This window comes from Chionomys nivalis, chromosome 22 (assembly GCF_950005125.1).
Source record: "Chionomys nivalis chromosome 22, mChiNiv1.1, whole genome shotgun sequence".
NCBI classification, from domain to species: Eukaryota; Metazoa; Chordata; class Mammalia; order Rodentia; family Cricetidae; genus Chionomys; species Chionomys nivalis.
Window position 1 is genome coordinate 19,653,114 of NC_080107.1, and position 144,179 is coordinate 19,797,292.

Sequence of the window (144,179 nt, forward strand, 5' to 3'; positions counted from 1 at the left end):
CCTAGTATCTGACAGAAGATACCAGGCCTGAGGAAAGAGGCACAGGAGTCCTAAGACTAACCAGGAGCTGACAGAGAAGTTCTGTTTTACCAGAACCCTGAAGTCTCTCAGCTGACCCAGAAATATATACCATGGCAATAAGTGTTTGCTGCTGCGAGCTGATGCAATCTCGGGAGTTTTTGTTTAGCAGTTTCGTTGCCGTGAGACTTTAACAAAGCAGCAGAGTCATGTGACTGGAACAGATATGAGACAGGAGATGAAAACCAGGGAGCCAAGGATAGCACAGCCAAAAGCTTAGCAGGGAAAATGGGGAGTGTTCAGAAATGCTGCGGGGATTTTAACCAGCAGACCGAGGGAGGTGGGAATGTGGTTGAATCTCTAACTTAGACTTAAGAAGAGAAATCTAAATAGATTAAAGGCATGATGAAAAATGTAACAGCATAAATATATTTAGAATAAAATAAAGGAAATTTTCTGAGTACTCTCCCTTTAGGAATGCCTTTCTGAAGATGGTATAAAGGACATTAAACATAGATATGGCTTATAAACTTGATTTACATAAAAAACTTCGTATAATAAAACAGGTATAGCAAGGCATAAAGGCTAAAGACATGCTGAAAGGTACACGTCACAAGCAAAACTGACCTTTTTCCCCTTTTAAAGAGCACATAATTATAGGCTAATAACAAAATTTATACTCCAAAGGAATCAGTAGAGTGAGATGGAATAACTGCTTCCCAAATGTAGAAAGCCATGGGGGGTCTTGATATGCAAACTTGGTAAACTTTATTAGTCGTCAACTTTTAGAAATTAAAAGAGTAATAAAATATCATTTCTCATTTAAAATATAAAAGAATTTAAAAATATGTTACCAACTATAGGACATAATAGAGAATAAAATTACTTTGATTTTTAAAAATTGTATTACATTTATGTATTTTAGGGTGTGTGATGATGAGGGGGTGCAGTGGGTGCATGTGTACCATGATTTGTTTGTGGAGAGCGAAGACAGTTGTGGGAACTGGCTCTGTTGTTCCACCAAACTCAGATCTCAAACCCTGCTTGGTGGCAGGGACCTTTAATATACCTATTGGGTCATTTCACTGGTCCTATGACTTTTTTGATAATAGTTGGAAATAATACATATTTTAATTATAAGACAGTAGCATTTCTATTTCTTTCCCCCCTACTGTCCCTCCATCTTTCCTTACCCTCTCTCTTTGAAACACAGCATTGTTATTGCATTCTTAATCTCACAGTTGTGAGTACTGACACAAGACCTGTGCAGCGTCGGACTTGTCGATATCTTCTCAGGAGAATAGCTCACACACACCCCTCCTTCAAGGACTATAGGCAGATAATTGTATCTAGGTGGAAAGGGCTCATATGATGACTTCACCCCTTCATGATAAACTCTAGGCAGTTAATGGTCATTGAATGGAGGGAGAGACGTCGGTTTCAGGGTTTCCTTAGTTAAGGTTTCTATTACTGTGAAGAGACACCAGGACCACAGCAACTCTTATAAAGGAAGACATTTAATTGGGGCTGGCTTAGAGTTCAAATGTCCAATTTGTTTTCATCACATCAAGGAGAATAGCAGTGTGCAGGCAGACAAGGCGCTGGCAAAGCAGCTGAGAGTCCTACATCTTGCAGGCAACAGGAAACCATCTGAGTGTCACACCGAGGGCAGAGGAGACCTCAAAAGTCATCCCCCCAAAGTGACACCCTTTGCCAGGCGGACGTGGTGCACACCTTTAATCCCAGCACTTGGGAAGCAGAGGCAGGCAGATCTCTGTGGGTTTGAGGCCAGCCTGGTCTACAAAGCAAGTGCCAGGACAGGCTCCAAAGCTACAGAAAAACCCAGTCTCAACAAAACAAACAAACAAATCAAAAACCCAAAGAGACATACTTTCGCCGACAAGGCCATACCTTCTTCAACAAAGCCACACCTCCCAATAGTGCCATTACCTTTGAGGGCAGTTGTCTTTCAAACAACCATAGAGTGTAACCACTGCTAAGAGGGAGCCCTTGCTCCCTTAAACAGGTTCCTCACCCAGGACCCTGTATTGATCTTCATGACATCCACAGGGTCATCCAAAGCAAAAGGCAAGAAAATGGGAAGAGAGAGAGAGAGGGAGGAGAGAGAGAGAGAGAGAGAGAGAGAGAGAGAGAGAGAGAGAGGAAGAGAGGTGAGAGCAGAGGACAGACTAGAGGTAGGAAGAAGAAGGGGGAATCAGTGGGTGCGGGAGGGAATATGATCAAAATGCATTTCACACACCTATGAAAATACCATAATAAAATCCACTGCTAGAAAGAAAGGAATTATGAAGGTCTTTATCTGTAGACACTGAAAGATAAAGGGTAATTTATACACCAAGAGATAAAGGAATCTATAAAACTATATATTGTGTAGTCTCATTTTTACAAGTATGTGAAATATATATATTACAAATATATATATTAATTTATTGTGTGTGGGCCTCCATGTGTGTCTTGCATAACTTGTGTGCTGGTGCCTGCTGACCCCCTGCTACTGGAGTTACCCACAGTTGTGAACTGCTGCATGGGTGCTGGGAATTGAACCCAGGTCCTCTGGTGGAGGAGCCAGTGTATTCACCCTCTGAAACATTTCTCCAGCCCCTCTAATTAATTTTTGAAAGATAGGCCACGTGTCACCTGTAATGCTTTGTTGTTATTTACAGTGCAAAGAAAAAGCTGCATGATTGATAGTCATATAAAAACACATAGCGGTCTCATCTAGAACTCGGGAGGATGAGGAAGAACAATGAGAAGTTCAGACCACATAGTTAGGCATTTCCCTAAAAAAAGAGGAAAGCAAGAAAAAGTTATTTGATTCTCAACACCCACATGGAGGTTCATAACTATCTGTAACTCCAGTCCCCTGGGCTCTTCTACCCTACACAGGCGCTGAACAGATGTGGTATACAAATAGATATACATACAGGCAAAATACCCATACACATAAAGGTTAAAAAGTATTTGAAGGCTTTTTGTGATCAGGACATATTTATAGTTAGAGATGATAGTGATAAAATCTTTGCTTTTGAAAATAATATATAAAAGAAATAGCATCCACAAATATGAGAAAAGTCTGCAGCCTTCAAAATAGGTTGTATCTGTTATTTTCTTTTCTAGGTTCCCTTAAATTATTCATTGTATCTCAAATATACTAATATTTTTTATTCAGTTCTTCTTTTAGAGAATAATGTATTATTTCTTCACTCAGAATATTCCTTATAATAACTATTTTCTCAAACCACGTTTCCATGACTAAAAATTTACATCTAAAGGAAAAGTTATATTGACTAAACTTAGAATATTTCTATATAAATAAATCATTTACCACAAACTGAATGATTACTTTGTTTTTAAAAATTAAAGTTTGAAACATTTAGATATAATGTTTACTTAAAATATTTAGAGATTAAGAAATGGAAAAATTGTTTTTTCATTAAGCAAGTTAACTCACAAAGGATTATATATTATATGTCTTCTATATCTATATATCAAGTTGTAGCTGCAGATACAGACTTCAGAGAAAAACCAGTGAACTACAGAACGTGTATAGGACCTACATGAAGAAAGCCTTATGGCTTTACTTAAGACCATACCTTTTTTTTTTTTTAAAAAAAATCTTTTTCAAAACAATTTTACTTGTTTATGTGTGTGGATGTTTTGTCTGCATGTTAGTCTGTGCGCCACCTGTATGTAGTGCCCATGGAAGCCAGATGAGGGCATTGAGACCCAGGGACTGGAGGAAGAGATGGTTGTGAGCTGTCTATGGTGTGGTGCTGGGAATGGAACCCAAATCCCCTGGAAGAGCAGCCAGTGTCTTTAACTGCTGAGCCATCTCTCCAACCCCCAAGACCACACACATACACCCATGCATGCGCACACACTGCTGAGCCATCTCTCCAACCCCCAAGACCACACACATATACACATGCATGCACACACACACACGTTTGTGTTTTGTGCTGTATGACACATGCATGTGAGTATGTAAGGGGATATGTCCATGCCAACACGTGTGGACACCAGAAAGGACACATGATGTATCTTCTTTGCTTTACCACTTTAAGGCAGTTGTCTCTTGCTAAAATGGAAACTCTCTGGCTGACGCTGGTGGTTGGTGACTTCTCAGGAGCCACCTGTCCCGTCCTCACTAGTACTGGGTTTATAGGCATGCATAATGTCCAGATTTTACATGGGTGATGGAGATCCGATTTCGGGTCCCATGCCTGCTCTGCAAGCCTTCTTAACTACTGAGCCACCCCCTTAATCTCAAGACATGAAATGAGTTTATTATGAAGATAATACAGATTTCTTATGAAAAATTCAGGCCTTGAAGGAAGTAAATGAGAAACATAATCCTAACCTATACCCTACATCTTCAGTCCATCTCCTCCCCAGAGAGATACGTAATTAGAGATATGTAATTAACTGTGGTAAAATTATGTGGGTTTATCACTCTAGTAATTTTAATTATACAGTTTCAGTGGTATTCACACTGTATTTCCAGAACTTTTTCATTTTATACGACTGAGACTTGGCACCCACTGGACAAAGCCCTCCAGTCTCCTCTCACCCCACCCCCGATCCCTAGAAACTGGCTTATTCTAGATTACTCGTATGAATCATAGTGTGCAGTATTTATCCTTTTGTGTAGACTGTGTCTCATGTGCCCCAGGCTGGCTTCAAACTCTGTGTGGTGAAGGACAACCTTAAATGTCAGCTCCTTCTGCCTCCGTGTGCTAAGCCTTGGGATCACATGTGTGTGCCACTATGCTGGCTTTACGAGGTTCTGGGGATTGAGCCCAAGGCTCCTTTCTGTACTCGAGGGAAGCATTTTACCAACAAAGCTACATTCTTAACCCTGGATTGATTATTTGTTTGCTTTTGAGGCAGAGTCTCACTATGTAGCCCTGACTGCTCTGGAACTGGCTATGTAGACGACCAGGCTGACCTCAAATCCAAACTGATGCACCTGCCTCTGCTTTTGTTGGGATTAAAAGCATACACCACCGTCCCTGGTCCTCAGCTCCAGCTAATTTTCTTCTTTTGGATTTTAGAGACAAGGTTTCTCTGCATAGTTCTGGCTGTCCTGGAATTCTCTGGGTAAACCACACTGACCTCAAACTCAGAAATATGCCCCACTTTCCCAAGTGCTGGCCCTAAAGGCGTGCTGCCCAGCAAACTCCAGTTTTTAAAATATGCATTAAAACTTGTAAAAATAATGCCTTATCATGGCAGAAAATTAAAAATGTGTAAAGATAATTTATAATAAAAAGCAAAAGTTCCTCTTCTCCATACCATATTCTTTCCCACTGACCACAGGTAAACATTGCTAGTAATATTTTTGTTCATTTCCCAAACACTGGTATAGGCATCCATAAGGCACACATTCACACGCACACGGACACGAACACGCTCTGCTTTTTGTGCCTCTTTTACATTACGAGAGATGATGTTATACATACTGTTCTTCACTTAATATATCTTGGGCATTTTTCCATACCAAAGCATATGTTCTCCAGTGAATCTTTTTAACTTAGTGAAGTAATTCTGCAATGCATGAAGGAATAGTCAAGAGTGACAAATTTTGAAAAGCTGCTTAAGAAGGACTCTTAATATTAGACGGAGGAGTGGGTAATTAAAAGATTGTGACAGATGTGGAAGGATATAGAGAACTTAGTGGGACAGAAATTAATCTCAGGGGTAGACCCTGAGCCATAAAGCTTTCGATTGGATTGCGAAGTCTTTTTTAAATCATTTGGAGAGAAATGTACCATTCAAAAACCATGCAGAAATTATCAATTAACAACTGAAAAGGGAATCAAACTCTCACTTCATGTAATAAACCAAAATTAGCATCATATTTGTTAAAACATCACGACTACCAAATGAATATATATATAGATATAGATAGATAGAGAAAGGAAGGGGGGAGGAAGAGAAAATATAAAGTGAACCTTTCACGAGGACATTTTCTAAGTGTAGAAGCCAGGGAGAAATGAAAACAATTGAGAAATTGACATTTTAAAAATGAAAGAGTTAATAGCAAAATATTATAAGACTTAGCTTTGGAAGATACTTGTAAAATGCATTTTACTACATTGAATAATGCATAGTATTATGTGGTTTTCTTGCTGTTCTCATAGAGAGTTCTTATAATTAAAAATAATAACACCCCAGTAGAAAAAAATGGATGACATACAGTAATAATTAAGACACAGACCAGGGAAGGAAATGGTCAAGGCACTTGAAGCACTTGTTTTTTTTTTCTTTTTTTTCACATAAAGTAGCAAAATGCAAAAGGCCATTCTTTTTTCAGCTGTCAGTTTGCAGAAGGCTAACCCTGGTGACAGTCAGTGCTGTTGAAGATATGAATCACGGGCATGCCCATAGGCCTCTGTTTTCAGAAGCCTCTTTGGTTTGTGTACTGAAACCGGTAAAATAGAAAAACAATTTAAACTTTGAAACTCCAATTTTAGAAAATTGTATGAAACGGATAAATTACAGATGTCTCTAAATATTTGTTTATGAAACAGCTTATCATAGCACTGTTTGCAGAGTGGAAACATTAGTTGGGCTGCGCATGTATGATGGTGATGGCAGCCCCTTGCCTAGCATGTTCAGGTCCAGCCTCAACACACACACACATGCACACATGGAAAGAGATATAACATGCAAGATGAGCGACCTCTAGTAACCATAGTTTTAAAAATATAGTGTGTGATGGTTATTTTATTTATTTCTCTATTTTTAAATTTTTAACATATGTAAATATTGTACATATTTATGAGGTATCAAGTAAAATGCTTGGGTATATTTTATAACTTTTGTTATTTCTATAATTTCCACAATGAATATGTATTGCTTTTATAAAAATTTTAAAAAATTAAACCATGTGGCATAGACATTGAGATGTATGTTTTTTTCCCTACAGTGACTGGTTGCTTTGCCGTGTTCTGGTGAAGTCTCAACTAAGCAGTTAGGCACTTTATTTTAAAAATGAAACAAAAATGAAACATCAGATTAAAAACTATATGTGGATTTTACAAAATTTAGCAATATTTGGTTTGAAAAAGTTAATATAAAATAAAAGATATTTTCATTTAAGAAATGGTACAAATGACTGTTAAAATGAAAACAATTCAATTAGCTTTATATGCCTTTAAATAAATTAGTTATCCCATACCAGGTTATAAATATAATCTAGTTTCATTTTAAACAGAACCTACAAACAAGTACAATTTTACAAATTAACATTGGATAACAGATTATTTATTTATGTAATCTTTTGCCACAGTGGCTCACGTAACCCAGGTTGGGCTTGAACCTGCTGTGTAGCTGGGATGACTCTGGACTCCTGACCTTTCTGCTTCCACTCCCCAAGTGCTAGGGTGATTACAGATATGGGCTACTGTGCCAGATTTTGTTTCTTTAAAATAAAAAAAAATCTATTTTCCTACATTATTATTGCTAGAGATAGGAAACAAAATACTTGATAAAGAATGACAAATGATCTTCTAGGAAATGTCTCATATGTTATTTCTAGAAAATATTGACTTGTTTAAAACATGTATACATGTTAAATATAATACAATGATCAAGTCGGTAAACATAATAAAACATTGAAGCTGTCAAATGTGAAACGTCTAGTAAACATTAGTCACTCTTGGTTATACATCTTCTTTCGTTTCCCACTTAAATTAACAAAATCAATTTTATACAGTTCTCGCATAATTAATTCATAGCTTTAAAAGTCTCGTAAATAGTAAATATTGTACAGGATCTCCTATCGGAGCCTGGTCTTAAACACAATGGTTTGGCTGGCGGTGTCGTGTCAGCAAAAACTTCCCTAACATGTAAACAGGAGGATAAACCCCAAACAGCCTGACCGACAAGGGCAACTCATCCATCTCCCATGCCTGCCTTTCTCATCACTTGAAAGCCGCCTCCAAGACCAGGTGCTGTTCCCAGAGGAGAAAACACTGCCCTCCAGTGGCCTCCAGTGGGGAGATGGCGAGAGTCAGGTACCTCGAAGGCAGCATTTGTGTGAAATGTGGTGTGTTTATCTAGTCTCACTTCCGGCTGTAGTTCTTGTCTACAGCCAAGGAGAAGGACAGACTCTCCTAACAGATCTAACAGACATGTAGCTCCTCCAGTCGGGTGGCTGTATTAACTACCGTTAAGTAGAACCATCACAGGCTTTTTTTTTTTGACCCCCCAAAGCTGACCACACGTCTGACTATCACAATTAGATTGTGCTAGCCCCCAATAGTTTCTCACTTTCCAGCTAAGTAAGAAGAGATTTCATCTCGATGTTTCCCTTGTTGGCCAATTTTTTAGCTAAAAGACATTTAAAACTGTACAGCAGGCAGAACCCCAGGGGACAGGACAGTGTTCCAACATCCTTAAAGGCTTCCCGTCACTTGAAAAACCAAATTCTTCCTCCTGTTTCTTCAACTAACCAAAGTAGGCAAAAGCAATCGTAAAAGTCTTTGTGTCTAGCATTGGAGCTTTCTCATATTTCACACCACTTTATAAATGTCACTCTAACCTATATGTATCACAAATGCTACGCTAAATTAGGGCCAAATTTGCAACCTAGTTTAACTGGGTTTCCTCTTTTTGCAAATGCAGTTTTTGTGTCTGCATTTAGCAATGCATACAAAACTGTCCGCGTAGCTAACTGCTTCGAATTGCTAAATTTGAGGATGGATGTGTAGATAGCTCGTCTTCATGCATGTGCCAAAGCAATGCTGTTTCTAGTCATAGGAATATTTCCTAATCAGACGGACCTTGACTGGGGCGCAAAATTCACGGACTGGGAAAAGAGTTTTCAAATATCCTCCATCCTCTGCTCTTCAGTGACCAACGGGGAACTGCAGCCCATGAGAAGGTCATGGTCTCTGGAGTCTCAGGGGCTCATTCCTCTCTAGTCATGTGATTTAAACTTGCCCCCCCCCCCCGAACAACAAAACAAAGGTGGCTACTGAAATGGAATCAGGGAATGTAGGTGAAGTGTCTACCACAGAGAAAGACTTTAACCAAAACATTATTTTTGGTCTTCTACCGTCAACTCTTAGAATAATAGCTTGCTATTAAGTTTCCCAGGGGTATGATTTTTCTAAGGTAATTCTCATTTATCATTAACGAACAGATCTTCATTTACTGTCTAGAAGTGCCATGAACTCTGCAGATATATTCTTTAAAAACAAATGCCTTATACAGAAGAAAACATTTTTAACACCATATTGTTCAACTATAGCACCTTTAGATAGGAATCAGCCCCCCTTCACTCACACAGAAGGTCACATCTATCATACATTCACCTGCATTCCCAGAGCCCGTCAGAGGTTTGGAAAGGACAAACAGAAGAAGTCTAACTGTTGTGAAGGTAGTATAATAATTAGACGTATTTGGTACGGCGTAGTGAGTTACAGCGTTTCTGCACTTGAGGGTACGGAATGCCAGTGCCACACCTGTTCTGGTTAGTTCTACTTACAGAATAGATATTTCAGAAAGGAAGCTAGCATGTTGCAGGAGATTAACTCACTATCCCTTGAGATGATGAAGAACTTGGACAGTTTTAAAAGGGACATCTTACCACTAGCCGTGGCCGCTATGACTGTTTACTGAGCCGTGGCCCGTACCAGTACCTCCTCCCTCTTCAGCATCAGAAAGCGATGGCATCTTTCTTTTTTGATAAATTCACTGAGTGTTGCCTTCACCAATTGTGACAGCTCACCAATACTTGAAGTTAAACAGCGTAGACTCCTTGACTACTCAAAATGACCTAATTTTTTGAGGCAGGGCCTCACTGTGTGGCTCAGCGTGATCTGGAACCTTGGTCCCTCTGCCTCCTCAGCACTGACATCACGGTTGTGTGATGCTGTACTCATCCCCAAACAGGCTTTTGTCATTAGCAGCAGTTAACTGAGATAGACTGGTGAACTGAGAAAGCAATAGTGATCTGAATTCTTTCAGCTGAAAAAGTTTAAGTAGTATTTGAGGACAAAGCAATGGAAGTACAAGTAGATACTGCTACGCCGAAGCCTATGTATAAATATTGTCTATATATTTGTAAATATGAAAGACACTGGGGATATATCTCAATGGCAGGCAATATAGTACGTGTGAAGCCACGAGTTCAATCCTCAGCACCCAGAAAATGGAGGGTGAGGAATAACTTTACGATGGCTAATCTAAATTACTGCCAAAAAAATCTGATAATTAAACCTATGCATTTATGATAAACATTCCGAATTTTAAAAAGTATATCATAATTTCAACAGTATCAAAACAATCTAAAGTCAGACACTTTTGCTGTATATAATTATAGTATTATAATTCTCTACCTTGACAGATGACAATTTTAGAACATTCTAAATACAACTTCTAGTATATGCACTAAAATAAAATGTAACAGATAGACAACTCACCATAATATAAGTAACACATTCAAATTTAGTAATTTATTTTCCAGGTGGAAACCAGGCTTCTTGGAAGACTTCTCACTATGCCAAATGGTCTGATTTCACCATAGAGGTAGGCACAAGGGGACTAAATTTACCTCTGTGTAATTTCTGTTAGCTACATTTTACATGCAAATGTATATACAGCCATGCTAATGAAGTTAGAGAGAAAGTTGGCAATCCCATTTTTCTGTTTTATTCAAAAGCAACTTTTCAATGACTTTCTCGCTTTTTAAACCTTTCTTCATTTAATCGCAAGAAAACTGAAAAGCCTAACAATGCCTTCAAATTGGATCACAAGTTAAGAAAAACAATATACTTATGCATAAAATTTAAGCTCAGCAAGATCATTTTCTTCCTATACAGTTTAGTCTTCTGGCATAGAATGCTTCAGCTGAGATCAGAGAAAGGTAATCACATCTAAAACACGGCAATGGACTGATCCACACAGGGTTTCTTCAGAGGGAATAAAAGGTCTATGTCTCACATTGCCTTGAATGCAAAATTCATCATCATCATCCCAAATATTTTTCTAGGAAATGTAAACAGATACATTTAAATTTTACATGAGTATTTCCAGTTAAGATGTTAGCATTTAAGCTCAAAGCCTATATTAGCAAAAGTGTGCAGTATCCTTTCGATTGGAACATTAATAACCTCAAATTTGTCTCAGACTAGAAGTGCCCGTAGAATGCCAGAAGGAAAGTGTTTGAAAACTAAAGACACAGTTCATGAGCAATAATATGGAGTGGAGATGTACAGGCTCTCATAGGGGAAAGAGAACCAACGACTTCAAGTCTGCTTTGCATGTCATAGTCAGGTGAGGACACAGCCTCGTCTGTTAGCAGCCAGAAACATAAAGACAAAACTTTCTCTCCTTTCAGTGCTAAGGGCAATCAGGATTTTGATGTGAGTTCCAAACTCCTAGAACTTGGAAATACCAAAGAACCAGAACACCCCAGAAATAGAGACCTTCACCACAAGATATGGGTGGTGTGGTTCTGGGGTACAGGACTTGGTTCGCATACCTGAGACCCTGGGTTCAACTGCTAGCAGTGGGGCTAAAATTCATAGAAGCATTTGTTGGTTACTCCACTCTCACACTAGGAGAGAGAGTCAGGATGAAGAGAGGGGCATGAAGAGAGGACCCTAAGTGTTGGAGAGAAAGCCTGCTGTGGGGAGTGGCAGGCCCTCCTGAGGGACTTAGGTTGCAGACCTGCTTAGAGTCATAACTACTGTATCATTTTGTCAGGGAAAACAATGTATTGTGTGTTGTGTGGTTGAGTGTGTATGTGTGTGTGGAGAGAGAGAGAGAGAGAGAGAGAGAGAGAGAGAGAGAGAGAGAGAGAGAGAGAATTGCATCGGGGTGAGTGAGGTGGGGGAACAGGGGTGATACAAAATTTAACAAACTGGTTTTTAAGGAAACATTGAGTGTTGTGTTTACGCATGCTGGGCAACATAACCCATAAACCTTGCTGGATTGCCGCAAACTGCTGTGAGAAGCACACAGTGGCACTGCTGTCAATGAGGGGAAGAGACAGACAGGAATTGAGGGAGGGAAGCAGCACCCCAGGATGTGAAGTTTGTTCCCACTACAAGCTGTAGTGGAAGAAGCTAACACCAGGAACAAAATGTCACTTCCCAAGGATGCAAAAGCCCTTGTTTTGTGGTCGCTGCCTGTGGGAAGAATGACCCACGGGACTGACTCGATGTCCCTCCTTCCCTGGAATCAAATGTATAAAGTCTTTTTAAAAAGTTATTTTTAAACTTCTTGTTTTAGAGCCCATTGTGTTCCACAAAGCGGGCAAAACTCGGAGAGATAACAAAGACTTGATTTACAGAAGAGAAGGCAATAAAGAGCCAGCCCCTCCAGAGGGTAATTAATCCTTCCTCATTCATCTTAGAAGTCGAAGTTCCAGGGAAGGTTAATGTGCAGGTAACTCTCTCTATTTTCTTTAAAATTTTTTTAAACATTTTTTTTTTTTGCAGAATGTTATACTATTAATTGCCAATTTGCATATGTGTGCAGCTGCTGTTTTGGCTCTGAACTCAATCCGATAAGCTAGCTGGAGGTATCACAGAGCACTTGGCAGCTTTCCTATTTGAAAAGAAAGCCTCTCCCACCACGGAACAGCTGATCGTCTATCAGCGATAGACCCTGATGGCGTGAATTACAATTACACTACTTTTCACACTAAATCTGGGTGATAGCTACTTGGAAAGAAGTTTCATCATTTTTTACCACAAACTGGAAAAAGAATTACATGGTCATGCTGTGCTTTTAAAGGCAGTTTGGTTCACTTTTGTCTATTTAACACCTAATTCCAAGAAGTCCATAGGCATCCAGAGATCTGAATGGCGCGTAATGAATTCACTGTTTAGATGGAAGATTTTTAAAATCTACCTCAAATTACATTTATTAACAAGGCGACCAGGAAGTGTTAAAGTTGTTAGACGCTTCATTTATTAAATAATTTGTGGGTATTTTCAGTTGTCATATCTAGAGTCATGGGGTTTGCTTACTTTTTTTTTTTTGTAATTAGCAATCCAAAACAATGCTTCTGCGATTTAACAATTCATCACATAATCGTGAGCTCATCAGTTCAGCTGTTAATATTAGATAATTCGGATAGTTATTTTGATCTGTTTATAAATGATTTGGGTTGCATTGTGCCGCGAGGAACACTGTGGCGGCCCAGGCAGATCCTGAGGTTGCCTGTCTTGCCAAGGACAGCTGAGCGCCTCCCAGGAAATGCTTTTGCTGTACTGAGTTTGGTGAACAAGGGAGAGGGGCAGGGACCCAATAACTTGATTTCGCTTTGTTTGGTTTACTTCATTATCAGTGTACATTTCCTTTCTCTTTGGAAAGCTGCGGGAGGCTCTCGCTCTAAGAGTGTATTTTATTAGACCCCGACATCTCTCTCATTTTCTGAGACTTTAGGAAAGAACTGAATTTTCCTCCTGCAAGAACCCACCAACCTCAGATAGCGTGGAGGCCTCTTTCCTTCCTCCCCCTAGGCTCTCCTCCCTCCTATCTTGACATTGAAATCCATTAAAAGTTAAAGCCACCTCGAGCGGCGGGAGAGGAGCGCACTAATCCTGATGTAGTTAATCTAAGAGAAAAATAGATCTGGTTTTTCTTTTTTTAGTCGCTAGCTTTATTAGATTTCTCACTCTCACAGATTATCCGAAGACTACCCATTGATTGATCGCCCGTAGAGCTGCATTTGGTGGAAAGGAAAAAAATCACAGCTTTATTGGCTCCCAGGAGACAAAACAAACAGAACAAGATATTCATATTAATGCAAACAATGCAACAAATGAGGGGAAGAATGGCCGTGTAGAAGCCTGGCAGCGGCGCAGCTAGGCTGCAAGGGCCAAGGCACCTCAACTCTTGCCCAGGTCCTTGGCCTCTGAGCTTCGCCCACCAAAGGGCAGCAGGCCTAGAGGTGGCCTCCAGCTCAGGCCTCAGGAAGGCCTATCCTGTCCTCAGTCCTGCAGTAACAAACTGGATAGGACCTTGGGCCTCCTTCTTGGCTTCCTGCGCTTCGTTCTTCACAGACCCAGTTCCTCGGCCTCACCTCTGCTTTCCAGCTGGGTTAGAAGGGAGTCAAGAAGGCTTGGGTGTCCCTCCTAACCACCTGAGGCAGCAGGAGAGAGATAAGAAAGATGCCTGCTAAGAGTATTGGGGTACACCCTTCTCTAAGAGTATTGGGGTACACCCTTCTCTAAGCTCGCCATCCTGTGGAGGAGATTATTTAAACTCTCATGGAAACAACACAGAGCTTTGCCGTCAAAAGCAAGAGGAACAGTGGGCACAGCACATCTGTATCTGAGAGGTCCAGGGTGCGCACACCAGTCCGTATCCGAGAGGTCCAGGGTGTACACACCAGTCCGTATCCGAGAGGTTCAGGGTGTACACACCAGTCCGTATCCGAGAGGTCCAGGGTGTACACACCAGTCCGTATCTGAGAGGTCCAGGGTGTACACACCAGTCCGTATCCGAGAGGTCCAGGGTGTACACACCAGTCCGTATCTGAGAGGTCCAGGGTGTGCACACCAGTCTGTATCCGAGAGGTCCAGGGTGTACACACCAGTCCGTATCTGAGAGGCCTGCGGCTGTCTGGTGAACGGGAGGCAAAAATCAAAATTCCAGATTGCACATCTATTTCCCTAGACCCTTAGGGAAGACTCTCTTAAGACCCGGTTGTGATGTTAAAAATAAAGTTGCCAAGTAGTGTGGGGCTTATGTGTCCTAAAAAGATTATATCTCAGATTTCATTGAGCATCCTGTGTTTTCATTGGTTACATCTGCACAGCTCCTTTACTGATGACGCCATACTGGTAGGCATCAAGGATTATTCTCTGATGCAGTCCTGACACCACTTTTATGAGCTCTTTCCTTTGAAAATCAGTTGCATCGTTTTCCAAGAACGACTTGTGAGGCTGGGGGACTCTGATGGACAGCCTCTTTACAAAGACAGGGGCTAGGATTTCTTCCCTGTGGTTGCCGTTGGTTCACACCGCATCTCTGGCCATCACAACAGAACCCTGTCAGCACTGTATGCAATTGTCTAACCCTTCCTATAGAGCAGTATTGCCCTCTTAGTGTTCACTGGGAAAGAAAACCAAGCTGGGCCTTGGGAACTTTGAAAGCCGAAAGGCAGATGGAAACCCACTTTGAAAGTTATCCCATGTTTTCATCTAGGCATAAATCTCATTTACTGTCTTCAGGGTGCCTAAGGAAAGGCTTTCAAAATGCCCGTAGGAAAGTCTCATGGAAAAGGAGACCAAACAGTAATGAGGCTGTGTGTGTTTGTGTGTGCGCGTGAGTGTGTGTATGTATGTACGTGTGTGTGTCTGTGTGTGTGTGTGTGTGTTGCTTTAGGAAGGAAGGGAGGAAGCCCTATGCTTGTTGCTTATATTTCTTTCCCAGCCTGGGTTAGACAGAGCTTTCTCAAGCGAGCTTTGTCACCCTCTGGCTTCTCTGGTTTCCCAGTGAGCTAGCCCGCCGCCTTTCAAGCCAATTGCTTGAAGTTGGATGAATACACCCACACAGGATGCCCCTTTCTCCCTGACACTTAGTGCTATTTAACAACTGCAAATGGAGAAACTATTTGTCTAATGAGATCTGTTGTCAGAGTTGATTCGCCAACACCGGGGGAAGATAATGGAAGGCTGAGACCTCCCCCTGAGCTGCAGGGCCTTCACAGACAAGGAAGGCCAACAGGAGCCAAGTGCAACCTGTAGCTACAGAATGCATTTGGTTTCAGGATGTGCTTACTTCTGGGCTCACACCGCTTTGCTTTCCTGTTCTTCTCTAGAGGACTCCAACCCCTGGTTCAGAATTCAGATTATCAGAAGTGAGCATTGTGGTTTGGGGGTTACGGTGTGGGTTAATTGAACATTGCAGAGACATAAATCCTTTATACATTCAGTTCTTCCTGAAGCATCCCAAATGACAAAAATTCATTCCAATACTTTCTTTATTCTCATCTGAGCCAGCTCGAGAAATGCTCAACACCCAGAATGGAGAAGCGCCTCTTCTTCCAATAGAGATGAACTGAGATCCTTGTAGGGTGCTGGCTAACTCAATACCTGGACAGCAAAGCTCACTCTGGGGCCAGGCTCCCCACCCTACTCATCACACTTACCTTAACTGTCAGTGTCTTTGAATCAAAAGTCCTTGAGATGGGCAGGGCAAAAGTCTACTTTGTGTATATTTGTGTGTGCATGTAAAAGGGATTGTATGGGGAAAAGGATAGATAGCTTGACGGTCCAGAGAGCCTTAGTTGGGGTCTAGCTAATTTAAGTGCTTCTGAGAGACTCATTTATTCTCTTTGGGTCTAGTGTTGCTCCTCCCCCGCCCTCAACTACCAAGAAAACTGAATCGGGCCATATTTTAGGCCTTGTTGATGTGAAAACAACTATTCATTGAGCTAAGTGATAACATCTTTTATATATGCTTCCCAAACAAATATCTGTGTATCAGTAAGCTAGCTTTTCAGCGTTTGCATTATAGAGCCCTAAGTAAGAAAGGACACACAACTCCAGATTATCTGGCCTTTCTAGATGGCAAAGGGACGTGTGTATATTTGTGTGTGTGTGTGCCCACGCATGCGCGTGTGGCACTGGTTACCTATGAAGGGATTCCTTAGTGAGGTGCCGGGTCTCCTGGAGAGGCATGAGTGACTTAAAGACTTCCACGTTTCACAGGCAGACCTGGCCCAGATCTTACCTGCGACCAATGGAAGAAGACTGTCATGAACCAGAGCTAACGGTAGGTAGTAAATAGGCATGGTGCCATCGTTCTGAACATTTGGACACTTGGTGCACTTTGAAATGTATGAATTCATCTGAGGGGCGTTCTGAGGCTGGAGGAAGTAGGCAGTACCGTTGGTCGCAAGCAGCCACAGATGTGAGCTTGCCAGCCCTTGCTCGGTTATCAGTGGTGATAGGTGAGATCTCTTTTGATCCGAGGCCTTCTTGAACCATAGTCTCCAACAGTCGTTCCCTAAACAGACTTCATTCACATTCTGAATCTGGTTTTTGTCTCACACATACTAAATTTTACAAAACAGAAAGAAACAATAGAGCTTATTAGGAAAAACTTGTCTTGAATAGTAAATTAAGCAGAATGGAAGCGGGCACATGTTTTAGCACGGTTCCCCCCTTTCTTACCAATTGAACATTTACATCTTTTTCAGGGCTGTGATTTTCCCCTAAAGTCTTAAGCTGGCGCCACACACTTGCAGCGAATGAGACTTACATCATTTGTGTCTACAGGGAGAGAAATCTTTGTAAGACTGTATCCCAAGTGCAGGGCCTTCCAGAAAGAGTTTTCGGCGCTCACCCCTATCCAGCATTAGTCATCCTGTTGGTGGCATTCTAAGAACCCACAGAACTAACTCATTTCTGAAGACTGGAAATCAGCTGTCAGTGATGGCTGGCTTTAAAGTACGCCTTGCTCGCCAAGACCTGTAAATTCGGAGGTACACCTGACTACATGCTTTGTTATTAAAAGATACGCCCCAGGTGGAGGCATCTTCGAAACCAATATATTTTCTTTATAACTGGTGTCAAATTGATGTATATATTAAAAAAGTCTTGGAAAATGATCTCAAAAAGGAAGTAACAGACCAGTGAGCCATATGTTCAGGGAAGCTATCAGGTTTCCATTGGGACCAAATTTCACTTCACCTTTTTGTCCTTATGTGCAAATAAAAACTTATCTGTAAATATGCCATTCAAACAGCCATGCAAATTTGTGAGGTCCAGGGGCTGAGAGGAAACTGTCCTAGGTCCATAAAACCCAAGCGGATGGAAGGGAAAGAATTCTGTTAGCTATTTGATATGCATAAGGCAACGGGGAATCGAACCACATTATTTCGCGCCTTCAAATGCCATGCTTCTGCAGAACTAGTGAACGAAGAAAAGGCTGATAAATAGTTAATAAATAAATTCTGATGTCGATGGAACCACCGAGCTCAGGTTTACATTAATGAAAGTAATTTTTCCCCTTGCTGTTAGATGGATTGCTATTTTAACAGATTCACGGATTTTCCCAAGTGCAGGCTAACAGGGTAGCACTGGAAAGCCCGTGATGGGCCGAGGGCAGAAGTCTCGTCCATGGTTTTCCAGAGGAGGAGAAACCAAAAGTATTTCTTCTTACGAACACAAAATACTTTATATAACCCTTTTTTAGAAATTTAAAATTTTTCAGCACTTTAGTTGATCCTAATAATTTTGCATTCATTAATTTATTGGTATACCTGGGTGTATTTTAAATGGAAAAATGACTTACAGTGAGCACTCGTGTAGCTTTCCAAATGATTAGAATCCATGAGAACTGAAATACACCATGAGTCACTGAAGCCACTTGATCTTATATTGATGTACTTTTATTATTCCAACGGAAGGGGTAAGACAATAAGATAAACGAAACCTTGCGTACGCAATAAGCCTCTGCGCAACTGTTTGCGTCAAGTTATGCCGGGGTAAAAGTTAGTGGGAAAATAAAGCTATACGGCGTGGGCTATCTTTCAGCTGCTTTACTTTCATTTGTCACCTATGGTTAGAGGAAAGTTTTATCATGTTAATTTAGGCACCTGGTTAGCAAAATAGCCCGGCGCCTTAGGAGAAACAGCCTTCTCATTCAGCTCTTTGTTTCTGGTTTCCGGCTAAGCCACTTCAGCCGTGGGGACTTCAACGTGTTTAATTCTAAAAAGAGTTGATGAAATGATAGTTCCAAGTGTTTTTCTGCTCAACCAGCAACTCTGCGGGTCAAAGGGACCGCTAGGAAACCTACGCGGGCTTCCCAGCGGGCCTCAACAGGTATGGCTGACTGCAGCCTCGACTCAGTTTATGGTGGATTTTCAGGAGCTGCTGTTCATGCCCACAATCTCACAGGCCAGAACCCTGGGCCAGCCGACCAAGGAAGGACGCAGTTCACCAGCTATGTCCAGGCCCCCGTCATCGGGTACCCCGGGTCTAGGGAGGGTGGCCGCCTTTGAAAGGCGTTTGTCCTACCTACCACGGTCCTAGGTGGTTCTCTCTGGGCTATGTGGCACAGAAACCCCTTTAGCCTAGTCTTGGGGTCAGGAGGTCAGACTTTGGAGTACAGCTAATCGGAAGGCCCTCTCTGGCTTATTAAAGCGCAGTCGTGCACAGGGCCGAGTGCTGGGCTGCAAGGGTCGCAGCCCGCAGCAGGCTTTGGGGGCTTGACCTAGCCAAAGCTCATGCGAGCCGGGCGCGGCGGCTCGCATCGCGGTTGGAAGCCTGTAGGGTGATGAAGGTTCAACTCGGGCCGGGGAACTGGAGTGGTGTGTGTGTGTGTGTGGGGGGGGGGTGTTGTGTGGTGGGGGAGAGGTTTGCCTGGGTCTGCCTTTGCTTTTTCTGGCTCTTTATTCCACCTTGGGCCTCGGGCGTCCGCTCTTCCGTAGGCAGGCCCGGCAGGCGTGCACCGCAAACGTGGGTCCCCGGCGCCCCATGCGGGCAGCGCTCCACCGGCCAACCCGGGTGAGGCTCGCCAGCGGCGGGCAGGACGCGCGGGAAAGCCGGGGAGCGGGCGGCGGCGGGCCCGCTGGAAAGGAGGGAGCGCCGCAGGCGGGAGGACGACGCGCGGAGGAGGGAGCGGGAGGAAGGAGGGAGCGCGGCAGGCAGGCGGAGGGAGGGCTGATTAGCATGCAGCAGCGCTCGCGCGCCCGGCTCCATTGTTTTAACACCTCCCCTCTCCTCCGCGCCAATCTGTCACCGTTCAGCAGGCGAACGCTGCTGCCTCAAATGCTGCTCTTCTCAAATGAGACGGATAATTAGTTGCCCCGCACGAATGCCGCACTCTTCTCACCCCTGATTGCTATCACCTTCTTGCTCCTGGCAGTTTTGACACCTCGTAATCAGCCTGCTGCTTTTCTCTTTTCTTCCCGACTTCTGCTTCCCTCCCCCCTTCCTTCCTAGTTGATTTATTTATTTATTATTATCATTTTAAATGCAATCTCGGTGCCTATTTGGACGAGTGCTCCGCGGAGTTAACCTTGCGTATACGTGTGCGCCTATATATGCATATGTAAACTAGGGTGTGTGTGTGCATGAGCAGGGGGCGGGCTGGCAGTTTTGCGGGAAAACACTGCTTCCACGCGGAGAGAATTTTCTCCTAAAGATATTTTGGGGACGGGAGGAGTTGGGGAGAGGGACGGGAGGGAAGAGTTGGGGAGACCTCAATTAATGCTTTAAAGATCTCTTAGAAATTAACAAACTGGGGAGTCTCGGAATCTGCTGTCAGAAGCGTGTTTTCCTCTCTCTCCTCTAACAAGCACTGACAGTCTAATTACTGTAGCTACAAGCAGCTGTCGAGGCAGCAGCTCAGGAGCGAAGGCGCCACGGGATGAGCGCTCACCACCGGCCGCAGCGCCCAGCCGAACCCGCCGACCCGTGCGCGGCCCGACTCGGGAGGATTGGAGAGAGAGAGGCCGGCACCCGGCAGCCCCGCCAGTCCCGCTAGCCCACGGCGGGCCTGCGAGTCAGCCGGCAGACTCCCTTATTGTTTCATATTTATAAAGTCTTTACCTTGAAGGTTAAAAGATGTGAAGAAGAAAGGAGGGGACTGGGGGGAGTGGGAAGAAAATCTTTTAAGCTTCCATCCATCCCTTTTCTACCTCCTCAAGCTCTCCCTCCCCCGGTGTTGGTAAAATAACCACGCAACCCGGGGCTGAGGGGGCGGGGTGAGCCAGGCTGGAGTGTAAGAAAGCAGATGTCCCCGCTGGCAGCAGACTCAGCCTCCGGGGAAAGCTGCACCGGGGGAGGGGGGCCATCCCGAGGACATTCACCTCCCACTTCTCAGGCTTCCCGCTCACAACTGCCTCGCCTCGGCAGGGGTGGTTTTCTTTCTTTCTTTTTTTTCAGACTCAGCATTTTGAGCACGTAGCTTTCTTACCTGGGAGCTGTTCTTACCCGGCCAGGCTTGGCAGAAGCCTAGAGGCAGCCCTGGCACCAGCACAGTAGTAAGACAGAGGGACAGACCTGGCCCGTGTCCATTCTACCTTTCGAGCTGTGGCTCCCGCCAACCTCTGTAGAGCAGGAGGGAAGCCCCCTCTCTGGCAGCCCAAAAGGGTCTCTGCCCCTAAGAAGTTGCAGCTTGGGGTACTGCTGGAATCTTAAATTCCCATCTCTTACTAAAGTGCTGAGGAAAGGATGGCCCGAAAAGCGGGTAGTGGTCCATTCCGAGTCACTTTCTGGGATGCTGAGGTTCTTTTGGTTGTCAGCAAGTCAGTGAGATGTCAACTGTGTGATAGGAGAGGAAATTTTCTCTCTTTTCTGTATATCCTGACTGGTACATACTGGGAATTTATGAGGTGTGTGTGTGTGTGTGTGTGTGTGTGTGTGTGTGTAGTGAGGGGAGGCTAGGACTGAGGGTAGGGGAAAGAGAAGGGTCTTTGGATAATTGTCTAGGCATTTCCATTCAGCCTAGTGGCAACAGAAAAGATGTACATGCCTCAGAACCCTTCACAGTGAATACCTAATAACCGCTGTGTCACCTTGGTGAGGAAGATATCAACGTGATATGCTTGGCACTTTGAGAAGTCGAGTACCACTCTCATTCTTCCACTGGGCACAGAGGCCTGCTCAAATTCCCCCACGCTAAACCTTCCAGTATGAGACATTGCTCAAGGACGTTACATTTCTGGTGAAAGCTACAAGTCAATGCTTACTTCATAAAATGGAAGCCGTGTCTCAACCATTTTTAAAATTTGGGGATAGAGTGGGGAGGGGAGAGAAGCCCAAACAGCAAGAATCACGAGGAATGAAAGGGAAGTCTCATTTTGAACAGTTTTGCGGCACTACATACTTGGTACCCTCTTGCAGACGTCTTGAGACCAGTGGCCATCAATCAGCCTGCTAACAATGAATAGCAAATTTCTCAACACGAATTTGAACACTTCTAAATCTAAATTAATAAATATGTATTCTCCTTACAGGCTTTTGCATTTGTTCTCAATAAAAGATTTTTTTTAGGATGTTTAGTTTGAAAGATCATTTTAAAATTTAAAGTGACCTATTAATGTGTAATAAATGCTATGAGACAGGAATTTTATGAACGTTCCCCAAATTTCATTTATTTATTTACTTCGGAAAAAGAGAACACTTTTATTATCACAACACATGTAAATTTTAATATTTAATTCATTTAATCATGCATCTATACACATAGTAAAAATTAAAACCATGTGCATTATTTAAAAATATAATCTAAAATGTTTAAATAATTTTTACTGGGCAACTAATGTCTGATTCAATATTTACTTAGATGATTATATTGTCTGCTATTCTCTGTAAATTATATTATGTATCTTAAAAGAAATTAGCTGTAGCATAAATAATTTAAAAATTCAAGTGAAATCCTACACACATTTGATATTACCAAATTTAATAGATCTCATGAGCCAAACAATAAGCGTAGGTATTTGAGATATAAATTATGATTATGTAACTCGAAGTCACATGCAAAATTTGAATTATTATAATAGTGTAAACATGAATATAATGAATTAGTTTTATACAAAATGATCTCTCAAAAGACAAGTAACAAGTTTAGAAAAAAATTCAAATAGGAGTGACACTGAATTTCTTTTATAAACCATCTTAAATTTAGCTTAAAAGCAAGTATTCTCCAGCATTACAAATCCAGAACATCACAGAGAGCCTGCTATGTCTGTTTTCAAATGTGCCCTAAGTCTCCCCATTAAAGTGTGAATTAAGATGCCGGAGGAAATCCTCCCTGGAAGTCATGGACGGTGGGAAAGGCTCTTGACAGAATTCACACACTTGAGGTTTAAGGCGTTCCGAGTCTGTACCAGTTAGTACCACTAAGTCAGTGTCTTGGTTAAGAAAGGGCTTCCAAAAAGGCTGCAGGAAACAAACAAAAACATCTTTTGTTACTTGTATTTAAAATCAACTTACATCGAATTTCAAATCCAAATATTTGAATGACTTTTGTATGAGCTTAAATCTGAACTTCCCTATGTAATGTGCAAGAGTCGGCACAACTGAGCCACACACTCCTGAATTCTATCTCTGCAGGTTTAAAAACACCGCAGCTTAACACCAGCCGTCATTAATATTCAGTTATCACATTGGCAATAGTTTTCAAACAATGCCAATACTTTAGGCTTTATTAAGTTCTGTATTTTCTACTTTACAATAGGGACCTTAAATTGGAATAACACATGTACAGGTACACTTTTAGTAAAGGCACTCAAAATACAAATAAACAAATCACATATAATCAGCATTCTGATTTCTTCAAAAAGTTTCTCTTAAACGACTAAACAAATTATTTGTCAGTTAAAAATTTGAAATATTAAATCATTCAACAAAATTTAACTTGAGACACATTCTCTTAATTTCCTACTTTGCTTTTGTTTAACAGTTTGGCCTTATTCTTTCTTGAAGATGAATAAAATAAAAACCTGCCAATAGTTGCCAATTAAAGAACTATGGAAAATTGTAACTAAAAAGAATTACTTCCATTGTACTTATTAGTAAATAAAAATCTTGTGAATATCTTTTTAAGAAATTTAGAAAAATAGTATATAGAAATTAGTTTAATAATAGGTACTTAATAAAAAAAAAGTTGACAAAAATGCCTTACTTTCCTGAACTGTGTAACCAGATTATTAACAACTGATTCTTTCCTGGACACAGGTAAGTCACCCTGATGTAGCTAAACTGACACAGCTAAATTAAGACAGTCACCTTATAAACTCATTTAAAGAGACTCCTTTGTGCTCCAATTACTAATATGTTTTTAATGAAACTGCTTAGTTGTTGCATGACAGTGTTTATGTCTTAACTTCACCTATTAGCTAAGTATTCACATGAACAGTACTGTTAATCGAAGTATCTGGGTTTCAAGGCATCGCTATTTAACAGTGAGCACGGCTGGCTGTACAGGGTTCAATATATAAGCTCTGCTTAGGGAGCAAGACACATTCAGGAGTGAGTGCAGACACCTCAGAATGTGGACTCAGTTTATTTCCAGGGGAAGTGATTGCTGCAACAAAAGTAGCAATATTTAAAATAAATTTTGTAAAGTTTGTGGCAAAGGAATTTTTTTGTTGACAAATTTTCCTAATGAACAAAAAGCAGTAATAATTATAAATGGAAATTAATTGAGTTGATTAGATTAAAATGTTACTGGCTGTAGTTTAAGAAAAGAGTAAAAAAATACTCTAATGCAAAACTGTTGTGGCTAGTAATGAAATTACTACTTTAAAGGTTTTGTAAATTAAGATTTATAAAACAGCAAAAATTAGCCTAAAAGTGAGCCAGTCCCTAAACTACGGAAGCCGATCTTCCACTGACAGCTTCCTTCCGAAATCTGACAGTAGCTCTTGGTTCAAATCGGGGCTGTGCTCGGAATTTAATTGGAACCCCAATTACTGACTCAGCAAAAGTAAAAAAAGAAAATCATGTAGAACAAAAATAAGCTGATATATATTTTATCTTTACAATGAAAACTGAAGTGAAAAATACGTGTTTGTTAGTAATGATTAATATCATATAAAAACAAAGTAACCAAAACTTCCTTTCTTACTATTTGTACCAAGGAGATTCATTAATACAAGAGAATGATGTTTAAAAAGACTCCTTTAAATACGTATTTTTGCGGATGAAAACTGTAACATGGCCTTTAAATCAGACCAATCTCTTCGCTTTCCTGCCAAGCTATCAATGCTCTAACCTTGCGCCCATGTCCCGTGCCAGCTCAACACCAACTCTCTTGCATTTTTAAGCTGAATACTTTTCCATCAAGTTGCAGTCACACAGCAGCTGTGTCTCTCGCTGCAGTATGGAAGTAAATGCACAATGCAGGGTGCCATCTACTGAAACATGAACGCACAGACTGACGAGGAAAAGAACAAGCAGAAGAGAGCAGAGGGAGAGTAACAAGAATCAGAACGGGTGCAGTGCACAGCTCCACAGGAACTCTACTCACAAGGAATCAAACTGTTTCATTGTTTCACTGGGCAGCAGCAATGGGAATAAGGTGCAGGACAGAACACAGAGAGTTAATCATTAAGACTTGTCATGGCCCCTAGTTTTACCTACTGCAGTCTGACTACTGCTCCGCACGTGCTGTTTGAAGGTTTATAACTGCTAAGAATACTTAAAGCCAAAGGACTTTTTTTTTAATGAAAGAAAATCAAACGTCTGAAAGTTCTAATGAGGATTCCCCCTACAAGCTTCTATTTATTTAAACATTTATGTACTTCTCATTTGCATTCAGGAATTAAACAAAACTTATTTTTCTCCCTAACAAAAAGAATCTTTCTGTGAAAGAACCTTAATCTGAGACACAGTGGTAAGACTATAGGTAGACTATTGTCTATAGGTAGACTCATGGGCTATATAAAGCCTTCGTGCTTCACAAGCAGTAAACAGACATTTGATCAGCTCGCTCACACAAGACTTTTGGAATAACTCATTCTTTGAGAAATGTATGAGGATGTCTGTTTAGTGTCAGGTTAGCCACACTAAACCCTGCAGACCTATGCTCTACCGTAACAAGCAGACCGAAAGACAGTTTATCCTGAATACTTGGTGCAATTATCTACATATGGAAAATCACACGCTATTATGTGTACGTGTCATTTTTAATATTTGGCTCACATGATCAGATCTAATAAAGCATCCACTAGAATACCGACGAAAACAAGCTGTGACTGAAGGACCAAGCATGGGAATCATGCCACACACCACGACAGAGCTTTATCATACTCATAGTTAAAATCCATGTCCTTCATTACAGAACTTACATATTTTACTGAAAGCCTCAACTCTGGATAGTCATTAATTTAAAATGGATGTCTGATAACTTAAAAGAGATCCATATCTGTGCATGTATGACAAAATGTGTGTTCACACATAATAAAATATTTGTTAATGCAAAACAGTTACCTGCTGTGGTCCTCGGACAGCTTTTCCTGGTGAATCCAGTGAGGGAAAAGGTGCATCAGGCGGGTCCTGAAGTGGGAATGTATTTACATAGAACACATTATGGTCTCCAGCTGGCAAACACGGAGCTCTAAGATTTGAGGGTTTTGTTTTGTCAGTTGTTTTAAGGTTTTGTATAGCTGAAGTCATGAGGTCAATTCCCCGAATTTCAAATAAAGTTTCTTCTGTTTTACCAAAGTTTCCTGGGTTGTCTCTGCCTTCCATATTAAATGTATCCTGGCACACAGCCTCAGATGTGTCAGGAATAAGGATGTTCGGTGTCTCTGGAGTGCTATGTAAGAAAGCAGAGTCACTGTCCATGGGTGGAAACTTGACATTGAACTTAGAAAGTGATTCCAAAGAGGTGTCCTCCTCATCTCGGCCCAGTCCTCTTGGTGTAACAGATGCGATACACGGTGTACCTCTGTTTATACCATCTTTAGCCTGGGGCTTAAATAGCGCTTCTTGTTTATCTGTTTTATCAGTACACTGTATGGGCACAGAGCACTGTGTGTCTGCAGGAAAAGGATACAGAAGGGAAATAGTCACACTCAAATCATTGAAAAAAAAATAGCTGAAACAGTGTTAGGCAGAGGACTATTGTTTTTCTATTGGTTTAAATACTAACTGAAGACAACTGGTATTTTTATGTTGGCTCCCATCTTCCATGAGGATAACAGCGGTCCCCTGCAGGTGAATTGAGCACAGCATACAGGCTGCAACTCAATTGCTTTGTCTTCTCCTAGGTCTTCTGCTATAAGCTCTGTATCTTGTTCTCAGTTACACTGCTTTACACTTACAACAATGCTGTAGCATATATATTTACTTTGTAACAGAGCTACAACTGTAAGCTTACACACATACACACAATTAGGGCATTTATTATTTACTACATGAATTAGTTAATTCATTTCCCCTAATATCAGTGTGTTATTAAGTATAACTCTAATCAGTTTAATCACTGTCTATAGTCGGTGGTGTCAGTAAGGGTCAGGAAAGAAGAAGACAGTGGAGGCAAAAGAGGCTGACATTCTAGGATACACTTTAAGGAATTACATGGGAACATGGCTGGGTGTGGTGTCGCACACCTTTGGTCCCAGCACTTAAAAGGCAGAGGCAGGTGTTTCTTTGTGAATTCCAGGCTAGCCTGATCTACATAGCAAGTTCAAGGACAGCCAGGGTTGTATAGTAAGACACTGTCTCAAAAAAGTAAAAATATATGTATATGTCATTTTCTCATATTTAAAAAGGCCTCTTTAACTAACAAGCAAATGTGGGGTGGGCACCAGTGCTGTGTTAGCTCGTTCATCTAGAAGTTATTTCTCCAACAAGATCTCTAGGTTATAGTCAGATGCTGGCAAGGAGAACTTCTGAGGAACCAGTCAGAGTGACAGGGATCACAGAAAATTAAATGAGAAAGACAAGAAGTCAGCAAATGCTGGCAGTATGGGAGGAGGCAAGCAAAACAAAAATGGAGACTTAGGAATTCAGAAACGGCACAATAGTGAACTGAAAAGATGGCTCAGATAAGAGTGCACATCCTCCCAGAGTACTGAAGTTCAGACTCACAGCCACTTATAACTCCAGTTCTAGGGAACCCTACATCTCTGGCCTTGACAGGCACCCACATTCATGCAGACACCCACATACACATGATTAAAATTAAATCTTAAAAAAATAAACCAAAGGCCACAGTGTAATAAACAGCCAGCAAGAGCTGTTTTCACAGACAGTATCAAAGTAAACCAAACACACACAACAATTAACAAAGCATAGTCCATGTTTATGATCCTGAGATACTAGAAAAACAAAATCAGGTTCCATCACGCCACTGCAAAAAGCAACTGTGCTTTGAGGTGTACTTGGTTGTTTGTTTTTGTCTTTGACACAGGGTCTCGTGAAGCTCAGGTCAGTCTGCAATTTCTGTGGTGTGGGAGGTCCTTCTGTCTATGTGTTGCTTTCATTGGTAAATGAATAAAGGAACTGCTTTGGGCCTATAGTATAGGGGAACAGAGCTAGGTGGGGAAAACTAAATGGAATTCTGGGAGGAGGAAGGCAGAGACAGAGAGATGCCATGGATGCATGGCTAGAGGTAGACGTGCCAAATCTTTGCCGGTAAGCCATTGCCATGTGGCGATATACAGATTAATTAATAGTAATGGGTTAAATTAATATAAGAGTTAGCCAATAAGAAGCTAGAGCTAATGGGCCAAACAGTGATTTACTAAACATAGTTTTTGTGTGATTATTTCAGGACTGGGCGGCTGGGACAAGTGACCCTTTGCAACATTTCTGAATTAGTGAGGTTAGCACTGGATTCCTGACCATTCCAACACTACTACCCAAGGGCTGGAATTACAAGTGTGCAGTACTATGCGTGCAGCAATGCATTTTATTCAACGAACAAATTGTCATTAGTGAAGCCATCCATTCACGAATGAAGACTTACCAAGGAGGCAGGCATAAGAGTATAGGGCACACAAAGCACCTTCCACAGTCTATGTTAGTAGGTGCTCAACAAATGCCAATTTCTTTATATTCTTTTGATCTTTGGGGTTTTATGACACTTATCTGTTGCCATAGTACATTCTAACACAAAAAGCCTTCTGTTTGGCTATGGTGTGCAGTACAATGCCTCCACCTTTAGTTCATTCTGCATATACACCTACACATCTCCCCCTTTCTCTCCCTCAGACTACCTCATTATGATACCCAGGTTAACCCCAAACTCTCAGCCCCCCAGTCCCAGCCTTGCTAGCGTGGTGGCTACAGGCATTACTATGCGTAGCTCTTCACCTAACTCTTACTTGTCCTTCGCACCTTGACGTAGACACTGATTCTCTGAATGGCTCTCCCATGATGCTTAGGTGCTCTGAGGCCTGAACACTCATATTTGCAAGTAGTTTTCTCTTCCCCCATTAAAGCCAGTTTCTATGACATCTGAAACCACGTTCTGTTCCCTATTTACCCAGGTGTCTCACCTACTGCCTGGCACACATGATACTTATTCTTTTCCTCATATAAGCCACATTTACCAGCCGTTCTGGCTGTGACTAGGAACAGTGTAGTAAGTAACTGAGACCAAACTCAATTGCTTTGCTGAATTTCTTTGACCTTTGAGGTTGACAAAGTCCATTCACTCTCAAGTAGTCACTTTTCTTGGTAGTAGATTTGAGGGTGGCAGGAAATGCTAAGAAACAGGAAAAAAATTCAGCAATACCTGAGAAGGAATAACTTCTCAACTGATTTTCAGGAGAACAAGGTAAATGCTTTAGAATAGCAGCTGCTGCTAATGGCAACGGCTATTAACATTGATAGCACTTCCATGTGCCATGCACTGACTGTGGTATGTACATTAATTTACTTAATACTCAAAGTAACGCCAACTCAGGCACTATTATTATCTCTAATTTACATGTGAAGGGATGGATACGGGGAGGTTAATTCCATGGCTACTTCCAAGATTGTGCAGCTAGCAAGTGCTGAATCTGGCACTAGAACCCAGGTAGTCAACTCAGGAGTGTCCTCAAAACCATTACGTTAAATTGAACATGATGGTTTCTACAGAGAGGATCAAGCTGACAAAACTGTGCTTGGAGTGACTTTCTTACCAGCTGACCTAACCCCCTTCAAAGAAGACAGGGACACATCAATCAGCTGTAATAAGGAAGCAGACATTTTCTTTTGAATAGATAGTTGGTATATGAGCTTTGTCACATTAAATTAATTAGAGTTGATCTGTACACGTGGTAAGAGTAGAAACTAAGAGGCCTATGCCTATCAGAAGTCTGAGCTTAGATAAAGATCAAAGTTCATGAAAATACCTGTCACCCCAGTACCACACTGAGGCACGCGCCAGTGAGCATTCATGTAGCCTTCACAATTAGTTTCAATAACACTTACTTTTGCATGGAAAACAAGTAAAATGAAAAATTTTAATTTTCAAATTCATATATAAGCTGGTCAGACTACTTCTGCAAATTATCATGAATACTGACAGAAGAGCTAATGATTGTCTATACCCCAATCCTATATTCTTCTTGTCCAATGGAAAATGAAATGGGACCCTGCATTTAGACTAGCAACTCTTAAACATACAGCTCTATCTTGATCCTTTCTCAAGGTTACTACCCTGAGAATGACCAGAAGAGACATGGCAATAACACATGTACTGGAAATCTTGCACGGTGTGTCTGTCCTTATTCCTTCCCCTAATATATAGTAAGAGACAGTATAAAGCTATACTGTCAGGGCATAATACTTAACATTTTGTGTTTTGTTTGAACCAAGCAAAGCCTTATTCAATTGAATACAGATCTCACATATTTCAAGGGTAACGATTTACTTACTATTTGTGACACAGTTAACGTAAAGCATAAGAATAATGTTAAGCAGCTTTCGTGAGGAAGAAATTGAAGTTAAACACTCAGTGTTCAGGTTGACAGATACATACTAAGAGTTAGACTTATGCAATTTAAAAATGGTCAAAGTATTAAATAATTGATAATGGGTTATGTTCTCTGCATAACAAAGACTATATCACTATTACAATGTTTTGATAAGATGTTGATGCTCAAAGAGCGTGCTTATGAAGTCTAGATGCAGCTAGCCTATTCCAAGTGAGACTGCTGATTTCTAGGATCTTCAGTTTGTGGAAAAGAACAATTTTTCCATGAACGTTACAAACATGAAGATGGAGAAATTAAGAGTACTTTTTGAAAAGATAGGAAGATTGGCAAGCAGGGACACACAAAGTATGTCTATATACAAAGGTTGTTTTCCTGCCCCACACCATTTACTGGAAATAAATACAGGTAGTGGCAAAAAGAGAACTTCCGCTATCAGTGATTTTAAACGTTATGACGTGAGAGCCACAGAAAAAAACAGGACCTTCAATGAAGGACATGCTAGTCAGCACTGTTGCGACATCTCTCAGAGTGAAGACTGTAAATCCTACTACTAGGGAACTGCCTGGAGGATATTCTAAATCACAAGGGCAAATAGGAAACCATCATTCTCAACGATCACTTTACTTTCTGTTTACTGGTGTGTCCAGATGCTAGACTTAATTTCTGCTATTTTGTTATTAATATTTAACTGTGAAGCAACTACAAAAATTCCAGTCTGGAGCTTAAAAACACACACACACACACACACACACACACAAAACTAACCCAAAAAACCAACACACACACGCACACACAGATGTTCCTAGGTGGCATTTTATACTCAGTTTTTATTTTGTGCTGCCAAGAGAAGTGGGTCTCAGGAAATGTGCACTCCACATTTTCATTCTTTTACTAGATCATCAGAAACTCTAAGTACGGTTTGATGACATTTCAGGCAGAACTTGGTTATAAACAAGGAAAATGTTATAATTTTAGTCAGCTCAGATATAGTAGTGTTGCTTTAGGGTCACTTACTGACATGTGAGTTAATGTTTAACATGACCCCCAAATTTAAAAAAATATAGAGATGTATCCTATATTTTGAAGATGGTACTTCTCATTAAGCTGATTGGTAACTAGGCTATTCACTTAAGTCTATACAGTACCATATGCAATAAAAAAACAGTGAAAAAGCAAAAATCTACAACGTACAGCATAGAATTTAATAGCATATATCTGTTCAACCATAAGGGGCAAGAGGCAGAGTATTAGCCTTTCATAAGCATTTGAAATTATTTTTACACTAAAAATTAAATTATTTCAACCAGTACAATTAAAATTACTATAAGATAAATTAAATCTTACCAGTTGCAATATCTGGTATATTAAGTTTGCTTAAGTGGTCTTTCTGTGCTTTTGCTAGCAAGCATATCCTATGAAATTCTTCCTTAAGGTCCCAGAAAGTCTTCTCTATATTATCCCTAAAAACAAATCAATATTTTAAAATGTAAGGTTATAAATTAAAATGATATTTTATTGTAATTAAATATATACAGCATAGTTTTTATGGGTCACAGAATTATAGAAAGCTTAAATGTTAAAACTAAAATTTAAATTTGTAGAAGATATGCTGAAAACAATTCTAATATTTAAAAAGCTAGGCACAAAACAAATGATAAAAGGTCTGGTTCATTTGCCCTGCATGTTGGTGTATCTACCCCTTCATATGTCACACGGATGTTCTCCATAAGCATCATGAATAGAGTATTAATTACTCTTCACTCTGGCTCACATCAGGATTCATCATCACACCCAACAATACGGCCACGATACAGGCTGAAATAGGACTGCCAGAGAAGTCAGCTTTCAGATCTAGTTCTGCTGTGACCATATGATGCGGTTAGTCAGTTCCACATGCAGGTCCACTTCACGGGTTAATAACTATTTTTTCTTTTACAATTGCTAAAAATTTTAAAATCATACAAAATATTGCATATTTAATTTGTTTAAGTCTTGAGTTGGCAAAGGCTCTAGAAGCACCTGCGATGATGTGAAGGGAGGCTGAGATCCGCTGAGGGCTCTTTTCCAGAAGAAACTTGTCTTCTCCCCTTAGGAGGAAAAGAAATGATCACTTTACATGCTTCCAAACTCAAACGGGAAAACACAATACAGCATTCACCTAACTAAAACCAATCACATTAATGTGTGTGTGCTCTCTCACACACAGTACAAGAGGTTTTGTGTATCCATAAAAACAAAATAGGTTCTTTTTTCTTTAAATGAGATCAAGGGAAATGAAAACTAATATATATATATATATATATATATATATATATATATATATATACACACACACAAAGAATTTTCAGTCATTTCTTTGATTATTGTCTCTATTAATGGTAATTAAAGAAAATTTTCATATTCAGTTAATCAAATTGCTACTCTAATCACCAAGCACTTCAATGCCCAGGAATTTAAGGGGCAAAATATTTCTGACACTTTGTCCTTTGGTATTTATTAATAATGGCTTATATATGTAAATCAATGCCCTTGTCTTTTGTTATAGTTTTTTAAAATAAGAAATGAAACTGTAACACAAGAAGTAACCAAACTACAGCTCCTGCTTTATCTAATAAGCATCTAAAAGGCTTATAAAGATAATGCATTATGTATTTGAGCTGTTTGGATACAAGTCCTTGCCTTTCACTCCCACCTTGTGGCCTACACTGGTATTACACAACTTCTGACACTGAAAATTGATAACCACAGAACATATTGTAGTCATGTATTCTATGGCTCAGAGTTAAAAATACACAAAACCTCCTATCTGGTAAGCTCTCTGTGCTTTCTGAAGCCATAAGCCAATAAATTCTGAAATCTAAAGAAGTCCTAATATTATATACTCATAAATTATAATTTAGCACAAACTATAATTCTTAAATTCAAATTCAAACCATTTTTACATTTATTTATTTTGTGTGTGCATGCAGGAACAACTGGCAGGGGTCTGTTCTCTCTCTGCCATCTGGGTCCTAGGAAATGAATTCAGGTCTGCATGTTCAGCAGCAAGTGCGTGTACTCACTGGGCCATCTTGCCAGCCCGATCTTGAGTAACTTTTGGTTTTATTCAATTAATGTCACCGCTAGTTATTAGCAAAATAACAATTAATTTTTATTATTTTTAATGAAGTGTAGGTGTGTGCACATCTGTGTGCATAAGTGCAGGTGCTCATGGAAATCAGAGGCTCAGATCCCTGGAGAGGAGCAAGGGCTCTAACTGTTGGGCCACGAAGTCCCCTTATGACAAAACTAGCACCATATTATCCAGTGTACAGTAACAAAGTCAAAGGAGATGCACATTATAACAAAAATGCTTATTAAATTATAATTTAATATTAGATTATAAAAAGAGATTATAATTAATGAAACAAATGCCTTTTAAAAACTGCCACTAGAAATCTGCAGTAACTACTTTATTAGGAACTAGAAAGAGCAAAAACAATGTTTAACCTGAAATTGAAGATAAATTACAGTAAGTGGTTAATGATAATATCCTACTTTCCAAACGCTGATTTTTATATAACTAAGAGAGACCATTTCTGAGGTCAGAAGGGTATTAAAAACCAGCTGGGACTGACTGGGGAGGGGTGAAACAATAGATAATAGAAGAATGATACATTTTTGTTTGGCTTAGAAAATATTGGTGCCAACCTTCTGTGATGTCTAAATTTGATAACCTGAAAAAAATCATTGGGTTACTAGCAGGGGCAAAGGAGGGGTTACTCAGGTAACCCAGGAATGTCTATTAAATATCTAAAAATGAAATCTTTTAGTTTCGGATAAAAAAATACAGCTTTTTTTTTAATATATATAGTTTTGTTCTTCCTACTAATAAAGAAAAGGCATTGCTATACAGAGCAGTACACTGCAATTTCTGCCGTTCACTCTACATCTCTTACTATGCAGCAAGTGCACAGTTTTCTCTTGGAAACAGGCCTGGAACTCACTGTGCAGTCTGTGAGCTCATCCATCCTGTGTTAGCCTCCAGAGTGCCGGGGTTACGGTTGTGTGCCGCCACCTCCAGCCCTCCTCTGAAAGGAAGTTAACACTAGACAAGTATAACTTGTATTTTTCCTTTGATTCTCAAATATTACTAAGTGAATTTTACACTGTAGGAAGCTGACATTATCATAACTTCAAGTAAGAAAGCAAGAGAAATCTGAACATTTTAAGAGATTTTTATGTGTCAAGCCATTCAACAAATGACTTTATTCTGAGGCATAAGTACACAAGAGCACGAGCTCTTCCCAGTTCTATGTAACTAGTAGAGCGCATGGTGGAGGGCGGTTTACACGTCTTAGCCACGCTCCCGTCTGAAAGCTGAGGATGTGAAGTGGTCCTGAAATGTCCTTGTGTGTGGACTGGGACAATCTTAGTGTCAACCTTAGCTTTTCATAGCCAGATAACAGAGTCAGAGTATCTGGTAATCCTAAAAGAGGAAAAAGAAAGCTGCAGCTGCTAGTCCATTAGTCCAAAATCTAGTTTATTCTTCTTCATATGCAGATAATGGAAAATTGGGCTAGACATGTCGCTCAATGACAGAGCAATGCTTAGCATGCCCAAGACCTGAGGTGTGTCCCTAGCACTGTAAAAACAAAAACACAAAAAGGTAACTGTGTTGCCTTTCAGAAAGGACTAGATATCAGCCCGTTTCAAGAAAGAAATGTAAACTGAGCCAGGCCTATAACTGTAGCACTTGGGAAGCTGGGGCAGGAGAATCTCAATTCAAGGCTAACCTAGACCATCTACATAGAGACCGCAGAGTAACATGACCAGGCACTGCTAAGTATGTCACTGAGAGCTTATCAAGATCCTCCTGTCTCAGCTTCCCAAGTGCTAGGATTATAGGCATGGCTCAGTTTACATTTTGAGACAAGTCTTATCTTTGTTATAGCTGGTATAGAAAGTGGAAGTATTTGTATATTTTCTTATATTTAAGTAACCTAAACCTTTATTTTATTTTATTATTATTTTTACTAATTTATTGTTGGGAATTGAGCCCATGACTTCAAAACATCTAGGCAAGTACTTTACCACCAGTGAGCTATACCTCCAGCCCTAGGAAACTAGTTTAAATAAAGGGGGTAAGTTCGCAGTGACATACATAGCAGAGCCTGTCATGTTATGACAGTTTGCATGAAGTGTTCCTTCTAAACTTTAGATGGGATCCTTGCTTGCAAAAATGTTTACTTTAAGGTGCTTGAGCAACTCAGTTGAGTCAGTACCAATTCATATAATTCCTGAATTATGTTCAAGAAGATTGTTCTTTTAAAACAAAAAGAGAACTACACTTTCTTTTTGGTGTTTTTTTTTTTTTTTTTTTTTTTTTGAGACAGGGTTTCTCTATGTAGTAGTGACTGTCCTCGACCTCCCGCTGTAGACAGACTGGCCTTGAAATCACAGAGGTCTGCCTGCCTCTGCGTCCTGAATGCTGGATCAAGGCGTGATTTTAAGAAAATGGCCAACTAGAACTGGCTGTGTGGATCAGGCTGATCTTCAATTCCCAGGGCCCCTTCTGACTAAGCATCCTGAACACAGGGAGTACAGGTTCACGCAGGAGAGCTACTTTTACTCTGAGCAATGTAAATCAAGAAACCCACCAAGGGGGGAGAAAAGGTCGATAAAGGGTGATAAACTGTGAAGCTACAAATGTGAGTTGGGAAACAGGAAACATGAGTTGTGGAAAAAGAAGCAGAAAGCAAGGGATTCACGTTCATGTAGATTTTTTTTAGAATTTAAAGAATTAAATATTAAAAGACCAACTGAGGCTGGATATTTCCATATGAGCTTCAGATATAGTGAAACAAAATTCTTGGCAATATCAAGTATCAGGTTTAACTGAACTAAGGAGAAAGCAAAAACAAGAGAAGACCCAGAAAATAGGACCAGAAAAAAAGTACAGGAATGAGATAAGTATAAAAATAGGGAATTGTAATTGATCTGAACAGATTTATGTACATGTAAAATCTATGAGGAGCAAACTACTAGGACCTTAGTCTGCTGCACACAAGACAGTGTGTGAGGCAAACCCACTGCCAGCGTGGGCACAACTCCAGGGCAAAACGGGATTCATCCCAGGGTTTTGAAGGAAATAGCGAGTTTTATAAACAATATATAAAAAATTAAACACCCTAATTACTTCCAAGTTCTTTACAGGATTCTGGTTTAATATAAATCCACCAAAAATATCTATCAATTCAATGCTACAATAAAAAATACTTTTAAAAAGTTAAAAATACTTCATCTGTACATAACCATTATGACTTCAAATCTACTAACATCACCTTGAAGAGTAATATTTTTCTATTACCCTGTCTTTTAAGCCCTTTTCTTTTCATTACATTCTACATAAAACTTTCTGAATTTACTTTGTTAAAAAGTATTTTATTATTTTATATGAATGGGTCTTGCCTGTATGTGTGTCTGTGTACTGTATGCGTGCCTGGTACCTTTGGAGGCCAGGAGAGAACACTGGATCTCCTGAAACTAGAATTACAAGTGAGTTGTGACCTGCCATGTGGTTGTTGGAGGATCAAACCCAGTTCCTCTGGAAGGGCAGCCAGTGCTCTCAAGTGCACAGTCCCTTAATTTACATTCTTAAGGAGTATAAATATTTATTTCTGGGGGTGAATTCTCATGCAAAATAGAAACCACATATTTTAAGTAGCCATTTTAAATATGATTTTTCATACCCCTCTCCCAAATGCTCCCTTTAAACTAAACTGATCTAGGAAAACTCTTTACTTGTAATTTAATGTACACAGTATTCTGATGATTGATCTTTATTGTCAACTTGATTAGATTTAGAATCACCATGGAAACACAATTCTGAGTATGTCGATGAGTGTGTTTCCAGAAAAGTTAAGGAAAGACTTGACTTAAATGTGCCTCCCACCTCACGGGCTGAGATCAGAGATGATCATAATAGGAGAAGAACAAAGTGCCTGCATTCATGGCCCCTTGCTTCCTGAGTGCGTACGCAGCTGACTGACGCCAGGCATGCATGTGGTGCACATACGTACGTGCAGGCAAAACACGCACACACATAATAAAAAACCGATACCACGAGTTTTAAAGACCTGACTCTATTATTTTGTGAATTCAGTTTTAAAAAATGTGAAATGATCTCATTATGTAGCTGTAGAATAAAAAAACTCGGTTGATGTTTTATTCTATTGCCAATGGAAACTGTAGATTAGATGTTAATATTTTCCATATTTTTATATTTCTTTTTTTATTTGGACAATTAAAAACTTTGACATAATAATAAAAGATGCCAACTCTTTCGGTAGCAATAGTATTCATTTTTGTATCTTACATTTAATAAAACCATACTCAAAATACAAAATAAAAAACCTTTAAAAAATTTAAAAAGAATATGGAAATATGACTAATGGCAAAGAAAATAATCTTTCAGTGTGAGTCTGCTGTCATAACATAGCAAGTCTGCCTAGCAAGCAGGAGAGTTCAGAGTGTAATATTAGGTGCAAATGACAACTTGGGTGATCCGCCCTCTCCACCTCTAAATTTTAGCAATGTCACTGAAGGGATTATAAGGGCCATTAAAAAAAAAAAGTCAAAATACCACATTAGGAAAAGTGCTGGAGATCCTGTGGTTAAACAAAGCTAACTGGCTTTTTGATTCACATAGAGTCTTTCTCTCTCTCTAAAACATTCATCACATTAATTTACACATGCGTGTGTGATGACCGAGACTTGTGCGTGCCAACCGGGCAATCTTCTTTCACCAAGTGGATCCCCAGGATCAAACTCGGGTCAGAGACTTGGTGGAAGTACCACTGAGCGACCCTGCTGACCCACTGCATACATTCTTAAATCCAGGACTGCGTATACTAAGCAAGTATTCTACCCTGAGCTAAACACGCCTTGTCTCCACAAAACTTCTACTAGATTACAGTAAAAAGGCAAAAATCCACATTTGCTATGTACATAGATAAGTAACTTGTAGAAGAATGTGAGTAAAATATATTGTCCCACACTAGCTAGGAATTGGGTGTAATGAAGTTTTTTGTTTCTTGTTTTTTTAGGAGGGACTCACAGGTCACAGTCCTCTGAAGGAACGGGCAACAGGAACTGAATCCAGCAGCCAGGTTAGAGAGGAGAAAGAGAGGGGGCATGCGAACACACACCTTTTTGGTACCCAAGGCCATGCCTAACCTGTTCCGGCCTCTCAAAGGCCACTGGCTGAATGAGGTTCCACAGCAGTAACTGGAAACAATTTGTAAGTATAACTTACTATATAAAAATTATCCAATAAATGTGAAAAGGAACTATGAGAAATCATTGTGATCTTCATGCATTCTTTTGTTTGTTTTGTTTTTCAAGAGAGGGTTTCTCTGTATAACAGCCCCAACTGTCCTGGAACTAGCTCCTGTAGACCAGGTTGGCCTCAAACTCACAGAGATCTGCCTGCCTCTGCTTCTCGAGGGCTGGGACTAAAGGCAAGCGCCACCACCACCTGGCATCTTCATGTACTCTTAAAGTTGATGAAATGCTAGAATATTCTTAGTATTTCTCTAAGAGGAAACTGCAATCTGTCTTAACCAGTGAGTCTCAACAAAAAATTCAGGACCCCTTGAATATCCTTTCAAGATATCTGCAATTGGAGAGACACGTCTGTCACAGGCTTGTGTGTCCTTGTACATGTCAAGAATTCAAGGCTCTGACTATTCTTTATCTGGGCATTTTTCAGGACTATGTTTACAGACAGTCAACTTGAAAGACCAGAAGTTCCCCAAAGATTCAGCTGAATTGGTGCTTGTTTTAAAGTGCAGGACTCCCGAAGCTAAATGTTCCTTTCCACTGATATAACCACAAGCATCCATGCAGGCTCTCCTATGTAAACCTCCTGCCCAGGTAAGAACAAGGCAAATGCATTCTTGCTGTTTGTTACTTTACAGCTAATAAAGACACCTTTCTCTACCATGGTCTATGATTTCTTTTGGCAGCTGCAAAATGGTTAATGATTAAACTCACATGATGCCATCCATTAGCTAAACTATTTTCACAATAGCATTAAGATGGTGTGTGCAGTGTTTACCGAACAGGCATCTACACTGACGGCACTGAAGCAACTATGAGAGAATCTGCTGACGTTCTCTTCAAGTGCAAAGGTTGTCTTGGGGGAAAAACTTGTGTAATGTTTGAGTTGCAAGCTGAACTAGTCACTTTTTTTTTAATAGAATGCTATTTTCACTTCAAAGAATGAATGACATGCAGGCTATGGTTATTCAGACATTTTCTCAAAAGCAAATGAAGCTAGCCTGTCACTTTAAGGAAAACAAGTGACAAGACTTGTTGCCAATAATAAAATTTGAGCTTTCAAGTGAGAATTAAAATTTGGAAAAGTTGTACCTGTTATAGTAAGTTTGACAGCTGCCCAATAGCTAAAGGTTTCTGTGGTGTGCTTGACGATTATATTAAATTTTATTTTTAAGTATCTAATAAGTCAACACTTAGAAGATCTATAATCTATACAGTTCAGTAAATCAATATTCCCCAATGGCTAGCTCATTATAAAACCATATGAGTAAAAAGCAGGCAAAATGTAAGACAGACCACTGGCTTTTAAGTAGGTGAGAAGTTCACTGAAGCGGCTTCAGATGTTTAAGAAACTGGTGAGATGGTGTGGCAGGTAAGGCACCTGTCGTCAAACCTGACTACTGGATTTGATCCAGACTCCTGCATGTTGTTGTCTGACCTCCACATGTGCACCATGGGGTGTGTGCACACACATGCCAAAAAAAAAAAAAAAAAAAGGAACTGCCTCTTACCAACATTGGTGCATTATCAAAGAACAATATCCACAACAGTTAAAAGCTTTCCTGTACAACTATGTTGTGTACATGAGAGTGGATTCTTAGCATGTAATTTAAGGAAGAAAACATAAAACAAAACCAAAATACAACAAACTGAATGAGGATGTATTCTATAACATTGAAAAATAATACCTTCCAACTAGATGTGAAGAGCTTTCAGGATGACTGAATTTAACACAACAGCAAGAGAAACTAGATTGTGCTGCTGGGGTGGGTGGATGGGGATGCTGTTCCTTACCTACCGAGGTTGTGAGAGGAAACAGCCTTTTCATGTTTTAGCATGAGAAACCAAGGCAGGAAAGAGTATGCCAATTCCATTTTGCAGGCTTTACAATTAAAAAGGGGAAGGAGGGTGATGTGAAAAAAGGGACAATTTGGGGCATAAGGAGAGAAAAGAAAACCACACTAACATATTCAAATTTGCTTAAATGTTAGAGAGAAGATGTCACTTCTCATTTTCTTTTTCTAAAAATTATTATATATGTGTATATAATATTTGCATGTATATAATACTAATTTAAATTTAAGGAACTTATTAAAAAGCTTTAGCTATCAACATTTTTCTTAGAATTTGTGATATTTAATTCTGTAACTCTAGAAAAAAACTTTGAACATTAATGACTGAATAAAAATAAAACTGGTTCTACCCTTAGAATGGGACATTTGCTTCCACTGAAAAGGCAAAGATTCTCTAACACAGTGCACACAAAAACACATCTTTCTTCAGTTTTCTATAAGCACCAAGATGGCATGTACCATCATTTATCAAATCCAGCTACCATTTCTAGATAATAAAAGAGGGGAAGACAAAGGTGAGCATTAATAAGATACCGAGGTTTTTTTTTTTATTTTTTTTTCTGGTTTTTCGAAACAGGGTTTCTCTGTAGCTTTGGAGCCTGTCCTGGAACTCCCTTTGTAGACCAGGCTGGCCTCGAACTCACAGAGATCCGCCTGCCTCTGCCTCCTGAGTGCTGGGATTAAAGGCGTGCGCCACCACTGCTCGGCTTTAATTTTTTTTTAAGACAGGGTTTCTCTTTGTAACATTGGCTGTCCTGGAACTACCTCTGTAGGACCAGGCTGGCCTTGAACTCATAGGAATATGTCTGCCTCTGATTCCTAAGTGCTGGGATTAAAGGTGTGTGCAGCCACCACTGCTTGGCTGACAGTATTTTTAACATTTGAGCAACTGTCAATTTTATTGCAATCTCTTCTCTTAGAAAGCTTATGTATAGCACTATGCTTCAACAAAATAATTCAGATGTAACTTTCTGATGGAAATCACTTGATAATTAATGTCTTGTTGAAAAGTTTGAATTTTAAGTTTTGTTTAAATGATAAATAGTATGTCTGCCATCTATCTGTATGTTATGCTCTCTAGATACAAAACCTGGACTATAATATATAGCAACTTAAACAAAAAAGGCAGTTTAAGAGACTTGCAACAGAAAATGTTTCTAAAGTACTGAAGGAAGGTATGGGGTCCAGCACTTAGATATATATCCTATTTTGGAGATCAACCAGGAGTTCAGAGTATATAAATGCATACAACACAAGCATGAAGATGCCACTCAAGACCTAGACCTGTCTAGCTAATGTTATAGGAGGTTGCCTGTTTGTTTCCCGGCCGCCCAGCTGCTCAGTCCTGAAATAATCACACAGAAACTATATTATTTAAAACACTGCTGGGCCCATTAGCTCTAGCTTCTTATTGGCTAACTCTTACCTCTTAATTTAACCCATTTCTATTAATTTGTGTATCACCACATGGCTGTGGCTTACCGGGTAAAGTTCCAATGTCTGTCTCTGGTGGGGCTCCATGGCTTCTCACTGACTCCACCTCTCTTTCTTCCAGCATTCAGTTTAGTTTTCCCCACCTACCTGCCCCATCAACAGGCCAAAGCAGTTTCTTTATTCAACAATGGTATTTACAGCATACAGAGGGGAATCTTACATCAATCTAAGATTCTATAAACTACAGAAGGCCAGAAAGCTTAATGGTGTTCAACTTTACACCCCTGACAAAACTGTCCATCATAAAAACTGAAGCAATATGTACTGGTTGGCTTTTGTCAACCCGATACAAACTGGAGTCCCTGAGAAGAGGGAATCTAGATTAAGCAAGTGCCTCCATTAGCTTGGCCTATAGGCAAGCCTGTAGGGGCATTTTCTTAGTGGTTGATGCGGGTGTACCATGCCTGGGTAGGCGACCCTGGGTTGTATAAAAGAGCATACTGAGCAAGCCATGGAGAGCATTCCTCCACAGTCTCTGCTTCAGTTCCTTCCTCCAGGTACCTGGAGTTCCTGCCCTGACTTCCCTTCAAGATGAACTACAACTTAAGATGGAATAAATCCCTCCCTCTGCAAGCTGCTTTTGGTTGTAGTGTTTATCACAGCAAAAGGAAGTAAGTAACAGAGAAGCTGGTACCGGTGCCGTGGGGCACCGCTGTGACAGACCTGACCACGTTTGTTTTGGAGGAGCTGTAGGAGCATTTGAAACTCTGAGCTGCAAAAAACATTGAGTACTCAAAGCTTAAAAGCACAAGGTATGTGCACACAGTGGGGAGGGGGGAGAGAGGAGGAGGCACATTTTCACATAATTTGATTTATTTATAAATATTTTCAATTTTTAAAATTGCTTATAAAAATTAGTAACAACATGCAATGATTTTTCAGTTCTCCTAGCATTCATCACCCATTTACATTCTCATAAAAGTCTATATTCAAGTTATAATTTTTCAACTTCTTAACATCATAGGTCATGGTATTTCTTCCTTTTGAGTGTAGTCATAGGATTCAGGAAACTGAATTCATTGTCATCATTTGATGGGGGAGCTAACCCTCTACTCTACTCCTCACTATTAATATTTTCCTTTTCAGACAGTAACCTACAATGCCTGTAATACTTTAAATATATAAATGAGGATTTAGGTCTTTGTTCCTGGAGCAACTGACAACTTCTAATGAAACCATGGAAGTGAAGGTACATGACTCTCGTGACTAGGTCACGGAAAGCACTTGCACTCTACTCTTGGATCCCTTACTTTAAGGAAAGTTAGCTGCCAGGCTATGAGTAGACACTCATATGGCAAAGCCTCCTGCCAAAACTTATGTGAATGAGCCATCTTGGAAGTACATCCTTCAACAAGTGAAGCCTTCAACCTGCAATCCTTGCCTACTTTTGATTTCAACAACATGAGAAATCGTGAGCCACAACCATCCAGCTAAGTCACTCCTGAGTTTCTGATACACGGATATTGAGAAAATAATTTGTTTTTATGCTGTTAAGTTTTTAGTAAGTTTAGGGCAACTAGTTATATGACAGACACTGTAAAAGATATATAACTACCAGGGTAAACAAGAGGTGAAACCCAGTTATTAAAGTTAAAATAGGCACATTCTTTCAACTTTAAGTAGAATCCTAAATGTTATCTAATGATAGGGTCTTGTTGTCTTGACCTTTTAATGACATTTTTAGAAGAACAAGGACTTGTGCATACTCTCTGTATAGAGATAGCATAAACACATGCTGAACTATAAATATGATTTTTATTGACTGGCTGAGTGACTGCAATACTGGAGACTGAATTCAGGATGCATGTATACTAGGCAAACACTCAACTGCAGAGCTAAACCCCTAACCCAATTTTAAGTTTCTAAGTCAAACTTTCTCAAGAGGTCTCCTCACCATGTATCTCTCATTCCTTTGTTTCATGATTCATGTCTCTAGGCGGCCACACAATTTGTAATTTGTAATTTGCCAGTGTCCAACAGCTTTCCCTCTCTTGCATATTCTAACAGAAATAGTTCAAGCCATTCATCAGACATAAGGACAAAAGGACTCTAGGTGGCTAGTAGTAAATCCTTCTCTTACTGGTTAAAGTCATTTCTGTTAATAATTCATACAGAAATCTGACTGATTAGAAGTACAACTTCTAGAAAAAGATATTTTATTTAAATATCAACATATTAAAGTATATCTTATCCATTCCTCTATGCTTTCCCACTCTCATCATGCAAATGTGTACTTTTACAAAAGAGTAACTAAATGCGCATTGCCTTCATCTTTGAAAAAAAAAACTAATAACAAAATATTTCAAAGTTATATTCCTAGGATCCTATTCTATACTCATCTGTATTACCTAAAAGTGAATTTAATTATAACTTATTAAATACAGATTAAAACATATGCAAATACAAAAGATTTTAACTTCAATTGCTTCATTAGCCAATATTTTTTCTAAGTTCAGACCAATTATTTTACACCGAATATATTGCCAGCTCTCAAATATGTAATAAATTTAATTATCCTTAAAAACACATTAAAGAACCATAGTAATAAGAACAGTATGACACCAGCACATAAACAGACAAGAAAACAAAAGAATAAAACAAAGAACCCAAACATGAGTACTCACAACTACAGTCATCTGATATTTGACAAAAAGCGAAAAACATACATGAGAAAAGACAGCATCTTTAACAAATGGTGCTGGGAAAAACTGATGTCCATAGGCAGAAGAATGAAATTAGAGCTGCTACGGGATAATGCTCTTGTACCCTGTAAAGATCTGTCAGTTGTATTGGTTTAATAAAACACTGATTGAACACTAGTCAAGCAGAAGTATAGGCGGGGCAACCAGATTAAGAGAATTCTTGGAAGAGAAAAGGCTCAGTCTGTAGTCACCACCCAGACACAGAGGAAGCAAGATGAAAATGCTATGCTGAGAAAAGGTGCCAAGCCATGTGGCTAAACACAGACAAGAATTATGCGTTGATTTAAATTGTAAGAGCTAGTTACTAATAAGCCTGAGCTAAGAGGCCAACCAGTTTATTATTAATGTAGGTTTCTGTGTGTTTCTTTGGGACTGAATGGCTGTGGGACAGGGTGGGACAGAAACTTCTGTCTACAAGACCTCTATCTTATCATCCTGAAAAAGAAAAATCCAAGTAGATCAAAGACCTCAAATTTGAAACCTGAAACACCAAAACTGCTAAAGCAGGCATAGGTGGTAGCTGACAAAATACAGGTAGGCTAAAATAGAAAGGACTTTCTGAATAGGATTCCACTTGCACAATAATTAAGGCCAACAATCAACGACTGGTACTTCATAAAAGTAAAAAGCTTCTGCAAGAGAAGAAATCCACAGAATGCGAGAGAATCCTTGCCAGTATATATCTGACAGAGGATTAAATGCAGAATATACAAAAAACTGAAGAAGAAAAAAAGAAGAGTCAAAGGAACAGATGACCCAATGGAAAATGGACTAGTGAATGGACTAGGAATCTAAACAGAGTTTCCACTAGAAGAAATAATGATGGCTTAGAGATACCTCGAGAGGTATTTGTTATCCTTGGCAATAATGGAAATGCAAATTAAAAATACTTTGAGATTCCATCTTCCCTAGTCAGATGGCTAAGATCAACAAAACAGCTGCCATAAAATGCTGGTGACGTAGAGAGAAGACCTATCATTCACTGTTGGCAGGAATGCAAACTGGCATAGTAATTCTGGTAACTAGTGTGGAGAATCCTCAAAAAGGAAAAATAAATCTACCATATGGTCTGCTATACCACTCCTTGGCACATAGCCAAACGACCCGACATTCCATTCCACACACCTTGCTCAGGTATGTTCACAGTCGTCCTATTCACAAAAGTCAGAAAATGGAAACAACCCAAAACAACCTTCAACAAAAACATGGATAATGAAAACATGGTACATATATACAATGGAATACTGTTCACCTGTAAGAAAAATGAAATCATGAATTTTCAAGTAAATGGAAAGACTTAGAAAAGACTACACTGAGTGAGGTAACTCAGACCCAGAAAGACAAACACATGTTCCCTCTCATCTATGGTTTCCAGCTCCAAATACTCAACATGGAGTAACCAGAGAAGCTAAAAGCATAACAAAATCATTGTGTGTGTCTGTGTATTGGGGGGGCAGTGGGCAGCAGAGTACAGGTGAGATAAAAACTAGGAAAAGGAGTAACAGGGAAGGGGTAGTCAACACAGAGGGAGGAGGAAAAGGGGACAAATAACACCAAGATTGTTTGAGAAAGCCTCAAGGAATCATATTATTTTATATTTACCTAAAATTATACATGCTACATAAGTATTTATGTATACACACATACATATTCATATACACTAAAGGAACTTAAGCCACTTGGGCTGACAATGCTCCCCTCAAGAACTACACACTAACAAAAATCTAGCACCAGGTATAAGAAACCCTCCTTTTGAAAGGTTGGTCAGGACAGTCAAGTGACTCCCCAGACAATACTTGTTTCTCTCGCAGAAGGTGAAGGTCGGTTGAAGACACCGCACACTTAGGACACAGGACTGGATGACTAGAGCAGGATCTGACCTGAAAGTCTCCTTCCTGCGGTCTCGCTTCTCTGATTCCAGAATATATTATGCAAGATGGTGGGGTGACCATGGGGGCACAACATATAATAGCTGTAATACCTATGAACCATGACAATTACCAGCACACAAGATACACATGCAGGTGTAATAAGCAGTGGCAATCAACAGCTGTATAATAGGACTTAAGGCCCACTAAACAGCAGGGCAATCAAGACCGGTACAGGAAATCCAGCCAGCTTCCTGGGGCTAGGGAGGTCATGGACCTTAGAAAATAATCTACTATCACACTTCCTTAGACCAGCATAATTCCTTACTCCATTCTAAATCTTATCCTTACACCCACAGATAAGTACAGCTACCACCCCAAATCAAAGAAGTTTCTCTCTCTAGCAAATAGAAACCATCAGAGAACCACAACTGGACACAGTGCAGAGATCGATGGACAGTGGGGAGCCCAGCCCTGATGGGCAGCACTACACCACTGTTTCTGCGTCTACAGGGAACCTAACAGAAGAGGGAGTGGAAAAACCGTAAGAGTCACAATACCAGGAAGTCGGCTGTGAAACATCTCTCCAGGAAATGGCTGCATAAACGAGACCAGAACGATGGTAGTATTAGTGGACATGTTAACTTCTGTGAGGAAATTTTTGTGGGGTCCCACCCCTAGACAAAGAACTATAGGCAACTAGTGACTAATGAAAGAGGGATAATTAGCCTCTCCTAGCAATGAGCCCCAGTACTGGTTGTCTAGCTAAGAATGTCAGAAACCGTACATACACAAAAACCGAGAATGGGTTCAGCAAATTATGTATGTACGTATACACACACTATATAAAATCAAAGAAAACATATACACTATATATAAAATAGTCAGGGAAGAAGTTGCTATTAATTTGATAAAGGGGGCAAGTGAGAGTGGTTCAATGGAAGGTAGCTAGGAAGGGCTTGAGGGAGGAAAAGGAGGGGGGATGATGTAATTCATTTCAATTAGAAACATTTTGAAAAGAAAAATAAATATAAACATAAAAAATAGATTTCTTGTTTATATACTCGGTTCACTAGCCCTTTGGATTGAGATACATAAAAGAAGAGAAATTTAAAATAATTTAAAATTTTAGTTTTATAAATAATTTAAAAGTCTATTTTCATTTCTATTAAATGGTTATAGCACAAGAAAGTGAAATTCATGAGCTATTCAAAGAATTAAAATATGGCTTTCACATATGTCTCTCTTTTATTAACAAGGATAATGATGATCATCACTGAATTGATAGTTACTCCTTACTCAGAGCTTATTTCCTTAGGCCTTTTCCATAGTCTGCCCTCAAATACAGTATAACGGGCACAGTATTATTAATTCTTTGGAAATAAGCTAGCCAAGCAAAGGAAGCTGAAGGAAAAAACCAGAAAATGATTTAAATCTAGCATCATTTTTGTCTAACCATCTACCTCAGTTTAAAGTTTCATTACTTTGCTAAAACTTTCATCTTATTACATGCCTATGATGCTTACGAGGAGGATGGAGAACCACTAGAGAACCTGGGGAGAAGGCTCGGCAGAGTGCTTGTATGCAATCATGAGGACTGGAGTTCTGATCCAAGTATTCAAGTAACAAGCAGAGCTCCTGTATCTACCTGTAACCCCAGCACCAGCGGAGGTGGAGGTAGGATTGCTGGGTCTTTCTGGCTTCCAGCCTAGCAGAAAATGCAAGCCCCAGACTGAGGAAAAGACTCCCACCTCTGGGACTAGGGAGATGGTTCAGTGGTTTAAGATAATTTTTTGCTCTTTTAGAGTACCTAAGTTTGATTCTCAGGGTCTACAAAGTGGTTCACAACCATCCTTCACTCCAGTTCAGGGGAATCTGATGATTTCTTCTGACATCTATGGGTACCAGGTATGCATGTGGTGTATATGAAAGAATACAGGCAAAACACTCACACAGATAAAACACACAAATAAATCTTAACAGTGGCAGAGAGTAACAGTGGAGGATACTTGGTATTCTCTTTAGCTCTTGTGAGTGTGTAACAGGCACAGGCACCCATATACAAAGAGCATACTAACATGCAGACACACACAAACAAAACAAATCCTTTAAAAAAAACCAGGAAATATGAAGCTTAAGCTTTATTTTAAATATAAGTAATTCTATTGAGGAGGGTATGCCATGTTTGCAAACACGGAACTTGGTTTAGAGTTCTAGTGGTAAGGGCTGCAGAGAAACGGCTCATTAGTAAATAGTATGCACTACCCTTGCAGAGGACCTGAGTCTGGTTCCTCGCACCTACTTCATATAGCTCACAAGCAACTGTAACTCCAGATCAAGGAGATTTAATGCATCTGACCTCCATGGGCATCTGCATACATGTGCATATATCCACATATAGATACCCACATAAATGTAATTAAAAATAATAGAATAGGGGCTAGAGAGAGAGAGACAGCTCACTGGCTAAGAGATTACTGCTTTTACAGTGAACCTGGGTTCAGTTCCCAGCACTCACATGGTGGCTCACACTGTTTGGAGTTACTTCCAGGTGATCTGATACCTCTTCTGACCTCTGAAGGCACTGTGTGCAGACAGTGCACACATATATTTATATGCATAAAACTAATTAAAACATTTTTCTTAAAAAAATTCAATGGCAGGTCATTGCCTAAGAAAGTTGAAACAAGGAAGATATATTGCATATCAGCATTTAAATGTTGGTTTCTGCAGAAGCAATGTTAGGGAAAAATATTACCTACTTCTTCTATGTTCTGCCCACTCACTTGTGAGAGCATACACACTGAAGCACTGTAAGTCTGTGAAGCCTCACTCTCCAGAGCGCGTCCGACAGCACTTCCTACCTTTGACTGCTCATCTCTCAGTGGTCCTGCTTTCACTTTATCATGTGTTTCATCAAGAGTCAAATTATTCTTCCTTTTTTCACTGTCTTCAAGCAAAGATACACAGGCATAACTGTTATCTGTAAGACAAAATACTTGTACATCAGTACAAAACCCTGGAAAGATAATTATAATAAAAATGAAGCCAGGCATGGTGGCACACGCCTTTAATCCCAGTACTAGGAAGGCAGAAGAAGCAGGCAGATCTCTATGAGTTGAGGCTACCCTGGTCTACAGAGCGAGTTCCGGGACAGTCAGGGTTACACAGAGAAACCTTGTCAAAAAACCCACAACCAAACAACAATGAAAAGCCAACAACAAACCAAATAAACAAAAACATATCTCAAAAGAATATGAATTACAAAAAGTAATTTCAAAAGAATAAATTATAAGTTCTAGTTTTACAATATTCAATATTTATGTAATATTTACCTTGGCAAGTAGCCCATTTAGAGTTTTTCGTTCCCACTAAACACTAATTTTCCCATGAGCCAATGGTAAAATATACAGAATTCAGAAGACTAGAATTAATTATGCTTTTTTACATTTTACTTATTAACAGCTAAACTAGGAGGGTGATGGGGCGGGGGATGCACTAAATGCTCCACCCAAGCTACACTCCCAGGCCAGTTAAACTTTTAACATCACTTTCTAGGTGTGTATTTCTTGTTTAATAATTATACCTGAAAAAAAAATAGAAAATTAGAAAATGTAGTTATGGCTGGAGAGATGCTCGGTTAAGAGCACTGCTGCCCTTCCAGAGGACCCCATGTGACTCATGACCATCTACTCACTCCAGTCCCAGGAGGCCCAACACCTCCTTCAGGTTTTGGTAGGTACTAGGCACACATGTGGTACAGACTCATAATTGAGGCAAAACATCCATAAACAAATAAAAGTTTTAAAAATTTATTTAAAAAACCGAAAAAGCTATCTAATTTTCATTACTTGTGAACTTTTCTAATTAGCATTATGGTTTATCTTTTGCTTTTCTACATATAAACGCAACGTTTTTCTGTACACATGAAATAAATTATATTTACTTTTATATCTTACTTTGCTGCAGACCATGAACATATTTACTGATGGTAAGTTAACAATTATTATCACTGCTTTTCTTGGCTACCCAGTTGTTTCACTGAAACTTACCTTTTTTGATTATTTACTGGTTTAATCAAATGACATTTAAAGGGAGAGAAGCATAGGACAGGAATGGGAAGGGCACAGCACATGTTCAGCTATCTGAGAGCTCAGAGGCCTCTTCTGACTTTTCATCTCTAGAAATCTACGATGACGTACATGTATGTCCATCTTCCAGCACCTGCACACCTTGTCTTATCCTCTTAGGGCTGCTCTTTCATCTCAAAGGTACCAACTTTTTAAAACGCTTCTGTTATTCACTGGCAAAGTGCCTTCTAGGGACTTTTATCAATCCAAGGTTTCAGCCTATAGACATGTGAGTGTCCAATTCTCCATGTCCTACAAATTTCAATTAAATAATCATAATGTATAGTTGTACTATGCTTTCTGCATCAGAACTAATAAAGCACACACAAAAAAGAAAAACTCAAAATTTACCTTTTCTCTAAAGTTCAGAAATACATTTAAAAAGGAAGAAAAGAAGAAAGAAAAATACCTCGACTGGAATCCACCAGAAGTAGCTGTGATTTTAGCTTGTCAATAAGAGTTTGTTGAAATGACAGCTGTTCTTGTTGCTCGCGTATTCTTTGTTCATAGTTCTCAGTCTGAAGGAAAAAAAAGCCCAACCCAGTTAGCCTGATATTGACAGATGCATTTACTGTCTATTAATAAGCACAGGAGCTGCCTGAAGCCCAGGTCACTGAAAAACCTATTCACAGGTCACTGACTGGCTCCAGGGACTGACTTGTGATCATCATCATATCAGTGACTTAAAACAATTAGAACACTATAAAATCTTAAAAATTGCTTTATTCAAAGATTTCAGTCAAGAGATTGACACTATGTTTTCTTGGTCTTTCAGTAAAGACAAATGTACTGTAATTTGAAATTTAATACTTGTTAAGTATGAAAAAAACATGAATGGTTAAGTGGATTTTGCATTAAAGTTGTGCTTTAAAAATACATATCAGTCTTAAGACAAACTTTTATCTTTTAAATAAATACTGAAATTAATTTTAGAGTACAAACCCACAAAAGAAGTGGCTAGAAGTAAATATTAAGAAAACCAAAGGAACAAATATGTGATTCTGAAAGTATAGTGTCCAGAAACAAGAATACCAAGGTTAATTTTTATTATATAAAAATATTACTTATAGATTTTAAGTGGCATAATCCCCTTATATTTTTATTCCACCCATCTTGTTACTTTATTATATTGCCTGTGAAAACAACAATGAAAATGGCATATGTATGAGGAATATAGACATATAGATATGTTAATCTTCAAGAAAAACCTGAAAATGTTATATAACAACTAATTAGTGCATTCTTAAAAGTTATATTAAGAAACCGTGCTGTGAAAGTCTTTGCCTCTTTCTACCACTAGAGGAACAAATGACTAAATATAAATTCCTTAAAATACAAAAAGAATTCTAATAATTATTGCAACCTTTGGTATGTACTAGATGTTTGATTTTAATTGACTAAATCAAAAGTTCACAATTAATGAGGTATTATTTTCCAAACCCAAGTAAGCCTAAAGTTCTTTATAAAGATTTGTTCCTTAAGCTTCAAATACAAATTTAAGAAATCATAAATAAAAAACAGAAACAAAACAAAAAAAAAACAAATTTAAGAAATCAAAGAAAAATAACACACCCAAGTAAAAGAAGGACTTTTACACACAAAATACTTCAAACGTGAGTGACTTACAGAGCAGGTAAGTGACCCCACTGGCATGTTAACTTTGTATGTTGCGTGAGGCCAATCTTACATAACTTGACATCCCCCACAGGACTCCATAAATTATGTTAAATGTATGCTGATTATCATAAGTAGAAGAAAGAATCAATGCTGAGTCTCAGCATCAGAGAATTCAAGCCCAAGATATTTAAGTCTAAAGCAGAGCCACGCTCCCAGAGTAAGACATTTTATCCTTACATACACTGGCACCCAAGCTGCTGGAATGAGTGTGGTAAGCTGACTACAAAAAGGGTGCAAACATTAGTTAGTTCTTAATACCTTAAAATTATCTGGGCTACAAACAATTCATGAGGTGAAAGAATCAGCAATATGTTAAGGTCTTTCCTATGTACTTCATGCATTTAGGACATTTTTATTTCAAAGAACTCAAAATTCTTTATAAACATCAATAAGTAATTTCAGTAATTACCTATTTTTCACTGTATCTGGACGGGCATATATATCCTACTGCTGTTCAGTGAGCAAGTAAGCAGATTTTAAAAAGCAGAAAATTAGAGACAGGCTGAGAATAAATACCTGAATCATTCAAGACTCAGCCCATTCTTCATCTATTATGCTTTCTCCCCAGTTTTAGTGAAGAAACCAAAAGACCATGTATGTTCATTTGGAACCAACTCAGAATACTTCTGCCAATTAATTTTCATCTTCTTTCTCTAGACACACTTCAGCACATCTGCTTATAACATATTATAATAAATAATGTATTCAATAGCTGGAAAAGTTAATATATCAATGGCTATCTCACATAGAAGTCTTGAACTATTTCTTAAATCAGATGTTCATGTATTTTAAAGTCACATATGCTGAAAGTGTAGTTGGACAAATAGTAGAGCATGTCCTAGTCATTTCATGTAGTTGTTTATGGCAGTTAAAGTATTCTGGTCTTATCTTCATGTCTGATGAGCAGAGACTACTTGTTTCTGTAATCACTAGTATCCCACAGTGTCTGGTATATATTGAGGTGCTTGGTATACATTAATTGAGTAACAAGTTAATTAAATTGTTAATGAAATATCTGAGAAACAGATATGCCTTCAAAAATGCCCTAAAGTAATGGAGGGATAATGACCTTGCTTTAGATGCTTGGAAACTAAGTAAAACAAGTTTACTTATTTTTTTAAAAAAATCAAATGATTGTGAATAAACAAATAGCATGAAATCTTTTTAAAAGATAAGAAAATCAATGCAAATCACAGCATTTTAAAACACACAATTACAAAGCAAGTGCATTCCAGTACTATCAAAGACCCTGCAAACAGAAAACTCACTAACAACCACATTGAAAATGTACAACAGTAATGTCTTGTCAACACTTCTGTACAGAGCACAGACATGACAGCTAAAACAGACAGAAGAGAAGATGCTTTTGACAGCCAGTGTGTGTGAATGATTCTTTGAGTCAGATGGCAGCAACAAGTTACCAACTAGGAGATCTGCATGACAACTAACCATCCATCTGTATCAAACACCATCTGGCCGAGATGACTCTGGCTTCTGTGTACTTGACACTCCTTCTAATTCCAAAGACTAGCAAAACAAGTGGTCTACCAGAATCTAAGAAGTAAACAGGTATAGAGGTACTTGTGTCACAAAGGGTTGTGTAATCTTTCTTAGTGTTCAAGAGCAAAACATGATGGAGATCAAATGTATAATAACATATATTGTCAATTTATAAAAAAAGGTTATTCAAGCACACTCTAGAATCATTAATAAAGCAAAACCTTCATTTTAAAAATTATTCTGACACTGGAGAGCTGGCTCAGCAGTTCAGAGCAAAGGCTGCTCTTGCATAGGACGTGGGTTAGGTTCCCAGCACTCACATGGCAGTTCACAACCATCTGTACTGCTAGTTCTGAGGGATCCAACGTCCTCTTCTGGTCTCCGTAGGCACCAGGCATGTGTGTCATGTAGGCAAAGCATTAATATACATGAAAAAATTCTAATAAAAAAGACTTGTTCTTTTATTAAGGAAAAATTTCAGCCTGTCCTCTTCAAAACTATGCTACCATATTTCCAATAATTTTGGACATACAGCTGTTCAAGTTTTCATAAGTTTCATAAATATTAAGATAGAGTTCTGTTAATTGAATTTTTCTATTGCAGACATTGGATGCTCTAATTTTTCATATTTCCCAAGATGTTTACTTTCTATACTGGGAGAGAGCTTCAAATGTCTGTAAGCCATTTATAATACCCTACATTGTTCAAATATTATTTCAATCATCTTCAGCATTAATCCCAATATTCTGAAAAAAACATTATGGCTTTCTTCCAATGATTTTTACTAGGGAATTCAATAAATGTTGAGTGGATAAAACATAGTCTCAATTTAAAAATATTTTAAATTGCTCCAATATTAAGGGATATGAAAGTTTTATTGAAGGTTCTGTTTGCACAAAAAATGCTCTCAACAAGAAGTACCACAGTTCATGAAGGAAAATAAATATTACTTACATCAATATAGAGCAGTTTAGACAAAAGTTAATACAGTCTATTTTTAAAGTCTGTCATACAACTTTAGTAATATGAGCATCAATTTTACTTTTTTTTAGCATACAAGATCATAGATTTTGACTTGCACGTAGCTCTTCCTTCAACCATTCTTTGCATACTACCTTAATAAACTCCCCACCCGACCACCCACTAAACACGAGGACTTATCTAAGACATACTGAGTTAGACAGATCAGATTATCAGTTTGGTTATCTACTGCTAGTACTGTCATCCATTTCTCAGGATAGTGAGTGGGGAACCATGAAAAACTACTTTTAAAGTTTTGGTTCCAGAGTGGGGAGTGCTCCTGCTAGGAGTCAAACAAACATTCTGACTCCTGAAAGCTCAGACTCCCCCCGGCCACTTTGTGCTTCTGATATTCTCAAACAGACAGGCTAAGAAAGGACTAACAGTGTTAGGCAGGTGATTGCTCCAGATTATCAAGGAGAAATTGGATTGCTTCTCCACAATGGAGGTAAGAAAGATTATGTCTAGAGTGCAGGAGATCCTTTAGGGTGTCTCCTGGTACTACTATATCCTGTGATTGAAGTCCATGGGAAATTACAATAGCCCCCTTGGGAATGAAGGAATGGGTCGTTACACCAGGAAAAGAGCCAAGACCTGCTGGAGTTCTTACCAAGGGTGGATGAATTACAGAATGGGTGTAGATGAATACAGTTATAAATACCAGCTAAGGCCAGGCAACCAATTGTAGAAAAGAGGATTATAATTGAAACAAGTGGTTCTGTCATATTGTATAAAGAATGCATTTGTAAAGATATTTATATTTTCTTTATTCAGTTTTTAGTTGTTACATAACATCAAATAAGAGAGTATCAATAATTATTATATTTACATTTTAGATACTAAGAGAATGTCCTTTAAGGGATACTGCCACATACTCTAAACTTATAATGTATTTGTGGTTGTATGAGGGGCAGTTATATCATGTTAGGTTTAATTATGACCCGGTTATTGTTTTCATTTGGAAACTAATCACGACATAAGGAGATATGATTGTGTGTCAGGCTGACAAGTAGACTAGTGATGGCTATTCTGGGTTGTCAGCTTGACTACATCTGTAACTAAACACGGAAATGGAAGGGCACATCTGTGAGGAATTTTTGCTTAATGAAAAGTGGGAAGATCCACTTCTAATCTGGATCTTTGCGGTAGGAACACCTGTAATCCAGTGCTGTGGGACAATGGTCTTTTAGCCTGTCACTTGTATTATTTTTAATAAAATGCTGATTGGCCAGTAGCCAGGCAGGAAGTATAGATGGGGCGAAGGTGACCAGGCAGGAAGTAGAGGCTGGAAACGAGAATTATAGGAAGACGAAAGTTTCAGACTGCAGTCATCACCCAGACACAGAGGAAGCCAGACAAAGAGCAAGCAAGATGTGACTGCCTCGCCAAAAAAGGTACCAAGCCACGTGGCTAACACAGACAAGTATTATGGGCTAATATAAGTTATAAGAGTTAATAAGAAGCCTGAGCTACTAGGCCAATCCGTTTATAATTAGTGTAGGCCTCTGTGTATGTCTTTGGGACTGAACGACTGCAGGACTGGGAGGGACAGAAACCTCTGTCAATAATCCAGTCAGTTCTTTTCAGGTGAGAAAATCCATTTCTAAATCTGGGCCACACTTTTGCTGGAAGCTTATATAAGAACGTGAAAGAAGGAAGCTTTTGCTCTTTGCCAGTGTGCTCTCACCTCACAATCAAGTCCATTCTTTCACTGGCATTAGAGTCTACTTCTTTGGGATCCCAGTGTACACTGAAGAAGGGCTGAGACTCCCAGCCTTGTGGACTAAACAACTACTGGATTTTTGGACCTTCTGTTCAAAGTCAGCCATTGTTGGATTAGCTGGACCACAGCCATTTGTAAGTCATTCTATACATTTATTCTCAACATTTTACAATCCAATTTTGCCTCCTGCCCCACTTTTAGACCTCAGCTTCTATCAGAAATAAAAAAACAGCCTGATATGGTGATTCACATTTTAAGCCCAGTACTGGGACATCTCTGTGAGCTCAAGGTCAGTCGTTTTACATAATGAGTTCCAGGACAGCCAGGGTTACACAGTGAGACACATCTCAAAAATAAATAAATAAATATCCTTACCGGAATGATCAAAAGAAGTGGCAAATATAAAATACTGTTATAGATTAACCTCTTTGTAAATGTTAGTAGATCTTCTTTCCTTTCTTTCTTTCTTTCTTTCTTTCTTTCTTTCTTTCTTTCTTTCTTTCTTTCTTTCTTTCAGAAATAGATCTCTTAAATAACAAGAAAAACATCTACATATTATTTAGAATTGTGGGAGCTGAACCACTGGAGTCCCCACTAGGGTAACGGGCTTTGAGTCACTGTAGAGTGCCCTGCAGGAGCAATGTTTTATGGAGTTGTCAGGGTAGAGGATCTACTCAGATCCCAGACTGCTCAAGTGACCAGTGTGTAACTTTAGCCTGGGAGAATCAAAGGCATGTCATCCAAACCAGGAGACTTACAGAGAGAAAAATGGTGCTGGACTGCCTAGAGTCTTGAGGGTGTACAGAAGATGAGGCATGGACTCAAAGAAGATTCTCATGCCTCATGATTTAGTCTTTGCCCTGCTGGGTTTAAATTTGCCTAGCACCTGTTATCCCCTTTTCCTTTCTCATTGTTCCCATTTAGAATGGGAATGTCTATCCTATATGTGTTTTATCATTGAATATTTTTTAAATTTTATTTTATGTGTAAAGATGCTTTCCCTGCCATGTATTTCTGTGTATCACTTGTATGCAGTGTCCATGAGGGCCAGAAGAAGGCATGGGATAATCTCAAACTGGACAAATAGAAGGTAAGCTGCTATGTGGATTCTGGGAGGCTAACTCTGGTCCTCTGGAAGAGCAGCCTTAACTACGTAACTACTAACTCACCTTTCCAGCTCCCTAACATCATATTTTCAAGCAGATAACGTGTTTGATTTTATAGGCTTCCAACTGGTAAGGAATGTGTTACAAGATGAATTGTACCTTGAGTCTCATCTGTATCTGACCTACAGATTCAAGCAAGACTTTGTACTTAGAATTTTTAAAGCTGTTATTGAAATGCATCAAGCCTTTGAGGAATGAAGGTTACATACATGAATTTGGGAGTGGAGATAGCAAGGGCAGAATGGCATGTTTTGAATGTATCCCTGCGAAATTCATGCTGAAGAGGTTAATGGGCCACAAAGGGTTCTCTCAGTAATGGGATTAAGGCCTTTAAAAGGGCTGTAAACATAGTTCAGCTCTTTTGCCCTTCTGTAACTTCAGTCATCTGAGGACTCATGTTTATCCCTCACAGAGGATGCAGTTAATAGGAGCTACCATCCAAATGGGCACCAGGCCCTTATAAGACATTCAGAGATGCCGAAAAGTTTTCACAAGACATTTCTGAGGATTAAAATCTGGGAGAAAGATACGTAGACATTTTAAATTATAAGGAACAGAAAATTATTTAATGTTCAAAACTGACAATATCTACAGAAGAAGACAGACTTAAAAGCAGAAAACACCAGCAATAATTTTAATACCCATAGCTTCAATAGAAAAAACAGAATGGGCCAGGTGGTGGTGAAGCACATCGTTAGTCCCAGCACTTGGGAAGCAGAGGCAGGCGGATCTCTGAGTTAGAGGCCAGTCTGTTCTACAAAGTGAGTTCCAGAACAGCCAAGGTTGCACAGAGAAACTCTGTCTCGAAACACCCTCAACCCCTCCCCCCAAAAGAATGAAATGTTTTATCTACTCTACATAGAGAATATGTTGAGGGCTGAAGGAAAGGAAAGTAGAGTGTTAATACTGAGGCTATTTACATCAAGTCAAAGTGATTGGTTGTGGGGTTGCAAAGCTTTCAGTATTTCTTAATCACATATATACTTAACATTTAACAAAAGTACTTTAAAATGTTTTTAATTATTATTTTCTATTTATGAATATTTGGCCTGCATGTATGTATGTGTACTAATGGATGACTGGAACCTGCAGAGGCCAGAGAGGGTGTTTGAGCCCTTGAAATTGGAGCCATAGAAGTTGTAAGCCTGCTATGTGGGTTCTGGGAACTGAACCTAGGCCCCCTGCAAGAGCAATAAATGCTCTTAACTCCTGAGCTGTCTCTTCAGTACCTGTGACAGTACTTTTTATATTTATATTCTGAAACAGGGTCTCAAACCCACATGTACCCGAGGATAACCTAGAACTGATCCCCTGAGAGCTGAGATCACAGGCATGCAGCACCACACCTTATTTATGAATTGCTAGGGGTTGAATCCAGTCTCTTGTGTATGATAGAAAAACTATATTCCACCACCTACGCTACAGCTACCGCTCATAGAGGTATTCTGTAAAAAGTAGTACCCATAATGAAGTGCTTTGGTATTAGCCATTACAAAATATTACTTATTGTTGTATATTAGTTATCAGAAAGCACTGCAGAGTACCCATGATAAAAAAGAGGACATAGCCAAATTTATGGGCTTTAAGCTCCTTGCTTAACAAACTGGATGACTTTAAATATCATACATCAGTTACCTTTCTTATTTGTATGAAGAAAAACCAACTTACAAAATAACACCTAAACAATTTCTGAATTAAGACTGTTTCCTTTCTATGTAAGCCTGTTAATTTTTCGTCTTCAATCAAGACTGAGCAAGAATAGACAAATTTTACTTCACACATTTCTTTGCAACAAAGCGATTACTATCCCCTGATCATATACTGAGAAGACTCATGGACAAGGATTAGAGATTCACTGCAGGGCATTTTCTATAGCCCAGTATTTATGGCTCATAAATGGCAATCAGCTTACAAAATTCAAATGTTTTGTTTTAGTACTGATTCTTCTGGAAAGGTGGTCAAGCGAATTTACTTAAATCTTTCTTAAATATACTTAGTTTCTCATAGAACAACAGCAGAAATCAGTGACAGGCAAATTGGTATGAACAATAGAATAATTAAGTATTTAATTTCACATTTTAAGGAATACTGTAGTGTTTGAAATTCTGCATGTAACCTCATCATAGCCAAAAGATGTGCAAGGACTGCTCATTGTTCCCCATATCTCTTCTCATTCATCCTGTTCGGAATACAGTGTTTTAGCTGGCTAGATGGCATTATGCTAAAGAGTATACTTAGTAGTCTTCTTTCCTTATAGGTATGACCATATCACCAAAATCAAGCTCTGCTATGTTCCTTTATCAGTAGGGAGGGAACCAAAAGCCGGGCCCTTTCCTCCAAACATGCGCTATGCCAGGACAGCAGTAGCACAGAGGCAAGAAAAATGTCACCAAATGCCCAGCCATTCTGAACGGGACTTTTCTTTAGCAGGCATAACCTTGGTTGCTGTAGATCATTGGTTTTTCCAGCTCTTACAACTTATTATGGGTCCATCTTTATATATTTGATGCTTCTGTATGGGAATGTAGGCCTAAAACTTAGTAGCCTCTCATCTTGTGACTGTCTCTTGACAGGTCAAATCTTTAGAAAGAGTGCAACATTAGAAAGAGCAATTGGGTTCAGTCACTTTTCTGCCATCATTGGTTCTATTTTTTTCTCTCTTACTCTGTAATCATTACTTAAAGCATCACCTTTTATCACAGCAAAAGTCATCAATTTGCTGATGAGCTCCAATTTGCATTTCTAAGTGTAACTCTACTTCAAAGGTCCATCTTCAGCTGCTTGCTGAGAACCTTCCCTAGCAGATCTGCTAATACTTAAGCTCAATATCTGAATAAATAAAACAACAACCCCCTTTACCAGTATCAACAGATATATAGTATTTTGTATTTCTGAGGACATGGCTTCAATCTTCAGATCAACAAGACTGGAAATCTTGGAAGTGGTAGACAATTTTTAAAACTCCAGGTTTGACTTCAAGGCTTTTGCTCTTATCTTATTATTGACGTTAGAAAATGTGTCACTTCTAAAAGAGCTTGTTTTGCCTAGAAAATTCAATATTACATCTTAAAGTATATGAAGGAAAAAAATTAGTGAGTTAGACTTGGTAATTTATAGAACAAATGACCACATAAGAAAGTCTTTAAAATGCTAAAACGTACATGTTGGCAACAGCCTTATATGAGAAGCACATTTTGCATCTAAGAGCACGCTGACCCGTGGCACACTAAGTTGGAGGGAAAAGAACTGCACAGCGGATGCTTCCACCTCAAGGGTCTGGGAATGTGCTATTCAAGAACTAAGGCTTGTTCTGTTCTCATGTATTTTTCTAGTCATACTTCCTTGTCTTTGTTCCCCCTGGTGAAAAAATCAATTTACAAAACATTGTATTTCCTTATAAACATAGTTTAATGATTATGTAGTATCTTTTCATACAACTGCCTCTAATAAAATCTGAGTACTGGGGACACTGCATCCCTCAAGTTTCTAGCGAGCTCTTTGGGTACCCTTGACCCCACTGCTGACAATTCACATTGCAGAATCTACGTCTTGTTTTATGGACTGAGCTCTAGTATTCACAATAGATAGGTATTTTCCCCTCAAAAAATGTTACAGGAAAAGTTAAGTTTCGGTGGTGGCACACGCCTTTAATCCCAGCACGTGGGAGGCAGAGGCAGGCGGATCTCTGTGAGTTCAAGGCCAGCCTGGTCTACAAGAGCTAGTTCCAGGACAGGCTCCAAAGTTACAGAGAAACCCTGTCTCGAAAAACCAAAACCAAACCAAACAACAAAAAAAAAATAAGATGAAATATGAAACCCAATGCCAGAATGGCTGTTTTATTATACCACAGATGATTTAATGGCTAATCTCAATTTTAGCAGCTGACATATCACTTCAAAATGAGGACACTTACACTGTTTTCCAAGGATACAAATACCTCAAATGAACCTGTGTGACACTGCCTGAATCCACGAGATTGGACAATGAAGCAGGTTATGGGACAACAAAAGGACAAACACCGCCCTAGCCTGTCATTCTCAGTTCCGGATCATCCACTCATGAAGAAAACACAAGGTATTCAATTATATGACTGTCTCTCTTTCAGAACTGTTGTCGTCTGATATTTTGGTCATTCTCACATATTCAACAACTCTGGTTCTTTCACACAGCTGCTCTAAGCCCCATTAGTCACTCTAGGAAGTGTTCTACTTCCTCAACCCATTCTAGCTACCTACTCTCATGACTTGAGAAGACAGGGGATTCTAACCATCAATTGGTGCTAAGTTGGCAATATAGTCAATCTTTCCACTCTTCCCAACGACCTCCACCATCAACAGCCTTTGTTCTTAATATCTTCTTTGTAGTTCCAGCTCATGTTTCAGGGTACATAATTGACATCACCTGTTTGTACTTACAATCCTTTTACTCTTAATCTTGAATTAGCATCTTAATGTGTGAGAACACCACTTTGGATCTTACCTACAGCTGCTGAAAAACAACCAGCAAACACATAAACTGTTATTACTAAAAACTCAAAATAATTTGAATGAAACATTTTTTTCTTATTTCTCACTCTCAAATCACTTTATCTAGTAGCTGACACTGTATTTCACAGAAAAAAAAAACACTTTTATATGACTTTTACATGAAACTCTTTTTTTAATCACTTCCTCTGACATCCACATTTATCTTTATGTGTGTGTGTGTTTTCAGTCTTTTTCTATCCAGTCCTGAGAGAACATTTGTGTTCTACTCCTGGTTGGTTTCAAACCTAAGCTCGGTATTTCTACAAACAAGCCAAGTGGCTGGCCCCTTCTCCCCTTCTTTCGTGCACTTCAGCTCTCTGCTAACCTGTATGCCATTTGGGCAAGAAACTGCTCTTGCCTGAACTGCTTGACTAGAATTGCAGGAACCACAGAAAAATGACTGCTGAAGCTGCCTAAAGAAGGTGAGACAGTCCTTTGAGGTTCCTGCTTCATGAAAGAGTGTGTAAGACTTTCTGCAGGACACAGAAGAAATTGGCAAATTGCCAATATAGGTGGAACTGTCTTTGAAATTTTCTGTTTCATGGAAAGGTTGCCGAATACTATGGGCCAGTATGCTCAAGATGGGTGCCTGCAACGTTACAGAAGATCTTTGGGTGACTGTCCAGGTAGCAAGATGTCTCTGTCAATTCTAGAGTTTTGGAAGTTGCTTACAATGCACTTCCTGTTAACTTTGGTAATATATCCTTCTGGTGTCTTTGATGGAGTTGAAGAATAGATAGTTATAGGTTTCCTTAGTTATGATAAAAGACAAAGTAGATATAAATATTGTAACTGTAATTCTGGCTTGATACCTGTTTTGTTATATGTAATTTTACTATGTTAAAGTTAAAACTTTCCTTTTTATTTAAATAGAAAAGAGAAATGGTATGGGAAGTCCTTTTGTATATGTGTTGCTTCTATTGGTTAATAAAGAAGCTGCTATCGGCCAATGACTTAACAAAATATAGCCAGGCTGGAAGAGATAGCTATAGAGAGTGAGTAGGCAGAGTCATGGAGAAGCCATGTAGTCACTGGAACCTGTTGAAACTTTGCCAATAGGCCACGACCTCATGGTGCTGCGCAGATTAATGGAGGAGGGTTAGTTAAGGGTGTAAGAGCTAGCCAATAAGAAGCCAGACTAGAGCTAATAGGCCAAGCAGTGATTTAGTTAATACAGTTTCTGTGCGGTTACATGGAGTCTAGGCGGCTGGGAAATGAACAAGTAGCTTCCCCCAACAGTTGTGCAAGGAACTGAATTATTCTTTGGCCTTCTCATTCAAGCTGTTTTTCTTCAATTCACTCATCCTAAAACATGAAAACACTTCTCTAGCCTTCACAGGTTTTGGCAGTTGTCTGTCCTTTGCCTTTGTTCCCCTCTCCACTAACAGCTCTAGAATTTCAACAACCTCCACACATGGCCAAATACAATGCCACCTTCCACTATCCTCTTATCAAGTCACCTGGCTATCTAGTTGTGCTAACTACTGTACCCTTCCTGAGACCCCTTTCTTGTGGCTTCTGTTATGTTTTCTTCTCTAATTCGTTCCTTCCTTTGTAGATTACTTTTGTTGTTGTTAAGTCTCTTTAAAGGGCCCCCTTTTATGTTTCTTCTTTAAAATCCCAGTGTTCTCTGGGTCTCTGTGTCTTTCAAACTGCTTAAACTACATTCTAAATTGCGAGTCTTTCTCTTCCTTTCACCCTAACATACTTTCGTTTTTTAAATATTTATTCAAGCTACTACACATTCTAACTGAGAAATACCATTTAAAACTACACAATCTTGTTCTCTCTCTGGTCTCTATCCTAGTCACTGTTGTAATATATTACCATGAAGAGACCCATAACCAAGACCATAACCATTAAAAGAGAAAGCCTTTAACTGGGGGCTCGCTTACTTTTAGAGGTTTAGTCCACTATCATCACTGCAGGAAGCATGCAGCATGCAGACAGAGTACTGGAGCAGCAGCTGAGAACTATATTCTGACCCATAGGCAGAGAGAGAGAGAGAGAGAGAGAGAGAGAGAGAGAGAGAGAGGGAGGCTGACTGACTGACTGGGCTTAGCATGAGCTTTTGAGACCTCAAAGTCCCTCCTCACACACACTTCCTCCAACAAAGCCACCTCCTTTATCCTTCTAATCTTTTCATATGTTGTCACTCCATGGTGACTAAGCAGCCAAATATATGAGCTTGTGGGGACCATTCTTATTCAAACCATCACAGTCTCCATACAGAACTCCTTGTCAGCCTACAGAACAGTGTTCATACCTACCCAGCAGATAGTTCACTCATATGTTCCACAGGTCTAAACCTAAGAATCAGAACTGTATTATATATATTATTTCCCTATAACCGAACTCTAAGTTCTTCATCACTCTTGATTTCAGTCATCAGCATTAAAATAAACATTCTAGAGTCTACTTTCAACATCTTCAGAAGTGACCTACACTCTGGTGCCACCTTCTTGCCATTTTATCTACTAAAGAAATTTTAGGTCACTGGGTGGTGGTGGCGCACAACTTTAATCCCAGAAGTTGGGAGGCAGAGGCAGGAGGATATTTGTGAGTTTGAGGCCAGCCTGGTCTACAGAGTGAGTTCCAGGACAGTCAGGGCTGTGCAGAGAAACACTGTCTGGAAAAAAGAAATTAGGTCTTTTTTAAAATTCACACATAACTGCTAATTCAGTGCCTTATTTTAAATTCTTAAAATTATTGATATTCAGGTTTTTATTTTTCTCAACCAAGGTGCAATAAACCTACATATACTTACTATCCAATATATGTTAGTAAAGGTTCAATACATTACACGATTATTAATATATGAATTTTACATTAATGCACATATTGTAATTTATAAAGTATAAAGATTGCCATTTTTAATATAATTTACGCTTACAACATATGTAACATGTCTTCAGTATGTTTGCTGGGTTCTTTGTCAGTATCAAGAGTTTTCTAAAGCATAAAATTCTTCAGTAACTTTTGACTGGTTAAAGATACATACTTAGTCATATTCCTCATGATGGGGCTATTATCTTTACAGTTTCTTTTCTCATAATACCTCATCATTTTTAATGAAGTCATAGGACCACCTTGTAAGACATGCAAGGTAGCAAACACGCCCTCACTTCTTGTTTTACAGACACATGCACACACATGTGTGTGATCCCTGTCTCCTAGCTTACTATGTTCTTCCTAATCTTAGCCTAAATGTGAACTCATATTGTGCTGACCTGACTCACAAAGAAAGAATTAGATGCCTCTTCCCTAGGTCACACAGTACCTGATCTTTTCTGTCATGTCTGATAACAGTCAGATAACAGCCAGTGAGCCTCTTTTCTGTTTTTTAAAATTATATATGCAATAACCATTTTATTTATTACCTATTTAAACTTCTGAAAGTTCTGAAATGTATAATAATGTTTTACTTATTTCACTATTTTCAAAACTGCATCATCTTCTTCCCTAGTTCCAAGTTACCCTAGAACACAAACAGAACTGTTAAGTCCCTTAATGAGCCTAATTGTGAAGTAGGAAGAAATTTTTTTTTTTTTTTACTTTTTTCCTACATTAAATAAGTTTTGAAGGCCCTGTCATATCATGCCCTCTTCCTTCTAGCTACTTAAAATGAGAAGATTTAGAGTCTTTGGTTCACTCAATAACACTATTCTTTTACAAACCAAGAGAAGATTCACAAAGAATAAAGATGGCTTTTGTAGAATTCAGGAAGGTATATACAGAAATGTTTAATAGTAGCTGGATCACCTAGAAAGGAAGACATTGTATAGATGACACACTATTTATTGAATGAACAAAGAACTTCATGGATAGTCTATGCCTTTTGACTTCAAAATTTCATGAATAATGTTTTTTCTTCATATATATATATATATATATATATATGTGTGTGTGTGTGTGTGCTTATATGTTCATGTTTGTGGGCAAGTGTGCACGTGGAGGCCTGAGATAGATTCTGAGTTTCTCCAATCACTTTCTACCTTATTCATGGAGGCGGGGTCTGCCAAGTGAACCTGAGAGCTTGCCAATGTGTTAGAATGATTATCTGGCTTTCAAGAGTTGGAATTACAGGCAGATCACTATGCCCACCCAACATCTACATGGGTGCTGGGAATCAAATCTGACCGTCATGTTTTCATGGGAACTACTTTAAACCACTAGCTCCCCAAGGACTTTTTTAACCAGAGGAATCAATGCAAGTTCCCCTACCTCCAACTGCCTGTGGAGGAATAAGCTAACATTCCTCCTAGTAGATCTTCTGGCTGTTATTTTCATAAAGGCCTACTTGCAAAATTGATCCTTTCATATTTGGAAACTGACTTTTAAAACATTCTTACCTGGTTAAGACTGTGACTGCTGAGTCAGCCTATTTAGACAGTGTAATAATGTCTATGGAGGATCTACTTTCCCTGCGTTTGGACGTTTGGTAGATACAGTGTATCTGTGAAGCCAGCTCTGAACTCAAAAATAACAGCAAAACCCAGTGACTGTGAATCTCAAAGTGGAATTTCTTACACTCTGCACACATGTGACAGAACTTGTGAAGCTGGGGGAAGTCCACAGGAAGAGGGGCAGACTCCTCTAGACCTTTCCACATGTCTTCTCCACGAGTCCCGATTATGAACTTATGCCACATCACTGTAATAATTTATCATCTTCTGTTCTATTTTAACTGTCATAAAGAATGGAAGATGATAAATTATTAACAAATTTAGTTTTAGGATACATTAGTTCCTGGTACCCAAGTGATAATATGAAAAAATGGAAAGTAACAATGCAAAACTGAAAAGCAGTGCTAAAAGTTTTCAGTTATAAATCGATTTTATTTCTTATATAAAATAGTGACATTTAAAAGCTATATATGGATAAACTGAGACAGTGTGCCTGATCTAATGGGAGTTCACCAAATCCAGCTGGACCAGGACTGAATGAGCATGCGATCAAACCAGACTCTCTGAATGTGGCTGAAAATGGGGGCTGAGAAGACATTGATAAAGGCACTGGGACTTGTTTCTACTGCATGTCCTGGCTTTTTGGGACCCTAGTCTATTTGGATGCAAAGCTTCCTAGGCCTGGATATGGGGGGGCGGGGGCTTGGACTTCCCACAGGGCAGGGTTCCCTGCCCTCTCTTAAGGAGGGAGGAGGAGAGAGGAGGGTGAGTGGGGGAAGGGGAGGGGAATGGGAGGAGGGGAGGAAGTGTAAATTTTTGAATGGAAAAATAAATAAAAAAAATTTAAAAAAAGGAAAAAAAGAAACAATGTTCTATCTTAATCATAATCACTTTAAAATGAATTCATCAAATCAACCTTTTCCATAGGACACAAAATGTTTTTAAAAGGTAACAAAAATCTCAATGTTATTATTTTATTATTTATTATTATACTCTTGTTTTAATAATTATAGTTCTCCAAATATTTTCTAGCAATCTAACATTCTCAGTTCTTAACCTCAATTGCCCAGAAAAATAATCAGCTTTCAAATCCAAGCACACACCTTTTGCTGTAGCTCTCTTACTGCCGAGTCTCTGTCCATGCACGCTTGTCGGAAGGCTTCATATGCTCTGTTGAGTTGCTCACCAATGTTTTTATCCATTCCTCTTTGTCCTGTATCATCACTATAAAGGATGGGATGGATGCCAACTCTGGAAAATATCAAAACAACTTACATAGTTATTAAAGTTACACACACTTTTCAAGTGTTTCCTAAAGAGTCCTATAAGCATAACACTAGGTGATATCAAGGTTCATAAAAACATAAAAGTTTTACCTGAAATCATGACATAAAATATGAAATCTATACTGTTAAGTAAAATATTCTTTACTAATATTCCAGTTCCTAAGTCATGGTCCAGTTCATAAAAATGCTGCTTTGGGAATAGGAACCTGTAAATATTGTCCAAAAATAGAGAAAGAGCATTATTAATACTTTAGCATAGAAATGTACATGATTAGTAATGTGGGAAGGGACTTCTTTTTACTAAATGGATCGTTACTTCTACTTATAAGGTGAATTCTTGCTACACTGAATTAGAGCAAAACTAAATAGATAATAAATGTTTGTGGATGGAGTTCACACTGTTGTTATCACAGAGCAATTAAAATGTGTGAAAATGCTCTTATTTTAGAACAAAATCTAGGGAGAGCTCCTGTTGGACTGTACATTAAAAAAAGAAAGCTCGCATTTCTTCAGGCTCAACTACCTATTAGTCTCCTAACTTCCCTGCTGCTTCTGAACTACACATGATTTTCTCCAAGGAGGTAATCTGGTTTTATCATCTCAGTTTGCCTAACATCCCTCTAATACATTCCTTGGCACTGAGTAGAGAGCTCCTTAATGATTATGACTCTTCCTGTGCAGTTATAAAAAATACAACCCGAACCTTCCTTTTAGGATTTTCTAAAAGCCACAGCAGAGATTCAATTCTCTATTGGTTTTCAAGGATAACCAGTTTTTTTGAGGGCCGCCAAAATCTTTATAATCTTGAAATTTTAAAACATATTTACTTTATGCACAGTTATACCCAGGTGTCACAGCACAGATGTATAGGTTAGAGACAACTTGCAGGAGTCTGTTCTCTTTCTGGAGATCAAGTACTTAAATCATTATATTTAAATATAATTCACATAAAACAAAATTTAACATTTTCAAGTATATACTAGGGCATTTACTATGTGGTAGAACTGGTAGGTACAATTCTGTTAATTTTTAACCTGACAAAAACACTGAACCTATTAAAAGCTAACATCAACTTCTCAGCTCTCCATCTCCTAGCAAATAACTGGCTTGTTTGAATGGATTTGTCTCTCTGTAACATTTTATATAGATGATATGGTAAGGGTTGGTGATATAGGTCAGTGGTAGAGTACTAATCTCTAACATGTTCAACAGCCTAGTTTAACCCATAATAATCATAAATAAACAAATAAATGTAATCATACAACACAAGGCCTCAATGTGCAACTTCTTTCACATAAGAAATTATTCCTGAGGTTCATCCATGTTGTAGAATATAACAATAATTTATTCTTATATAGCCGAATATATTCCAAATATTGTATATTCACTAAATGAATATATAACATTTTCTTTACCCATTTCTCAATTGCTGGATATTCAGTTTTTTTCAACTTTTAGACTACTATGAATAAAACTATCAACAATTGTGTACAGATTAAAAGTTTTAATAATTTATTATTTTATGTATACAGGTGGCTTTTTTCTGCATGTATATCTGTATACCGCATACATGCTCAGTGTCCAGAGGTCAGAGGAGGGCATCAAATCCACTGGGACTAGAATTACAGATGGTTGAGTCAGCATGTGGGTGCTGGGAATAGAACCTGGGTCCTCTGGAAGTGCAGTCAGTATTCTTAACTAATAGGCAGTCATGCTCCAGTTTCCTGTAGAGAGGAGTTTCTAGGTCAAATGATAATTCTATGCTTAACTATTTTGGGTTTGTCAAATTGCTTCCATAATGGTTATGCAATTTTACATTTCCACTAGCAATGCACAAAGGTTCCAATTTTTCTACATCCTCACAACACTTTCTATAGTCCTTTTAAAAAAATGTACATCGTCACGACATCTATGAACCACAAGAATCACCGCATGGCAATAATGGCACTCATGTTGGAGCTAACCAACAATTGTCTAATTGGACTTAAGCCCCATTTAGCAGAAGAGAAAGCATTCCTGGTGTTAGAAATCATCCAGTTTCACTAGGTTAGTGAGGTCACAGATCTTAGAGAGCCTACCATCCCCACTTTATTAGAGCAGCATAATTCCTAACTACATTCTCAATATTATCCTCATACTTACAGTGAAGAGTAGGTCCCACCCTCATCAGAGAAGCTTCGGCAAATGAGAACAAACACAGAAACCCACAAGAGGACAGAATACAGAACCAACAGATGGCTGGGGACCTCTGGTGTGGATATATGAACAGCACAAATCCTCACTTACGGCTCGAAGAACACCTTGAAAGATGGTGCAGAAAGACTGTAAGAGCCAGAGGACTAGGACGTCTGCTGAGACGGTGCCTCCTAGAAATGCTACCTAAACTAAGACCTGAACAGCAGCATCAACAGACATACTAATGTAGAAGGGGAAAATCTCCCAGGGGTGAGGTGCACAAGCCTAGGCAAAGAATTACAAGTTAACTGCTGAAAGAGGGAGAACTGGCCTCACCAAGGACGAGTTCCCTAACTGGTTAGCTTTATGTAGATAGACTTTTCCTGAGGAGAGTCAATATACACATCCACTCACCCATAACAGGAAGCCTGTGACAGACAAAAGTACGGATACCACCAAAGTTCAACTTGGTAAATCAATGAGTTTTGCTGTGGTTCTTACAGAAATGACTCAAGGACAACAAAGCCTATCCCAGTTTGGGTGATAGTTCACAAAACCTGGAAACCTGGAGCATACTACACAGCCTATAGGCAGCTCAACAGGTTGGAAGGTGTCCCTTCCAGGTGTCTCCGTTGGTCTGACCCTTTCCATACTGAAAAGGGTTCAGCTGGGGCCCTTTTTCTTTCAGCTTGCTTGGCTGGTCCTTGCTTCTTTTAGGTTGTTGGGCTGGTCAGAATCTTCTTTAAAGCTTGGCTAGACTTAAAGTGACTCTAAGCAGTCTACTATTTACATACTTTTGGAAAGAGAGGGCTAGAGAATCTGGTCAGTTTCAGGAACTTCCTGAAGCTATTCTGAATTGCTTACTTCCTGTCATAATTGAGCTTCTTTGCAGGACAGAGTGTCTGACCTACCCTTAGAGATCCTGTTGTTTTGTCTTCTTGTAAATAACTGGTCCTAAATAACCAGTTGCTTTACTTTCTTTTATAGCTTATGTCTTAACAAGTTTCCTTCCAAAATTACCTCATATTAAAAATATGTTTTTAATTAAAATATAGCTATATATGCTGAGAAATTAAATTTTGGTTGATACAAATAAGTAAACGTTACATTTTATTCAACCAAGAAGGGAAATGTGTTTTACATTAGTGACACTGGCCAGAGGAAAAGGAAGGTCTCTGGGTACAATTACATGTCAATTACATTTTGGTGTGCTTTTTGAAAAAAATTATCACCCTCCAGGAAAATACTTTTTATTGAATTAAACATGCTCAAATCCAAACACAGTGACCAATCACCTCCTTCTCTTAAGTTCTAAGTTCTAATTTTTTAGCAGGTATTGATGAGGGACACTATGTTCAGAACACTGACAAATGGGTGTAACTATCAAAACACTGTCTTTGTCACTGATTTTGACTTTTAGCTGGATGGAATGATGTGGAGGTAAGGCTCCCAAAAAAAGCAGAATAAGAACGAAGAAGCTCAGGTCTTTGACACTGAAGTTGCTAGGTCAGGTCTGGACATCCCATACTTTAATTTTAGTTTTATGAAGAAGAAATCATTTGTCTTGGGTAACCACTGTCACTGTTCTGTGGATTTCTAAAAGAAAAGAGATAAACTATATATATCTATATTCAGTATAATATTCGAGACAGGTTCAATGCTGAACACATAGTATATGATGCTTTTTTTTTTCTGCTCAGGAGACAAATAGTCATGGGGTTTACTTTTTTACTAATTAAACCTTAAACCTTATAATTAATGAGGAGGACATATAAGAAAATAACCAACCCAAGAAGCTAGTTAAATGTTAGATAAAAGGCATGATCATACTTTGATAGGAATTTGTCTAGCAAAAGAGTTAAGTATTTGCAAGACTTCATGGTTGGGTCTGGTTGGAGTTTTGTGCATTTTTGTGTTAGAAAAGAAGAATGAGCTGTTAAAGAACTAAACAAAACTCAAATAGACAAAAAAATTAAATAAAAAAAATTGTAAAAACTTCATACAGGATACAACAAAATGGGTCCTAAAAGATGAGAGGGACTTCAGAAGTACAGAATTAGAGAAATTGCATTTACTCAGAAACAGCGAAGGCACAAAGAGGCTGTATTTGGTGACTGGGGTATTCTATTTATGGAAGTCCAGTGCAGAGAGTGTGTGAGAGGGAGAGTCGTGATATGGTACAGTCAATCATGGTGTATGACTGTGTTGTACGTTATTCATAAAGCTTACGATTAGAGCGGCCCTTCATGGACTGCAGAGTGCAGTTACTGCTAAACTTCGAAGATGCTCAGGGAAGAGCACAAAATGTCACTAAAAACTCAGCCTTTCACCTGTTGAACTAAGGGTTTAATCAGCAGGGCACAGACATATTTTTACAAGGTAGACTTGATTTCTCATATCCTTGATTTCAAAAAAGGGGGCTGTCCAGGTAGAGCCTATTCAGTGCATCAACTATACCCACAGCGTACCCAAGAAGGAGGCCATTGCTGTTGTTTGAAAGTGGCTCAAACATTTCAATGCTTAGCCCTTAACAACTGGTGCTCTTTGGGAAGGAAGTGGAATCTTCAGAAGATAGCACTTTGGTAAGTGTGGGCCTTGGAGTTTGATAGTCTGGTCCCACTTTTTGTCCCCTCTCTCTCTGCTTCCTCACTGGATTAGTGTGTCCAGGTGTCTCACACTTCTGCCCATATAGCTTAAATTATAAGCCATTGACTTCTTAAGCCGCTTCTTGCCAAGCACTTTGGTATGGTGGTACATCTATAATTCCAGCTTAAGAGGCTGAGGCAGGAGGACTGTCACATGTTTGAAGCCAGTCCGGGCTATATAGTAATACCTTCTGTCCAAAAAACAAGCAAGCAACCAAATAAACTGAAAAGACAAAAAAACAGCTTTTCATATGAAATATAACAGAGGCTGTAGTCACCAGGGACATTTCTGAAGTATCTTCAGCAGCATCTATGTGCTTCCGAGATCATACATGAAGCTTCATTAACTATGTTCTGCTATTCACTGTAAGATGGCTAAAGAACTGGTTTCATAAAGCATGGAAATACCGTTGCACTGATTTAGAGTCACCACCAAAGCTTATGTAAAGTACTGAGTCTTCAGATAAAGAAAATTTATCATCTATAAAAATAAAACAAAACAAAATTCTAATTATATTTTTTAAAAAAAGAAAGAGAGAAGGTAAGACTGGATGCTAGCATGGAGTCCAGATCAGCAAAGAAAACGATGTGGGAATAGTCTTTAGAAACTACTGCTATATTCTAGATGAAAGTGAATAAAACCAGAGAAAATAAAAGGTGAATGGATTCAAGAGACACTTCAAAGTTGAAATTAACATGATTTCTGATGGCCAACTTGATAAGAAGGCACTAATGATTCTATACTAGTCAGACACGAAATGGGTATTAGGCTCTGCATCCCGCTCAACACAGTGCCCAAGATGGTTCTGCTGCAGGTGGCCCGTTAGTACTTTTCTCGAATAGTAAGAGGACAGTAGTGAAAAACACGGGAAAGGGACAACGCTTGCAGGGTTGGCTGGGGAGGTTGAGGATACAGTGAACTAAATTTTGAACAAGAATGCTAGAAAAGATAACTAATAAGGAAGAAAGAGCCAATTGATAACTTATTAGAACTAAAGGTTAAATATGTTTCCCCACTGTTTTTATTCCTTGTGTCTGTTTTGAATGTTCTGACACTGTGGTAGACCTCTGAACAGTCATATATCCAACTCTTCTCACCAAGAAGATGTAGAAAAACTTCAATTTAAAAACAGAAATCGCAAAGAGAGAGAAGCAGAATTTATTATTAGACCACTTTGTATCACTAACAGTTATACGTTTTTCTCCTCTCCCACATATAAACCAAAAAAGACAGGCCTGCTAACCTATAAGATGCTAGAAGGAAATCTAGGAAATTCATGAAACTTGCATTCTAACATAATTCTATAATTTTCTAAAAAGAGATTGGATTAATGAAATAGGAAGTAATGCAGGTCTGTTAACCTTTACACACAGATAAACAACAGGGAAAATAAATCTCTGGCAGAGTGCTTGACCACATGACTTGTTTTACTATTTCTGTGTGTACAGACATGTGCAGGGGCCATGTACAGACTGTAGGTAAACGTTGGACGTCCTGCTTGACGTTCTCTACTTTACTCCCTTGACACGGAGCTGAATTCTTACTATGTCAGCTAGCAAGCACTACCAATGCTCCTAAAGGAAAGCATGCTCAGCCAGGCTAGGCCTTCTTACATGGGTGCTGGAGACCTAGCAGGTCCTTGTGCTTGCTCAACAAGTACTCTTACCCACTGAGCCATCTCTTTAGCCCTTGAACGCAGGTCTTTTAAAAATACCTTTTCTATTCTATCGAATTTATCACCATAAATTATAACAAGTTAGGGTTTTTTCAGAAGTAGTAGTTTGTCTCTATTGTAAGATCTTAATACGTCAGGATGGTGGCACACGTTTAATCCTAGCACTCGTTTTAGGAGCAGATGAACGAGGTCCACGGAAAGGGTCATACAGAGATATCTAACACACAAACTCTCTTAGAGACAGTATATTTTATGCAAATTGTAAACTAGTCTTGTCTGAAATCAGTTTTTTTTTTTTTTTTTTTTTTTTTTTTGGTTTTTCGAGACAGGGTTTCTCTGTGGTTTTGGAGCCTGTCCTGGAACTAACTCTTATAGACCAGGCTGGTCTCGAACTCACAGAGATCCGCCTGCCTCTGCCTCCCGAGTGCTGGGATTAAAGGCGTGCGCCACCATCGCCCGGCTCTGAAATCAGTTTTATATCACTTAAATTTTTTCAAATATAAATGCAATAGATACAGAAGATAATTAACTCTCGATTTCCCCAGTAGAATGGCACAAAAAAAAAAGTTAAAATTGATTAGATTTGATCTTCATAGTTAAGAAAAACTGGTGTGGCCCTAAAGAAAGAATGAAAAGTAGGCAACTGTGGCATAGATAGAGATCTAAAAACTGTTAGGCTTCCCAGCGGTTTGGGGTAGATGGGGCTTATCAGAGCTATGCAGCAGTTGTAATGAGAGTATGTTAAACAGCACAAAAATATTGACTCTAGATTTAAATGTACATTATACATTTAACGTCACACCCTAAACGTCTTGGGAATGACTAGAGGAGAGACCTGAAGAGCTCTGAAACCTTATTTTCTTTCTCATTGGAGTTCTCACAACTGCTTCTAATAAAACAAGTTATGACTTGCAACCGTTTGCCCAACACCTTTAGGCGTCCTCGGGGAAATTAAACAGTGAGGTATGAAGAGCTATGCCAGTGGTTAAGAGCACAGAGGTTACGGCTTTATAATTACGAGGCCTTTGCCTCTTCCTATTTATCCGTGTAATATTCTCAAGGCTAAATGCTGCTCAGCAGTTTTAAACTTGTGATTTAAAGAGAAAATAGGCCTTTTTGAGAAAAGCTCCACTTCCTGAAGTCTCACTCTCCTTCTATAGAAGAGCTCTCTCTCTGCAATTCTCTCTCCCTTTTGTTCTGATGCAGTAAGTGGTGCAGGATGCTGGAAAGAGGTTGATCCTAAGTTTTCAGTACTCGTTTAGAAACAGAGTTCTCCTTTATCAATCTTTGTACAGCCTATGGCATTTCTTATATTGTTCTCCTATGTTTGGAGGATCTTTTAAAAGATTACTGAAAAACATTTTTCAAAGTTTTCATGTTAAGATTTTTTTTAAGGTTTTTCATGACAGGGTTTCTCTGTGTAGCCCTGACTGTCCTATAACTCATTCTGTAGACCAACCAGGCTGGCCTCAAAATCACAGAGATCCACCTGTCTCTGCCTCCTGAGTGCTGGGATTAAAGGTGTGTGCCACCACCACCCGGCCGAATTTAGTCTTTATTTTATCAAAAGCAATACATATTTATATTCTACTGAGACAAACAGCTCTACAAGGTTTAAAACAGACAACAGTCCCTTGCTTCTCTTCCGCATTCCCTACTTCATCTTGGCAACAACTCTTTCTGTCTGATTATCAGTTTCTATCTCTGTATTTCTAACTAATATGCAATAATATCACAATGATTTTTCATTTTGTCTTCCCAGTATTCAAATAGGAATATCATCTTAAATACTCCCTACTTACTCTCCCCATTTTTCCTATTTTAGATTAGCATTCAGCACTTATTGTCTTATTATAATACTACTTACTGTTTAACTATATAAAATTCTATGGTTGCTTTCATTTCCTGAAATGAAACTGTATCAAAATCCTCAATTGTTTTCTGTTGTTGTTGTTTGTTCTCAGTTTTCTGAAACTTACATCCATCACAAATTAAGACTTGGTAAATTCACTATATCTAGAAATCAATCCTCCAGTTCTTGAATTTTCTTGAATTTGTTTTCAATTTTCTTATTTTTGTATTCTTTTCTGAGACTCCTAATATATGGATGATGGAGCTTCTGAACCGTTACTCTATTGTTCCCCACTACTCTTCTTCTTTGTCTCTGGTTTTTCGCTTGTTTGTTTGTTTGGAGACTGGGTCTCCCTATGCAGCTCTTGCTGGTCCAAAAATTTACTATGTAGAGAGGCTGGTGTCAAATTCAGAGATCTGTTTGCCTTTGCCTCCTGAGTGCTGAGAGTAAAGACATATGCCACAATGCCTGGCCTAACCCTGCCCCCAGCCCTGATTTTTTCCCTCCTCTGTTTTATTTTGATTTCTAGAAGACAGGGTCTTGTTACATAGCTCAGGCTGACCTCAGGCCCTGAGATCTGTCACCACCTTTCCTTAGCTTCCCAGGCTCCCAGTCTTTGAAAATGAACTTTTCTTATTTTCTTTGGAGCCAGGATTATGCCACTAAAAGAGCCAGCCAGTTCTGGATAAAGTAAGTAAGAACAAGAGTAAGAAGTAGTGCTTTAGGAGCTAGCTAAGACTTGGGGCACAAGTCCTCAACAATTCTCTACCTCCAGTATCCCAGTTCAACCAGACCCGCTTACAAATCATGGCCTTAAAGCTAAAAATTCTAGCACATCCACCCTAAAGTGATACATAATTCTTTAAAATCTATTTTGTTCTTTTGTGGGGTGAGAGACAAGTGTGGGAGAGTCGGAGGCAGGGAAGCCCCAGCTGGGTTTCCCCAGCTGCTGAGACCACTAAACTTCTGGGTAAATGTTCTATCAGGGTTCACACTTGTGGTGAGAGGCCAATTCAAACCTAATGCAGTTTCAGGATGGGGAAAGGAAACCACCTTAAAAACATCAACCTCTTCTACTTTGCCCTAGAGGAGAAGGGCACCTGTCTTCCCCAATCTCTTCTGGGTGTGAATACTAAGAATTCACATTCTGTTTCAGAAACATTGCCACCTGAGCAGTAAAAGGCGAATGCACAAAAAAAACGTTTTTATCCTTTCTGCATCTCAGCTATAGTTCCTCTAATTTTAGCCTTAGGAGCAAAACCCAGAAAAATCTGTCAATATCAGTACATAAGTGAGACATCCTTTTTCTTAGTTGTGGATAGGTTAGGCAGACCTTGTAGGACACTCATGTTTTCCTTCCTCAAAAGAAAATGGGAGCCAGAGCTCGTTCCAGGACACCTAGAGCTATACGGAGAAACCCTGTTTTGAAAAGCCATACAAATGAACAAACAAAACAACAACAACAAAAAGGAAATGGTACAGAACTGTCATTCCTAATATTAATGATCATTTACCACTTCCAGAACTATGTAAGAGGCAATCAACCAATTTCTCCAATGACAATTTGCATTTCTAGTCTGACTTTTCATGTCGTGAACTTTGTTCTGGATATACTCATAGCATGCACACTAAACCACCTCTATATTCCAATTAGGCAGCTAATACAAAAGAAATTTTATTATAGTTCCAACAGCATCAGAAATTTTTGTTCTGCATTTTTCTATAGTCTGATTAACTAAAAATTATCAGGATAAACAAAATGGGACAACTGATAAACTGAACCAAAGACCCCTGAGCAACACTTTGCTAAATGTTAGAACCTGGTGAAAATGTATCTTCCAGGAAGGAAATATTTTATAGGACCACACCCACAGTTTCAGTTTTGCTTTACTTCCTTGCTTTCTCTATGGTTCATTAGAATATATTCTTAAAAATGTGCTAGGGGATTTTTGTCACCATGTGAACATCGTACTAGACAAAGCTAAATAGTGCAGCCTACTTCGCATGCAGGCCGTGCGCACAGCTATCAACATACATACGGTCCCTGTCACCATCAGGGCTATGGCTGTACCTTCTTCTCCCAGACTCCTTATCAAATAAATGCCAGGGGTTCGAGTGCATAATGAGAGACCAAAACATCAGAAGAAAACCTGGGCATGTGATTTTCTATCTCTGAGCTAAATATAAATATGGCACTACCCAGTAAGCTGTGCTCAGGCATATGAGTGACTGTTCTTTGTGGGTTTTGTGGGAGTAGGGGAAAGTGAGAAAAAGAAGGGGAGAAAGGGGGGAAAGAGGGGGAGAAAGGAATAGAAAGACAGAAACACTCCCCATGTGGTCTAAGCTGGTTTTGAATTTGTCATTCTCCTGTCTCAGTCTGCAAAGTACTGGGATTACAGGGAATGTGCCACCATGACATACTTCACAAGGGGTCTCATACTTTAAGGGGTCTCAGAAGGGACCATGCTAGAATCTAGACAGAAGTGAGGACACGAAATTTTATATGGCTCATACTAGTCTGTTCTCATAAGCTGAATAAACTGGACATTTACAGATGAGAAAACGACAGAGAATGTTCATATGCAGCAGGCCATGTGCAGAGGGCGCACATAACTGTGTGGGAAGAGCAGCTCAAATTATAACCTACGATTTGTGAGAATTTTATCGGAAATATCTTTTTCCTTTTATTTTTAATTAATTAATTATTTTCAAACTTGATCACAGTTTCCCCTCCCTCCTTTCCTCAATTTCATCCCCCACCCCGTCCCCACCCCTATCCACTCGTCCTCCTTTCTCTTCAAAACAGGACAGGTCTCCCATGTGTATTAGCTAGCCAAGGTATATCAAGTTGCAGTAAGATACACACCTCCTCTTCTATTAAGGCTAGATTAGGCAACCCAATAGGAGGAAAGGGTCCCAAAAGCAGGAAACAGAATCTGAGACAGCCCCTGTTCCCACTGTTAGGAGTCCCACAAGAAGACCAACTACACAACCATAACACATGTGCAGAGAGCCTAGAATGATGGCACATGAATTTAATCCCAGCACTTGGGAGGCAGATGCAAGTAAATCTCTCAGTCTGAGGCCAGCCTGGTCTACAGAGTGAGTTCCAGGACAGCCACGGCTATACAAAGAAACCCTGTCTCAAAACCCCATCCCCCCCCTCAAGAAAACTAAACTATTTAACCATCCCATAGTAACAGCTGATTTGCTGACTCAAATAACTTTTCTTCAAGCAATTTAAAGTAATAAGTTCTTCATACTGAAAAGATGGAAGTCTTTGATTTCCATCTTTATAGCAAGAAGTCCACATCAAAATTACTTAACTGTATGTGGTCCATTGATCAATAAATGATTTCCCACACTCCATTCTACTGCAAATATTTCAAGGACTCATACTTCTAACTTGCTAAGTAACCAGTAAAATGCATTTCTCATTAGTTTTCTTAGTCTAATCAAGTTCAAGTAATTCCCTACTTCAATGACTTAAAAGTTAGACTTCATTTTCACTGAAAACACTTTTTTGTGTGTATGTGAAGGAAAAATATTGGTTTAAGGTAAGTCAAAGTTATCATAGAGTATTGATACTTAAAACTATTCACACTCATCACATATTATCATTATGGAGACTTCATCTTTGAAAGAAAAGTCAAGTTACTGTCCAGGACATTTTTCTGTGAGAAAACTAGCATTATTTATTCCCCCAATTTCTTTCCCTCAAAAATAAGAAACAAAAATCCAAAAAGTTCTTTTAAAACTACAGTTATTCTGAGTCTTGTGGTACAGGTTTGTAATCCCAGCTAGCAGGAATGTTGAGGTAGAAGAATCTTAAGTTCAAAACCTGCGTAGCATACAGTGTGAGATCAAGGTTGAACTTAAAACAAACTCTCCTGGAATAATCCCAAATAAATAAAAGGGCATCAATCATAACAAAAACAAAGAATTGATTTACTAATCTTGGTCAAACAACAACACTGCACACAAAACAAAAAATGAAGTAGGTAGAAGAATGTTACTGAGCAAAACACATTGCTTTTTATCCTCCTCTCCAAATCTGCTATGAAAAAAAAGGTGTTGCTTCTGCACAGGCCAGTTCTATACCCTGAAGGAAACTATCAGCTTCACTATATTGTCTTTAGCTTCCCCATTTTGCTGGGAAACTTATTTTAATGGTAATAACAAGCTGTCACTGTGCTGCAGTCAGATCTCACAGGCAGTTTCAAAGGAAATAGGTGAGAAAATTTAAAGTATTTACTATGACGTGGAACAGTTCAGGGTAAAGGTGGTGTATTGCATATGCATGGAGCAGAACTTTAAGGACTGATTATCAGCCAACCATACAAAAGCTGTCCTAGCTAAGATTTATATTGCTGTGATAAAACACCATAGCCAGAAACAACTTGGGGAGAAAAGGAACTGATTCCATATCATAGTCTATTATCAAAGGTCAGGACAGGAACTCACACAGAGCAGGAACCTGAAGTCAGGAGCTGATACAGAGGCCATGGAAGAGTGCTGCTTACTGGCTTGTTCCTCATGGCTTCCTCAGCCTGCTTTCATTTAGTACCAACACAGAGGTAGCACCATCTACAATGGGCTGTGCATTCCCACATTAATCACTACGTTAAAAATGCACCACAGGTTTGTCCACAGGTCATGGTGGTGGCATTTTCTAAACTACGGTTCTTCTCCAGCTTATGTCAAGCTGACATAAAAACAAAAGCCCACTTTTTACTTTTTTAATTTTTATTGAGCTCTACATTTTTCTCTGCTCCCCTCCCTGCCTCTTCCCTTCCCCCTTCATCCCTCCCCCAAGGTCCCCATGCTCCCAATTTACTCAGGAGATATTGTCTTTTTTCTACTTTCTACTTCCCATGTAGATTAGATCTATGTAAGTCTCTCTTAGAGTCCTCATTGTTGTCTAAGTTCTCTGGGATTGTGATTTGTAGGCTGGTTTTCTTTGCTTTATGTTTAAAAAAACCACCAATGAGTGAGTACATGTGATAATTGTCTTTCTGTATCTGAGTTACCTCACTCAAAATAATGTTTTCTAGCTCCATCCATTTTCCTGCAAAATTCAAGATGTCATTATTTTTTTCTGCTGTGTAGGACTCCATTGTGTAAATGTACCACATTTTCCGTATCCATTCTTCGGTCGAGGGGCATTTAGGTTGTTTCCAGGTTCTGGCTATGACAAACAAAGCTGCTATGAACATAGTTGAGCACATGTCATTGTGGCATGATTAAGCATCCTTTGGATATATACCCCAAAGTGGTATTACTGGGTCTTGAGGAAGGTTGTTTCCTAATTTTCTGAGAAATTGCCACGCTGACATCCAAAGGGGGCTGTACCAGCTTGCATTCTCACCAGCAATGCAGGAGTGTTCCCTTTTCCCCACAACCTCTCCAGCATAAATTTTCATCAGTGTTTTTGATCTTGGCCATTCTTACAGGTGTAAGATGGAATCTCAGAGTTGTTTTGATTTGCGTTTCTCTGATGACTAAGGATGTTGAACTTTTCCTTAAGTGTCTTTCAGCCATTTTAGATTCCTCTGTTAAGAGTTCTCTGTTTAGGTCTATACTCTATTTTTTTTTTTATTGAATTATGTGTTCTTTTGGTGACCAATTTCCTGAGTTCTTTGTATATTTTGGAGATCAGACCTCTGTCTGATGTAGGGTTAGTGAAGATCTTTTCCCATTCTGTAGGCTGTCGTTTTGTCTTGTTGACTGTGTCCTTTGCATTACAGAAGCTTTTCAGTTTTAGGAGGTCCCATTTATTAATTGTTTCTCTCAGTGTCTGTGCTGCTGGGGTTATATTTAGGAAGTAGTCTCCAGTGCCAATGTGTTCAAGTGTATTTCCCACTTTCTCTTCTATAAGGTTCAGTGTGGCTGGCTTTTTGTTGGGGTCTTTGATCCATTTGGACTTGAGTGTTGTGCATGGTGATAGATATAGGTCTATTTTCATTCTTCTATATGTTGATATCCAGTTATACCAGCACCACTTGTTAAATATGCTTTCTTTTTCCATTTGATATTTTTTTGCTTCTTTATCAAAAATCAGGTGTTCAAAGATGTGTGGATTGATATCTGGGTCTTCTATTCAGTTCCATTGGTCCTCCTGTCTGTTCTTATGCCAATACCAGGCTGTTTTCAGTACTGTAGCTCTATAGTAGAGTTCAAAGTCAGGGATTGTGATGCCTCCAGAAGTTCTTTTATTGTACAGGATCCTGGGTTTTTTTGAAAAGCCCACTTTTTAACCAAGTTTTTTGTTAATACATAAATGTTAACTTATCTTTTATATTCACTTATTCTTACAGTTACATGTAAGTATACAATGTGGAAAAGGACTCTGTGACTTCAGTCTGTCCTTCCAACTTATTTTACGTGGCTCCCAGGGTTCAAACTGAGGTTGCAAGGCTTGCAATGCTTGCAATGCAAGTACTTTTACTTGCTAAGCCATCTAGCTAGCCTTAGAATAATTAACAACAACAACAACAACCCCTACAGTTATTTATGTATGGATTGTGAATGGGGGAGGGGAGAGGATGTCCTGGCACATGTGTGGAATCCAAAGAACAATTTAAGGAAGCTGGTTCTCTCTTTCTGCCATAGGGGTCCCCAGGATCAAACTCAGGCTATCAGACTTGGTAACAAGCTCCTTTACTCCCTGAGCCATGGAGTTGGCCCTAGAATTATTAACTTTTATAAATGCCTACTTCAGACATTTTTGGTTACTGTCAAGAATCATCTTGGACAGGTAATGGAACTTAGCAATACACACCTGTAAACTATGGAGGACATGTCAGAACACACATGAATACTACTTGAAATACTATATGAAAGGTTATTTGGCTATTTTAATTTATCACTAAGTTTTCTATGACAAAAATAATTATAGGGCTGGTGAGATGACTCACTGTGTAACCCACATAAATAGTCAAGTAAAGTGGAATGTACTTATATCCTAGCATTCCTATGGTGAAATGGGAGGCAGACAGGAGAAATGACCCAAAGCTGGGCCAGCTAGCCCAGAGTACATACAGCTCAGCAGAAACAAGAGACCCTATCTTAACAAGGTAGAAGGTTAAAACAGAATCCTGAAGGGAGTCTTTCTGACTTCCGCACGTGTACCATGGCAGGCACACATTTGTTCGTGCCCTCCTCCCCTGCCCCCCACCTCACACACACACACACATGCACACGCACACACACACACACACACACACACACACACACAAATGTGAACACAAATAAAAATGAAATCGTAAAAAAACTGACATGAGGGTTTACTATATAATGAGTATTTTTAAAAAATCATATTCATATAGAAAAGTAAACTGCAAATGAAAATCATCTGCTGATATAAAACTACTTTTCTCCTGATTATAGCTGTTCATCTTTCCTTTCTAACATTTTGAAGGCATAAATATTAATGGGTGATTTTAACTCATTTGTGTTATGTCAAGTGAAGTCTGTGCTGTTATCTTCTGTCTTAGTTACTGTTCTACTGCTGTGAAGAGATGTCATGATCAAGGCAGCTTATTTTTTAAAAAAAAAAAAACAGAAACATTTAATTGGGGCTTGCTTACAGGTTCAGAGGGTCAGTCCATGGCTATCCTGTCTTTTGGAAGCAGCAACTGAGAGCTTTAAATCCTGATTCTCGGGCACCAAGGCAGAGAGAGAAATTCTGAGCCTTTTGAAGCCTCAAAGCCCACTCCCACTGACACACCTCCTCCTCCAAGGCCACACAGCCTAATTCCTCCGAAAGAGCTCACCAGACTAGGGATTAAGAGTACAAATAGGAGCCTGTGGAGGCTATTCTCATTCCCTCCACATCTCCTTTAGAACTCACACTGCCATTGCTTCCCTGCTTGCTGTGGTGAACTTCAGCAAGTCAAGGAAAAGAGGTAAAAAAATGTCTTTCAAAATCAAGATTATGAACTATATTCAGAAAAGAATGACAAAGGATAGCACAGGACTACCTTTAGGGTGGATGGCTAATGTAGTCCTTTGAACTAGGTGCAGTATATGACAGATGTTCCAATAAACTAAGGGGTGTTAGAAAAGGCAAGAGTACCTCATTCTAAGCAACTGGAAAATATGCCTTTCAGACCTTTGTAGTATATATGTCGCATTTTTCAATCCCTAATCTTTAAAAAGATTAAAAAATAAAACAGAACAAAACTCCTAAACCTATGGTAGAATATAAACAACATAAAATTGGCCACTGACCATTATAAACTTTCCCTTTTTCTAAAACAGGGTCTCACTTATATATGGGACTTGCTATGTAGACCAGACTGACCTTGAACTCAACAGAGATCCCGCCTCTGTCTCCCAGTACTGGGACTGAAGAAAGGCATGTGCCACCAAGCCTGGCTTTCCTTTTCTCTTTTCAGACAAGGTCTCATGTATCCCAGTCCCCCACCTCAAAAAATAAGATAATTTTTCAGTCACTTAGAAAACATATGATTAAATTTTGATCTCCTCCACCCCCGTGTGTGTATGTGTGCATGTGTGTGTAAGTCAGAGGACAGCTTTGGGAAGCTGGTTCTCTTCCTCTCCCGTGTTAGTCCTGAGGACAGAACTCATATGGCAGGCTTGTGGCAGGCACCTTTACTTGTTAAGCCATCTCATCCACTTAAAAACTGATTGGAAGAAATTATTTGGGGGAAAAATGGCTACCCACTTGTCGTTTGGGTTCTGCTGCTATGATAAACACTATGACCAAAACCAACTTGAAGAGGAAGGGGTTTACATCATCGTACCACTATAATCCATCATTTGGGGGAGTAGGGCCTCAAGCAGGTGGCTGGGGACACAGATTTCGGAGGGGCCCTGCTTCCTACCTTGTTTTCCCTGGTTTGTTACTCAGCGTGCTTTCTTATCAAGTTCTGACCTGCCTGCTCAGAGATGACAGTGCTCAGAGTGTGCTGGACCCTTCCGCGTCAACCAGTCACCGAGAAAATGCCACACAGACATGTCCACAGGCCAATCTGAGGGAGGCGGTATCTCAAGTGAGAATTTCTCTTCCTAGGTATGTCTAGGTTTTGATCATGTTGGCAAAAACTAAGATGCCACTCATGAGAGAATTTTGTACATCATACAAAAATAATTTCAGATGTTTAAATGAGTAAATTCTTAAAAAGAGATAACATAGGAAACAATTCCAATAATTTGTGAGAAGGCAATAACCTTGGATTTTACAAAACCAGGCACTTAAAGTCAAGTGACTAACAGTTCTCGAAAATATCTGGCATAGATCATGAAGGGTTACTACATCTGTATCTTTCTGAGTGCTAGGACTAAAAGCCACCGTGTTTGGCAACAACTGTACCTTTTTTTTAAGAAAAAAAAAAGAAGAAAAAAACTTTGGGGAAAAATGAAGGAAATAAACAACGGTTCATCTTGAGGAATGTCATCGTGACAACAATCACCTACAAACTTTACCAAGTATACTTTTGTTCTAAAGTCTAAAACAGCAGGTCACAGAACAGTATGCATGATCTCGCCTTCATGGGGGGATAAAATAACATGATTATGCATCTTTAAGAGATATAGAAAGCTTTGTCTTACACGATTGGAAATGATTTAGTGTGGTTTCACATTCGTATTACGTGGGGGTTCACAGTCCCTCTCAAAGGTGACAAAATTATTTTTTCGCAAGAAAATGGTGCTTGTTTTTCTGCTCCAAGTCGCAAGCTGCGGGGCATTAATTTTCCTTCAACTCCCCACCACTTCACTTTCTACACTCTATACTATCGTTTCTTCTTTTACGAGCACGTCTCAAAAGCATCTCTGAGAGAAAAGAGACCCTGGGGGGTTGCTCAGGGCAGCCTGCCTAACAGTGAGAGAGCCTCAGTCCTCTGGGTACAGCATCTTCCCCCTTGTTCGAATTTCTTGACAGTCACCACTTTTTTGGTGGTAGCCAGTCCCTTAACACCGCGATGAGGACTGTCTGGACGACTGGTGTACACGGGTGGCTACCTCTGCTCTTTGTACCTCGAGCCAACCATTCTCTCCGGGACCCGTGGGGGAAGTTACTCAACTTCTCATTGACAAGACTCTGGTGACACGCCACAGGAAAGCCGAGGAGGGAATTGCGCAACTCCCGGGATAAACAGAAAGAACCTACTGAGCGTTCGAGCGCACAGCCGTCAGGGCGGCCGCTTCTGCAAGTCAGCCTCTCTCCGGCAGAGAAGTCGAGGACTCCGGGGTCCCCCGCACCCCAACCCCGCGGGCCGGGTAGCGCTCATTTCCCATCCCTGGAAGCCGCGCAAGGGGACTGTCGTCGTGAAGCCGAGGTCGCGGGCCGGAAAAGCCCCACAAGGTCAGCTCGAGGGAAGGGACCGGCGCTTTCCCTCGCTCCGGATCCCACCGTAAACTCGCTGTGGCCGCAGCTCCGCTTCTCCTAGGCCACCTCGCTACAGCGCGCCCCTCCCGCTCACACACCCCAGTCCTGTGTCCTCCGGCTCGGCCGCCGACCCAGACACCCCAACCCGCAGTTTTTACTCACAGTTGAAGATTTCCGCCTCGATCTCTCACGCCACAGGTCGCCGGTGCCCGGCAGAATGAATACAGCCGGAAGTTGCTTTCCGTTCCAGTTCAGAGGGCAGCGTCTGCGCGCCGAGCCGTGAACGCTTCACCTTCCAGCCGCAGGGCCAGGCCCCGCCCCACGTCTTTACTCTTGCAAAAGCCCCGCCCACGAATCCCTGCCCCCGCCAAGCTCCACCCCAACCAGGGGCCGCATAGGAAATGTGATACTGATAGCAATTATTATATATTTGTATTATAATTAAAGGTCATTTCAGTGTCTTAGCTACAATTTGAGCAAACCATAAATAACTACTAATATCTCCCTATATATAGGTTAGAGAACCACCAGAAAAACTTGAGATATTGTGAAATTCCTGTTTAGAGGAGGTAGGGAAAGCCCCAGGAATCTGCATTTTCCCCAGGAGCCTTACGTGAACGTAATTAAGTGAATCATATATTTACTTGATTATGTGTATTGAGAAATGCTATACATACACGTCAACAGGTGTTTCCCCCCATTAGTAATACTTTCCAAAGAACATACCTACAAAACAAAATTCGATTGTTGGTAAATGGGAATAGAAATTTATTTTAAAATTTCCCATGGATTCAAAGTTTCTCATTAGTCTATTTCCAGACATGCCTGAATGGTCTAAGAGAGACATGTCGGGTGAGCACAGAAAAACATCTTTTCTCTGTTAGAACAGGAGGATTGGGTTCTGGCTGCCCCAGTTTTTCTCTTCCTCTGGCATTTATATGTGTTTTATTTAGGTCAGTAAGTCCAAGGATTCAAACACTTGTCAAGTTCCAGCGGTAAGCTTGAATATTTGGGGCAACTTTTAAAAGTCAAAGCATAGTTTAGAAGAATTTTAAAACTCACATCAGCTGTGGTAGCTTGCGCAGAACCTGCCCAACTTTCTAGCATGGAAGCAGCAGACTCACAGATCTGTATCCCTAACCGAGGAGCTCTGGGAAGTGGATTGCGGGGAAGAGGGGACAGCTTTCTTTAAAGTGTGACCTATTCTCCATTGGATGACCCTTTATGCATGAATATACACAGGCAACACAAACTGGACTTGATGGTCACTTGAAAACAAAAAAAGACGTGAAGATCAAGTGAGGTTTTTTTTTTTTAAATAGGTAATCATGTTAAATGTGATACAGCACTGCTTACATTAAATGCTTTGCTTTTTCTAGAGCAGGCTTAGGTGCAAAACAAAATCGAGAGGAAGATCTAGAAATTTCAAATGTGCCCCTCATCTCCACATATATTAATTTGTTCAAGGCCGGTATCTTCAGCCTGGAGGCTGAAAAAGCTGCTATAAACAACAATGTACTAGTTTCTATTAGGAGAAACAATTTATCAACTCCTTAAGGCAAATGCAAGGCATTTGAGGGACGGTAAGTGTATATGTATTTTGTTAGGTAACTGCCAAACTATTTGTACTCCACCAAAGACAAAGGAAAGTTTCTGTCCCCGACAGCCCTTGCCAGCTTTTGGTGTTCTCAGTGTTCTAGATTTTGGGCATTCTAATAGGCGACAGTGTCTGATTGTTTTAATTGATGGCTTCTGGGAGAGGAAGAGTGGCTGGGCCCTATGACATGAACTTTCCTTGCATGTCCTCACTTGTCATCTTACCCTGTCGCTCTGGATGGCCAGGAAAACTCTATGTAACCAGGCTGGCCTTGAACTCACAGACGTCTGCTTGCTTCTGTTTCCTGAGTACTGAGATTAAAGGCACCAGCTACCGTGGCCACCGGATAATGTCTTTTGAACAGCAAAATGTCAAATTTTAATAAGTCTAGCTCATTCAGCTTTGATTTTGAGTATATTTGGAAGTTGCTTTGAAATTTTTGTTGAAATTATAGAGTTGATACATTCAGAACACAGGGCTGAATGTATAGGCCATTTAAAACATGAACGTGCTACAAACTTTGAATAATGAAAACTAAGTATTTCTTAAATATTTTTCTTTTTTGTATTTTTTCTTTTTGTATTTTTCTTTTCATTCCCAGCATGATAATCATGAAGAGAAGTGACTGGCTGTACATGTGAAATGAGCATGGACATGCCTACAATGATTTAAAACAGATGACATATTTTCCTATAATGATTATTATTTTTATCACAATTGACATATAGTAGTATATTTATTGAAGATTAAAAATATAGTGTTGTGGAATCCATAGGTAGAAAAATGAAACTAGAACCATATCTCTCACCTGCACAAAAAATTAACTGCAAAAGAACCAAAGACTTTAATATAAGACCTGAAACTCTAAAACCGTTAGAGAAAAATGTAAGGGAAATCCTCTTAGATCTAGATAAAGGTAAGAACTTTCAACAGTACTCAAGTTGCTTGCGGAAATAAGGCTAATAATTGACAAATGGGACCTCATGTTAAATAGTGATGAAATAGCCTACAGAATAAGAGTCTTTGTTAGCTATACATTTGACTGTGGATTAATATCTATAATATATAAAGAACTCAGTAAATTAAGCAGGGAAACAACCTAGTCAATGAAATGGACAAAGCTCAAAAGATGAAATACAAATGGCCAACAGCCGGGCGGTGGTGGCGCACGCCTTTAATCCCAGCACTCGGGAGGCAGAGGCAGGCGGATCTCTGTGAGTTTGAGGCCAGCCTGGTCTGCAGGAGCTAGTTCCAGGACAGGAACCAAAAGCCACGGAGAAACCCTGTCTTGAAAAATCCAAAAAATCCCCCCCCCCCAAAAAAAACAAAAACAAAACAAAACAAATGGCCAACAAACATAAAAATATTAAATATCACCAACTGCCAGAGAAATAAAAATTATAACCATATTGGCATTTCTTCTTACCCTAGTCAGCATGGCAACTCTTAAGAAAACAAACAAAAGCAAAATGCTTACTGGCAAGAAATGGACAAAAGGGAACCATTATACACTGTTGGTAGAAATTCAAATTAGTCCAGTCACTACAGAAGTCAACATGGAGGTTTCTCAGGAAACCAAAAGTAGATATGACCCAGCTACAACATTCCTAGGTAGTTACTTGAAGGACTCCAAGTTGATATATCACAGAGATATTTGCATGCCAATATTTATAGGAGCACTATTATTCACAGTATCTATTATGGAATCAAAGAAGGTATCCAACAACAGAAATGTACAGAAAATGGATTTTGTAGTTTTAGCTTTCATTAGTAGTTCCTAATTTTAAAATAGATACATGAAATCATATATATATATATATATATATATATACACACACACACACACTCACACTCACACACATGCCACAGAAGTGGAAATGAAACTGTCTAGGGGAACAAAAGGGACAATGGGAAGAGAGAGGGGTAAGAAAGAGGGTAGAAGGAGGGTGTGGGGGCAAATAATACTCAATGTACAATATATGCTTTATGAAAACTTTAAAAACTATATTGAACTAACACTGGCAGAAGTATTTTTGTGTGAATATTTTTGCATGAATTGTTGAAGTATATAAAACCAATAAAGAGAGGAAATGAAGCCGGGCGATGGTGGCGCACGCCTTTAATCCCAGCACTCGGGAGGCAGAGGCAGGCGGATCTCTGTGAGTTCGAGACCAGCCTGGTCTACAGAGCTAGTTCCAGGACAGGCTCCAAAGCCACAGAGAAACCCTGTCTCGGGAAAAGAGAGAGAGAGAGAGAGAGAGAGAGAGAGAGAGAGAGAGAGAGAGAGAGAGAGAGAATAAGTAGACAGAGCTGGAAATTTGAGTCTCTGTTGGAGCTTACTATTTATATATGATTTCTATTTTTAAAGACCAATAGTAAGTTTTACTTAGCTAGGCATTCTTTTCATAGTGAAAAGCAGACAGTCTGTGTAAGGGGTCTCACTTCAGTCCAACACCCATAGTACCAACGTTGATGAATATCAGTTTCAAGCTCAAGATTTAGCTGTGAACTGTCCATGTCTATCTGGTCTCCCTATTTAGGATCTGTGCTGAAGAACTAGTAACAGTTGGACAGAAAGTGAGAACCACAGAGAATCCATGCATCCACCTAGAAAGGGCTAGACCGGGTTTCAAATGAGTAAATACCAGCCAGCATTCAGGAGGCAGAGGCAGGCAAATCTCTGCGAATTCAAGACCAGCTTGGTCTACATAGTGAATTTTAGGATAGCCAGAGCTACATATGAGATCCTATCTCCACAAAAACAAAGCAAAACAAAATGCAAATGAGTAAACACAAAACACAGCATGTCTTTGAGAAGATTATGCTCCATAAGGAAAACACAAAACAGTGAATATTTTGGAATGTGATTTGTAGGAATGGCAAATAATCAGAATTCTTCCCCCATTTTTTTGCATATTTGGGGGAAGAATATACAAATATATACCCTCTGCCCTCAGTGTCACAGTTTGTCCCCACTGCCACCCATTGTTTAAACCCTTATCAATTCATAATTATCATAACAACCTTATAACTATTCTCACATTTTCTCTTGTTAAATTTTAATGTCAGCATGTTCCTAGACTTTTTATCGCCTAGAGTACTGTATGTCATCTCATCACATTAATGTAAAATCCAAACTATAAAGCTGGAATGAGTATTATTTCCACATCTCTAGACAGTGTCCCAGCACTCTGGAGGTGAAGGCAGGAGGACGAATACTTCAAAGTCAACCTTGGCACAGAGAGAGTTTGAACCAACCTGAGCTGAATGAAACTTTATCTCAATAGAAAAAATAAAAATCCCTTATTTGGGGCTGAGTATGTAGCCTGTTGGTAGAGTGTTAGCCTCACATACGTGAAACCTTGTGTTTTATTGCAACACTGTACAAACCATGTGCGTCAGTGCACATCTGTAATTCTAGCACTCAGGAGAGAGAGGAGGATAACAAGTGCAAGGTCATCTTTGGACACAAATTCCATTTCAGCCTGGCTGTGTGGCGCCTTACCTCTCAGAGAAAACACATAGAGAGCCCAAGGCAAAATGAGATTCTTGGAAGTATCAAGGGAATAAGAAGAGGAGCCAGGTTACAGTGATGTCTGTCACCTATCTGTCTGTCTATCTGTCTATCTATCTATCTATCTATCTATCTATCTATCGATCGATCGATCTATCCATCTACCTATGTAGAGATAGAAATAGATGATTGAGATAATTAGATAGATAGATCGATAGATGATAGATAGATAATAGAAAGATAGATAATAGATGAGAGATAGATGATAGATGATAGATAGATAGATAGATAGATAGATAGATAGATAGATAGATCAAAATCAAAAGAGAAGTGTCATACTACCTGCAAGCAGGTATTAATGGCAGTTTGATGGCTGGACAGATGACTCAGTGGTTAAGAGCACTGATTGCTTTCCCAGAGTACCACATGGTGGCTTACAACAGTCTGTAATTCCAGTTCCAGAGGATCTGATGCCATCTTCTGGCCTCCAGAGACACTCATGGTACATAGACATATATTCAGTCAAACAATCATACACTTAAAACAAAAAATTTAAAAAAAATTAATAGCAGTTTTGCTCAAAAATCTACTGAAAATACTGAAGAAAAAGTGTCAACTAAGAATTCTATATCCCAGCATGAAGGGGGCAGAGGCAGGTTCATCTCTGTAAGTGTAAGGCTAGCCTGGTCTACAAGAGCTAGTTCCAGGACAGCCAGGACTATAACACAGAGAAACCCTGTCTAAAAACAAAATGAAAAACAACAATAAAAAAAGAATTCTATATCCAGCAAGCTATCCTTTAGAAATGACGGAGAATAAAGACACTTTGATAATAAATAAAAAGTCAAGGAGTTTGTTGTTAGTAGGCTTGCCATAAAGAGCAGTACAGGAAGTAAGGGAAGATGGAATTTTTAAAAGCCCGCTAGAGTTGAAACCATATAAAGAAACAACAACTTTAGTACAATCAGTCAACTACATAAACACAAATTCCGGCATGATTCGGTTTTTATTTATAATTTCTCTCTTTTATTTTCTACATGAGCTTATAATATATAAAAATAACTTGCAAGAAGACACAAGGAATTAAACTAATAGTATAGTTTATGGATGTTACTAAGACTAATTTAAGTGAATTGAACTAATTATTCAATTATTAATATTAATAATTGAATTAAATTATTTTAATTTCTATGTGATCCCTAAGAAAACATCTTTTAAAAATATATAAGAGAAAAATGAGAAGAAGCTAAAATGGTGTCATGCAAAGAGTCAGTTAAACACAGAAGTTGGAAGTAAGGAATTAGCTTTGGAGCCTGTCTTGGAACTAGTTCTTGTAGATTAGGATGGCCTGGAACTCACAGAGATCAGCCTGCCTCTGCCCACAGAGTGCTGGGATTAAAGGCATGCACCATCACCACCTGGTGGGAGAGTGGTTTACAAGAGCTTGCAGAAGCATTCCCTAATTGAAGGGATGGTGTCTGGGAACGAAATTCACTGGCGTGTCTCAAGCAGTGCATGATCGGGATGGGGCTTCTCTTGAGAAGATGGACTCATGCAGACATGCTGACTATGCTTACAAAGTGTTGTTAGCTGCTAAGTCAGGCAGCCACCAACAGATTACTCCAGATAGTTGCCAACTTGCATTCACAGAATAGTTTACAGAAAGTGACAATGACATCAGAACATCTCCAATGCAAACAAGACGCTATTGAGAAGGATGCTGATCAGCCAAGCTACCAGAGTCGTCGAATCAACCTTTGGAACAGAATATCATCTAAGAACATAAAAGCAATTCTTCAATACTAAGGAGGAAATATCTTACATCATAATGCTGTGAGTTTGATTTTGCATTTTTACTTCTAAAGTTAAGTTAGAATAATTTGTACTAGTTTATGACTGAAAAGAAGCTCATTGATTAAATGTTGGAAATACTTCTTAAAACACACTAACTTTTTTAAAAGAGATATTTAAATTTTATGATAATAACATGAGAGGTAATACCTAATCTTTTCTTTTCCAATAATTCAGAGATGTTATTTTTAATTTATCATAGCAAATTCTTCAGTGAAAACGAGAAAATAATATCAGATCTTAGCAGATTCAGCTTCTTGCACTGGGTTGATAGGATTTCTCTGTTGTCTGTGTTCTTGATTAAATGCCATTTTAACATGGCTACTCACTAGCAAGTTCACTTGTATTCTGGACTTTATTTTCAAATACAATGTCACATGAATTATTGTAAGTGATTATGGCATAAGGTTGTGTCATGGTAAAAAATATAATGCTAGTAGGCATTTATTTATATGTTCATTAGACTGTTTTTTTTTGCCCAAATTTTAATAATTATTCATCTACTGTTAAGCCTGTATATTTCTACTTTGCTTGAACTTTTAAAAAGGAAGTATGATATGGTATAAGAAATGCATACATCAAGAAGTACATGGCAGAAATATTTTCTTATTAGTAATTACTATAAAAGTAGATTGAGGGCAGAGTTTGACCAAACATGGACAATCCAACATAGTCAAATGATCAAGCTACATGCTGTCTAGAAGAGACTATTTTAGATGAAAAGACACAAATAGACAGAAGCGAAAGATGTGGATTGGAGAGTTGACTCAGTGTGTAAAGAATTTTCCAAGCAAGCATGAGAATCCAAGTTTTTATCCCCAGAACTATGTAAAGCTAGAGGTGGTAGCATTTGCCTATAATCCCAGCATCTTTACAGGAAGATGGACAATGGAGACAGAATCCCTGGGAAATCAGAGGCCAAGCAGCCTGATGTACCCAGTAGAAAAGAAAGCCAAACTAAACCAAGGGCACCTTTCTCAAAGATGGAAGATGAGAACCAGTAGCATTTGGGAGTGTCCTCTGATCTTTGGAGGTATGCCGTGATATACATGCACATGAATTCATGGATACTTACACACACAAAAACACATAGATTGTACACAAACACATAAAGATAAATTAGTAACAATAAAAGATGAAAAATATTTTTGCTTATAATCAAAAGAGAGATGGGTAACGGTACTAATATTAGACAGAATTGAGTAAAAAACCGCCTACAGGAGACAAACCCTAAGATTATATCACCAAGAGGAGTCATCCACCAAGAGATAACACTTATGCACATAAATAGCAAAGAAGGCCTTAAAGTAAATGAAAAGAACATTTACAGAACTGAAGCAAAACAGACTACAATAATCATGGAAGACTTTGTTTTGCCACATTTGATAATGAATAGAAAAACAGCAGAGAGGGGAAAGACAACTTGGAACACTACTGTATGTCAACTAGGCCAAACCAATGTAAACAGAGCACTGTACCAACAGGAAGTAGAACACACACTCTCAGCAAAGGGATGATGACACTTCTCCAAGATAGACCCTCCAAGTAGTTGGAGATAGATAGTTAGAGATAGAGAGACAGATAGATAGTTGCCCCGTCCAAAGTCTCAATGTATTTCAGAAGATTGAAGTCATTTGAAATATCCTCTCTGGCAAAGATGGAATGAAGATAGACTCCAGTAATCCAAGAAAAACTGGAAAAGACATCAACCTGTGAAAATCAACACAGTCTTAAACTACCACCGAGTCAAAAAGGAAATCACCAAAGAGAGATTTTGTTAGAGATTAATGAAAGTAAAACTTGCAACACATGAAAGCTTATATAGTAAAAATATTGCTCAGTGACACCTTAATTCCAATTAACATCCACATTAAGAAAGAAGATCAGGGGCTGGTGAAATAACTCAGGGTATGAAGACACTCACCAACAGGCTGGACCACCTGAGCTCAATCCTGAGCACAAACAAGGTAGAAAGAAATAACCAGACACCCTCAAGTTGTCTCTGATCATAAACACAAATGTGATGAAAAAGACAAGAAAAGCAAGCAAGCAAAGCAGGGTTGGGGAGCCAGCTCCTCCAGAGAATGCTTCCTTCCAAGCATGGAGACCTGAATTTGGTCTCCAGAACCCAGGTAAACAAGTAAATGGGGCTTGGTGGTGGGCTCTTGTAATTCCATTGGTAGAGAATCTGAGGTAGGTGGGATAAAGTAAGACCCTGCATATTTCAAAGAACTAGAAAGAGAAAAACAAATTACCAGGGGAAAGAGATTAACACAGATTAGAGGGGAGATAAACACGAATTAGAGGGGAGATAAGTAAAAGAAACAATAAAAGAATTTTAAGACTCAATAAAATAAAAAAATCTGGATTAGTTATAACTACATTAATACAGACATCAATAACAGAGGAAACTGACTTGAAGGGAGGAGGTAGGATGATATACAGGAGTTTATAGTTCCTGCTTAATTTTTTTCTAAATCTAAAATTGTTCTAAGATAATTTAACTGACTTAAATTGTTTATGATTAAAGAGGAAATAAAACTGCAATTAAAAACTGTAAGGGAAAGTGCACAGTGAGCTTGTGTAAGATCCTGGGGTCAATCCTCAGCATGTCCCATGCCCACCCCATGCGCACCTCCAAAGTCAAACCAAATTAGTCCCAATACTGTAAATTAGGCTAATGTGGAAGAGACATATAAACAGTTACCAGATGGAGTTAAAAAGGTGCTAAAAGTTCCCTAGCCTTAAATATTATTAGAAAACAATAAAGGCTTAAAAATACATAACTAAGCACTCAATCAGGAACTGAGAAAAATAAAATAATCTTTAAAATATCAAGAAAATATTAACAAAGGTAAGCCAAAAGATATTTTTATAAAGCTAAGTATAAAATGTCACACCCAAGATTAGTTCTGTGATATACCAATCAAGAAAAGAGAGCCGGGCGGTGGTGGTGCACGCCTTTAATCCCAGCACTTGGGAGGCAGAGACAGGTGGATCTCTGTGAGTTCAAGACCAGCCTGGTCTACAAGAGCTAGTTCCAGGATAGGCTCCAAAACCACAGAGAAACCCTGTCTCAAAAACCAAAAAAACAAAAAAAAAAAAAAAAAAAGAAAAGAAAAAAGAAAAGAAAAGAAAAGAAAAGAGAGAAAATATAAACAAAATGAGCACTAGAAAGGGTTACAGAAATGGTGTAAAAAATGTGTAGGCTATTATCTTATTTGCCTATACATCTGAAAAAAATTGATCAGAAGAGTTGCTTTAAATATAATTAGTTTCAAAAGCCTGCACAGGTTCAAGCCAGACAGAATCCCAGCACTGAAAAGAGGAAGTGGACGCCACCTCCCACCCCTAACCAAGAAGCTACTGTAATTGATATTCAAGGCAAAGGAAAAATCAGTTTTCTACAGTGGGGTCTCACTGGGTTTGTTAACTACACTTCAGGCATGCCTGGTGCCCAGGAATGGCTGGCCAACACAAAACAAACTCAATAATATTTTTGTAGACTTTTTTTTGTATCATTTTGCTTTGTTTAGATTTTTTGTTTGTTTTAATGGTCTTTTGCTTGTTTATTTTGATTTCTATTTGTGTGTGTGTGTGTTTCTTGGGTCTTTGTTTTTGTTTGCTTGAGAGAGAGAGGAGGAGGAGGGAAGGAAGAACACAACTTTGGGTGAGTAGAGAAGGGGGAGTATGGGAAAGGATGGGAGAGGGCAAACCATGATCAAAATATATTGTACAAAAAATTTTCCATTAAAGATTACTTTTCAAAAAAATTGTCTTCAAACAAAACCTACACTGTGTGAAGAAACAGCACTAAATTTGCAAAGATATAAAACAATAGAAGTCGTTGGAAAAGGTTGTACAGAGAGACTTACAAGCAGGAACGCCAAGGTCGATGCTTTGGATCTATTCCCTAAACATTTCGAGGAACAGACCACGTGCATGAAACTGTCATCAGAATATGGAGCATTTTGGCGTTTTTTTTTTTTCTCACTTACTTTCTGAAAGTAAACTTTAGTATCGAAACTCATCACTGATAGCTTCCATAAAATGAAAATATAGATGAATTTGCCTTATGAATATGAATGCGAAAATTCTCAGTAAATCACAAACATGTGCTTTCCAGTATGTATTTTCTTAATGTAAACTAGAGACAGGATAATCAATTTGGACACACATTTTTCCTTCCCTCTTTGGATGTAACTTTCGAAAGCTGTTTGCAGGGAGCATATGAACAGCTGCTTTGTTTATAGATCTGCTTGCTCCGCCTGGATAGGGCTCCTTGGCTTACAACCACATTGTTTCCCTTCTTTTCTGTTAGTTTGAGCTGTGAACCGAATTGTGAAGCCAAAGTGAGAGAAGAGAGGCGTCTAAGCATGTGGATCGGAGAGAAAAAGGAAATGTGTAGGCTTGGTTTGGTTTGATCAACTAATTTTATTATTTGAATCTGAGAAATAACAGAATACAGTTGCTAATTATAAATCAGCTCGGTCACAGAAACACAGCGGCAACCTGATTTCTGCTAAGTCTTTTAAAATAGCAGCTCACTGCCTCATCGGAAATGCTAAAATCAGATAGTTGTCGCTAATGTTACCAAAGACACTGAATATTATTTAACATTTATATTTTTTATTAAGTGCACCCTTAATAAGTCAGGATATATATATATATATATATATATATATATATATATATATATATATATATATATATTTAATGATAAAGCGTTTCCTTCAAACCAACAGCCAATCTCATTCTTCATATTAACCACTAGGGAAATTCTCCTGAGATCAGAAATATAACAGGCAACTGCTTTCTTCTCTGTTATCGAGCCCTGATCCAGAAATTCTAGCTGGTATGGTGAGAAAACAAGGAGGAAGCATGTCACGTGTTCTTTTTGATGTAGAAATCACATATAAATTGGATAATTTAGAAAGAAATAGATCGATAAAATGACTAGATAAAAATTATGAAATCGAGATGTTAGCTGTAGTTAAAACACACTAGAAAGAATATCCTCTCAGGGATAATTCCCTTACTGTGCACATAAGAAGGAGGCAAAGCTAACAGGCTTGGAATATATTCTACTATTTATATCTACGATGTATAATGTAAAGGACTCCGTATGTTTACTGAAACCTCAATGCATAGAAAGACAGGATGGTCACAGACATGAAGGTTTTTTACTACACGGACAATCATTTCCCTTAAGTTAGTGCACACATTTTCTAAAACTCCAACCAGATGGTTTTCCCAGGGGGAATTTAACAGATTTGTTTTGAACCATCCTGGTAGCCATAATCACAAATGTTTAAGAGAAATAATTGGACATTGCTCTACAATCCTCAGCTTCTGAGCATCATTTTAGGCAAAATGAGTTGGCATACGGTTCCACATCCCCCAGAGGCAGACTAGTGTGCTAGGTGTATACTTACACCTTTGGAACTGTCTTCCTAGGGGACCAGAGAGATGGCAGTGGATGAGTGAGAAGGGACACAGTTTCCAGGAACGACTTGATTATTCTGTGACTTGGATGAAGTCATTTTCTCTTTTCCCCATCCTACTGCAGCTTGGGTAAAACATCCCAAACATAGTTTGACCGCTGTAAAAGGGCAGGGCAGCGATGATAAAAAGCCAGGGGAAATGAACTGGTGAGAGGTTTTAAGCCTTGTCTGACTATGCCACTGAACGAGTACCCCTGAAAGTATACAAGCATTTCCCTCTAACAGACACTCCTATCGAATGTCTGAAAACATGACAATACTGACAATAGTTCTTGATATTTAGTCTATAATTATCCTTAAGAAAATAATATTATGTAGTCTTCGGCATTAATTATGGTGATGAAGATAAAAGGGATTGTTGGTAACAAAGTAAGATGTGATTCCTGTGTATAGAAATCCTTAAAAGGCTAATAATTGATATCATAAAATATTCATATCATGTATTTCTTACGAGACTAAAAGTTAGTTAATTTCCTATTTGAATGGACACATTTGATCATGCTGGGATTGATTTTTTGAAATATCAGCAAGAAGTATGACTACATATTCTCTTAACTTACTTTCAACTTAGCAAGCTAACTTAGGCCAAATGTTTCTTAGTTTTATGGTATAAAAAATCACTTTTTGAGAAGACTTACATATCAGATATAAACCTACAAAATTCATTTCAATTAAAGACATAAAAAATTCTAGCTTAAAGGTTAGAAGAAAAGAGAAAAGAGGCACAGTGTTTTAAGTTTTCCTTGGATCCTGGCTTTTTTAAAGGCCAGATTTCTAACTCAGACGATGATGGCAGAGACATTACTGACTCATGTCAGGGGCTGGTACAGGAGTGACACAGATCTTGCCGAACTTAAGGCGTCCCAACCCCCTTGCTATGCTAACAGTGAATAGGAATTAGGAAGATTTGATTACCTCGTTTCCAGGTTAGATGCTTCCCTTCACAGACTACTTTCCTTTAAAGCTGTCGGCCGGTACACATACTGAAGCCATTTGTTTGCCCCTGCTCTACTGTTGAGCAGTGCTGCCTGAACTGTCCTGAGCTCTCCCTTGTGTTGAACTGGGGACTTCCACTGAAAAATCCCCTGCCTTGAAGACTTCCTTATTTGTAACGATCAACAGCCAATCAGGGCAAGATATTGAAATGAAGCAAAAACTACCAGAAAATGTTCTGAAACCACCCGTGACTATAACTCTGACTTCCTTTTGAAGCAATGATATTTCACCTGAATAGTTAAGGCATTAAAAACATTTAGAAATTGTAAACATGGAATTTTTTGGAAGAAGCATTTTTTTCATGAAGAGAATTTTAAAGGTGAGCTTACTTGGAAAATGGCATTTTAGTCATTGAGTCACATTTGACCCCCAAATCATTGTATTTATAAATAACAAAACCCAAATTTTCTTTGCTTTCTGACTTTCAGAGGCCACTTGGCTGAAGCCTGGGGGGAAAAAATAAGGCATAGCTTAAGATTCTAGAGTGTGACCATAGATACTGGCAGGAAAGGTAGAAGCCAAGAAGTCTCTTTAGACAGAATTTCCAGTTTGAGACGTAGGTCACTGTCTACATAGATGATCCCATGTTCTAACTCATGGGGCGGGAAGCGCTTCTCTCAGGCCATGGGGAACTAACCTGTGATTTACATGCACACGGAAGGCAGTGATATTTGGACATTTTTCTTTGTCATAAAACTTTAGACATGGAATTTAGACACCTTCTGTCCCATTTCTCTTTTGCCACAGAGGAGGAAATGGGAGAAGGAGCCCTCGGAGTCACTAAGTTAGGAGCAACAGCTGCCCTGTGTCATCTGAATCTAAGTGTGACTTCATACTCAGGGCACCGTGCTCTTCTGTAACAAGGCCAGAAGCCAGGACGAGACTGGATGCAGTGGGCAGTCACCCTGCTGAGTTAAGAAGTCCGTGGAGGCATCCCCCAGAATTCCAGGTAATAGAAATGGAAATGTACAGTTTCTGATTCGTGGCCTGGTTTCGTTGTCACCTTAAAGCACTACCATCTCTTAAATTACATTTTAAACATATCGGAGGTACTGCTGCATCTTGTGGAATTATTCTCTAAAACTACTTTTTTTTTCAAGTTTCTAAAGTGCTGAATAAGCACGTAATTAAAACTGTTCTTTTTACTCGTAAATACGCAGTGAGGCATTTCTTCCAGTGCTGCATACTTAGAACAATCTCACTGATGAAATAGCGGACATTAAACATGCTTTTGTGCAACGGAAAACAAAAATTTAGCAATGTTAAGTACAACCAAGAGAAATACCGAATGCTTAAGGTATCATTGGTGTGGGGGAGTTTACTCCTTAAGAATTTACAGTTACGAAGCAAGCTTTTAAAAGTACATTTCTTTGGGGAAAGAGGTGCTCCCATATCGACTGGGAAATACCCCCGTTTTTGTCCCTCCCATCCTGTCCTGCTTCCCTCTGTTACTTACTTTGGGCACTGAGTTTGGCTGAAATCCAAAGTACTGAAAACTGGCTTTTTCTGGAATATTGGCCTCAACCAGGTGGGACACGGAGGGAGGCTTCCGAGACCATTATAGAAGCTAAGTTAGAGATGCTTTCTGAAGAAGTTATGTGCAAGTGTGTGAAATTAAAAGCCCAAGATACCATCGGCAAGGTAACTGAATATTTTACCTTGTTGTCTTTATTGACTCCTTTGTCTATTCCTGCCCCCTATTCTACCTTTTCATCCTCTCAGAGAAATTCCAGTAGGAAAAGAAGAAACAGACAGTCATGGGTGGTAGGGAAAATGGATGTCAAGCTAGCTAGGGAACTAACTTTGTTACAATTCTTCAAAATATTTTTTTTTTATTCTTTGGAAGTTCCATACATGTACGTCCTTGTAAGAAGCCATCAGCCTGTTTTATGCCCCGAGTCCTGCTAAAAGCTTTCTCCCTCCTAAGAAGTCCGTCTCCTACCTTCATGTCTTTGTTCTGTGTGTGTCTCACTAGGGTCATCTGTATGGGGGAAACTCTTTACGGAAGCATAGGCAACTTGTCAGTGGCTACATCACTAAAGAAAGTGACACATCTTCCTTCACCCACCATTGACTGTCACTAGTCCCCCCAAAAGGTAGAGGATCTCATTAACCCTCCCCTCTTTCATAATGATATGTTGACAAGCTGAATCTTGTGTAAACCTTGTGTAGGTGACCACTGCTTCAGTGAGTTCAAGAATACACCAAACATATCGGATCCAGAAGAACCTTTCTCAGATTCTCCTCCAATCTCCTGTTCTTCTATTCCTTCTGACCTCAAGATATTCCCTCAGCTTTTGGAAATAGGAAGGAGTGTTATAGGTCTATATTTAATCTATAATTCAATTTAATAATTGGCCTTATATCAGTGCTTGATTAATTGTTTAATAACCATTTATTACCTATTTCTTGAACTCAAAGTATCAGACTTTGGAAGCGAGTGCTCTTACATACAATGCTATGAGCTATCTCACCAGTCTGAGCTCATGAGTTTAACAACGCATGCAAATAACCATTTCTCGACCCACTGAGAAAGATGAACGTAGGATATGTTAGTCACCTTTATGTCACAGTGACAAAACATCTGAGAACATGAGCTAAGGGAGGAAGGATTTCTGCAGACTCTTGATCTCACAGGATTCATTCACTTCATGGTTACCTGATTCTCCTGCTCCTGGGTGCTTGTATGGTGAGGTAAAACATCATTGCAGAGAGTCTACATTGTCACCTAGGAGACAGAATGATACCAACAAGAGCCAGGCAGGGACAAGGTACATCTTTTACAGACACACTTTTAAAGACATAATTTTCCCAAGCAGGCGTACCTTTTAATAATGCATCACTAAGCTACAAATCCATCAGTGGGTTAATCTGTTGAGGAAATTCAAGCCCTTATAATCCAGTCACTTTTCAAATGCTCGCCATCTGGCCGTCAAGCTCTTAACACAGGCCTTTTGTGTGGGAGCTTGAGGAAACGTCATAGCCCAATCACTGCATAATGTAACACCACTGTGTGGGCAAAGAGACAGTTCTTAGCCAGGAACTACTCATGAAGAGTAGGCATTGAAGAAGTAAAAAAATAAGGGTCAAAACTTTACTTCATACTTTTCCATAATCTCAAAGAATTTACTGTTTCTTTTAGGTTTAATTTATGGCATTTGCTTGTTCTTATTGTTTTTTAAGTAGATTTTTAAAAGACTTCATTTGCTTGTTAATATTATAGAAGAGTATTTACAGTTTTAATGACAGACATGATTTTAATATTCTTGGCACTTCTTAAAATAAAGTTTTTTAGTTATACAAGCTGAGCGGTTAAGAGGTACTTTAGGTTTATTATCTGGAGAATGGCAATAAAAGTAGGGTTTTAGGTTCCCTAGCCTTCTGTCAGGCTCATTTGTTTGACAAACAGTATTATTGGCTATCCAACGAAAAAAAGCTATTGTGATAGATAATGGACCAAAGACTGATATAATCAAAATCTAGAAATAGCTGCACACACTTTAATAACTGGCTGATTTCAACATGAAGTTTAGTAGGAGTAATTACAAAGTACTACCACCCTACAAACAAAACAAAAGGGAAAACACTACTTGTGCCTAGGAAGGGTGGATAAGACTCAATTTAGGGGCAGGCATACAAAAGCGACTAGAGTTTTACTAGAGGCAGTCATGTGAAATCGCAGAACAATACCCCAAACTAATAAGAGCCTTGGAAAAAAGGAAGCCCCATTCCTGATTTCCAACCACCTCTGAGACCAAAGACAAACAGCTATTGAGTACTCATCCATGCCATAAACACATGATTTCAGGAAAGGGGAATGGTTTTGTCGGAGAAAGGGGAGAGGAAGCAAGTGTATTCAAACACCATTTAAATTCTTTAAGGTGGGCCTCAAGACTAGTGAATAGGAGCAACTAGAAAACAAATTTGGTTTATTATAGAAAATTAATATTATTGTATTTAGGAAGTAAGTAGCTCACTTCAATGAGTTTCTTCTTTCTTTACAAATAAATCAAATACATGACAAATGATGGTTGTTTGGGAACCCTGAAAGGGGACTAGAATCTCTGGAAACAATGACTAACAAAATATGTACGATGGCCCTGACACAATTCCAAGCACTTAACTCATATCTCTTTGCTCAATTTTTACAACTACTCCATGGTGAAAGTGCTGGTCTATAGATACAAAAATGGATGTATAAAAAGCGAACTAACCCAGTCAAAGCACACATAACTAGTATGCAGAAGCCCTCATATGTGTCTCCAAAGTCCATGGTTTTAGCAACTATCTACAGCTAGCTGGCATGTCTGCTTGTCTACTGTCATGCACTTAAGCATAGAGTCTCTTATTATTCAATCATTCAACCACTCAGCAACACTATAGAATTCAGGGTGGCGGAGTGTGTGAAAAGAAATCAGATGTTTTCTCTGCCTCTTTTGATTACTTCGTGCCATTCTGGAAGCTTCCAGACTGACAGAATAGTGATCAACTGAGAATGGACCACGTCCAACCTCTACTCTGTTGTGGAGTAGAATATATGCTTAACTATGTGAAGATGTGTTACATTGTTAGTGCTGCAGAATAATTGCTTAAACATTATGTAAATATGTGTCGCATTTGTTTACACTGCATTTGTTTAATTATGTAAAGGTGGGTTGCTGATTGGTCTAATAAAATGCTGAACAGCCAATAACTAGGCAGAGGAGGGATAGACTAGTCTGGTGGGCAGAGAGATAGAAGGGGAGTCAGGAAGCCAGCAGGGGACCAGCGAGCTGGGGGTCAGAAGGACAGACAGACCTGGAAGAAGCAGGAAGGCAGAATGAATAGTATGTAGCTGAGGTCACAGTGAGCCTTGGGGCAGCACATAGATGAATAGAAATTAATTTAATTTAAGTTTTTTTTTTTTTTTTTTTTTTTTTTTTTTTTTTTTTTTTTTTGGGAAGTGGGGAATCCGGCAGTCCAAGAAAGCCGGGTACATTACTCTCTATCTGCAAATTTGATCTTGGGATGGGCTTGTGATCATAGTACAGTTGGATAAAGGAAGAGAACAGTGTGAGGAAGGAGGGTGACGCAGAAGGGCTGCTCTGGTTAAGAACTGGAGAAGCAAGCTAGGCTTACAGTCTCTTCTCAAACGCCAGTCTAGGCAAACGGAATGGCCTTGGAGGATGCAATGCTCCATTTAAGGAAAATGGTCATGTACATTTTGATTTCTCTGATTTATTTGTTCAGCTTTTTTTTTTTTCAACATTTCTAATCTGTTACAGACAGCTTAGCCAGTCTACAGAGTACAGGATGAACTGCTTATGTTTTCATTAAAAATCTGCAAGTTAACAGACTCCCATCAAAAAATGAGGCATTTTGTTCTAGAAGGGTCTATGTCAATCATTAGATGGCCTGCTTTCTCTTTCAGTATCTAAGACATTAATCCATTTAGTTTATAGCCAAATAATGCTCTTATTTTGATCTGTGCACTGGAATTCCTGTTTAAATGAGAGTGAGATCCATCAACCAAAGCACCTCATCGGCATTTTCTTTCTAAACTGAGAAACCTAGAAAAGGGCTTAAATAATTAGGATGAAATAGAAATTACTGCCTCCTATTAAAGAGGTTCAAAATTTACAAATGACAGAAAACTAATATGTATGCCTAAAATAGGTTTCTCTTGGATTGATAAGATGATGAAATTGAAATCACTGCGAGACACCTAAGGTCACTGATAATTTTCCATGTGAGTACACATAGCACGGTAATTTAGAACTTATATAGTGTCTAATATTAGCAAGATTCATAGTTCATCCTTGTAATTCTCTGTAAATGAGGAGATAAAAAATATGTTAGCTTGTCCGTAACCTCTAAGTCACAACAACAGTGAGAAAGAAATCAGATGGAGAGAAAAACTGCCGAGACAGGAAAACCCATGGCCCTGGATTTTCCATGACTTTAATAAAACAAGTTAGACTCACTATGAGATCTAACCTTTGAAAACTGCTTAACTGATGTCACAATGATGCTGGCAGGATTAACTGGCTGAAGCTTGCAGAGTGATTTCAAGGTTCTTCAGGGTACCGGTTAAGTTCCTTTTAAATTTGATTATATCTCGTAAGAGGCCTGATCCAGAATAGAAGATTCAATAAACATAGGTTCTAAGAAAGATCACAAGTTACAGTTACTCAGGAAAGGTTCAAATAGAGCTAAACGTGCAGAGCAATTGTGCGTGGGGCATGCTACTTCTCTGGGTAATGTGGCTGAATTCATCCACTTCAAAGAAGAGGAAACCTGCAGGAAAAGCCAAACTGATTTGCTCAGTATCAAACAACTGACCGATGCTGCTGACAGATTAGTAGGGGCCTTAATGAGCTAAGCTCCAAAGTGCCTGACCACTTGTGACGTTGTGATCTAAAGCTGCTGGGAGGTGCACATACATGTGAAACACACACACACATGCACACAACACATTATACAAACAATAATGGTAATACTACTAATAATAAAATTTAAAGGAAGATGCTGTTACAATTTGGAGACAGGAAGATCCCTGGATCTTGCTTAGCCGGTCACCAAAATGGTAAATTCAGGAAGATATGTAGGTATAACAACAGTTGATTAGGGCCCTTAGATTTGAAGTTTGCTTCTGAGTTTTGTTTTACTTTGAAGATTTAATACGATGACCTTCCCAAAATTTAAATTATAACTCATTTTTGTTTCATTTATATTAATTCAGATGATAGACTCATTTCAAATAGATTACTGGCAGAGCATCAAAATAGCTCTGGTTCTGTGTATATTTGAGGGGTTACGTAAGCATTTAAAGCCTGGTCTTCCACAATAAAGGTGGCTTCCACATCAGTCAGTGTCCAACTAGGAGACAGAAACCAATTAGTAATCTGAATGGGAAATTTTAATATGGCACACTGTGCCAGGGACCCGTCTCCTAAGAGTGGGCAATAACTTGTAAAACTATCCCGAGTCTCTGACAGAGTACCCAGGCAAACAACCAATGTGGAGAAGAGATCTTCTCCCCAAGATTGAGGTCCATACTGTACTGAAGAAGAGGTTTTTCTACATCTCCAGGTGGCAGGAAATTTGCCTGGCTTTTCACAACAGGAATGGCCTCCGTGTGCCGGGTAAACAGGGATCACTTCCCAAGTGCAGACGAACTGAGCCTGCCAAATCAGCTTTTAGGGATGGATATCTGTGACATTCATGGGGAAGTTGTCAACAGACAGAGAGCTGAAATTTTCACAAGAAATCCCCCATACACAGACACTACGACTTGAGGTGAACGCCACTAGGTAAACCCCACATGCCCAGGTGTCAGTCATGAGATAGGAAAAAGAAGCAAGTGGAAAATAGGAGAAAAAGAAGAATTTTGTTCCGTTTCTAGTGTCTCTGCAGCTCCCACACTAAAAAGGGTTAAACTTGTGTTCACTACCAAGAAGCATTTCAAGCACCCCATTTGAGGAGCAAGCGGTAGAAGATGGGCTTGGGGCAAGAGCACACTGTTGGAAGGCTTTTGATGACTGGTGGAGGTTGCAGTCTCCCCAAGGCCTGGCAGCTTATCTCAATAGCTTGACAAGATGGGGCTCTCGCTCTCTCTCTGGCAGAACTTTCTACCTTTACCTGCCCTTATCTGGAGAACATCCCTGGGCCTGGAAGACTGAGAGTTGTCTCCGAACCAGATGCCTTTATTTTTTCTTGACCCTTGACACAGATTTTTGTTAAGAAGACTTGTGCGAGGAGCCTTATGATAGGAGTGTGCCATTTAATGCAAATTAGGGTTTGTCCCCAGGCTCCCCAATCTGATATATTTCTTATACTCTGGAAAAACATTGAGCTGATTCATGGAAGTCTGTTTCCTGGAGGGCTGTCTCCTTCGAGCCCATGGGCCGTTTACAAAGCTTTCTGTTGCTGCTTCTGCCTCTTCACCCTCGGACTGAGGACCCCCCCAGAGGACAATACCTTTTCAGCTGGCACACTTTTGTATGTAGGGAGGATTAGCTTTTACTATGCCCTGTTATGCCAGCATTCAACAATCACACTTATTTAAGTATATTAGCTATTATTAGCTATATTAGTTGAAGTTGGAGAAACGTATTTTTTTTTTCAGGTATAGTCCTACAAAAATCTGTCCCTTCCCACATCATCACAGTCCGATGTTTGAAATAGGTTAGCTCTTCTTCGTAATGTAAGAAAAATCCTCCTTGTATGGCTTTATATGTAAGTTCCATTCAGAATCGAGCTATGTGTACAGACAGAACAAGACAGTTCGGTGCATGGACATGTTTTCTTAAGGAATTACAGCAGCTCGTGTGGTTGGACCAGTTTGATGTGTAGGCTCTGAGACCTCCGTCTTTCTTCCAGGGTGGTTCCTGCAGACTGGGAAACAGGGCAGGTAAATGATGATGCTTCTGCAGGCTAGGGTGGACAGAGAAGCTGTAGAAGACATATTTAAGGTCTCTCATGGTTTCTTTCCAGAGAAAGTCTGACACAAGGCGCTGGCTAAGCATCTGTTTCCTTCTGGTCTTTTGTGTTCTTCATTTTTAAATAATGACCTAATTCTGATCAACTGTGCTCCTGATTTGGCGCAGGCAGTGTGTTTTCACAGCCTGTGCTCCTGAACCATTTCTGCTTTACTCTTGAATTCAATGAATGTTCTCAACTCTGCTCCTCCCTTGCTTGGTTCTGTTATCTGCGGTCTTGCCTTTATTTAACTACGTGATTCCTTTGTCTCCACTCAGCAGCAAGGACCCTGCCTCTGCTTTCACGGCTCGCCTACCTGTAAGCAGCCCAGAAGTCAGGTTTTCATATTTAAAAGTCTTTATTTGTTTCATATATTTTATTTCCATTGATGCCTGTTTTAAAGCAGGGTTAAAACATAATTTTTCTTCTTCCACCAAGGTATTTCCTTATGTTTTTAGATTTCACGTTTATTCATTTGTGTGTGTGGAGGGGTGTGTCACATGGATGTGGGTGCCTATGGATTCCTTGTGGTTGAAGTTACACATGGTTGTGACCCCCCCCCACACACACACACATGAGAACGAAACTCTGGTCTTGCAGAAGAGCAGCAAGTGGTCTTAACAACTAAGTCACCTCTCGGTCCTGCTCAATGCTAACTCTTAAAAGATGGAAGAATTAAATCCTGACGGAGATTCAGGATCCTGTTCCTTCTCTAGGTACTTACACTGTGTTGGCTGCTCATATATGTAGCCCTCACTGTAGAAAGCTGTCTGCGATAACTGGATAGAGATGAGAGGTTTACATTCCGGAAGAACTGAAAAAAAAAATGCAGCTATTTATTTATTTATGGGTCGGAGTCTGACATTTTTTTCAACTGACAGGAGAGAAGATTGCCAAAACTTGGAAATATTGTAACGTATGCATGTGGACCCTCAGGAAGGGGGGGGGCAAATAGTCAGGGAAAGTGGACTCGTGGGACACCTGGCTGTCTACTGCACACATCACTAACAGGATGGCATTCACAATATGGTTGAGGTTGGTACTAATTTTCAAACTGGTCCCGTGGCTTGGATTTTGAATAAAGTGAGTTGTCTCTCCCCACCCCACCCAACCGACCCTGCCTAAGCCCACGCATTAAGAAGCTGCTGAGTTTCCAGCTTGACACACACAGAAATCATGGGGGGGGGATGTAGGGGAGATTTGGGGAGGTATAGCCAATGGGTCAGTGTGGGAGACTAGAAGACCTTGGCCTCTTCCTCTTCTCTTTTCCTTCCTGGATGTGAGATGGCAGTTTTGGTTTGCCACATGATCTGGACAGATGTGCTACTGTTTGCCACATGATCCAGACAGATGTGCTGCTATCCTGGTCATTTGTTATGTGCAGTCAGCATGGCAAACTCTGTGACATCTCATGTCTTTAAAGACCTAAAAAGCGGTCCAGGGATGTGGCAGAACCAGTTCTACAAGACAGTCCTCTTACCTGCACACACGATCTCTGGAATGCATGTGTGTACTCATAGACACACGATAAAATTAAGTAAAATAAAAAAAAATTAAATTCTTGAAACAGAAAAGTAAGTATTTACAGCCCACAAAAAGCTGCTCTACTGCAGCACAAATAAGTGCTGTATAAATTAATATAAAAATTATTCCAAATATTTAATTCAAAGTATTTTATGCATTTCTAGATATTCTGTTTATATTTGAAATTAGGACAAGGGGAAGCATAAATTCAAAGTATCTGCCTATCTATTTTTAGAACCACAAATAAAATACCATGTTGTCATCATATTTAAATTTCCTGTAGCAAACACACTCAGAACTATAAATTGGGAGTAAGACTCGGGAGGCCTGGAGAAGCCCCGTGACCTCCCGCTAGTGATTAACCGCTGTTGGAGCCGAGGCCAGTGTGGGTGAAGGTGAGGATGGGTGTTAATTAGATTGCCTTGAAATGGAGCTGCTCCACAAAAGGCTAATCTTGGAAACGTGGAGATTCTTTTTATTACCTTAACACCTAGTTTGCAAATTTCAATGAAAGAAAGGGGCAGGAAGCTAACACATATTGTGTACCTCTTCCAGGCTAGGCTATTTTTATTTTATTTTCACAATTATCCTGTAAATTTGATAACTTTTGGGTGACAAGGCAGGCCCAGAGACCATGGATAGCAGATGTATTAGCTGTCAGGTGTGTTAGTTGAGGCTCTTTAGGGGGACAGAACGGACGGGATGGACATATCTTACAAAGGAGCCTGGTTAGATAGGCTTTCATGACAGTGACTGCCTGCGCGAAACCAGCTTTCTACATGCTGGAGAGGCTGAGAACCCACAACCTGCTCATCCTCAAGATGATTCAGGGGTTTCAGTTTGGTGCTGACGGTGTGTAGGAGCCTTGGAGAGCCGCTGGTTTTCAGTCCTCATTGGGAGGCTGAAGAATCTGCACTCCAGTTTCAGTGAAGGATGGTCATGGTAGCAGCAAGAGGACAGATACAATCACCAGGAAGTACGAGAACGGCAGGTGAGCACAGCTCTTCCTTTCCCTGGGTCCTTTTTGTGTTTGGGTGGCCACAGGAAGGTGCTTCCTGCTGTAGAGCAGGGTTCGTCCCCCCTCAGTTAAGCCTTTCTGGAAGGGCCCTCACAGACTACCTCAGAGGTTTGACTCTTAACCTGATTCCAGATCCGATCAAGTTGAGAACAAAAGTTAACTACCATCAAGTCTATCTGTCTCTGGGGTATGGGGGGGGGGTCTTTGGTGTTCATATCCTTGCTGTGTTTCTCAGAGGGCAGATGGGACTTTTAGAAGCCTTGTTTGCATCCATAAAGATACATTTTATACAAAAAGATGGATGACAATTACTTAAGAATGGACAAGCGAATATTTTTAAAACACACACACATGCACACACACACGCACACACACACACACACACACACCAAAACAAAAACCCCAGAAATACACAAAGGAGTTACACACGAAATACATTTATTTTAGGTAGATATTTATCTTACATCATGACAGTGGTGTATGCTCCCTGATTCCCCTCATCTCTCACCATCCTGTCTATGTAATCTTTGGTTATTTTTGTTTTGCAATATATTACTTCTTTCCCTATGTATCCAAGGAGCCAAATGCTAGCCCAGCTGCCAAACACCCCGCAAACCCTTTGGCTGTGGCTCCTAGCCTAGCTGCAAAGGTAGGTAACTTACTTCTGCTCCAGACGAGCAGTGTCAACAGAACACACTTCTAATTAAAAGAGGGAATGTACTAGATTGGTTTATGTGATGGTTTAAATGAAGTTGGCCCCCATGGGCTCATATGCTTGAATACTTGGTCCCTAGTTGGTGTAATTGTTTGGGAAGAGTTAGCTGCTGCGGCCTTGTTGGAGGAAGTCTGTCACAGAAGGTGGGCTTTAAGATTTCAAAAGACCTGTACAATCCCTCGTGTTCTTTCTGTTCGTGGTTGTGGATCAAGATGTGAAATCTCAACTATTTCTTTGCTCTTCCATCATAGGCTCTAACACTTAAAATCAAATGCTCTGTTTTATAAAGTTGTCTTGGTCATGGTGTTTTATCACAACAGCAGAAAAGTAACTAAGACATTGAACAAAGGCTGAACAGTCCCACAATGGTTGTAATCCTGAGAGCTCGAGAAACCAATAGCTTCTCAGTCCTAGAACTGACAGTCTCAGGATAAAAAAGGATCAGAGATGCATAGATGGTGCAAATTAACCTTCAGAGGCTGAAGAATCTGGCTAAGCAGGCCATGGAGGCAGCAGCCAAAACATCACCTATGTAGTAAGAGTTGAACAGAGATAGTCCTGTAGGAGCCTCTCACTTCTTTTGATTTTTTATTTCATTCTGGAACCCCCAATCTACTGAAGGGTGTTGCCCTCATTTAGACAAACATTCTCCACTTTGTAGACCTTCATTCCTGGCCACCCAGACCTGAATAATCACACAGAAACCATATTAATTACCACCCTGCTTGCCCTATTAGCTCAGGATTTTTATTAACTAACTCTTACATCTTAAATCAACCCATCTTCATTAATCAATGTATTGCCACAAGGTTGTGACCTACTGGCAAGGCTCCAAGGCATCTTTCTCCTTTGGCAGCTATATGACATCTCCTTGACTCTGCCTACTCTCTCTATATATCTCTTCCAACCTGGCTATATTCTGCCCTGCCATAGGCCAAATTAGCTTTATTCATTAACCAATAAGAGCAACACATATACAGAAGGATATCCCACATTACCACTTTGCTTCCTGCCCCACATGCTAATCATCTCCGGAAGCATCCACACAGGTACACCTAGAACTTGCTTTATGAACTTCTAGCTATCTTTCAATATAGCCAGGTTGACAAGTAATATATTAAGCTTCATAGTCACCTTCTGCCTTTGTCCTCAGAGATTTCACCATAAAAGCTTTTTCTGCCCTATCTTCTTTGAAGGTGGGTCGTAAGTTACTTACTATACAGATGTTCTGCTTTCTCTACAAAGGGAAAGAATGTTAGGGAGAAGTCAAGGAAGAGCTGAACAAAGAGGTGTTTCTGAGCACTCTGCATCTGTGGTTATTTCCTTTACATCAGACCTTTTGTTCTCTGACCTTATTTCTGCATAACTGCATAAAAAGGAATTTTTTTCCTGTTCTTTCTTTCTGAAACTCATGCCACATGATACTTATTAAATAAATTTACATAATTTTCCCTTGTTAATTTGCCTTCTGTTGTAGAGCTGTCGGTCATGATACTGTGATGGATGAGACACATAACCGTTCTATCTCTATAGCTCTCACGTTTAAGTCAGATTTGTTCAGGTTTGACTCTCAGAGCTAGCGCCATAGGTTCCTGAGACTGTATTTCTGACTTTTTCAAGTGACTGAGTACAACAGATGGTTCCTAAATGTTTGTTCTGAGGATTCTCATCCCTATAATGCACTTAAGACTAGCTGAATCATTAAACAATTTTATAAAATATCACTGATTACAGAATTGATAGGTGGCAGATGGGACAGTGACAAAGACAATGTTTGGTGGTTGTAGAAAGCCTGAAGGGGTATATGATCCTCATAGGTCTGCTCTCATTACTGAGCATGGTGTGAGCAGTCATTATCTTCAGTAAGAGCTAGCTAAATAAAAACTATAAGTTTGTATTAATATTGAAATTAGCTCACATATTACTTTGGGAACTCCCCCTTCTGACTTAGCCCTTGATTGATTTCCTCTTTCTTTAGACTTTCTATAAGAGAAATAATAATGATGGTGATAATATTCATGATTTACTAGACACACGTGTTCTATGTATTGCCTTAGGTCCTTGTATAAACTAACTCAGGCTCAAAGCTTATTAAGAGGATCTATTGTGTCTACATGGCACCTACTTTTATACTTTATGCTGAAGGTACTACACTGTTACCACAGGCACTGACGTCATTATTACCGAGTTTCCCGGGAGCTGTAGTAGTGCATAGCAGACCCTAAAGTTGCTTTTAAGCAGGGAAATACAAGCCATGCTCTCTTCGCAGGCTGTACTCTAAAGAAATAAAATGCTAGTGGCAATCTTGGCAGGGTCTGAGACAGTTCCTTTGTTTGCAAGTACAGTTAAAAAAAAAAAGCACCAAAAAAGGGAATGATTTTGTAAGTCAGATATCTTGGTTATACTGAATGCTCAGGAAGGAATTTTTGATGGAGTGAAAAAGAAATCAATCAAGAAGCATTAGTAACAGACATATTGCAGGTTTTTCCCCCCAATTAGGGGATGTGTACTCCATTCCAGGTGTTGCATCAACAAAGGAGCAGATCTGGTGAGCAGAGTTCTGGCTGGTTATTAGCTGCCACTCAACCTTTGCCTCAGTTTTTGTGTTACGTATACCGAGAGCAGCAATTTATGGTAGTCCTGATAAAAGCTACAGCACTTCCTATTAAATAAAGGGTGGAAGGCATTTCATCTTGAGATTTTCATTTCGTAAGTTTGCAGCTAATAAGCAGAAGAGGGGAAACATTTCTTTTCCCAACTAGAAACTCTAAAATGAATAGCAACCACCAAATACACATCCAATTTTGGTAGGTCAGTCAGTGACCTTTGCACTGCAGAACAAAATTTACTGTGATTTCTAAGGTCGGACCACAAGGTCTGTGGGTTTTCCTGAAAGAAAGAAAAGGTACTTTCTGAAAAGTGGATTACTGAGATTTCTCTAGAGAAGCAGTGAGTGACTGGTAGGTGCAGACATTGGAAGCCTGCAGTGGAGAGAAGAGAGGCGAGCGTGTGATTCCTAGACCGACAAGTGTCTTTAGGTTGGCAGTAAGTGGCTGGATATTAATGGAATGTGTGAATATTTTAAAATAATAATATATTAATATGTGCTCAATCAGAAGTCAATATAAACAGAACCAGTCACCATCATTCATTGTTTCATAGAACCAAGACTTGTTGGGTCAGGCTTCAACTAGAATTCCTGAGCTTAGTCATTCTAGTTGTTCAGCTTAAATTATACAAGCAAATGTATGTGTGCATATGTGTGTACGTGAGAATGTGTGTGTGAGTGTGTGCATATGTGTGTATGTGAGAATGTGTGTGCGCGTATATGTATACATGAGAATGTATGCATATATGTGTACATGAGAATGTGTGTGTGAGTGTGTGTGCATATGTTTGTATGTGAGAATGTGTGTGTGTGTGCATGTGAGAATGTGTGTGCGCGTATGTGTATACGTGAGAATGTATGCGTATGTGTGTGTGTGAGAATGTGTGTGTGAGTGTGTGCATATGTGTGTACGTGAGAATGTGTGTGTGAGTGTGGTTTTTTGTTTTGTTTTGTTTTGTTTTTCGAGACAGGGTTTCTCTGTGTAGCTTTGATGCCTGTCCTGGAACTAGTTCTTCTAGACCACGATGGTCTCAAACTCACAGATATCTGCCTGCCTCTGTCTTTCAAGTGCTGGGATTAAAAGTGTGCGCCACCATTGCCTGGTGTGTATATTTTTGAGACAGGGTTTCTCTGTGTAGCTCTGGCTGTACTGGAACTTGTTCTGTAGAACTGCTGCCTCCAGCTCAGAGGTCCACCTGCCTCTGCCTCTTGAGTGCTGGGATTAAAGGCATGTGTTGCCTGTGCCACTACCACCCAGCTGGCAAATGTACTCTTTGAACAAAACTAAGGGAGGAAGATTATCTTATAATCTTACAATTCTGACCTTTTCTCTTGTAGCTTCTTCCAAATAAATGAAATATTTAGTTTCAATCATGTAATTTTGTGTTCTATATTTTTGTTCATGTTCTATAATAATCATTTATAATAACTGAAAAATAGTCATTGGGTGGCTATTCCACACTTTAACTGCCTTCCCTTTACTAAATTATTTTTAGCCTATTGTCCTTTTTAAAAAAGACTCCCTAAATGCATCATCAAGCTATATTTGATCTTTTTTATTTCATTAAAAACAGTTTCTTTCTGTCTCATTTTTTTCTTTTTACGAGTACCCTATGCTGGCATCTTATATTCTAAATTTTATAAAGTTAACATAGCTATTGGAATTATATTATTTATTACTTTAATGAGCAGTATGCAAACCTAGAGACTTTCAGAATCACCTAGGTTGTTTATCTCTTGGTTCCATAGACAGATGTTCTAATTAGGTTGATCTGGGCTGTAGGAGAGGCATTCTCATGTTAAAGAACAGAGGCTCCACATAGGTGAACACTTTCTAGGAAATGTAAGCTGTCTCAACTGTTAGCTGGTTAACCATAGGATGCTGGAGGAGGTCCGCATTCAGATACAAACATAAAAAGCAGCTGGTTTAGTCCCATGATTCCTGTAACTATAAGTTTAAAATCTAGCTTGGCTCAATTCCCGCACTCACCAGACAATGGAGAGAATGGGAAGAGAGGAAAAAATGAAGTTCTAGTTCTGAGCTGGAAGACAGAAGGGAGAGGAGGCCTGCCTCCATGTGTGGATAATGATGAGGGCGCAAGGAAAAAACCGTGAGAGGATCTGGAGATGATGAGGGTCATGTGATCTCAGGGCTCGCTTGGTGGTTTCAGTAATAACCGAGTAATCAATATACAACTGATTGCTTTATAGTCTGGTGAATCTAGAGGCTTAAACCTACCATCACTTATCTCCTCCCACAAAGAAAATCAGTGTTTCACCTTATCAGAACATGATACCTGCATGCTTATCACGCTTCCCCCCAAGCATCAGAGAATGGAAGTAGGATTAGAACTCCGTGTGCTTGTATGCACTCTTCTCCTATTTGAGAGTGTCCATCATGAAACCCAGAGCAGTTGTCAAACTGTTCTTTTCCCTTTATTTCTCAAAATAAGCACTGAGTGGGCAGATGTCATTCCTGTTTTATAATCGCAGAGAAAGGAACGCTGAAAAGTGGAGTTCTTTGCGGGTAGTCACACATCAGCTAATCGAGCTCTTTTATGGAATTCTTGCAGGGCTGAGGTCATGCTTTTTTTGTTGTTGTTGTTTTAGCCTTTGTAAATGTTACACTAGGATTAGTCTGGCTGGGTGACAATTTTCTGTGGGTCTCTGACATTTCTGAATGCCTTAGGAACAGAGTTATCATCCGGGATTGCTGGAAGCATTTCCAGAGTGGCTTGTACGGCAAACAGGGTTGAAAGGCAGAGTTGGGAGTCTCAAGGGCCTACAACACGCATACTTGCTGCACAATAGAAAAGGTTAGAACTCCTGAAGTCTAGCATTGTTTACTTGAAATGCAGGCCACTGCGTGGGCAACCGTGTTTGGGGAGTATGTTTATATGGTCTCCGTAGGACTCAAGGGCAGGAAAGAACTGACCAAACAAACACATTTTTTTTATTGAGTTCTACATTTTTCTCTGCTCCCCTCCCTGCCTCTCTCTTCCCCCCTTTAGCCCTCCCTCAAGGTCCCCATGCTCCCAATTTACTTAGGAGATCTTGTCTTTTTTCTACTTTCTACTTTCCATGTAGATTAGATCTGTGTAAGTCTCTCTTAGTGTCTTCATTGTTGTCTAAGTTCTCTGGGATTGTGGTTTTTAGGCTGGTTTTCTTTGCTTTATGTGTAAAAACCTCCTATGAGTGAGTACATGTGATAATTGTCTTACTGTGTCTGAGTTACCTCACTCAAAATAATGTTTTCTAGCTCCATCCATTTTCGTGCAAAATTCAAGCTGTCGTTATTTTATTCTGCTGTGTAATACTCCATTGTGTAAATGTACCACGTTTTTGTTTTTGTTTTTTATCCATTCTTCGGTCGAGGGGCATTTAGGTTGTTTCCAGGTTCTGGCTATGACAAACAAAGCTGCTATGAACATAGTTGAGCACATGTTCTTGTGGCACGATTGAGCATCCTTTAGATATATATCCAAAAGTGGTATTACTGGGTCTTGAGGAAGGTTGTTTCCTAATTTTTTGAGAAATTGGCACACTGACATCCAAAGGGGTTGTACCAGCTTGCATTCCCACCAGCAATGCAGAAGTGTTCCCTTTTCCCCGCAACCTCTCCAACATAATTTGTCATCAGCAAGGAGAATAATTGTTAACAAAGATGATTAATCTTTCTTGGTATTTCAAATTCTTGAGTCTGGAGTTGCAAACTCATGTCAGCAAAAATTATTATACTGTGGTAAAATACTGGGCTGGCAGGAAATCAAATCGTTGTCCATATTACTTCTTTTTATTTCTCTGCAGAGGTTTAAGTTTCATCGAGGACATGGCAACAGAGTCAGTCTGGTCCGTTATTCTCACCTGTGGCCTGACTTTGGCTTAAGTCACTGCAGTCCCCTTCATGTAGCCAGCCCAGCTGCTTCTGTGCTAACCTCGATCATGAGGCTCTACCCAGGGAGGGTGGTGCAAGTCTAAGACACCCCCGTTTTGTTTCCAGGTTAAAGAGAATCTTTTCTTCCTGTTAGGTCAATTTCTTTCTGAATCATCACTGTGGAATAATATCTTTGAGAGGCTCACAATTTTTAGAAGACAAAGTCAGGAAGGAAACACTCTGAAGCAAAGGAGTCCAAAGTCCTTTCATTTTACTTTTTAAAGCAGTGTTTCACATAGCCCAGGCTGGCCTCGAATGTTCCACACAACCAAAGATGAACTTCAACCTCTGATCTTCCCACCCTACCCCACAGTGTATTGCAGGAGTGCACCACAATGTTGTATGTGCCTCTTATTCTGCAAAGGGACTAAAGAGAAAAAAATACTTTGAGAATAATTATTTCATTCATTTATTATTTCAACAATGACTATGACTACATTGCATTTTGTACCTTGTTCTTCTCATTCTCTTTGACTCTTTTCCACTAATAAAATCAGGTGACCATGTTCAGAGCATTGCACAAAACATTTTAAGGTTACATGTTCCAGGGCAGTAGCTTGATATGGAGTTTAAGGAAAGAAATATTAAAAAAAAATATTAAAGTACTGGCAGAGAGCGAGGAAAACAAAAAGATACCTATAGGCTTTATGCTTATGCCTCCTTTGTTTTCTCTCCTCTAGCATTCCCCTTCCCTGTGTCAGGCTCTCAAGGTAAAATCAACCAGCCAATGCTTGCTTAACCGCCACGCTCACATTCCAAGACTATGTAAATGACAATAAAACACTGGCAGTATGTGCAGATTCTCTCGCATACTAGATTCAGAAAAGAAAATATGGTCTGTCTTGACTCTCACTGCTGTCAAGTGTTTAAATTGTCCTTCCAGCATAGATTTAAAACACATTGTCATTGCAATGTTACCAAACAGTGAGCAAGTCAATGGATCTGAGACCACACAATGATTGACATTTTATAAGTCAAACAGAGAGATATGGAACCTCGTTCCGTGACTGCTGTTTCCAGCTCCGAGGGCTGCTGATACAGTTTTTGACAGTGTGGAGAGATGTGCAATGTTGGTTCATAACCACAAGCTGTGGAGTCAGAAGGTAGCCTTAACTTGGTGGCTTGGCACACGTTGCTTTCTGAAATGGGAGCGCAGTGAGGCTAAGATCAACACTGTCACCAACACATTTTCATGCAGTTCTTCGCTGTGAATGTGTGTATGGTGTGTGTGTGTGAGTGTGTGTGTGTGTGTATGGTGCGTGTGTGTGTCGGGGGGAGTGTTTTGATTGTATAATTCCCTGGTTTTTAAACCTTATTTAGGAAAGCTAGGCATATCTTAGAAACATACTTATGTGGGGACACAGGCTACAGAGCAAGGCTAGGGGAAGCCGTAGGCCTGTAGGTTCACTGTAACACATGGGTGAGTGAGGTTTTAATTAAAATCCTTGACCAAGGCTTTTCTGTCTGTTTGTTTATAAGTCATCACCTTCCCCTAAGATTCAAATTAAAAAGTTAAGTTTGCACCTGAAGCCAAAGGACAGACAGATCTTAAAATCATGTTCTACCCCAATAGCTGCCCCATTCATGTCTCAAATGAATTAGGGAAGAATATTTTACTCGTGCTTCAATCCTGAGGCACTAAAGAAAACAGAAACTGTAATTTTTAAAATACGTGTCTCATAAGCATGGTTCAGTGTCCCTCAAAATATGTGTTGCCACCTTTTTATCAAATGAGAAGAATAAATGAATATCAATAGCTTAATCCCAGTGGGACTATTAAAGAGCTTTTCAGGTTCCCTGGGTCTTGTTTACAGAGGTTACTCTTTCTATCAACGCTATTTGCAGCTCTAATGATTATATCCTATCTTATACATTTTTCCCCAATTAATCTTACCACAGTTCACAAATCCTCATAAAATAGAAGGTTATCCACCGAAGACTGCTTCCTGACCCTCATTCCCGTAATAAACATCCCTGGCCATAATTTTAACTTCCCCAAAGAGTTATTATATAGAATCCTGATTATTTAGGTGGAGAAAGAAGAGAACAACATGATCAATGAAATGAAAGCTTTTGCATAATTAAGGAAAAAGCACCTTTTGCCTGGCACAACTTCAATCTTCGTTCCCACCAGCTGCTAAGTCATTTTCATATCCCTGGCTGCTTTCTCCAAGCACAAACACACCTGTTCTCCCAGCTCAGCATCCATTTTACACTGGCGCCTTGCGAGCAGAAGATGGGAGCGGGTTTGACTTGCATCAGAGAGCTGAATAATCACTGCGATTCTGAGATGGCAGTAGTCCACTTTGGCAGGGTAGGCAGCTGAGCATTGGCCAACTTCAGAATTTTTTTTCTCCTGAGATTCAGAGCAGGACAGGCCACTTAGCAAACCATTTGGAGGATCATTACACATTTTGCATTTCTGCTCTGGTCCACTTATTGCTATATTAATCTACAAAACCGCCTCTGGCCTACTTGCGCCTTATGCAATGGTAGAGATTAGGACCTAGTGGCTAGATCATAACCAACTGGTCATGTACTTCTAAGTCATTGCAGATGAAACTGTCAACAGATTGGGCGACCAGTGGCCAAAATGACAACGCTTGCCCTGGCACTTAAGGAAGAAACTTGATATAATGCATAAAGTCTGCACAGTGTACACATAAACGTGCAAACCACAAAGGCAGGTGGCAGAGCTTAAGATGAAGCGACGCCAGTGTCAGAGTAATTGGTGTACTGACTGGCAGTATTTGGTGAAAGTAAGGGTTACTTACTCTCCTGCCGGGCTTTTAGGCTTCCATTAGATAGAGATGAATATTCGATTCGATGGTTTCAGTGTGGAGTCTGCTTAATATGTGTCCCCACAGGATGCTCAGGAGAGACTCATTTTTTTTTTTTTTTAAATTCAGGAGAGACTGACTCATTTTTATTTTTTTAATGGAAGTTGCTTGTAGTTTCTACCCCAAGATAATTTCCAATAGCTTTCAAAAGAATGGTGTCATTCTGAGGATGTCTCTCCATTGTTCTAATCTGTATCCCTTCCATCTGGCTGGTAACATCACTCATCTTAATTAATAGAATGCCACACTCTCTGGTTCTCCTCTGCCAGCAAGTCATTCAGTTCTGAAATAACTTCTTCACCTCCACCGCGCAGTTCAGTATTCGCAACAGGAAAACAGTAACCTAGCACATTCTCCCCTTAGCAGGGAAAAATGAAATCATCCACAGCAATGCTAATTAAGTGGAGTTTAGCATTAGCTTTAACTGAAATCACCTCTCCTGAGACTTCCCAGCATAGACCCGGGGTGTCATAAAATAGGAAGCCACACTCCCTCTCAATTAGCATCCATTTATTTGGGAACAACACCACGCAGCACTAAACAGATACAACCTGTTCTTTTCTCTCATTGTCTGCTCATTGGATGACTTCAGAAACAGCTTTTTCCTCTCCATGTTAATCCTAATTGGGCAAGGTAAAGTTTCTCTGTAGGCATCTCCCCTGTCAAATCTAAGGTGCCTTTTCCAATGTGGAGCTGAAAAAGCAGTGAGCTGGCCGTGGAAACAGTTTACATCCAGAGGAAGACTAAGCCACCCTTGAAGTAAAGTGGCTTTGACCAGAGGTGACTGAACCCCAAAAGCAAGCTGGTAGTGGATGACGCGAGGCATGACCTGATTCTGGTAGGTTCTCCAATCAGGCCTTCAGAGAAAATTCATTTTTATCTCTGCTGTAATACTTCCACCTACCAGCTCTAAACCCTCCCAATGTCTATTGCCGGTTGGCCAGGGCTCCCATTACTAAGACTTTCTGATCTTCCTCCTCCATTGCTTTGAACTGCTGGTACGTAAACGATAATCGTACTCTATTGCTTCATCTATGGTGTTCACTTAGCCATCCCATTGGCGAAATCATTGAAACCATAGGTGGAACTTTAATATTGTGCTTCCCTATTTTCATTTCAGAAACATTAAGCACCAACAAAGAGCACTTTTTGTTTTTAAATTGATAGTTTAAAACTATATGTTTCTCATATACAGTATGATATCTTGGAGCATACGCACATGGAGTAATTAAATCCAGGTAATTAATAAATGTGTCACCTCACACAGTTATTTTTGCAATAAGAATACTTAACACCCCTTATATTTGCATTTTTAAGAATATATTATAACGAAGAATCATTAACTATAGCTACCATACTTGAGATTATTCCTCCCAACTCTGCTTTTATAACTTTCAAACAATTCCTTGCCCTCCTCCAACTACCTCAGCCTCTTGTAGTCACCATTCTACTCTCTATTTCTGTAGAATCAGCTTTTTAAAAGATTTCATAAATGAGATCCCTGGGTACTTGTTTATCTGTTTTATCTTAATTTTCTTATCATTAATGTTTTCTACGTGTACTCATATCACAAATGGCTGGATTTTATTCATTGTGACTGAAGAGTGCAGCACTCGTACATATACGCTACATTTTCTTTATTCATTCTGTCCTTAATAGACAATGAAGTTGATTTATCTTGGCTGTTGTGAATCACGCTGCAGCGAACGTGGGCATGCAGGTGTCTCATCTGTATACTGACTGCATTGGCTTTAATGTAGACCCGGCAGTGGGGCGCTTAATCACATCTGTATACTGACTGTGTTTGCTTTCATGTAGATCCAGCAGTGGGGCGCTGGATCACATCTGTATACTAACTGCATTGGTTTTAATGTAGACCCAGTAGGACGCTGGATCACATCTGTATACTGACTGTGTTTGTTTTAATGTAGATCCAGCAGTGGGACCCCCAGTCACATGACAGTTTTTAAGTAGTCTGAGGAATCACCATGGTGTTTTCCATAAAGACTGCACTAATTTACATTCCCACCAGCGGTGTGGAAGTTTTTGCTTTCTCTTCCTAGTCTTGGTCAACTATAAAGAGCAGTGTTTTTTTTTTTTTTTTATTGAGAAAAAAAAATTTTCCGCTTCCTCCCTGCCTCCCATTTCCCTCCCCCTCCTCCCACCCCTCTCCCCCTCCCCTCACTCCTCTTCTCCTCTCTCTCCAGTCCCAAGAGCAGTCAGGGTTCCCTGCCCTGTGGAAAGTCCAAGGTCCTTTCCCCTCCATCCAGGTCTAGGAAGGTGAACATCCAAACTGTCTAGGCTCCCACAAAGCCAGAACATGAAGTAGGATCAAAACCCTGTGCCATTGTCCTTGGCCTCTTGTCAGCCCTCATTGTCCGCCATGTTCAGAGAGTCCAGTTTTATCCCATGCTTTTTCAGTCACAGTCCAGCTGGCCTTGGTGAACTCCCAATATATCGGCCCCACTGTCTCAGTGGGTGGGTGCACCCCTCGTGGTCCTGACTTCCTTGTTCATGTTCTCCCTCCTTCTGCTCCTCATTAGGACCTTGGGAGCTCAGTCTGGTGCTCCAGTGTGGGTCTCTGTCTTTATCTCCATCCATCGCTAGATGAAGGTTCTATGGTGATATGCAAGATATTCATCAGTATGGCTATAGGATAGGTTCATTTCAGGTTCCCTATCCTCAGGTGCCCAAGGAACTAACTGGGGACATTGCCCTGGGCACCTGGTAGCCATTCCAAGTTCAAGTCTCTTGCCAACCCTTAGGTGGCTCCCTTAACTAAGATATGAGTTTCCCTGCTCTCCTATCCAACCTTCCTTTATCCCCAATCATTCCATTTCCCCCAGTTCCCCTCATCCTCTCCTTCACACTTTTCTCTCCCCATTTCCCCTCACCCCCATTCCACCCCACCCCCAAGATTCCAATTTTTTGTCTGGCAATCTTGTCTATTTCCCATAGCCAGGAGGATAACTATATGTTTTTCCTTGGGTTTACCCTCTTGTTTAGCTTCTTTAGGATCACAAATTATAGACTCAGTGGCCCCTATCCATGGCTAGAAACCAATTACGAGTGAGTACATCCCATGATCTTTTTTTTGGGTCTGGGTTACCTCACTATGAGTGTTTTTTTTTTTTTTCCAAAGAAAATAGCTTATAACCCATCTACTTGTGTGCATCAAGTCCTCGTGGGCCAGCGCTCCAACTGTGCAGTCATTTCCAAATAATAGAAGCAACACACTTTGTACTGTCTGGATAAGGTCATCTTGGCAAATTCAGCTCAAATATAGAAATCCCCTGTTTTTTCTCATTATGCACATCAGAGCTAGACTTTTAATAAATAATAAATGAGAGATGGGAAGAAAAAATATTCAAAGGAAATATCAACAACATTAAGCATTTTCCAGATCCCATCTGTTGCATTGCAGAGAGCCCTAATAAGAGCTCTTAAAAATTTAAATAGCACCTTTCAAAGAAAGAACTTGGCCATTACTAATCTTACTTCTCTTCACAGCATTTTTTTTAATGATGAACGCTTGAGATGGGTATTATTATCTATGTACTACAAACAAAAACACCTTGGCAAGGAATTTAGTGATGAAGCAAACACAGATTCAGCCAGGGCAGGGACAGGAATGTTTGCCATATGCTGTAGTTATGGAACTCTCTAGTTATGCTGTAAACTAAAGATCTCAGGAAATCTAAAATTTAATGATTGCCTTAGTTAAGGTTTCTATTTCTGTGAAGAGACACCATGATCATGACAACTCTTATAAAGGAAAACATATAATTAAGGTGGCGGCTCACAGTTTCAGAAGTTTAGCCCATTATCACCATGACAAGGAGCTTGGTGGCAGACATGGTGCTGGTGAAAATCTGAGAATTTTACATCTTTGATCCTCAGGCAACAGGAAGTGATCTGAGACACCAGGTAGAATCTTGAGCATGGGAGACTTTAAACCAGGCTTCATAGTGACACACTTCCTCCAACAAGGCCGCATCTCCTAATAGAGTCACTACCTTTGGAGAACATTTTCTTTCAAACTATTACATGATCTAGTAAGTGCTGACCATAGCCTTGTGGAAAGGTCAGATTTTCTCTCTAAGGGTATGCTGACTATATGCATAGCAGTGTGTGTTCTTTGTAAGTGTCTTAATAAATATCTTTTGTTTAGGTGAAAGCACTTACAGGCTTTCCTCTAGCACACACTGACCCCTTTGATGGAGGTGTGCTCATAATAGCCAGTCTATTCTCATATGTGTGTACATATATGTGTGTATGTATATATGTAAACACACATATATATGCATGTATGTGTGTTTGCTCACATATGTGTCAATGTGTGTGAACATTTAGGTGTGGAACTTCTCGATAAGCTGGTCAAATAAGAAGCTAAATTAGTTATTAGAACAAACTTGGACAAAATGCAGTAGTAAAATCTGATCAGAGACCAATGTATGGTCAAGTTCTGTTAGCCTTTGCTGTTTTCCCTGAAGTCTGTGTTATTTTCTGCTAGTGGGACTACTCCCACTGGAATGGTTTTGAGAGGGTGATATTGAAGAAAGTTACTGTAATATTGTGTCTGTGCTATTTATGTGTTCTTAGTCTCTGTTGGCTCCTCGGCCTTACATAGCCAGTGTCAGCTACATACAGCAAACATTAGGTTCTTAGGGATGGTGGCTCTCAAACTTTCTGATTTTAAGACACTTTTAAATTTGTTTCATTTTTTAATTTACAGACTGCCTGGTTGTGCATTCCAGGCTACTCTTGAGTTCACAGCTCATAAGGATTGACTATACTGCCTCAGTCTCCTGTGTTGCTGGGATTATAGACATGTATGACCACCCTTGGCACCCTAAAGTTCTTGATCATTGCTGAGGAGCCCTCCAAGTGTGTGATTTTTGTTTTATGTTAATATTTACCATAGTAGAAATTAGAGAAACTTAAGCAGTTTATTAATTTATTGAAAAATGACATGTAATAGGGTTATTGACATAGTAACATAATTATATAGTATGCAACCATACATTTTTTTTTTACCTTTAAAAACTGTGGAGAGTGACATTGTTTTACAGCTTTGCAAAGTTCTTTCATGTCTGGCTCACTAGAAGACAGCTGGATTCTTGTGTCTGTTCCTGCATTCAATCTGGTGTGAAATGTTGTTTTGGTTGAAGTGTATATTTTTAAAATCCAGCCTCTCACAGCTATGCAGTTGGAAAAGGGAGGGCCTCCCATTCCTTCCGAGAACCCTCTGTCATAGAGCTGCTTATGGCTCAACATGCATGTGTTGTAATTCCAGGAAAAGTGAAGGATAGCCACAAGATGGTCTTGATCATCTCCACATGTATTGCTTCCAAGCGGTTTTCTTCTCTAGGTGTTACAGATATGCATTGGGTTAAACTCAGCCAGCACTGAAACTTAAAACACGGCTTCCAGAAGCCTACCCTTATCTGTGCAGTTTGCAGTGACTTTACATCTCAGAACAGGACAGGCACAACAGGTGGTAGAAATTTACACACTGAGACTCCCGTTTTCATTTTCTTTTCTATAACTGATTCCCATGTACTCAGGAAACTCCTTGCTAATGGCAGAATACACTGGCTACAGCAATAACTTTTATCTCCACAGGTTCAAAGCAGTCTCCTCAGCAATTATGCAACCTTTTCTATGAAGTCCTCTAATGAAGAAGTCAAACAGATAAATCTCTCAAGAGCTTGACAACCAACACTAATGAACTATCTTCTATGTGCCAGTCACTGGATGGCTGGTGAGGAACAGAGTGCAGGCCAGAGTCTCTTTTTGTAGGTTGTTTTTCTTTTTTCTGCCAAGACTTTGTAACTCTGGCTGGCCTGGAACTCACAGAGAACTTCCCAAGTGACGGGCTTTGTAGGTGAATTGTTGAGAAGATTGTGCATCTATAGATTTCATGTGAGGGGAATCAGAGTTTTTTTCTTCTGGTGTTTCATTTGACATGATGCTCTTGTTTTATCCATGTTTTGGCATATGGCACACTTTTCTTCCTTTTAAACTGAGTGAGATGCCATTGTGTGCATATTTTATTTTGTTTACCCACTCTTTTTGCTGACCCATGGGTACACGTTTGCTTCCATCCTTTGGATGTTGTGAACGCTGCTATGAACACAATCTAAAATTTCTCCTTAAAACACTTTTAATTCTTCTGGTTATCCATCCTGTGAGTTTAAGATTCTTGGTTCATATGGTAGTTCTATTTTGAATTGCATTTGTTTTCTTTTACTCTTTACTCTGTGGGGAGCCTGCCACCAAAATAATCACAAGGAGATATATTCTTTCTTATAAATGCCCAGCCTTAGCTTAGTTTATTTCTAACCAGCCTTTCTTAACTTATTATCCCATCTACCTTATGCCTTTGGGCTTTCCCCTTTTTCTATTTCTGTATATATCTTCCCTTCTTATTCCATGTCTGGCTGTGTGACTGGCTCCTGGCATCCTCCTCTCCTCCTTTTCTACTCTCCCCCTCTTCCTACTTATTTTTTCTGCATGCCAGCCCCATCTATCCTTTCTCCTGCCTTGCTATTGGCTGTTCAGCTCTTTATTATACCAATCAGGAATTTTAGGCAGGCAAAGTAACATAGGTTCACAGAGTTAAACAAATGCAACGTAAAAGGATGCAATACTTCTTTGCATCATTAAACAAATATTCCACAGCATAAAAGGAATGTAACATGTCATTAAATGATATTCCATAACACATAATTTTTAAAGGCACTGCCTTAGAAGTGGCACCATTTTACAGTCCCTCCATTCTATCTCCACATTCTCACTAACACATTATTCTACTCCAGCTGCGCTAATGGATGAGGTAATAGCAGCTCATGCTGGTTTTAATTTGCATTTCACTGTGATATTTGTGATACTAAACATTATTTTGGGTTCCTAACGGCCATTTGTGTATCTCTTTTGGAGAAAATCTGTCCAACTCCCTTGCCTGGCATCCTCTTTTTCCTTCGATGACATCCATCCCCACCTTGTGGGACGTCTTCCTATGCTGGCTCAGAACATTTATATAGCTGTCGTCTGATTGGTCCCGTATTATGGTTTTTTTTTATAAATCCTTTTATGACTGGCTTTTTGGAAGTTCAATTTCACAAAGAAATCCTAGAATATGCAAAAACAGTAACTTATTTTAAACTATTATCTTCCTACTTTCTGACTCAAAAAGTAAGGGATTTCCTAGTTTAAGATTCTTTGTACAGGGAGATTCTCTCAAAGCAATGTATGAGTCCAATAGATGGATGTCTTAGCTACATTCATTTCCACGCTACTTTGCCCTGCTTAACTTCCATTTCCTTTCTGTATTTCTACTTTAAGACCTAGCCATTTTAATTAGAAAGAGAGAATGGGGGGAGAGGAGAGGAGAGGAGAGGAGAGGAGAGGAGAGAAGAGAGAGAGAGAGAGAGAGAGAGAGAGAGAGAGAGAGAGAGAGAGAAAGAGAGAACTCTACGCCCAGTCCCATCATGGGAACTTTACCAGTAGGGTTGATACTTGGTTTTCTCATGTCTGGTAACAGTCCTTTATACTATTTTTAAAATATAATTTTAAGAATCATTTGCTGTTAAAACTTCTCAATGGTTTTTGTCTACAATAACAAATCTACTTTCCTTGGTATAATACATAAATTTATCATCAGAACCTTGACAGCTGATTTATGTCTTTACTCTCCTCTAAATATCGTTGTATTTTTATTCATTTATTCATTTTTTAGCTCCATAACATTTCCCTTCTCTTTCCCTGGTAAATCTCTTAAGACAAGTGTTCTTTACAATTGTCTTTTTTTTTTCCTGAAATTTAGTCAACAAAGCTTACACAAAAGTTCAAAAAATCTAAAAAACCTTCTGAAACCTGACGGATTTCTGTTCACAGCATTTCAGATATGGGTTACTTAACCTCTAGTCCAATTTGCATCTTTGTAATTCACACAGTTTATAACATAAAACAGGCTTGATAGACATTTGTTTAATAAAGGTTAATAATCACTTTGAATTGATTTTAATATTTTTAACTTTATTATGTTGGCTTTTGCTTAAGCTGGAATATATATTTGGTATTTAAATTTGGATTTTCTGAAACATGGATATATATGTATATGTATACATATATGTCTATGTGTACGTAGACATATATACATCTAAAACTTACTAAGAGATATTAGTACAGGGACATGTGACAATTAGAGCAAGCTCATCTGTCCTTAAATCAACACTGGAAACTAGAAAAATTTAAAAACGGAAAGAAGTTAAATCATGTGGTTCAAACCTTAAAGAGATTTGTAATCTGCTTACAATTCTATAGCAGAGTTTTGACAACATGTCCTAAACATTGAAGAATTAGACTGAAGGGGGAATCAGTCTATAGCTGATATCAGCCCTACACACTTGTGTGGAACTGTACTGCTGTTTTTACTGCCGAGTTTTAAAACATTTTCAAATGGTTTGCTGTTACTGTTATTGTTGTTGTTGTTTTGAGACAGGGTCTCCTTGTATATCTTTGGCTAGTCTGGGGCTCTTTATCATACCAGGTAGGACTTGAACTCCCAGAGACCCACCTGCTTCTTCCTCCTGAAGACTGGGATTGAAACTGTGTGTTATCAGTCCTGACCCATTGTCTTCTTGTTGTTTCAAGCTGATAATCCTGGAATTTAATAACCAGGAGGCATTAACATCTTGGCATTGAAGAGGCTATGTCCCCTGATTTTATCATGACTTAACATGCTGAACAAAACGTGGCAGAATCAAATAACTCTGCATTGTCTTTTCAAGGTTATTTCTTTAAAACAGAGTATTTGTTTAGGACCTCATTTCCACTCTGATAGTACTGACCACCAGGACATATTCTGGTTGCCAAGGTTCAGAAACCCTTTGCAGCTACCTCCTCCAGATGTTCCAGAACTCGGTTCCTCAGTCAGGAACAGTTTAGCATGCAAAAGTACCACTGCTCTTCTTTCATGGCTGTGCCAGAGCTGCTCAGCCAGCCTCATTTCCTGCTTGCTGGCCTGTATCTGTGTCTTTGACAGCCAGTTCCTGACGGGCCTGGGAATTGTTTGCAGATGTTTTTGTCCCAGCAGTACCTTCACACCCAGTTCTCACATTTATTTTCTCTCCTGCTTTTCTTCTTGTCTGGGGATGTTTTTTCTACAATCACAGTTCGGTTTTTGTTGCATACGGTTTCTTTCTCTTCCCAGCTTTCTTTTCGACACCAATAAGCCAGAAAATTGAAGATCTGCAGGGCTTGAGTATTGACATCAGATTTGGGAATTTGGTCATCTGAGTAGGTGCCGATTCTAAATGAGTAAACCATGCAACAGGAGCCTGTGTCTTCCTCATGTGGGTTTGTTGTCATCTGACACCTGGGTTTATTTACCATTGCCGAGAGATTATTTGTGACAGAAAACTCTGAAAGATATAGCGTACCCTCCAATGTCTACTTGATATATTATGTTAAATTAGGTACGGCTATTAAATTTCTGTGGTCAGTTACGTGGATGAAGTTTTGCCATGTTTTGATGATCACCCCTTCATCTAGGTCAGCCAAGCATCTAGTTAAATCCATTCTAATTCCACTTTTACTGAACTGATGAATAGGTGTGTATAATGCCCCAAAATAGCCTGGAAGTTTAACTTCGCTACTTCGTGGGGGGAGTCTCCTGTTTGTCTTGTTGATGGCACCTGCGTGATTCATTCTGAGCAGATGTTGTCCTTCATCATCCCGTAACGTGTCATTTCTGCACTCTCTTTTCATAGTTCTGGAAGCAAAATCTATTTCATCCCCTCACTGGGACATTGTTGATGACAGCTGAGACCCCTAAATAGGTACCTTTAGATTTCACACGGACACAGAGATGGACGGATTTCTCCAGATTGAGCCAGCAGGGAATGAAACAAAAGGCAGGCAGAGGAAGGAGTTAAGACTAGTTTTGATAACACCCTACCCCCTAGAGCTTTGATAAGGCTCGGTAATATACTGTCAATCTACCCCGGGGCTGAGAGGCAGATGACTCTTCTCTGTCCCTGGCAAGAGCACCCACTTTTGCCTGAGGAAAGAATTTTCTTACACTGTTATAAAAAACAACCAAACTGTGAGCTCTTTGCTATTAGCTATAAGGAGACAGTGTGCTAGCTGCTCACCAGGTATATTTATCTAGAGAGATGAGGGGTTCCCCTCACCCCCTGTTTTCTCGGCCATTCTAATTCAGTGGGAGAGAGATATCACTCAGGTTTCCAATTTTTTAAAAGTCCTTTTGGTGTTTCTGATTTGTAAAAGCTAAGCAAAATACTTTTTTTTTTTAAAATCAGGAAATCCATAGTTCTAGAACATGGATCCGAAAGCCTCTGCCAGTGCGGAGGTTATGTGAGTGGATGATTTTAACTTTGAGGTCCAAAATCCGAAGTGCATCCAGGGAGTACTGAACAAGGTGCATGTGTGAAGTGACTTGTGATGTTTAGGAGGTGGTGGTAAGAACTGTTCCGAATTGGAAGGTGGAGATCTCTCGAAGGATATTCTATCAGAAAGGTAACTGCTGCTTGGCCAAGTGGTACATGGCTGAAATCTCAGCACTGGTAGGTAGGGACAGATCGGACTGAGTATGAAATTCATCTCTCTACAATAGCCTGAGTACATGACTCCCTGTCTTAAAAACAAAACGATTAACAAGCAAACAAAAACCATGGCCAATGAACACCTATCCGTAGGCAGACTTAGTTTTTGGTCTCTACTTCTGTAGAAGATAAAGAGCTTGGCGGGAAAGGAGGGGTTTTGGTTATGGTTTTCTCTCTTATGTAGAGTTTTCTTCAGTATGAAATGCCCACTGGCGTTTGACTCTGAAGGATTATGGAGCAATTTCAAAGCATCACATGTGACATGGAACCTGTACATCACCTTTCACAAAGATGAAGGGGGAGGATACGACTGGAACCTCTCTGTTTCCTTCTCCCTTTGTCCCCGATCTCACCTGTCTGGTGTCTGGGAAGGTTGAAGAAGATGGGGATGCTCAAAGAAGAGCTAGTTCAGCATCCACCCCCCCCCCCATCTCCTACCTTTGGATCCGTGCCTAATCCTGGAGAACAGTGCTAAGAAAATGCCAAGGCCATGAGAGGTACTCAGGAAGCAGAAAGTACTGAGAAGGTCAAGAATCCTTTTAAAGTTGAAAGTATTTTAGGGACATCTGCTGAAAATATTTTTTTAACTGTGGTATTCCTATTTTTTCCACTTTAGGGCAATGCAATTTTATGAGTCACTAAATACATATTTTGACATCTGGCGTCACTTATTTTTGAATGCTGTAAATTCCCATCATAAGAGTTGCCTCCTGTCACTCTTCTGATAGTGCATTTTCCTGGCCGCTTAGATGTAGATGTCAGGACTTAATTCCTTAAGTCTCAGTTCCCTATTAATTTTCTAGGCGGGATAAGACATGAGGGCAAGAGGTGATGATGTTAGATTTTGTGTGACAACATACTACATTTTGGCTTTGCTTTATTTCGTAATTTTTATCCTGCCCATTTCATTCAGCAATTCTTATATTTAGCAGTATTTAGATGTGATTTCTTAACAGATTCAAAGATTTGCTTGATTTAAAAATTCATCCTGACATCTCCAGTCTCAACCTCAGCTATCAGTTTTAGAACCCAGACCCATGTGAAATTCTGAGATGCTTTCTTTTGAATGTGTTGTTTTTCTTCTCCTTTGTAGAGGAACAAATTTCACACTGGCATAAGGTAACAACTGTTCTTTTTTATGAAAGCATTTTAAAAATTCTAAACTAAACATTTATGATCATAAAAATATTAGCAATAAGAATTGTTCTCATGGCTGCATGATGAAGATGCCTGTAATTTCACATTACAGATCATTCATTCACAGGTAAGAAGGGCACTAGAGTATAATTCTTTGTTTTGGATCACGCCCCCCCCTCCCCACCACTCCCTTCGTGGCTGTTTCACCTGACTCTCTTGGATCCATGTCCTTTTACTGAAGTCTTGGTTCTGTGTTTGGAGACTCAAGCTGTGGCTTATGAACTGCTACATCAAAAGCATGAGCAGAAGGAGAAAATTACAATCTCTAATACCTCAGGCAGACTGGTAACCTAGAATATCTGTATCTTTTTGCTGCTGGGCGGTGGTGGCACACGCTTTTAATCCCAGCACTCGGGAGGCAGAGGCAGGCAGATCTCTGTGAGTTCGAGGCCAGCCTGGTCTACAAGAGCTAGTTCCAGGACAGACACCAAAGCTGCAGAGAAATCTTGTCTCGAAAAAACAAACCAAACCAAACAAAACATATCTGTATCTTTTTTAAAAAAAACGATTTTAATGTTTTTAATTGATGCCAGTGTGTATGTGAGTGCCAGTGCTGAAAGACATCAGAGGCTCAGATTCCCCTGGAGCTGGAGTGATAGGTGATTGCCAGCTGTCTAACCAGAGTATTGAAAGCCAAACTCGGGCCCATGGCAAAGGCAGTACAAGTTCTGAACCGCTGGGCCATCTCTCCAGTTCTCTTTCTCTCGTCTCTCATTAAAAATTATTTTTTTAAACTTTCATTTTATGTGCATTTGGTGTTTTGCCTGCATGTGCATCTGTGTGAGGGTGTTGGATCCTCTGAAACTGGAGTTACAGACAGTTGTGTGTGTTGTGAATTGAATCGGGGTCCTCTGGAAGAGCAGCCCCGTTCTTAACCTGTGAACCGTCGCTCCAGCCCCTCTCACATCCCTCTTTTCTCAAATTTTATAGATAACCCCGGTCATATTTTCACTGAAACCTGGTCATCCTCCCACGGCAGAAGGACTTAAGAAAGACAGCAGCGTAACACCTCAGATAGCTTTCAGGAAGCTCACAAGGAAGGTGCTGGGCTGAGTTTGCGATCACGTGGCCAAGAGTTTACGATAATGTTCGCGTTCTCTGAAACCTACTTTAACTAATGAAGCAGGAGGTGTGTGATAGGATCCCGGCATATGTATGTGTGTGCTTAGGAATTTAGCTCAAGAGCTGCTAGGCACACTTTGGCAGCTAAGGTGCTGATGGAGTCCTACCTAGTTGCGTTATCCCTTAGCTGACACTGTGAGTTTGGGGTGACTTACTCTGTCTTACAGAAAAACCCCTTGGAGTACCCACGGGAACAAGAGTGAACTGAAACAAGCCAGAACTTTCTCCAACAACCCGAGAACTCGGATGGAAGTGGGGAGGGGCAACCCTAAACTGCGGGTGTTGTCAGCAACCGACTTCTAGAGTAGATCAAGTAAGACACATTTTATCATAGCTCATTTATTTTTATTTATTTGTTTGTTTCTTTATTCATCCATTCGTTTATTTAGTTTGTATGTGAGCACGCCATGTGCCAGGCGCTCATGTGGAGGTGAGAGGACAGCCTTGGGGGGCGCTTCTCTTCGTCGTGTGGGCCCAGGCAGGAAACTCAGGTTCTCAGGTTTGGTAGCAGGTAACTTTACCCTCTGAGCCATCTGGATAGCCCCTAAGAGCCATTTTAGGAGGAGTAAGGTGGCATTTAATTTTTGTTCTCTTCTCTTTCACTTTTGACTTTTGGAACTGACGAGGAAGGCGTCAGCAGCCAGCCTAGGCCAGGCTCTATACTTTGGAATCCTAATAAGTTACTTTGACAAGGAAATTCAACTTGTTTCTCTGAGGGTTAAGAAGACTTATTTTCCTGAGTTCTCTACAGAGGACATTTTCCTCAGTTGGCCTGTCTTTGGCTGGAGGTGGAAGTTAGGAAAAGAGGCACCACTTTGGGGGGCAATATGTAGCTGAATCAGAGTGACTTTGGGGTTTTATTTTCAAGACTGGTTCTGTGCCAGTAACGGGTCGTCATTCTCCCTAACATCAGCTATATTATCAGTCCTAGAGAATTTGATTAAAATATTGGAATAGGCTTTCATTTTATTGCTGGCATCTGGACATCTCCTACCCAGGCAGGCACATCAGAATGAACACTGTATTGATTAATTCTGGCAATACCCCACAGCAATCACTAGTTCTTCTTTAAATTAGAGCTCACCATGTAGCTGAAATTATTAATAGGAGCGGGAAGAGCAAATGAAAAAAAAAAGGGGGGGGGAGGCCAACTTGAAATTCTGATTTAAATGTCTAGTATATTGAAGCTGAGGAGAAGATGCAAAATTAAGAAAGTTACAAGCAGGAAATGGCAAACACCAGCTGAGGCGACAGGGAATGCCATATGTTATATGTTCTTCATGCTTTTTTCCCCTTCTGCTTTTTTCAAAAAAGACTATATATAAAATACACACATTATATATATACATGCATACATTACCCTGGCACATGTATCATTAAGGATCTCCTTGGAAAGACAAGTTGATATATTTATTTTTTGAAAATTCGGAGTTATTTTCTGCAGCATCAGGTTTGCATTTATACCAGTAATCCCATGACTCTATTCATTGTTGAGGATTTAAAATTCCAGTCAGTTTTCTTTTAGATTTCCTGTTGGATTTCATCTATCCAAGTGCTGAGCTCTGCTGTCTCTCTGTGTTTCTGTTGATGAACATCCAAGGAATAGTTCTGAAGCCTGTTCCAATCTATTCTTCCCACAATATTTGTTTAACACCGGATAAACAATTGATCACAAAGAATAAACAACGATAGGCTGTTCTTAATGCCTTTGTATTGGGGCCATGTGAATCTAGGCAGGCTTTGTACACTGTATTGGGGCCATGTGACTCTAGGCAGGCTTTGGTGCACCCGGACGAGCGTGAGTTTTGAGACTTCTGTGACGTGAAGTCAGTTTTGGACATCCAAACTCACTTACCATTATTCTTGTTTAGACTTATTTTTAAAGATTGACATTTCTCCCCCAATTCGCTGCCCAGTTATAGCTTGTTGTCATATGCTGCCGTAAACAATAATCAATAGAGCATTTGACGGAAAGCCTGAAGTTGCTGGTTGTTAAAAAATCAACAGCTTTGGAAAAAGGAGCAGCAAGCCAGCGCAGCTACATTTCTCTCGGCCTTAGATGTCTTTGACCTCCCTGGTTTGCTTTCCATATGGCAGAAGTGACTAAAATTTCTCTGCATGTTCTGTGTTCACAATTTCTCAGAACTCTTTTGGAGAAAATTAAATGAAAACCTCTTGGTTATTCTCGGTTAACCAATTCACAAAATTTACAGGAAAGAATTCTCCTCTCCGTTAGGAGGTAAACAGCCCAAGGACAGCCTTCTTCCACATCTCAGTTCTCCACCATTTTGCAGAACGCAACCTGCAGGGGCTTCCTCTTGACAGGCGGCAGAAGAGGGCTGGAGGAAACCAAAGAGATACAGTTCTTTACCGTCAAATACATCTGTCTGGGGTAATGCTCTTTTGGAAGACTTTTTTTTTTTTTAAATAGGAAGGAAAGGTTTTCTAGTTATTAAAAAACGAAGAGTGACCTATTGTGTCAATATAAGCTAAAAGTATACTTCATTAAAAGCTCTAATCAAATTGTTTCTAGAGCGAACCCTGGGAATCTAGAGGTCATAAGGGGTAAGAACCATAAAAATCTATTTCTGCAAAGTCACTGCTCTTTTCATTATTTTACAAAGTCCAGAGTTGAAGGATCTTTTAAGAAAGTGGAACTTCCTCTTCCTTTCTTCTGTTGTTTTGTTTTTTGCTTTGTATTGAAGAATGGGCTTGAATTTGTGAACCTCAGCCTTCCTGGTGCTGGGATTATGTGTGTGTACTATCATGCCTGGCTTCTTTTTCTTAAATAAGTAAACCCTGTTGGTTGTCTATTGTATTTCCTAAGTAATATGGGTGGGCTAGGAAAATGGAAAAAACATGGAGTAGGACAGTAATAGCTCTTTAAAAAAAATCATAACTGAAGTATTTGTAAATGCAGAATCCCAGGACCATATGACTGACAGGTACAGCAGAGCTAGCTAACTCTTTGTCTCAGGCTTCACAGAGAACAGAACAGCTGCCAGGGGTCAGTACGTTCAGTGTGTTTCTCAGAGGAGAAGAAGGGAAATCTGGAGGAACAAAGAACCACACCAGGGCAGATGATAAAACGGTTAGAACACAGTGAAACCCGAAAGCCTTGTATTATCAGAACAACTAAATGAGACAAGAAAAAATTTGCAGAATGTAAAACAAGGGACAGGTTCTGTAAAGACTTAGATGTGTCTAAGATAGGAAGCAGACATTTTCGCAATCTTATCTGAGATGACAGGTGAAGCAGACCTGAATCCCTTTATGTCTCTCTCTCTCCTCCATTTCTTCCTCCACCCACACATCATGCTAAAGCTGGGCGGTAGAGTTCCTGGGTCCTGAAAATGTAAAATGTTTGTAAAAACACAAAAAGTGTTCCTGTTCCTCATTTGACCATGATGCTTGCATTTAAGGTGATGTTTAGGTACTGGGAATTCCAAGGGAGAGAGATAGACAAGAGCAAGTGAAAGGGAAGAAGAGCGTTCGTGATTTTGCTATGTTTCCAAGGTGTGGTACCCGTATTTTGTTTTCTTTACTTTCTCCTGTTATATATGCTTCCAAATGTACTCATCCCAAGATGTGAGCTGCTACTTTTATGCTACTCAGAATCCTATTTTTAATTTTAACCATTATTCATTTGTTTATTTATTTTGTGTGTGTGTGTGTGTGCATGTGTGTGTGTACATGTGTACCACAGTATGCACGTGGAGTCAGAGGACAATTTATGGGAACTGGTTCTCTCTTTCCATCCTGCGAATCCCATGGGTCTAACTCAAGTCACCAGGGATACAGTAAGTCCTTTATCTGCTGAGCCATCTTGCTAGCCTGAGTTTTAGAATTTTTTTCTTGTTCATGATAATTTAGTTTCTTTCTCTTTCCGTCTTTATTAACCAGGGTTATTCTCTTCAGGTCTTTAAGAATGTCATCGAAATACATAGCGTACGGTGAGACAGCACATTAAGCTTCCATTATTCGGAACCACGGTGGATAATTGAGTGAGCTAACCCTACTTGAATGCGGGATAGTCAGGGGGTGAGGATGAGAGAAGGGATAGCTATGTCCCACAGGGATAGATGAGTAAGGAGTTGAGAACCTGTTCTATAGCTGGAGAATATTACGACTTGTATGAGGAGAACTAGTTACTAGGTGGGTAGAGCTTGCATTTTATAATTGAGCAGATGACTTCCTTAAAATGGCTGCGTTAGGGGGGCAGGCTGCAGATTTTTGTGCCATTCATCCTCTTACTGAGAGTCATATAAAAGCAGGTTTACTTTCTATTTTAGAACAAAGGAAACAGAGGGCTTTGACAGAAGTACACCGTAATTGTGACCATGTGTGAAGCCCAAATATAGTCCATAACAATATTTCTACCTGCCCCTGCAAGAACTAAGACATTTGGTGAACTACTTTCTAAAATTTCAAATAAATTTTTAAAAATCAGAAGACACACGAAAGTAAGAAGGCAAAGGAATCTTACCTCCCAAATTAACTGCAGGCAATGTTCTAGAGTATTCATACCTCGTTTTTTTTTTTTTCTTTTAGTTTAATAAAGCTTCAAGCTATCTTACTTTGGAGAAAGCAGTCATTGAAAAAAGTTTAGGCAATTCAGATAGTATAAGGAAAAAGTCGTCCTAAATATCACTAACTTAAAAGATGGTTACTATGAACGTTTGGGTTTATTTCCTTTCTGTATTTGAACGACAAAAACCAACAACAGTGAAAAGATTATGGAATGTTTGCCCAAAGATCATGAAAAGTTCATTTTCAAGATCATGCTTGCTTACCCTTATTCTCTTGGGGAGAGAATAGAGAGGTGCTACAAGACACCTAACACTTTTAATTTTGCCCTCAGTACAGGTGATGACTGAGGACAGAAACTTTCTCCACTCTTACTTGCCATCTTAAAGCAAATATTTTCCTTAAAAGAACAGTGGCAAGCTAAACATTCTGTCTTCAGCAGAGGCCCGGAATATCATGGTGTTGGAAGGCTTCTTTGTGAAGCAAGCATTGGGGATCAAGGCACAGCAGAGGCCTTTACCTGCACCTTCTCTTTCTCTGTAAAGAGAAAACCCAAGGGAAATGGAGAGTGGGGAAGAAGCTAGTTGGGAGCTTATAATGACATGAGTACTTGAAAGTTCCAGTTCTTCACATGAAATCTGTGTCAATTGAATGTGTCATATGGACTTAATACAACTGTCACGTGGATGTACCACTTGTGCCTACTCTGAATTGTTTTTTTTTTTCTTATTTTTATTGCAATTTGTAGAACTACTTTCAATAGGAATCTCACAGTGACATTTTCTAAATACACCTTACAAAGAAACCTTGTTGGTTTTTCATTGCCTTGCAAAATCTGGTTAGTAAAACTACTTAGCCTAATTGCTGCACCAGCTAGCCATGGGGAAAGAACGTCCTAATTGAGCTAGGATTCCCATACATCAGACCTACATAGTCGTGTTCAAGTTAGATTCTCTACATCTTTCCCTCCAGCTCCTTTTATACTATTCTGAATCTGTAGGAAGCTTTCAAACATCTATGTCGATTCATTCTTTTGGAAGCAAGAAAATAACCTAGGTTTATTGCATTGGAGCTGAAAACATCAAGGCACTTTTTCTTAAGGCTATGCTTCTTGGATGGCAAATGGGTGGCTGTTTCTGCTCTTGTCCACGTGAGTGACCTGCCAACTTTGCTATACCAGGGGCCATAAATTCGGATCCCCACTGCAGGTAAGTAAACTAAGAGCTGATTTCAATATGGTCTCATCATTTGTTAAGATTAGAGTAGCGATTGTATCATGGGCTTGGATAGAGCAGTAAATAATCACCCAGGTTCAATTTCAAGTCCCAGCTGTACTGTTTGTGCAGCAGAAACCGTGAAAATAGAAGAGACTAAAGAATCATTGTTGACGCCAGGCGGCGGTGGCGCACGCCTTTAATCCCAGCACTCGGGAGGCAGAGGCAGGTGGATCTCTGTGAGTTCGAGGCCAGCCTGGTCTACAAGAGCTAGTTCCAGGACAGGAACCAAAAAGCTACGGAGAAACCCTGTCTTGAAAAATCCAAAAAGAAAAAAAAAAAAAAAAAGAATCATTGTTGACGTTCAACAGTCAAGATCAGTTTGTCGGCTGGTCATCGTTCTCTCGTGTATCATTTGTTGCTGAATGCCTGAGGTCAAATATTATGCAATACGATACTGAAGTTCATTGTGGGATTGGGGTGGGGGAAAAGCCAGTTGTGAAACAGGAGAGTAATAAAAAGTGGTGGTCACAAATGGAGAACATCCAGATTTAAAAAAAAAAAACTATAACATTACATAATAATTAAACACTTTGAAACTTTTTGGATTAGTGAAACCGAGAGCACAGAAATAAACCAAGCATGTAAGGAAGTTTGCATGCTGACATTTTAAGTTAAAGGAGCAAATACCTATTATTCAGCAAAGACGATGAGGTTAGGTTAGGCATTTGAAAAACGCAAAGCCTTGGGTCTGGGTTTGGAGAAAGGGTCTCGGGTATTGTGACAGGCTGTGAAGGTGGCATGGAGAAGACCCAGAAGCAAACCAAGGGGACAGAGAGAAGGATAAGGTGTTCAAAATAAGGTAGCTCAGTCACAGAGTGACCTAGTATGCACAAGACCCTAGATTTGATCCCATCAACAACAACACTCTTGAATGTGTTACACACACACACACACACACGAAATGTTAATTTACAATTTTTTTAAAAAAGAATGATAACCAAACTTAGTTAAATTCACTTTGTTTTATTTGCAAACCAACCAGCAAATCAATATGTGCCTGAAGTTTTGTGTCCTGAAAATCTGAGCAAAGGCCACAGAAATCAAAAAATTCAGGCATTATTTCAATGGCATTATTTCAGCCCTTAAGGCTCTACCCAATACCCATAAGTCTTCATTGCCACTGTTATTTACAATGTTTTCTGCTGTGTCTCTGGGCTTACTGAGAGTTTCAGTACCCAAGGCCTGTGTATTCACATTGAATTTGCCATTATCAGGGCCACATTAGTTCTGCCCACTCACCATCCTGTTAGAAAGAGTTTGGAAGGTGTGTCTCCTCCTTATGGGTAGAGAAAACAGGCAGGAAGAAAATATCCCCCACATAATCATGACGCATTAAAGCATAAGAAATAAAAAGCTGACACCTACCTACGCCACACAACTGTAAGACTTAGACACGGGTCTGGATGGAAGTGGCTCCAGAGTTACACCACTTCCCGACTCCGGGTGGATAAAATATGGAGGATACTGGAGAGATATATGTCTCCTAGGGAACTCCATGGCTAATGTCGAGTGTCTGCCCCCTTGGAGCTCTGATAACTTAAGCTGAAAAGAACCGGAAGTGAATTTAGTTTTCAGCGATTTTTGCTCATTAAGGAGCCAATTGCTAAACGCATAGCCCCTTTCTTCTTTTAGTTTTGTTGGGAATGTGGAGAAATCTACTTGCCTAGTTGCCTGCTCTACTACACTTGAGGGCTGGCCCTTGGACAGACTGCTGGAACAGATCCCATGCTGTTGGCGTGCCATTATGGGTGATCAATTAATCATATGGCTAGAGTTTTCTTCTTGAGGAAATTCCATGTGGGTGCCTGGACTGGAAAAGAGAAACACGGGGCAGTGTTACCCAACGTGGAGGTGTCTTGGTGTCACTGTCCTTGAAGGTGTGACTTACAGTGCCAGCATTTCCTGCCAATGTGTTGTTGGGTGCGACGCTGCGTGACTTCTCATTATGTTGTCCTTTCCTGGAAAGCAAAGATTTACCTGTAATCACAAACCAATTGGAGGACAGAAAAAACTAATCTGAAAAATTCAAGTACCATTTGAAGACAAATGTCTGATTGAATTTTCTATTTTTTTTTTTACTCGATCAGTGGTAAATACTGTTTACTACACATAACTTCAAATTTTCAGTCTTGTTGCATAACTCTACATGTGAACAAGCATTTGAAGCAGTTTGGTCTTAAAATATGAAATATGTCACACTACACATTTAATATATAAATTCTAAAAGGTGATTTTTCTTACTCTTCACCTTGTTCTGAGGAGATTCAGCTGGACATAAAAGCTCCGGGGGACAGACTTGTTGCATTTGCTCCCATTGAACAGAAGGTGTCTTGCTTATTGGCTTAGTAGGTCTGCAGCAATTCCATATTTTCCTGTCTCATTTCTTCCCTGGTAATTAGCATCTTTTTTCTTAGAGTAGCATATGGCATCCTTAATTGTAAACAAACCCTGTAAACCTCTCTCCACATTGCGATCTGAACTGAGCTGTAATTTTATCGAGTCATAATCATGGGAGCACAGACAGTCTCAGCAACGCTGAAATTTAACACATAGGAGCAGCAGAGAAATTGTTGGAACCGGAATAACGTGGTCTTACAGCATCAGGTGTTCCACTGAATGGATGTTATGTACAACTAAGGAATGAAGGGAGATGATCCAACTGTGACAAGCCCAGCCTGCAGACAGTGTGTGTGTGTGTGTGTGTGTGTGTGAGAGAGAGAGAGAGAGAGAGAGAGAGAGAGAGAGAGAGAGAGAGAGAGAGAGAAGAATTTGAACTACAAATCTGGGTTTTACAAGTCTTTGAGGAAATTATAGTTGCTCTCTTAGAAATACAATAAATTTGAAAATGTTAAAATTCCTATTGTTAGGGGTAGAGGAAGGACTGAAACATGATTTTTAACTATCAATTTTCTTAAAACTTAACATAAAATAGGGGTAGTTTTATATGGTCACATTTCAGACTCTCCTGTCTGACATAGCTCCCAGAAATTTTGATTGACAATCATTGTATTAAATAGGTTCATCACGACTGAAGGACAAACATTTCTCTACTTCCTATATACGTAGGCGTAGCTGTAGTCATTCTCAACTGAAAGAAAATACAACAGTCTTTTTGGCTTTGAATTTGGGGGTGGTAGTTGAGCAGAAATCATTCTGAATACTTATATATTATTCGTGAGAAAAATTCGTGGGAAAGAAAACATGATGTTCGTCTCAAAGATTTTTCTTTTATCTTTTTTGTTTTTTTTTTTGACATACTTGACATACAAGTAAATCCTGAGACTTACATGGGTGAACTCTGAGAGCAGTGGGGGTAGTCAGGTGACAAGGGGGTTGAGTGAGGGTAGTCAGGTGACAAGAGGATCATGTGGGGGTACTCAGGTGACGAGGGGGTTCGATACAGATAGTTTCTAACATCTATTCCTCTTCATTTATGAACCCCACTGCTGTTTTATTCACATCTTGAGTGCTAAAATCCCCAGGAGGAAGTGAATAGCGATGGCCTTCAGGAGGCTTGTCCTCCGTAGCCGTGGTGATACATGCCTGAGATTTCAGCCCTCTGGAGAGTGAGGTAAACACTGCCTGTGATACACAGTAAAACCTTATCTTTAAAAAAAAAGAAAAAGTAAAAAAGAGGCTTTTGTCCCCTGCTTGGAATATGAAGCTTGAGCTTACACTAACTGATCTGGAGTGAAAAACAAGAGTGTAATAATATTTTAAATGTCATCACACAGGACAAGTTCTTTAAATGTTCAAGAGGACTTTAGTGACAGCCCAAGTTTACCGGATTCTATTTTGTCCTCTAGTTTTTCACGGTGACATGGGGGCAGTTCAAGTGGATTTCAGCCATACTTCCTTCTCTGTATTATGAAAGCCCTTAACTTATCTCGGTTTAAACCATAGAAAGCAACATAATCTGTTGAGCAAATTGTCTCAGCTCTTTTGAGTTGATGTTTTATACAAAACATTTCTCTCTTCCTTGTACTGTGATACCTATGTATACCCAAGGGAAAGTGGAGGTAGCTGGGTAGATTTCTGTGGGTACTTAAAGGAATCATTCTAGAACTTTGAAGCTATGTTTTA

The 144,179-nt window shown here is 39.5% G+C and overlaps 1 protein-coding gene across 3 annotated transcripts; it reads right to left on the reverse strand.

Annotated features, from left to right (window-relative positions):
* Window positions 1–22,102: 22,102 nt before the first annotated feature.
* On the reverse strand, window positions 22,103–100,271 carry Tank (TRAF family member associated NFKB activator). Of its 3 annotated transcripts, XR_009056015.1 has the most exons (9): window positions 100,163–100,271; window positions 67,897–68,044; window positions 51,185–51,293; window positions 49,510–49,628; window positions 32,426–32,493; window positions 31,751–31,866; window positions 25,962–26,512; window positions 24,745–24,906; window positions 22,773–22,907 (listed from the first exon to the last, which is right to left on the reverse strand). XR_009056015.1 is itself a non-coding variant. In XM_057755801.1 (8 exons), the coding sequence occupies exons 2-8, from the start codon at window positions 67,993–67,995 to the stop codon at window positions 22,731–22,733; spliced, it is 1,239 nt and encodes a 412-aa protein (XP_057611784.1). In that variant the 5' UTR covers window positions 67,996–68,044; window positions 100,163–100,265; the 3' UTR covers window positions 22,103–22,730. The 3 variants fall into 3 exon arrangements, 2 of the variants coding, with proteins under 2 accessions (XP_057611784.1, XP_057611785.1); XM_057755801.1 differs by lacking the exon at window positions 24,745–24,906 and having other exon boundaries at window positions 22,103–22,907; window positions 100,163–100,265; XM_057755802.1 differs by lacking the exons at window positions 24,745–24,906; window positions 100,163–100,271 and adding an exon at window positions 86,944–87,081 and having other exon boundaries at window positions 22,103–22,907.
* Window positions 100,272–144,179: the final 43,908 nt, after the last annotated feature.

Excerpts from the sequence above, each read along its gene's own strand:
- Tank (XM_057755801.1), bottom strand. The coding sequence starts at position 67,995 with ATGGATAAAAACATTGGTGAGCAACTCAACAGAGCATATGAAGCCTTC. Across the intron at positions 51,294-67,896 it reads TAAGAGAGCTACAGCAAAAG|ACTGAGAACTATGAACAAAG; the intron begins GTGTGTGCTTGG and ends TTTTTCCTTCAG. Across the intron at positions 49,629-51,184 it reads TCTGGTGGATTCCAGTCGAG|ATAACAGTTATGCCTGTGTA; the intron begins GTATTTTTCTTT and ends TTTGTCTTACAG.